The 144,179-nt window shown below is 45.7% G+C and overlaps 2 protein-coding genes across 2 annotated transcripts; one reads left to right on the forward strand and one right to left on the reverse strand.

Annotated features, from left to right (window-relative positions):
* Window positions 1-17,100: 17,100 nt before the first annotated feature.
* On the reverse strand, window positions 17,101-77,632 carry MMAB (metabolism of cobalamin associated B). The gene is made up of 14 exons (XM_044275359.1): window positions 77,517-77,632; window positions 61,479-61,636; window positions 61,365-61,400; window positions 61,060-61,270; window positions 59,665-59,824; window positions 59,054-59,584; window positions 56,668-56,729; window positions 50,273-50,366; window positions 47,366-47,423; window positions 39,770-39,842; window positions 19,943-20,040; window positions 19,759-19,823; window positions 19,439-19,498; window positions 17,101-17,592 (listed from the first exon to the last, which is right to left on the reverse strand). The coding sequence occupies exons 2-14, from the start codon at window positions 61,533-61,535 to the stop codon at window positions 17,505-17,507; spliced, it is 1,593 nt and encodes a 530-aa protein (XP_044131294.1). The 5' UTR covers window positions 61,536-61,636; window positions 77,517-77,632; the 3' UTR covers window positions 17,101-17,504.
* A 181-nt stretch (window positions 77,633-77,813) lies between these two features.
* On the forward strand, window positions 77,814-101,697 carry MVK (mevalonate kinase). Its single transcript, XM_044288719.1, has 11 exons — window positions 77,814-77,957; window positions 81,909-81,989; window positions 86,648-86,798; window positions 96,403-96,547; window positions 96,626-96,781; window positions 96,862-96,965; window positions 97,434-97,479; window positions 97,835-97,925; window positions 98,590-98,706; window positions 99,265-99,418; window positions 100,716-101,697. The coding sequence occupies exons 2-11, from the start codon at window positions 81,912-81,914 to the stop codon at window positions 100,865-100,867; spliced, it is 1,194 nt and encodes a 397-aa protein (XP_044144654.1). The 5' UTR covers window positions 77,814-77,957; window positions 81,909-81,911; the 3' UTR covers window positions 100,868-101,697.
* Window positions 101,698-144,179: the final 42,482 nt, after the last annotated feature.

Raw genomic sequence — 144,179 nt, forward strand, 5'->3', positions numbered from 1 at the left:
GGCAAGGTGACCAAAAAATTTATTGTTTTAGCACAGTTTCTATTTATTTATTATTACAGCGTTCACTTGAGGGGTTCAGTCAAGTGACATTTTTATAGAGCAGATTGTTACGGACGTGGCGATACCTAATATGTATACTTTTTCTCATTTATTAAAGTTTTACACAATAATAGCATTTTTGAAACAAAAAAAATTATGTTTTAATGATGTGTCCATGTTCTGAGAGCTATAGTTTTTTTATTTTTTGAGAGATTTTCTTATGTAGGGGCTCATTTTTTGCGGGATGAGGTGACGGTTTTATTGGTACCATTTTGTGGGACATACGCGTTTTTGATCACTTGGTGTTGCACCTTTTGTGATGCAAGGTGACAAAAATTGCTTGTTTTGACTTTTTTTTTTTTTTACGGTGTTCATCTGAGGGGTTAGCTTATGTGATATTTTTATAAAGCTGGTTTTTACGGACGCGACAATACCTAATATGTATACTTTTTTTCTTTGTTTCACTTTAACACAATAATTGCATTTTTGAAACCAAAAAAATGATGTTTTAGTGTCTCCATGTTCTAAGAGCTATAGTTTTTTTATTTTTTGAGAGATTTTCTTATGTAGGGGCTCATTTTTTGCGGGATGAGGTGACAGTTTTATTGGTACCATTTTGTGGGACATACGCGATTTTGATCACTTGGTGTTGCACCTTTTGTGATGCAAGGTGACAAAAATTGCTTGTTTTGACACAGTTTTTTTTGTTTGTTTTTTTACGGTGTTCACCCGAGGGGTTAGGTCATGTGATATTTTTATAGAGCTGGTTTTTACGGACGCGGCAATACCAAATATGTCTATTTTATTAAATTTTTTCTATTTTTAAAAAAAAAAATTTATTCCTTACTAGGGGACTTTTTTTTTTTTTTTTACATGTGAAACTTTTTTTTATTTTATTTTTTCAACCCTTTATTTTTTTTTACACTTTTCGTCCCCCCATAAGGTCATACAAGACCTCTGGGGGACATTTGCTTCACTTTTTCTTTTTTTCACTGTTGATTTCTCCTGTAACTGGGGCTGACATAGTAGCCCCAGTTACAGAAGAAATGCACCCCCAGAGAGACTGTACAGCATGATTCTGCGCTGTACAGCCTCAGAGCAGGGCTGATCGAGGTCTCTGTAAGACCTCACACAGCTCCTGCACTCTCCGGTCCCGGCGGTCACATGACCGCGGGGCCGGAACAGGAAGCGCACAGCGCTTCCTGCTCTGCATACACAGCGCTCGGTGAGCGCTGTGTCTGCAGCGATCCGGAAGGCAGGGACACCTGGGAACTGTCCCTGCCTTATCTCTGGGTTGCCCTGCTGTCACTGACAGCGGGCAACCCGATCAGCAGCTGCACGATTAGCGTGCAGCTGCTATTTCTGAAAGGACGTTTTAAAACGTGCTTTCAGAAATAGAGGTCCACCCATAGGACGTTTATATCCTATGGGCGGACGGAAAGTGGTTAAGTACGAGTTTCCTACACCCCCCTCCTTGCTAGATTGTACAGAGCTGCAGCTAGGCATTATAAAAATGTCCATTGGGAATGCATTGAATAGCTTGAGAACTGCTGTTTAATCGCTAGAGATTAAAGGCGTATCTGGTTTTATGATGTTATCCCCTATCTACAGAATAGAGGATAACTATAAGATCGATGAGGAGCCTACTGCTGGGACCCCCATCAATGATAACAGGGATCCCATACCCCAATGAGCCCCCTCAATAAACTGAGCAGACGGTCAGGCTGCAGTTCCATTAATTTCTATGGAAGTTCTAGATATAGCAGAGCACTATACTATGCCATCTCTGAAACTCCCATAGAAATTAATGGAGCAGCCCTTCACATGTCCGACCAGCTGCTCCATTCATATTTTTTTTGGGGGGGGGCTCTACCGGGTACAGGGTCCCTATTCTTAAGATTGATGGATAGGGGATAACTTCCCAAAACCGGAATACCCCTTTAAGCAGCGATTCCTCTACGGTGAAAGAAAGTAGTTGGAAATTGCTCTGAAATCCCAGCATGTACAGATGTCTGCACTGTTTCAGCAATACTTGCTTGTAGACAACATATTTTTAAAGTGATTTTTCAAGCTACTCAATGCATTCTCTATGGACAGTGATTTGATGGGGATTTTTTTATTTTTTTTGTGACAAAATCTGAGACAGCATAAAGGAAAATAGGAGGCGGAATCCATGCTAAACTCAGCCTGCAGAAAGCGCTATCTGAATGATCTCTAACCGTTAAAAATCCTCTTCAGTGTGGTGTTTTTGTTATGTTTTTTTAAGCATTTTTACGGTTATTTTTATGCGTTCAGATGTTAAAGGGTGTCTGTCACCTAATCTGAGCCTTTTAGACCGCTCAGGTTATAGACTCCTTTGCCCACATTACAATGGTACCTTTTATTTGTTCTGTCCCTCACCGAGATCTTCCAAAAAAACGGAATTAGACTTACCGGTAATTCAGTTTCCATGAAATCACCATGACGGCCACAAGAAGATTGACCCATGACCTCTGTGGGGGCAGGAACAGAGAAGAGGTTAAATTGCCCCCTCCCACCACCACACCTCAGTGTTCCAAAGACATAAAGTGCCAGAAGTGTATTAGTATTTCCCAGTATTAACATCATACCGGAAAATTCCGGTGAAAAAACTTCAACAAAAGAAGGGGAGGGAATATATGGGCCGTCATGGTGATTTCATGGAAACTGAATTACCGGTAAGTCTAATTCCGATTTTCCCATATCATCACCATGACAGCCAAAAGGAGAGTTATAAAATTATTTTTTATGGGTGGGGGCAACCGCCTGAAGAACCTTCCGACCAAAGGAGAGGCCAGAGGTTCCAGATAAATATAAGCAGTAGTGTTTCACAAACGTGTGAATACTAGACCAGGAGGCGGCCCTTCAGCAAAAGTAGTGGAGACAGCTCTGGTAGAATGTGCTCTAATATTGGAAGGAGGATCCAGATTTTGATTCTTATAGCATAGGGTAATGGTGTCTTTTATCCATCTTGCAATGGAGGATTTTGAGACCCTGGATCCCTTATTTTTTCCAGCAAATTGGACAAGCAGGCTGTCAGACTTCCTGAAGTCCCTATGGCTTCTAAGTATCTAAGGACTGTACGCCTAACATCAAGGGAATGAAATTTCTCTTCCTCCTGATCCTTGGGATTGTTGAAAAAGGATGGAAGGAGGATCTCCTGGCCTATGTTGCGGTCTGAGGCTACCATTGGCAGGAAACCTGGGTCTAATTTAAGCAAAATCTTATCGTCAGTTATGGTAAGGTATGGTTCCCTAATAGAGAGGGCTTGAATCTCTCCTAGTCTCTTGGCAGAGGTAATTGCTATAAGAAAAGCAGTTTTGAATGAAAGCAATTTAATTGAACAGCTCTTCAATGGCTCAAATGGGGAACACATAAGGTTGTTGAGTACTAAATTTAAGTCCCAGGTTGGGGTGCAGGGATCTTAGCGTGGGTCTAAGTCTACGGGCAGCTCTTATGAATCGCTTGACCATCTATGGTCTGCCAGGTCGGCATCAAAGAAGGCGCTTGATGCCTGAAATTTGAACCTTTAAGGTGGATGGAGAGAGGCCTATGTCCAGACCTTTTTGTAGAAATTCCAGAATTTTCTGAATGTTAGGCCCTACAAGATTTGGATTCTCTTCACCTGACTATGAACAGAACCTTTTCCAGATCTTCAGGTATATCGCAGACATTACTTTTTTCCTAGAGCATCTCAAGGTGGCTATAACCTTGTCTGACAGGCCCTGAGACTTTATAAGGGAGACCTCAGGATCCAAGCCGTGAGCTTCAGGAACTCCGGATGAGGATGTAGCAACGGACCCTGGTATAGGATGTCCCCTCTGAGTGGGAGTCTCACTGGTTCGTCTATTGCTAGTTTCAAGAGAGGAGAGAACCAACTTCTCTTCGGCCAGAACGGGGCGATCAATATTACTGTGGTTCTTCCCTCCTGAATCTTCTGAATGACCCTCGGGATGAGAGGCAATGGAGGGAATGCGTATCCTAGATCCCAGCACCATTTTAGGGAGAAGGCATCTATTCTCCAGGGATGATCTACAGCATTTAGGGAGCAGAATGTTTGTACTTTCGTATTTTCCTTGATGCGAACAGGTCTATTGTAGGAAGCCCCCATCTCTGGGTTAGCATATTGAAGACCTCTGGATTCAGTGACCACTCTGTATGATCTACCACTTGTCTGCTCAAAAGTCAGCTTCTAGATTCTGGGATCCCTTCAGGTGCATTGCTGAGATGGATTTTAGTTCTTTCTCTGCAAAGGAGAAAATTTCCTCTGAGATACTCTGGAGTCTCCTTGATCGAGTACCTCCCTGATGTTTCAAGTAGGAGACCACGGTCATGTTGTCCGATAGGACTTTCACGTGCTGATCTCTTATCAGCTGTCTGGCGGAAAGTAGAGCTTCTCTTACCGCATACAGCTCCCTGAAATTTGAAGATTGGGCAGATATCAGATGTTTCCACGTTCCCTGGAAATAAGCTCTGTCGATTTTCGCTGCCCAACCAGGATTGTCTGGCATCCGTGAAGATCGTAATTGAAGACTATTTGATCCATGGAACTCCCTGGGAAAGATTCTTCTCCTTTATCCACCATGACAGAGATCTCTTTACTGATCATGGGATTGGAAGCTTGGAAGTCCAGAGAGCCCTTCTTCTTGTTCCAGTGGGACAATAGCCAGTTCTGTATCACTCGACAGTGAGCCCGGCGCCCACTCGACAGAAGGTATACAGGAGGTTAGGAGGCCGAGTAGGCTCATTGCTTCCCTCACTGAGCATCTCTTCTGGAGTTGGAAGTGCCTCACCTTGTTTACCAGGGACAGGATCTTGCTCTGTGGTAGGAAGGTTGACTGAGTTACGGAGTCTACTGTAACTCCCAGGAACCTCACCTTCGTGGATGGAACTAACATTGACTTGGGTTCATTCACTATCCATCCCAGCTGAGACAGACGGGACAGAAATATTTCCAAGTCCGACAGCAGGAGTTCTTTTGAGTCTGCTATAATTAGAAAGTCGTCCAGATACGGCACTATATTTAACCCTTCCTGTCTGAGTGGGGCTATCGTTTCTATCACCAATTTGGTGAAAAGCCTTGGAGCGGCTGAAATCCCGAAGGGTAGCGCTATGAATTGGAAATGAAGAATCCGATTGGAAGGGTCTAGGATCGCAAATCTTAGATACCTCTGGTGATCTGGGTGAATGGGGACATGCAGATAGGCGTCTTTCAGGTCGACCGAGCACATAAATGCTCCTAGCTTTATCAGAGGTACTATGGATTTGAGAGACTCCATCTTGAACTTCCTGTAAAGAATAAACTTGTTCAGTTGTTTCAAGTTATAATGGTCCGGAAGTCTCCTTCCTTCTTCTTACTAAAAATAGGGTTGAATAGTACCCTCGACCTCTTTGAGACTGCGGGAACTGGGATTACTACTCCCTTCTTCACCAAGTCCTGGACTCCCTGGAAAATATTCAGGTTGGAGGATCTGGCAGGCATCTTTGTGACGACGAATCTTGGAGGGGGGAGAGAGGTGAACTCGATCCTGTAACCTTGCCGAATGATATCCAAGGCCCAAGGATTTTTTGATGTTAGTGCCCATGGACCTAGGAAATCCTTCAGTCTCCCCCCTACAATGGCGTCACTGTTTATCTTCGAATTTAGATTGGGGCTTAAGAAGGAAGCCTCTTCCTTTACCCCCTTTGGGATAAGACCAGCGGCCTGACTTGCCTTTCCCCCTAACAGCCTTGTTTTGTCCACCGTAAGACCGAAAGGACTGGTTCCTTCTAAAGGACTTTTCCTCAGGGAATCCCTTTTTCTTGTCGGCCGCTTTCTCGAGAATCTTGTCTAGGACCGGCCCGAATACATACTCTCCTGAAAAGGGGATAGATACTAACTTTTGTTTAGAAATTCTATCGCCCGACCAAGACTTCATCCATAAAGCCCGACGAGCCGCATTGGAAAGCCCCGCCTCCTTAGCACAGAATCTAATAGATTCAGCCGATGCATCTGCCAGGAATCCCGTAGCTGATTTAAGTAGCGGGATGGACTGCAGGATTTCTTCCCTGGAGGTCTTACTGCTTAGGTGGTTCTCAAGCTCTCCTAACCATAAGTACATAGACCTAGCAACAGACGTTGCTGCGATGTTGGTCTTAATGTTAAACATGGAGGCCTCCCAAGATTTTCTTAAAAGGGCGTCTGCCTTCCGCTCCATAGCATCTTTCAATTGAGCGGCATCCTCAAACGGCAGGGCAGTTTTTTTGTTAACTTTCGCCACGTGCACAGTCTATTTTAGGGGTCTCGTCGAACAATTTAGACTGAGAGGGGTCGAACAATAGTCGATTTTTAATTCTTTGGAAATTCCCAAGTCGTTTTTCTGGTTCCGACCATTCTTCCAAAATCATTTCTCTAATATGTTATTTATGGGGAAGACCTTGGATTTCTTTACCCTGAGTCCCCCGAACATTTCATCCTGAATGGATAAGGACCTAGGGGTTTCTTGAATCCCCATTGTCGCTCTGACTGCCTTTAGTAAGTCACCCATCTCTTCTGAGGAAAAATAAAATTTCCTATTACTTTCGTAGATTTCTTCTTCAGAGAGAGAGATCATCCTCCCACTGCACGGAAGTAGAAGCTTTATCGTCAGCATCCTCGGATCCAGAGGTAATGATCCTAGAACGCGGACGCTTGCAAGAGGGCTCGCCCTGGGAATCAGACGGAGCAACTCTAGCTGCCCTAATTTCTTCCTGAACCACAGATCTGATATTCTCCATAAGGGCCGATTGTTCCTGCTGGATCACATCAGAAATACACGCCTTACAAAGCTTCTTTCCATATTCGTCAGGCAGTCTTTTAGCACAAGAGATGCAGCAAGGAGTTTTTTTAACCTTTTTTTTTAGCCTCTTTAGCCTAAAAATAAATATGGAATAGAGGCATCAGAAATTAGACCTAGCGGAAAATACAGTGCCATGAAAAAGCGGACCCCCAGAGGGATACTTACAGGAGGCAGAGAGGGAGCATCAGGCTCCATAACAGTTTGATAATTCAGGACCTGACATATTCTGAAGTAGAAGTGTAATCACAGTACTCACAGACCTCAGATCAGCGTTCCATGGCCGTCCCGCCATTTATTCAAACTGCTCTGTCCTCCTGCACTTTACTTCCGGGTTGCGTCACATGAACGAACCCGGAAGTGACGTCACCGACGCCGGCGTGCGCACACGCCGGCCGCTACCAGCCCAACCCACAGGGGAGGAAGATTGCGGCCCGGGAGCAGGCTCCAGACCAGGCGGAGCGAGTCCTCCCGATACCCCCCAGACCAGCATAAGCACACGGCCGCCGGCGGACTGGGGGAGCTCCGATGAGCTTCAGGTAACCAGGAGACCGTCCTCGGACCCTCCTGGAGAAGGAAAAAATAAAAAAGAAGACTATTTCCCATCTTCATCTCCCTGCCGACCGCAGGGAGACTCTTCTCTGACCCTGGCCACAGTGGGGACAGGAACACTGCGGTGTGGTGGTGGTGGGAGGGGGCAATTTAACCTCTTCTCTGTTCTTGCCCCCACAGAGGTCATGGTGATGATATGGGAAAAGACTTTTACAACTTGTGCTGGTGAGGTTCGGCAAGTGCCTAGGGGTGGCGTTACTGCAGCAAGTGCCCAGGCCCCTCGGTGATGTGCCCAGAAAACCACATCTATTTCACCCCTCTGGCCCGCTCTCCTTTCCTATTATTTACTCCTCCTCTCCCTCACAAATCTCGCGCCTGTTCCGCTCCACACTTGTCTCTTACGTGCGCACTGCTGTGGCCATTATGGGCAGAGGAACAGGGAGTTGCACTGCGGTCCGTAGGGGCGGGTTGGCGCAGCATTGTCTTTCCTCTAGCAGGCGTGAGATTTGTGACTGAGAGGAGGTAATAATGGGAAAGGAGGGCAGGCCAGAGGGGTGAAATAGGTGTGGTTTTCTGGGCACATTGCCGAGGGGCCTGGGCACTTGCTGCAGTAACGCCACCCCTGGGCACTTGCCAAACATCATTAGCATAAGTTTTAAAAGTCTTTTTTGGAAGATCTTGGCGAGGGACAGAACAAATAAAGGTACCATTGTAATGAGGGCACAGGAGTCTAGAACCTGATCTGAGAGGTCTAAAAGGCTCAGATTAAGTGACAGACTCCCTTTAATGCCTATAGTGCATTATGAAATGCATACATACAAAGCGTTTCTTTTGTTATAAGCTTCTCTATAGAACTTGGGGGGATAGCAGAAAAGTTTAAGGCCTCAATCACACTTCAGTGATTTGGTCAGTGATTGTGAGCCAAAACCAGAAGTGGAGCCTACAATGCTCTGTTGATCTGCACCTGCTTTTGGCTTACAAAAACTGATGGAAATCACTGACGTGTGAACTAGGCCTAAATAGCTGCAAAACAGATACCGGCTGTGTGCATTCTGTATTTTACAGAATGTCCGGCCCATAATAGAACAGTCCTAGCCTGCGTAATGCAGACAATAGGACATGTTCTATATTTTTGTGGATGCCTTGGAACATTAATGTGAATGGGTCCGCATCCAAGCCGCAAAAAATGTGGATTGGATGCAGTCAAACTAAGCTCATGTGCATGAGACCTAAGGTTTGGGCTACACTGCAATCTTGAGACATGTGTTGCGCGACCAAGGACCGCAGTGTAGCAATAGAAATAAATGAGGTTGCAGCTCAACTCTATTTTTTGCCGCGACCTCAGAATCACAAAATTCCTAGCAGGGTTGTGTTTTTTGCACGGAAGGCATAAGCAGCATTTGTCAATGATCTGCACTTCCGCATGTATCTGCTCAGCTTTTGCAGCATGTGGAGTAAGGATCCATAGAAATCTTATAGGATCCGTAGTCAATGCTGCAAAAACGAGATTTTTGTGACACTCACCTGTAAAATCTCTTTCTCGCGGGGTTCATTGAGGGACACAGGACCGTGGGTATAGCTTGCTGCTGCCATTAGGAGGCGACACTAGGCTAAAAAAAGTGATAACTCCTCCCCTGCAGGCTATACCCCCTCCAGCCTGGAGAGAGCATATCAGTTTGTGCCCAAGCCATAGGAGTAGGAGAAAATAACCATACGGCAAACCACCAACAACTGACAAACGCCAGTCGGATCAAACCAGAACTGGGGCCATACTGGCTCCACAACCGCCAACAATCACAGCAAACAGAAATTACTGGGTGGGAGCTGTGTCCCCCAATGAACCCCGCGAGAAAGAGATTTTACAGGGGAGTTTCACAAAAATCTCGTTTTCTCGCTGGTATCACTGGGGGACACAGGACCGTGGGACATCCTAAAGCAGTCCACGGGGAGGGAAAAAATCACATGCCCATGGAGAAAAAACGCCCTCGAGGATGCGTAACTCACTGCCGCTTGCAAGAATTTGCTGCCTGGAACAGTATCCGCCGGTGCCTAGGAAGGCACCCGGTAAGACTTGATGAACTTGTGCCCGGAAGACCAAGATACTGCCTTCCACACTGGAAGCTACCGCATGAAGGAGATGGACCCGAGAAGCGCCGACCGCTGGTCGGGCGGGCCAAGACTCAGCTGGGCGTTGCCTACCCGAGGGCGGACTGCCCGAGCAACTGTTAAACGGATCTATCTGGAAAACATCCTTTGGAGGCCGTCAGCCTTGACAAGGACCCCAGGAGAAGAATTGGTAGAAGTCTGTAGGGCTGTAAGCGCTAGACAAGGACAAGCAAGCCCAGAGGCCAAATCACATGGCTGATGGAGAGCTCGGTCCGTGTACTACGAGGGAGAAAAAAGAGAAACCCATGTCTGTGAGGTGTGGAAAGGCGACCACCTTCTGCGAAAAAAGAGGATCCTGGACGGAACACTGCCCTATGTTCATAATTAAAGAAAAAAATACATACAAGAAAGGCGTATCAACTTCAGAGAAAAAATAAAATGAAAAATAACAACGCCAAGAAAACAGCTGGCTCCTGGCCGCAGCTGTGGAAATAGAATTAAAAGACCAAGTCCGTAGGATTCACCTCTGGTCCAGAGAACGCCCCCTAGGGAGCAGAATATTGGTAGACCACGCCCTTATAGCCATAGAGGCTGGTGGTGAGATTTCCAGTGAGAGAAGCTGCCTGAGAATCACTAAGAAAAACGCCTGAGCCAGGCGTGCCCCACTGCAGACCAAAGTATCAATACCACACGGGAAAGGTAAAGTAAAGCCAATGTGAGCACCGCTAGTGATGGGAAGCCCCGTCAGTGACCATATTTCAACAAGGCGGCAACGCTGCCTGGAAGGGCAGATGAGTGGAACAAAGATGAGAGAAATACTCTTGCCGGGCGGAGCTCGACTACGCTCCACCCGTCTTGGGAAGGCTCTCAGTCCACCCCCGGAATGAGTAGTGAAAGAACAACCACCATTGGCTTGAGGTGACGTAGATATCACTGACATCTGAAGAGAGGTAGCACCAATGGCGTTACGGTCTGACTACTAGAATCCAGGTCCCGTTTAGAACGGCACTCTAGTGTTGACGAGTGCCGTAGGGACTGATCTACCCAGTAGAACGCACTCAAAAGGTAGGTGCTGATCAACCATCGCCACCCCCGAGCCGACGACAGAAGGACAACAGTAAATAATAATAATGAAGAAAGACCGGCACTCACTGTAGTCTTCAACCAAAGATGATGTCTTTATTGGTCACATACAATACTCTGACGCGTTTCGGCTCACATCAGGAGCCTTTCTCAAACATATGGATATGGATTAGATGTGGCAGGAGGACAACAGTTGTCAGAGCCACGGACCCTTATTGGTAGTAAACCAGAAAGAGGCCAGAGCTAAAGCCCATTCCCATGTGAGACTGGAGCTCTACAGCGTCTAGTGGTGATGCGATACTCCGCCTGAAGGGAGGCCCTACAAGGGAAGCCCTGAGAGTAATGCTCACGCCATACTCCAGCCGAGGAGTAGGCCACACCGTAGAGGTCACTGATTCTCGTGTTAGAGGAATCCGTTGCCTGACGAAAGAACTATGCAGTAGGCACCTTAGCATGTAATGGTGACTCAAACACCCCTCGTGCGGTAGGGGTTACCGTATGCTCCGCCAGCGTGGACAGGAGAAGGCCTGAGGAAATCCAGTAGAAGTTCTGGTATCAAGCTGGCCTAGTTAGTAGAGCTAACCTTAAACCCTCCACCTGACAAGGGCGCTGAACAGGAGCAACTGCCGAATTAGTACCAGGGTAGAACCCCTACCTGAGGGGGGCTGTCTCGCTACAGCGATAAGGAGCATCTAGCCCTAGCGTGAAGACTACCCTTCGACGGAGAAGCCGTTGTAGTAGCCACTGCAGATTGCCAACATAACGCACTCACCTAGACAAGGATGAGTGGTGGACGAAGCATCCGGAGTCGGTGGAATATTCTGCTTGCTGGATCTTGACCACAGTACTCTGTGCAGTGTGACTGACCTGAATGGTGGAGGCTCATGGGAGTGGGGAGTCTAGGACACATAAGGCTGCGTGACACCCCTGAGAGCACAAAGGCCGACATTTTTGTGTCTCCAATAAGTGCATGAAGAAAAGAGGGATACAATATGGGAGTATCCATAGTATCCAGTGGCAGAATCCATATGCCACTAGATGAGAATATCAGGCACCAGCGGTACCGACTGTTGCCACGGACCACCTGTGAAGGAAACCAAGGCCTCTAGAGTCGTGGCGTAGCTGAAATACAGCATGCAAAGATGCATAGTGATCCCCCCGTTACTGGATCGTTTGTAGAGGGTAATTCCATAGGAAGTATGTGATGGCCAGTGGGAGATGGAATAGTAAACCAACAGAAGCGCAATCCCCCGGTTAGGGAAGGGGGTAGCGTGATAGTCAGAACCGCAATCTACAGAAGTGTAATTACCTACTGAATGGAGGGGGGGAATAAAAAAAAATAAAAAAATAAAAATCGACGGCAAGCACTGCGCCCAGTGGCAGTGCAAACGCTTTACCTATGATCGGGAGTAACATATCCAGTAAGTACTGTAACCCGAGGTAGTGCAAATACATCACCAATCGAAGGGGGTAACGCACCTAGCAGGAACTTGCATATGACGAGTTCTGTACTCTGTGGGAAGTGCCATCATCCCACCCCAGAAAGGGTGTAATGCGTACGTAAACACTGTGACAGCAGTGAGAATGCCATAATGCCACCTATACAAAAGGTTAATGTATGTTGACTATACTGAGCCCAGTGGAACTTCAATTCCGCCACTCACAGAACGAGGGCACCTATGGCTGGCATTGAGGCCAATGCTAGTGAGGTCAGTCCACCTCAGGAAGGAGGTAATACCCAAATTACGCACTGTATCTAGTAGAAGTGTAAATAGTGCCTAAGGAAAGGGTAAATGCATACACCAGAATCGGCTAGCACGGACGTAATCTAGGAAAAATAATCCGGATTCATGTCAGAGTCCGAATAACTGTCCTGCTTCGGCCCGCTCGTGCACAGTTCCACCTCTCAGCCTCTAGCCCAAGGCTGTTGCAGGCTGTGGTGGTGTTGATATAATAACCAAACTACCCGGAGGTGGAATGGAACTAAAGGTCTGCTCACCGATTGCGCAGACTGTGCTCTATTAACCAAACGACCCAGGAGGGTGGATTGGGAACTTCCAGAGGTCCTCCACTGAGTTGCGCAGGAGAAGAAACTCAAACCGACACCCCCGGAGGGTGGATAGGAAGTTTCAGTTGTCCTCAACTTGCATTGGATTTGCACAGTTGTAGTATTATTAACCAACCGGCCTCAGAGGGCGGATTGGGATCCTCCAGATGTACCCCACTGGACTTTGCAGTTGGAGCATTATCAACCAAACGGCCCGGAGGGCGGAATGGGAGTCCCTCAGATGTACTCCACTGGATTTGCGCAGTTGGAACATAAATCAACCAACCGGCCTCAGAGGGCGGATTGGGAGCCTCCAGATGTACCCCACTGGATTCACGCAGTTGGAGCAGTATCAACCAAACGGCCCAGAGGGCGGAATGGGAATCCCTCAGATGTACTCCACTGGAATTGCACAGTTGGAGCCATATCAACCAAACGGCCGCAGAAGGCGGATTGGGAAAACTTCAGATATACTCCACTGAATTTTTGCAAGTGGATCATTATCAACCAAACGGCCCGAAGGGCGATTGGGGACCTTTCATATGTACTCCACTGGCTTTGTCCGAGTGAAGCACGATCAACCAAGCTGCCCGTAAGGTCAGATGAACTCCACTGGATTTGCCCAGTTGGAGCATTAGCAACGGCCCCGGAGGGTGGGCCACTGTCCGGGATTGGGAACAGGCCCTGGGCATAGAGCTCGGTCTGTGAGGAGGGCAGGACCTGTATGGGCGCACATTTTTATTTAAAAAGAACAAAAAAATAAATAAAATATATATATAATTTTATTTTTATTTTTTTGATTATTGAGGTGAGGACCTAACCTTAAATGGACAAGGAGGAAGAAAAGCTGCATCCTGCAATATTAAGGCACATTGTGCCTGCCGATAGAGACCTAGGGTAAGGGTAATCTGGTTACCGGATTCAAGTGGCAGGGTAGGAAGGGTTAATGTCCAAAGGCCAGAGCGGAGCCAGCTGGCTCCCGGGGAAAATTCGCGCCAGAATATGGACCCGCCCTCCGTACCTGAGGTGAAGTTGCGGCCTAGAAGGCTGCAAAGCCGGGAACTAAAGTTTCACATGGGACCCACCGCCCGCCGAACACAGCGGTACCTGGCGATGCAATGAATGAGGCCATGGAAACCCACCCGTGGGCCGGGAGAAAAAAAACTGTGCGGTCGGGAAGAATCGGAAGGCCCGAATGAAGCCGGGGCCTAGATTTTTCTGTGCTCCGCTGTCGGAAAACTAAGGTACCCCGATCGGCACTAGCAGGCGTCCAAGTTCATACCTGCTAGAGGCGCGGTGCCTGGCCGACCGGGGAGCCCATCCGGTCGGTCTGAGGAAAGGGGCATTGAGAGTGCAGCGGCGTAGTTTCTAAAGTCCCCTGCCCGATATGTTAGATCGGAGGGGGGTGGGAGGAAAAATAATGCCGCCGCCGCCGGTTCGGGATTAACCCCTTCATTCCCCGATTTCTGAGGGAATATGCAGTGACTGGTGGAGGACTCGCAGCCTCCATAAGAAAGGGCCATGGTGTGAGGGGGACAGAGAGGGACAGTATACTCACCTGTCTTCATCTGTGTTCTTCACCCTTAGTCTTGTACCAGCAGGGACACCCCACGACCGCTGGCACCAGGCATCAGGGGTCCGGGCAGAGAAGGGCTGGAGAGGAGGTGTCCCTCTTGCTGGCGGGAAGCAGGGGAGCGAGGCTGCCCTGGTCCACTTTGTCTTCTTGGGGGAGGCAAGGCGGTGGAACAAGCAACACCGGCCAGCCTCCCAGGGAGACAGGGACGCAAGCGTGCCTGTGCCCCATCTATGAAATCTGTAAAAGATAACAAAATTAAGAAAATCAAAAAAGGCCACCCTGCTAAGCAGGGAGGTCTGCCTCCTACGACACTAAGCTAAAAACTGATATGCTCTCTCCAGGCTGGAGGGGGTATAGCCTGCAGGGGAGGAGTTATCACTTTTCAGCCTAGTGTCGCCTCCTAGTGGCAGCAGCAAGCTATACCCACGGTCCTGTGTCCCCCAATGATACCAGCGAGAAAGCAGAGCTGATGCAAGTGAAAGGTGCAGATTGCTCTAAGAAGCACCACTGCACCTTCTGCACTTTGTGGGAAAATGTGGTGTCTAATCTCGACCTGGCAAACAATTATTCAGTATAGAGAAGAGCGATGGTATAACGATCATGCATTCCTGTACTGAGCGAGCGAGCAGACGATTGCTGGGAAGGAACACTTCCTTCCCGACATTCGCCGGCAGAATCGGGCTGTGTAATACTGCTAGGCCAACTAAGGCTGTATTTGTAACTAAATGTTATTTAACAATTGTCGGGGGCTTTTGTCTGATATATTTAAACTGATATCATTTGTCCTAGGAAACAGTGGTGTAGGAGTATATGGTTGGAAGTTCAGCTTTGATGCTTTCTCTCACAGCCGTGCCTGTCTCCTGCACAACACTTCCATTGAGTGTGTCACTCACCTGCGCTATCCTCCCTATGCTGAGAAGCAGCTGCGTCTCATGCAGTGGGCGACATCTATCTCCAGAACAAACTGGTGATGCATATCGTAAAGACGTTTTATAATCTTTGTTTGGAGAGCTGCATTCGATGTTCAATGTGGATGTGAAACTTGTGTCCTACAGCCAAGATCATTTAGTCTTGGCAATGTGATTATGGTATATATGATTTTAAATGCAGTGCATATGCGTGGGGAAATATTAACCCTATAGCTGTGTACCTTTTTTCACTGGTATGCACTAATGTTTATGAGATTAGTATCTTGTCACCAGATACTTTTAAAACCATTAATTTGGCATTAAAAAGAGAAACGTTGAGAAATGGCAGCTACTTCAAAGCTTTGCGTTTGTATGTTACTTGTAGGGGTGGGCGATATGGCCTAAAATCTATATTGCGATATAATTTTAAGCATGTGCGATATATATTGCAATATATTGTTTTCTATATTTGGGGGGGAGGGTTTTAAACTTTTTTATTTTTTTTTACATTTTATTAAATAACTATTAGCCTCCTTAAGGGCTAGAACCCTTGTCATATTCACCCTAATAGAGCTCTATTAGGGTGAATATGACTTTACACTCTCCCTGCTGTCCTGTGCTTTGTGCACACAACAGCAGGTTGCTGACCATGGCAGCCAGCCTCTCATGTGCCCCCATCCTCTGATCCGCCCCCCAGCCTCTCCCTCTTATCAGCCCCCTCTGGTAACTCAAACCAACCCCCCCTCCCTCCCCAGTATTAATCATTGGTGGCAGTGGCCACAGGATCCCCCTCCTTCCCCCATCATTGGTGGCAGTGGGCAGTTCCGATTGGAGTCCCAGCAGTGTAATGCTGGGGCTCCGATTGGTTACCATGGCAGACAGGACGCTACTGAAGTCCTGGCTGCCACGGTATGTTAGTGAGCAGCATTATACTCACGTGTGCCGTGGCCGCCGGGAGCTCCTTCTTCTCATAGGTCTATGCGGCGCATTGCTAATGCTATAAGCATTAGCAATGCACCGCACAGACAGAAGAGGGAGCGACCGGCGGCCACGGCGCACGCGAGTATAATACTGCTCACTAACATACCATGGCAGCCAGGACTTCAGTAGCGTGACTCCTGGCTGCCATGGTAACCGATCGGAGCCCCAGCATTACACTGCTGGGTCTCCGATCGGAACTGCCCACTGCCACCAATGCAGAGACTGAAGAACATTCCCAGCACCCGACCTCTGACAGGACGGTGTGATCTGCGCAATTAAATTGCGTCGTATCGCAGTGTGCAGTCATAGGGGCCAGGATATGGCCGGCACATGAACGCTACGTTGGTATTCAGGCATTAATTGGTGGCGCAGTCAGTGGCCACAGTCCCTCCCCTCCTCCTCCTACTCTGTTCTTATTGGTGGCCAGAGCAGCCGCGCACAGTGGGGAGGGAGGGACTCCCTCCTTCTCCACTGTGCCGGCTCAGGAGAACATGGCGAGCGCCGAGAGCGTGATTATTCATTACCTCTCAGTGGTCATATCGCGGTCCGGCGATATAGGCGATATGCACAAAATCCATATCGTGGCACAAATTTATATTGCATATCACCCACCCCTAGTTACTTGTATATGTATTTTAATAAAAACTATTTATATGATCTCAAAACACCTGCCTGAAGAACACATGGAATTGATATCTTTATGCAAAGGTTTCCGTGTCACAGTTCAACTTTCTGCATCTGTAGTTATACATGGTGGTCAGATTACAGTTTATAGGAATTGGTTCTATTTTCAGTCCTTGTATTCAGAAAAAAATTAAATGCCACACTCCCAGACAATAGCATTACCAGTAACTTTCATTCCCAATTACAGTAACACTTTTTGTTCCATCATGATATTAAAGACTACTTTATTTCTTAGCTAGTTATAATTGTGATAGATTTCTATGTCTGCCTAGAACACAGAATGTCCTGATATATTTGCAAAGGGATTTATTCAGATAATATGTTCTTGATGTAACAGGTCATGCTTCAAAATGCCAGTCTTGTAAGGCCTCCTGCACACAACTGTAGGTGTCACGTTGCCGTATTGCAGATCCGCAATACACGGGCACCGTTCCGTGTGCATTCCGAATCACGGATGCGGACCCATTCACTTCAATCAGCCGATGTTCGTGCATTGCTGCCCGCATTTTGTGGGCCGCAGCATGGCCACGGGGCGCACATGTTCGTGTGCAGGAGGCCTAAGTCTGAACGTCCTATACTTCAAAGAGAAAAATATTCTTAAAGTTGCCTTGTGTAGCCTGATCTGTATCCATGAACTATGTATGGTCTCCTCACTCCAAGCTGGATCCACTGTCCATGGCATAATTATAAATCCCTCATGGGTGCATTCGAGTGTACACTGTCTCAGACCGGCCTTCTGTCTTGGCTGCATATCTTGCCAATGTGAAAAGATAATCGCTTAATCTGCAAAAGAGCAAAAGAATAAAACTATATCTATGCAACTATTACACACAGATATAAGATTAATAGCATCAGCTTAAAGGGCTTCTGTCACCCCCAAAAGTAATTGACAGAAGCCCTTTAAGATATATTCAAAAACTCTGTTCCCCCCATTGTAAGGATTCCTCTGAGCAAACTTTTAACAGCTAATTAAAATGGCCCTCTAGTGTAATTAAAGAAAATATCCCATGAAAAATGATCACATATCCACAAGATAGGTGATAAGGATGTCAGACTGCTGGCACCAGCGATTCTGAGAATGCAGGTACGTGCACTGTTTCTTTCACTTCTGAGCGAGCTCTTCTTCGTCATCCCCTAGAAGTGGGCTGTGTATGATACGAGGTAACTCCCTGTAGTAACAGTTCTGCTGTTGCTGCTCTCCATGTGGTAAGGAAGTGAAGCAGCATGGCGAAGAATGGGATGTTTAGCACAGTGCTGGGGCTGCCAGGAGGATGGTACCCCCAGTGTAAACCCCCCCCCCCCCCTCCCTCCTCTCCCATAATGCACCAACAGCTTATGCCCTACCGGAGCTGTCTTCAGGTGAATGTGCTGACAGCATGAAGGTAGCCCAAAATCTGGTGCACTGCGCCTGTGAAGGTGAGTTAACTTCATGGAGCTGGACTTTAGGAAGAAAGCGGGGTGGTGTGTGTCATGGATCTTCACTAGGGTTGTATTCGTGGCAACACATCTCTCAGTGGAGTTGTGGGAAAGGGCAGGAACTGAGGAATAGGTGGGGATCAAGGAAGTTGCAGGGGTGAGATTACTATTTTGATTACATATATATATATATATATATATCCATCCATCCATGGGAAAAATCTGGCAGCACTCCCTTTAAAACTTTTACGGTGTAGGGTGCCCGCGGTGATCCCTCGATTCAGGACGGAAGACAGACAATGAAAGTCCGCAGCACTCCTTGAAAGATAAAATGTGCTCTTTATTCACACATATCAAGTGACAACGTTCTCAAGTCAGGTGAAACACAAAGTGCAGAAGTGCCAATATAAATACATAGTAGGGTTATTCATTGCCCAAAAGATTGCCCTTATAAAAAATGGTGGAAAAGGCAAACAAAGCAGTGCTGGTAGCGGTGATGACAGGTTCGCGGGCACGTGATGCGCGCTGAGCGTGCTGACGCTGCATTGATACCAGACTTTGCGGCGTTTGGTCGCCGCCTTTCGGTGACGTATAGTAGTTATGTACCGCCTAATAGCAGGGGTAAGAGTTGACACATGTGCAGTGGCGAGGAATAGACGCGCAGAACCAGCGTGCATCTACGCGAGTTAAGACGCCATCCTCTTGGTTCACTCTACAATCTCCCAGCAAGGTACAGATGTATGTTAAGTGGTTTTAACTGCACTATGCACTTTATTATATGCACCATGATCATGAAAAATTGTAATTGATATCACTGCTATAATGTCATAGTATATATGCAGGACGCTTGGCAGTCTCTGTTCACATTGAGATGCGGTGTAAATGAATGAATCGTAACATTCCTATAAAGGGGAGTGCACTTTTATTTGTATTGGTTGATTAACTAATAGGTAACAACCCTACTATGTATTTATATTGGCACTTCTGCACTTTGTGTTTCACCTGACTTGAGAAAGGTTCTGTGAGAGAACCGAAACGTCGTCACTTGATATGTGTGCTTAAAGAGCACATTTTATCTTTCAAGAAGTGCTGGGGACTTTCATTGTCTATATATATATATATATATATATATATATATGATCTATCTCTATGTACATAAATCTAAGGTATACTTGCTAATAGCAAAGAAATTACTTCAAGTTCACTTTTATACCTGTTCAAGTATTTTCCAACATTTGAATCCACTTCCCCTGTTTGCAGTAGCTTGAAAGTTCTAGAAAAAGGAAAGAAATGTTGTCCAGTTGTTTATGTGCAATTAAGATATTCCTTTAAACCAGGCATGCTCAACCTGGGGTCCTCCAGCTGTTGCAAAACTACAACTCCCAGCATGCCTTAATAGCTGTAGGCTGTCTAGGAATACTTGGGAGTTTTAGTTTTGCAATAGCTGGAGGGCTACAGGTTGGGCATCCCTGCTTTAAACCATAGAAGTGACTAAGTGTACTGTGGGTCACAACGTTAGAAGAAAGGTCTTACACTCGCTCTGCTCTCCGACACACTGCTCGGGCCACATGTAGAGATGCACTGGCCTTTCCTCCAGACTAGAAGATAAAAAAGTGCAGCCCTATGTAAAAAAGTGAGTAAACTACCACTGAAGTATCAGTGAGTGGGGTGAAAATGCAAGCATATCTTATTAAAGAAGGATTTGTGCAGAACATACAGGCAGAATAAAGCTGGTCAGTGGAGGAAGCTGAACAGTGTACTTATCAATCCATTGCTCCAGCTCCTGGATAGGATCCTCATTAAATGATGTATTCACTGCAGAAAGAGAAATCAAGACAATGATGAACAAACCACCATATAGTTTTGTTCGGCTAGGGTTACATGATTACATAAAGATCACCAAGTCATGTGAATGCAGTCATGTGGAAATCCACCTTCTACATTTGTTGTGATTGAGCAGTATGATATTGGGTCCTCACAGAGAGCCAGTCATGAAATTGCAGCGCAATCTGCAGGCAGCCTGCTTACAGAGCACAAGGAGCTGAGCAGACAGATACGTAGTTTTGTGGGAAAAGAGTCAGTAAAGCTTGTAATCTATACAAGTAAAGGGAACCTGCCATCATGAAAATGCAGTGTAATCTACCAAAAGCATGCTATAGAACAAAATGAGCTATTCAGATTGATAAAGTATCATTTTGTTGGAAAATATTCAGAATAACCTGCATTTAATTCATTTACATTCCTGATCATTCTGAGCTCTGAAGTCAAGGAGGTGGTCCTATCAGTGATTGACAGCTATCTCTGTATACACAGTTATAGAGGGAAGGCTGTCAGTCACTGATGGGACCGTCTGCTTGACTTCAAAGGCCAGAAGGAGCATGGATGTATAAATTACATGTTTGATATAAAGTTTAGTGGGAAAAGATTCAATACATCTGCTCAGCAACTCCTGCTTGCAGATTACACTGCATTTTGACAGCTGTCAGTCAGTAATGAAGTCAATCTCTGTATACACACTTACACAGAGTATGCTATCATCACTAGGGCTGCAGTAAACGAATATTTTTGTAATCGAGTATTCTATCGATTATATTTCTCGATTCATCGAGTAATCTAATAAGAAAAAGCTACTTAAAATAACGTACGTAATTAGGTATGTATAAAGTTATTGGTTTGAAGGGGTTAATAACTTTATACATGCCTAATGCCAAGGTGCTTCCATTAACCCCTCCAAACCAATAACTTTATACATGCCCATTGGGTTTGGAGGGGTTAATGGAAGCACCTTGGCATTAGGCATGTATAAAGTTATTGGTTTGAAGAGGTTAATGAAAGCACCTTGGAGGTGCCTTCATTAACCCCTCTCTAAACCAATAACTTTATACATACCAAGGTGGTGCCTGCAGCCTCCATTAACCACTCTCTCTCCATCTCCCTGCCCCCAGCCTCTGATCTGCCTCCCTGCCCCAGCCTCTGATCTGCCTCCCTGCCCCCAGCCTCTGATCTGCCTCCCTGCCCCCAGCCTCTGATCTGCCTCCCTGCCCCCAGCCTCTGACTGCCTCCCTGCCCCCAGCCTCTGATCTGCCTCCCTGCCCCCAGCCTCTGATCTGCCTCCCTGCCCCAGCCTCTGATCTGCCTCCCTGCCCCCAGCCTCTGATCTGCCTCCCTGCCCCCAGCCTCTGATCTGCCTCCCTGCCCCCAGCCTCTGACTGCCTCCCTGCCCCCAGCCTCTGATCTGCCTCCCTGCCCCCAGCCTCTGATCTGCCTCCCTGCCCCCAGCCTCTGATCTGCCTCCCCCCCTCCAGCCTCTGATCTGCCTCCCCCCCAGCCTCTGATCTGCCTCCCCCCCAGCCTCTGATCTGCCTCCCCCAGCCTCTGATCTGCCTCCCCCCTCCCCCCAGCCTCTGATCTGCCTCCCCCCTCCCCCCAGCCTCTGATCTGCCTCCCCCCCCTCCCCCCAGCCTCTGATCTGCCTCCCCCCCCTCCCCCCAGCCTCTGATCTGCCCCCCCCCCTCCCCCCAGCCTCTGATCTGCCTGCCCCCTCTGGTAACGCAACCCCCCCCCCCCCCCCCTCAGTATTAATCATTGGTGGCAGTGGCCACAGGGTCCCCCTCCTCCCCCCCATCATTGGTGGCAGTTTGCAGTTCCGATCGGAGCCCCAGCAGTGTAATGCTGGGGCTCCGATCGGTTACCATGGCAGCCAGGAGTCACGCTACTGAAGTCCTGGCTGCCATGGTATGTTAGTGAGCAGAGAGCAGCATTATACTCACGTGCGCTGTGGCGCCGGTCGCTCCTTCTTCTGTCTGTGCGGCGGATTGCTAATGCTTACAGCATTAGCAATGCGCCGCACAGACCTATGAGAAGGAGCGACCGGCGGCCACAGCGCACGTGAGTATAATGCTGCTCTCTGCTCACTAACATACCATGGCAGCCAGGACTTCAGTAGCACGACTCCTGGCTGCCATGGTAACCGATCGGAGCCCCAGCCATTACACTGCTGGGGCTCCGATCAGAACTGCAAACTGCCACCAATGATGGGGGGGAGGAGGGGGACCACGTGAGTATAATGCTGCTCTCTGCTCACTAACATACCATGGCAGCCAGGACTTCAGTAGCACGACTCCTGGCTGCCATGGTAACCGATCGGAGCTGCAAACTGCCACCAATGATGGGGGGGGGGAGGGGGACCCTGTGGGATATGGCCGGCACATTCATTGGTGGTGCAGTGGCCACAGTCCCTCCCCTCCACCTCCTACTCTGTCCTCATTGGTGTTCAGCGGCAGCCGCGCACAGTGGGGAGGGAGAGACTCCCTCCTCCCCCCTCCTCCCTCCGCTGTGCCAGCCGGCTCAGTCCTGCCTCTCTGGCCTCCGGAGGACACGGAGTGAGATGCTTTAATTTCACTCCCGCTCCGTGATCACGTGATGTAAACAATTACTCGATGCAGGGAAACTGCATCGATGAATTTTTTGACTCGATTTAATCGAGTTATTCGAATAATCGTTTCAGCCCTAATCATCACTATAGCTCACCTCTTTTTGACTTCATTCTTCATGTGGGAGATGTTATCAAATATATAAAATTAAAAGTTTTACAGAATATAGAATAGAACAGAAAAACATGTCACGTTTTGTGTAGTATTTCAGTGAAGCTGAGCTGCAATACCAGAAGCAACCCTGGGTAATCCTATAATATTGATGCTAGTAGCTTCAGTGCTGTTTGTATTGCATTACACTAGATGGACAAAAAGTATTAGGATACACCACTAAATCATTGGAATCAGGTGTCTCACTCAGTCCCATTGCCACAGGAGTATAAAATCCAGTACCTAGCCATGCATTTACAAACATTTATGAAGAAGAGCTTGTTCTAAAGAATCCCAGAGTGGTAATCAGATGCCACCATTGCGATTTTGTGAAATTTATTCCCTCCTAGATATTCCGCCATCATCTCCGAGTGCCATTATCACAGCAACACCGGCACAAAGTGACAGACCATGTAAAGTTACAGAGGCCAAATGCTGAGGAGCATAAAAGTCACTAGTGATGCTGCCTCAACAACTGCAGACTTCCGCCCCTCCTTTTGAATTAACATCAGGAGCTTCATGGCATGGGTTTTACAAAGTGTTGGATGGAGTGCTGTAAAGCACACCACCGCTGGACTCTCAAGCAGTGGAAATGTGTTCTTTGGAGAGGTAAGTTACGCTTCTCTATTTTGTATTATGGACGAGTCTGGGTTTTGTGAATAACAGGAGAAGTTACCTGCCTGACTTCATTGAGCCGACTGTAAAGTTTGCTTGAGGAGGGATAAGGCTATGGGGTTATTCTTCAGCGGTTGGCTTAGGCCCCTTAGTTCCCACAGACATATTCCAAAATCTTGTAGAAAGCCTTCCCAGATGACTGTAAGCAGTTTTATGTGTAAAGGTAGGACTAAGGGCTCTTTCACACTTGCGTTGTCCGGATCCGTTGTGTACTCCATTTGCCGGAAGTGCCCACCGGATCCGTAACACTGCAAGTGATCCGTCTTCAAAATGCGTTCAGTGTTACTATGGCAACCAGGACGCTATTAAAGTCCTGGTTGCCATAGTAGTAGTGGGGAGCGGGGGAGCAGTATACTTACCGTCCGTGCGGCTCCCGGGGTGCTCCAGAGTGACGTCAGGGTGCCCCACGCGCATGGATGACGTGATCGCATGGGGCGCTCTGACGTCATTCTGGAGCGCCCCGGGAGCCGCACGGACGGTAAGTATACTGCTCCCCCGCTCCCCACTACACTTTACCATGGCAAACAGGACTTTAGCGTCCTGGCAGCCATGGTAACCATTCAGAAAAAGCTAAACGTCAGATCCGGTAATGCGCCGAAACAACATTTAGCTTAAGGCCGGATCCGGATTAATGCCTTTCAATGGGCATTAATTCCGGATCAGGCCTTGCGGCAAGTGTTCAGTATTTTTGGCCGGAGCAAAAAGCGCAGCGTGCTGCGGTATTTTCTCCGGCCAAAAAACTTTCCGGTCCTGAACTGAAGACATCCTGATGCACCCTGAATGGATTTCTCTCCATTCAGAATGCACGGGGATAATTCTGATCAGGATTCTTCCGGCATAGAGTTCCGTCGTCGGGGCAAGTGTGAAAGAGCCCTTACTCCATATTAATGTCTACGCAGTGCTCCAGACAAAAAAAAAATACCTAGTAGCCATTGGCTCCTGAACTGAAAAATTCAGGAGCCAAATCAAATTTTTTGTCGCCAAATCGAAACCGAATAAAAATGTTGGTATCGTGACAACGCTATGCCGATCAGATCGGCGTAGGGTTGTTTTGATACCAAAATTTTGATTCGCTTTCGTCACCATAAAAAAGTATTGCGATACACAATACCGCGCAAAAAAACAAAACAAAAAAAAAAACACCAAAAAAAGCCGCGTGCATTTCGCATTTTATGAAACATTCGGCCCATAATAGAACAGTCCTATCCTATTTTTTGGGGTGACAAGGTGACTAAAAAATGGCGAATACTCACCGCATAGGAGATATTTTTTAATAATTTAACCCCTTAAGGACACAGGGCGTACAGGTACGCCCTTGTGCCCTGGTACTTAAGGACACAGGGCGTACATGTACGCCCTGTGCATTTTCAATCACCGCCGCGCGGCCGGCGGCGATCGGAACCCCGTGCCTGCTCAAATCATTGAGCAGGCACTTGGGGCAAATGCGTCGGGGGGTCCGGTGACCCCCCCATGTATGCGATCGCAAAAAACCGCAGGTCAATTCAGACCTGCGGTTTTCTGCGTTTCCGGGTTATTCGGGTCTCTGAAGACCCGATAACCCGGAACAGGATGGTGATGGTGGTGTGATTTCACTCCACCAATCACCATCCAGCGATCCTGAGTGGTGATGGTGACATCACCACTCAGGATCGCTTTCTGATTGGTCAGGGGGCGGTGCGGCGGCAGATTCAAAAGAGGCAGGCGCCCCTCTCCTCCTCCTTTTGTGTTCCAGCGCCGGAGGAGAGAGGAGCTGCCTGCTTGTGTCCACCATCGCTGCCAGCACCCCTGATCTGTGCCCCCAGGACCCGATCTGTGCCCCAGCACCCCATCAGGTACATAGGGACAGCTAGGGAAAGTTTGGGATAGGCAGGGAAAAAAAAGGGAAAGTTAGTTTTTTTTTACTTTTTATTGCATCACCCTAGTTAGGGTGTCTGGGGTCCACAGCACAGCTGTGTGACCCTAGACCCCCCAGGGGTGCTGCCACTTGCCCCCCTCCCCCTGCCACTTGCCCCCCCCCCCCCACCTTTTTTGGGGTGCTTTTTTTTTTTTTTTTTTTTTTGAGTTCGCTGACTGTGACCGGCACTTAGCGTCCGGCCACTGTAAGCGCATCGCACACCCCACCGCTGATCAACTTCGGACGGTTGATCAGCAGTTTTGAATTTTTTTTCCTCACTTTTTTGCCCTTTTTTTTAGTTAGTTTTATTTATTTTTTTCTGTTAGTTTTAGGGTGAGTTCGTGAACACCCGTGCCCCCTCACACACGCACACCAAATAAAGAGTTACACACACGCACATATACACGCAGACACACACTCCCCTATGGCCCGCCGGACGTTCTCGGCCGAGGAGGCATACGCCCAGCTTGCCTCCGAGTCCGAGAGTCCCAGTGAGGATGAGGATGACCCCACATTCCTGTTGTCATCCGCATCCTCCTCATCATCTAGCGATGATGATGAGCCCCCAAGGCGGCGGAGACGCCGCCAGGCGGAGCAAGGGGACCGCCATGTTAGGGACCCTGTGGCCCACACTAGTACGAGCAGCTCTGGGGCTCGTACTGGTTTCCCGGCCCACCAGTTAAATCCACCGGAGCACCCTGCCGGTGAACTTGTCTGGTGTAGCCCAGAGCGATACGAGCCCGTGATTCCTGATTTTGTAGGCCAATCAGGAATCCAGATTTCCACAGTGGGCTACACTGAATATGACTTTTTTTGTCATTTTTTCAGTGACTCACTGGTAAATCTGATGGTGGAGCAGACGAATCTGTACGCCCAACAGTTCGTCGCTCAACACCCGGGCTCCTTTTTGGCCAGGCCCGGTGGCTGGACGCCGGTCAGTGCAGCCGAAATGAGGACATTTTGGGGCCTCGTGCTGCATATGGGCCTGGTCAAGAAACCCAGTGCCAGGCTGTACTGGAGTGGGGACGTCCTATATCAGACCCCACTTTACAGTACGGTTATGACACGCTCCCGGTTTGAGGCCATCAGGAAATGTCTGCATTATTCCGATAATGCAGCATGTCCACCCCGAGGTGATCCTGCCCATGACCGTCTGTACAAGATACGGCCGGTCATCGATCACTTTGGGGCCAAATTCATGGAGGCCTATGTACCTGGAAGGGAGGTCGTGGTTGATGAGTCTCTCATTGCGTTCAAGGGGAGACTCATTTTCCGCCAGTATGTGCCTTCCAAGCGGGCGAGGTATGGCGTGAAGCTATACAAAATTTGTGAGAGTACCTCAGGGTACACTTACAAATTTCGTGTGTACGAGGGGCGAGATTCCCGGATTCAACCACCAGAATGTCCCCCCACTCTGGGTGTTACCGGGAAACTCGTGTGGGACCTTATGTACCCACTGCTGGATAAGGGTTACCACTTGTACGTGGATAACTTTTATACCAGTATCCCCTTGTTCCAGTCCCTTGCCGCCAGATCCACGTCCGCTTGTGGGACCGTGCGGAAAAATCAACGCGGCCTCCCTGCCCACCCCCTCCAGGTACCCATCCCCAGGGGTGAGACCCGTGCCCTTACCACTGGAAACCTGTTGCTGGTCAGGTATAAGGACAAGAGGGATGTCCTTATGCTGTCCACAATTCATGGTAACGGCATCACCCCTGTCCCTGTGCGAGGTACCGCGGCAACGGTCCTCAAGCCCGATTGTATCGTCGCCTACAATCGGTATATGGGAGGAGTTGATCTCTCGGATCAAGTCCTCAAGCCATATAACGCCATGCGCAAAACCCGGGCATGGTACAAAAAAGTTGCGGTCTACTTGGTGCAGGTTGCCATGTACAACTCTTTTGTACTATCCCGAAGCGCTGGCAGCACAGGGACATTCCTCCAGTTCTATGAGGCAGTCCTCAAGGCCCTGATCTTTTCGGACCGGGAAAGAGCAGGCCGGAGTACCTCGGGAACTGTAGGCGCCCGGATCGTCCCTGGCCAACACTTTCCAGGTGTGGTCCCCCATACTGGAAAGAAGGGACGAACCCAAAAAAAGTGCAGAGTGTGTCGCAGGAGGGGGATACGGAAGGACACGACTACTCAGTGCGACACATGCCCCGATCATCCGGGCCTCTGCATTGACGGTTGCTTCAGGGAGTATCACACTTCCATGGAGTACTAAATTTATATCCCAATTTAGGACTGACATGGGATAAAAAAAAAAAAATGGTTCTCAGACTTGAGACACCCAAAAAAACTAAAATAATTTATTAAAAGTAGACATAGGTATTGCCGCGTCTGTAATAATCTCCTCTATAAAAATGCCCCATGACCTAACCCCCCAGATTAAGGCTGCTTTCACACTAGCGTTCGGTATTCCGTTCGTGAGCTCCGTTTGAAGGAGCTCACGAGCGGACCCGAACGCAGCCGTCCAGCCCTGATGCAGTCTGAATGGAGGCGGATCCGCTCAGACTGCATCAGTCTGGCGGCGTTCAGCCTCCGCTCCGCTCGCCTCCGCACGGACAGGCGGACAGCTGAACGCTGCTTGCAGCGTTCGGGTGTCCGCCTGGCCGTGCGGAGGCGTGCGGATCCGTACGGATCCGTCCAGACTTTCAATGTAAGTCAATGGGGACGGATCCGTTTGAAGATGCCACAATGTGGCTCAATCTTCAAGCGGATCCGTCCCCCATTGACTTTACATTGAAAGTCTGGACGGATCCGTACTAGGCTATTTTCACACTTAGCTTTTTTTTGCTAAAATAATGCAGACGGATCCGTACTGAACGGAGCCTCCGTCTGCATTATTATGGGCGGATCCGTTCTGAACGGATCCGCCCGAACGCTAGTGTGAAAGTAGCCTAACACGGTCCAGAAAAAAAAAAAAGGTGCAAAAAAAGTTTTTTTTTTGTCACCTTACATAATAAAAAGCAAGCGATCAAAAAGTCATATAGCCCCCAAATTAGTGCCAATACAACCGTCATCTCATCCCGCAAAAAATGAGCCCCCACATAAGATAATCAGATAAAAAAAAAAATTGAAAATGACTCTTAGACTTTAGAGATACAAATTTTTTTTTAGGGTATCAAAAAGGATAATATAGTCTAAAACCTAAATTATTGTAAAAAAAAAGTTGACTTATTAGGTATCGCCACGTCCGTAAGAATCTCCTCTATAAAAATACCCCATGACCCAACCCCCCAGATTAACACAGTAAAAAAAAAAAAAAAAAAATAGGTGCAAAAAATTTTTTTTTGTCACCTTACATAACAAAAAGTTTCATAGCAAGCGATCAAAAAGTCATATAGCCCCCAAAATAGTGCCAATAAAACCGTCCGCTCATCCCGCAAAAAATGAGCCCCCACATAAGATAATTGGCTAAAAGAAAATTAAAAAAATTACACTTAGACTTTAGAGATACCCAAAAAAAAAAGTTGTATCAAAAAAGATAATATAGTCAAAAACCTAAATAATTGTAAAAAAAAGTAGACTTATTAGATATTGCCGCGTCCGTAAGAATCTCCTCTATAACAATATCCCATGACCTAACTACCCAGATTAACACGGTTAAAAAAAAAACAAAAAAACGGTGCCAAAACCGCTATTTTTGGCACTTTTCCATTTCAGTCCGTTTTTTCCGGTAAGAAAACAAGGGTTAACAACCAAACAAAAGTTAAAATTTATTACCCTGATACTGCAGTTTACAGAAACGCCACATTTGTGGTCGTAAACTGCTGTATCCGTAAAAGGGAGGCTGCAAAAGGAAAGGACCGACATGGTTTCTGGAAGGCCGATTTTGATGGCCTTTTTTATTGACACCATATCCCTTTTGAAGCCCCCCTGATGCCCCCCTAGAGTAAAAACTCCCTAAAATTGACCCCATCTAAGAAACTACACCCCTCAAGGTATTCAAAAATGATTATACAAACTTTATTAACCCTTTAGGTGTTCCTCAACAGTTAATGGCAAATGGAGATGAAATATCAGAATTTCAATTTTTGGTAACCTTACCTCACAAAAATGTAATATAGAGCAACCAAAAATTATATTTACCCTAAAAATACTCCCCCAAAAAATGCCACCTTATCCCGTAGTTTCCAAAATGGGGTCACTTTTAGGGAGTTTCGACTCCAGGGGTGCATCAGGGGGGTTGAAACAGGACACGGTGTAAATAAACCGGTCCATAAAAATCAGCCCTCCAAAAACCAAACGGCGCACCTTTCACTCTACGCCCCGCTGTGTGGCCGTACAGTAGTGTACGGCCACATATTGGGTATTTCTGTAAACGGCAGAGTCAGGGTAATAAAGATACAGTCTTGTTTGGCTGTTAACCCTTGCTTTGTTAGTAGAAAACATGGGTTAAAATGGAAAATAAGGCAAAAAAATGAAATTTTCCAATTTCATCCCCATTTGCCAATAACTCTTGCGCAACACCTAAAGGGTTAACGACGAATGTAAAATCAGTTTTGAATACCTTGAGGGGTGTAGTTTCTTAGATGGGGTCACTTTTAGGGAGTTTCTACTCTAGGGGTGCATCAGGGGTCTTCAAATGGGACATGGTGTAAATAAACCAGTCCATAAAAATCAGCCCTCCAAAAACCAAACGGCGCACCTTTCACTCTATGCCCCGCTGTGTGGCCGTACAGTAGTTTACGGCCACATATTGGGTGTTTCTGTAAACGGCAGAGTCAGGGTAATAAAGATACAGTCTTGTTTGGCTGTTAACCCTTGATTTGTTAGTGGAAAAAATGGGTTAAAATGGAAAATTAGACAAAAAAATGAAATTTGCAAATTTCATCCCCATTTGCCAATAACTCTTGCGCAACACCTAAAGGGTTAACGACGAATGTAAAATCAGTTTTGAATACCTTGAGGGGTGTAGTTTCTTAGATGGGGTCACTTTTAGGGAGTTTCTACTCTAGGGGTGCATCAGGGGTCTTCAAATGGGACATGGTGTAAATAAACCAGTCCATAAAAATCAGCCCTCCAAAAACCAAACGGCGCACCTTTCACTCTACGCCCCGCTGTGTGGCCGTACAGTAGTGTACGGCCACATATTGGGTATTTCTGTAAACGGCAGAGTCAGGGTAATAAAGATACAGTCTTGTTTGGCTGTTAACCCTTGCTTTGTTAGTAGAAAACATGGGTTAAAATGGAAAATAAGGCAAAAAAATGAAATTTTCCAATTTCATCCCCATTTGCCAATAACTCTTGCGCAACACCTAAAGGGTTAACGACGAATGTAAAATCAGTTTTGAATACCTTGAGGGGTGTAGTTTCTTAGATGGGGTCACTTTTAGGGAGTTTCTACTCTAGGGGTGCATCAGGGGTCTTCAAATGGGACATGGTGTAAATAAACCAGTCCATAAAAATCAGCCCTCCAAAAACCAAACGGCGCACCTTTCACTCTATGCCCCGCTGTGTGGCCGTACAGTAGTTTACGGCCACATATTGGGTGTTTCTGTAAACGGCAGAGTCAGGGTAATAAAGATACAGTCTTGTTTGGCTGTTAACCCTTGCTTTGTTAGTGGAAAAAATGGGTTAAAATAAAAAATTTGACAAAAAAAAGAAATTCTCAAATTTCATCCCCATTTGCCAATAACTCTTGTGCAACACCTAAAGGGTTAACAACGTATGTAAAATCAGTTTTGAATACCTTGAGGGGTGTAGTTTCTTAGATGGGGTCATTTTTGGGTGGTTTCTATTATGTAAGCCTCGCAAAGTGACTTCAGACCTGAACTGGTCCCTAAAAATGTCGTTTTTGTAAATTGCTGAAAAATTTCAAGATTTGCTTCTAAACTTCTAAGCCTTATAACATCCCCAAAAAATAAAATATCATTCCCAAAACAATTCAAACATAAAGTAGACATATGGGGAATGTAAAGTCATCACAATTTTTGGGGGTATTACTATGTATTACAGAAGTAGAGAAACTGAAACTTTGAAATTTGCAAATTTTTCCAAAAATTTGTTAAATTAGGTATTTTTTGGTGCAAAAAAAAATATTTTTTTGACTTCATTTCACCAGTGTCATGAAGTACAATATGTGACGAAAAAACAATCTCAGAACGGCCTGGATAAGTCAAAGCGTTTTAAAGTTATGAGCACTTAAAGTGACACTGGTCAGATTTGCAAAAAATGGCCTGGTCCTAAGGTGTAAAAAGGCTGTGTCCCTAAGGGGTTAATAGTTTGGACAGCACTATGTAATATGTTTATTTATTTATTGTTTATATATTTTATATGTAAAATTGGGAAAGGGGGGATTTAAACTTAATATTTTAGGGTACTTTCACACTAGTGTTTTTCTTTTCCGGCACGGAGTTCAGTCTTAGGGGCTCAATATCGGAAAAGAACTGATCAGGCATATCCCCATGCATTCTGAATAGAGAGTAATCCGTTCAGGATGCATCAGGAGGTCTTCAGTTCAGTCATTTTGACTGTTCAGGCAAAAGATAAAACAACAGCATGCTACAGTTTTATCTCCGGCAAAAAAAAACCTGAAGATTTGCCTGAATGCCGGATCCAGCATTTTTTCCCATAGGAATGTATTCGTGCCGGATCTGGCATTCAAAATACCGGAATGCACCCGCACTAAATCCGGACCCATTCACTTCTATGGGGCTGTGCACATGAGCGGTGATTCACACATCACTTGTGCGTTGCGTGAAAAACGAGATTTTTGTATAACTTACCAGTAAAATCTCTTTCTCGCTCTTTCCTTGGGGGACACAGAAGACCTTGGGTATAGCTCATCTCCATAGGAGGCGTGACACTAAGTGAAAACTGTTAAGCCCCTCCTCCACAGCTATACCCTCAGCCTGGAGAGAGAGACTGCCAGTTGCGTGTCCAAGCAGTGAGAAAAGGCAAAGTCCAACAAGGAACCAACAAGCCAACTACCCAACGGGTAACAAAAACTCGGAAAACGCACAGAGAAAAAACAATTAATGGGTGGGTGCTGTGTCCCCCAAGGAAAGAGCGAGAAAGAGATTTTACTGGTAAGTTATACAAAAATCTCGTTTTCTCGGCCAGTTTCCTTGGGGGACACAGAAGACCTTGGGACGTTCAAAAGCAGTCCAAAAGGGGGAGGGACCACAGCACCAAGGCGAAGCACCCGAAAGGCATCAATGAACCGCCGCCTGTAAACCCAGGCGGGGTAAGGCAGCATCTGCCAAAGTCAAAGTATGCACCCTGTAGAACTCAGTAAGGCGTGCAAGGCAGACCTGTGGCCGCCGTGCCCAAATGCACGGCCGAAGCCCAATGCCTCCGGCCCAGGAGGCACCGACCGCTCTGGTGAAAGGAACGGCGACACCAAAGACAGAATCCTGCCCTAGGTGCGGTAACCTCAGCAATAGCCAATCTGATCAAGCGGAGGAAAACCACCCTGGAGTCTGTCAACCCTATGCACAGACCTCCTGGAAACCCAAGAGGCCGAACGACTGCAAGAGTCGGAGAACTCCAAGTAAAAAATGGCCAGGCCCAAACAACGTCCAAATAGGTGAGGTGTTGAAGCGAAGGCAACACCACCTTCAGAAGGAAGGAAGGAAGGAAGAAACGAGATGCAGAACAGCCCTGTCCTGGAAAAGACAGAAAGCTCGTAACAAAAAAAGGGGGCCATGCCGGCACCCGTCAGAGACACGACTGATACGGAACACAACCGTACAGGACAGAAGGATAGAGAGAACTCCTGTAACGGCTCCAAGGGCAAGATTGGAGCGCCGAGAGCTCAGGATATAGTCCCCAGGGCGGTACCGAAGGACAGTACAGAGGAACCAAAGAGCCACTCCGAGGAAGAAGGTCTTGGCAGGCCCAGAGGGCCGGGAACGCTGGAAGAGGAAGAACAGCGCCGACACTTGACACCTCAACTAAAAGACAGAACCATGGGGAAAGAACTTCAGAGTGGGGAATGCACAGCTTCCCACAGAACCCCAGACAAAAAACCCTAAGTCTTACGACAGATCCTGGACGAGACACAGCCAGGAGTGGACAGCAGTGAACCCGCTGGAGTCGCCTGGCAAGCAGGCGAAAACCCAATGAGAACAGGCGCAGACCAGTAACACGGGCAGAAGGGTCGACAAAACTAGCCCCGTCGGCCCCGAACAACGTTGACCCGCATCCACCCGAATGGGGGAGCAGAAGGACAGATGGAAAGAACCCAAAGGATCCGCCAGATGCCAGGAGAAGGCAGGCTAAAGTCCATGCTGATGTAACCACGTTGTACAGCCCCTGTGTGGGATCAAAGGACAATCTGAACCGAAAAGGTAGCCCCCCCAAGTTATCGAGAAGGTAAGTCTACATCAGGACCATCGTCTTAGAACGGGCCACGCAATCTGCACCCAGCGGGAGGACAGAACGCGGTAGACTCGGTAAATAAGCACACAGCTAATACAGCCAGCGTGAACAAGGGAGACAGTACGAGGCCAAAAGGAACACCGGAACCATCCACAGGAACAACCATGCTCACCCCAGAGGGGAGGACAGTGAAAACACAGCCTCCGAAGTCTGGCGGGAAGCCACATCGGAGTGATCTGTATAGAGCGGGAGCCAAACAAAGCCGGCGAAAAGAGGCAGTCGAGACAGAGGCCGACATAACACCCTCCAACCGAAAGGAGGAGGAGTGGGCAACAGGGAAGCCATAAGACAGCTCAAAAGCAGAACCCGCTACACTGTGAGACGCCCGGTCCACCGCCTCGCAGAAGGCGAATACCTTGAAGAACCCAAGGCGGAGGTCCTCCGGACCTGGGAAATCCAGCACCCAAGAGAAGTTGGGTGACCGTCCCGAGAAGAGCAGCCCGAACCCGGTAGCAGATCAGACAGAAGCGTAGAGGCGCCAAGAGGAAGGACTCATACCACACTGCATCCGAAGAGGAGGAAATTGCGGCAGGCAAGGGAACCGCAGTCCTGCCAGCGCCAATGAAGAATTCGAGAGGCGCCGCAGACAACAGCACTCTCGACCATGTGACCACTAGCGCAGGGAAGCAATGCTGCAGAAGGACGCAAAGGGCATGCATCTAGGACCCACGAACACTCCCTGGAATGAAAGGCCAACTAAATGAATGAGCACCACCCAGCTCGGTGCAGCAGAGAGAAATAGAGCCTGTCCGGTCAGGAGGACAGAATGAACTCCCTAGGGACGAGTGCAAGGCTGGCGGCAAGCATCGGCTCCCAAGAAACAAAGGTATGCCGCAGGAAGCAGGTGAGGCATACGAACGAGCAGCCCCGCAAGCAGCGAGAAGGCCAACCCACCTAGAAAAAGGGGGGGGCTCGTCCCAGAGCGCCACAGCATGTACGGAATCGCAAAGTGCAACCTGAAAGGGAGTTATGCACAAAACCAGTATAGCATGCGATGGAACGCAATCAGTCCACCCCGAAAGGGGGGAAATTGTACCTGGCCAACTGCAGTTGGCAAGAGTGCAAAGACCCGTCCCAAAAGGGAGTGATGCCTAAGGCCGAACCTACTTCAGAGAAGCAGGACATACCCTATAAACCAGCAGGAACGCAGGAGGTCCACCTAGTGAAAGGGGAACATGCACAGGGTATCCTAGCATTAAATGAGTGTGCAATAATACACCCAACACTGAACTCAGCGAGAGAGTAACTACTCGGCCAATGAATGGGGACATGTACAAGTCCAGCCCAGCCATATAAGGACAGCCGTGAATCCCATGAGCGTGCCAAATTCTGCCCTTGAAGTGAGAGGTGGTCACGCACAAGGCCAGCACCGTATCCAATGGAAGTGCAAGCGTTCCACCCATGATAGAGGGCCATTCTCATGGCCAGCAATGTATCCGGTGAGAGCGTAGCACACCGCCCAGAAAAAAGGGGGTAAAGCACATGGCCAGCATCTCCTCCAGGGAGAGTGCGAGCACACCGCCATGCATGGGAGTCATACACATGGCCAGCAACGTACTGGCGAGAGACAAACACAGTCACTAAGAACGCGTGCATGTCGCCTGAGGAAGGAAGGCATGCCCCTGGCTGGCAGCGAATCCAGCAAGAGTGCGTACACCGCCTACGGCAGAGGAGTCATGCCTATGGCCGACAGCGGATCCAGCGAGAGTGCAAGCACCCTGCCATGTATGGGGTACATGCACGTGGCCAGCAACGTACCTGCGAGGAAACACCCAAAGACAGAGGGATGTATGTATGCTGCCTGAGGGAAGGAGGCATACCCAAGGCCGGCAGGGAATCCAATGCAGCATACCGCCTAAGAAATGGCCGGCAGCGCAACCAGTGAGAGTGCAGCACAATAACATAGTACATAAGTACATCATAGCACATCAGCGAGAGTGCAGCATAATAACATAGTACATAAGTACATCATAGCACATCAGCGAGAGTGCAGCATTCCGCCTATGGAAGGGGGTCGTGCACATAGCCAGTACCGTATCCGGTGAAAGTGCAGTATCCCGCCTAAAAAAAGGGGTCATGCACATGATCGGCAACAGATCCAGTGAGAGTGCTGCGTTCCGCCCAGGAAGGGGGTCACGCACATGGCCGGCAGCGAATCCAGTAAGTGCAGCGTTCCGCCCACGGAAGGGGGTCACGCACATGGCCGGCAGCAAATCCAGAGAGTGCAGCGTTCCGCCTATGGAAGGGGGTCGTGCACAAGGCCAGCACCGTATCCGGTGAAGGGGCAGCATTCCGCCTAAGAAGGGGGTCATGCACATGGTCAGCCAGGGAGAGTGCAGTAGCCCGCCTAGGAGGGGGGGGGGATGCACATGGCAGGCACCATAACTGGAGAGATGATGAATGCTGCCTACAGAGGGCCGAATGCACTTGGCCAGCGCCGTATCCTGGAAGAGGCAAGAAAACCGCCTAAAAGGGGAAATGCCCTAGCAGCGACGCAGGCTGGGAGCGCAACACCATGCCGCCTGTGGAAAGAGGTCATGCAGACATGCAGCATTACTGATGAGGCTGCAGCGTCAAGCGCAGCCCAATAGAAATCATGATCTATTATTTTTTTATTTTTTTATTTATTTATTTTTATTATTATTTAAACTCAGCCTCTGAGGCTAAAGGGGAGCCACCATATAGGGGCCCTGAGAGACAGGAGAAAAAAGGGGGGCCAACTATACAGACCCATTTTTGGGAGCCGGCCTGCACCCAAAGGGTTAACAGGGATCCGGCCTGGAGGGCGGCGTGCGATCCCCTGGGGGCGGAGGAACCTCCAGGCGGGAAAATTCGCGCCTGGAGAAGTTCCCGCCCCCTCCACCAGAGACCGGAATATTGCGGCCTAGTAGGCCGCGAAGCCGGGGGCTAAATTGCGGCCCCCGGCCCGTCATACCGCCGGGACCTTAGGCGGAACGGCGCTTCAAACCGGCCGCGGGAGCCCACCCCGCGGGCCGGTCGGGATTGCGGCCCAGCAGGCCGAAGCCTGGGACCAAAGTAGCGGAGCCCCGCCGACCGCCACCTGCTGGGGCATAGCCCAATGCCGGCCGCGGGAGCCCACCCCGCCGGCCGGAAGAGACAGGGACCGGAATGGTGGCTCGCTGGCCGCAGGAGCCCACCCGCCGGCCGGAAGTAAGGGGGCCTGGAATGGCGGACCGCCGCGGAGCCTAAAATCTTTTGCGGCGCCCGGCCGCACCGGAATATTAGTGCTGACCGGACCGGTGCCCGTGATGGGTCAGGGGCAGCAAGGCGCGGGCCCTCTGGCCCTGAAGCAGTGGCCGGTAAGAGGGAGGGGGACCCTGAGACCGGGTCTGTGAGGGTGGGAAGCCTGCCTAACCCCTACGTCAGGGGCAGCTAGGTGCGAACCTCTGCAGCTCCCCAGGCATTCTTCTTGCAGGAAGAAGGGTGCCAATGTCCTATGGGAGCAAAATGTCGCCCTGTGGCAGCCAGGGGCCAGCCTAGGGCTAGCAGGGACAAAAGGGTCCAGAGGCCCTGTCAGTATGGGGGTCAGGCACGCAGGAGACCGGGGTGGGGTGAGGGGTGAGGACGTAGGGCTGGAGAAGCCAATCTCTCACCATAGCCGTCTTCACCCTCGTCCGTTCCAGCAGGGTCGCCCCTTCAGCTACTGGCACCGTAGTGGCAGGACGCTGGAAGAGGGACTTGGCGTGCGGGCGACCCTTGTGCTGGCGGGATGTAGGGGAGCTGGGCTGCCCTGATCCACCTTGCCTTCTGTGGGGGAGGCAGCAGTGCGGATGACCAGCACTGGCGCAGCTCGACCCCGGGAGAAACAGAGAGGTCTAGTGCGCCTCTGTTGTCCCTGATGTTCTGGAACAAAAAGAAAAGAAAAAAGTAAAAATCCAAAATTTAAAACAAGGAGAAAACAGCCCTGCAGAGCAGGGAGTGTCTTGCCTCCTTGGACACTAAGCAAAAACTGGCAGTCTCTCTCTCCAGGCTGAGGGTATAGCTGTGGAGGAGGGGCTTAACAGTTTTCACTTAGTGTCACGCCTCCTATGGAGATGAGCTATACCCAAGGTCTTCTGTGTCCCCCAAGGAAACTGGGCGAGAAATCGCAGCATGCTCTATATTGTGCGTTTTTCAATAGAAGCTAATGGGGCTGCGTGAAAATCGCAAGCATCCGCAAGCAAGTGCGGATGCGGTGCGATTTTCACTCATGGTTGCTAGGATGAAAGTCTATTCACTGTATTATTTTCCCTTATAACATGGTTCTAAGGGAAAACAATAGCATTCTTAATACAGAACGCATAGTAGAAGGTCAATATAATTAACATTGGTGGCGCAGTGCGCCCCCCAACACCCCAGTATGATAAACATTGGTGGCGCAGTGTGCCCCCCCAATATAATAAACATTGGTGGCATAGTGCGCCCCCCCAACACCCCAGTATAATAAACATTGGTGGCGCAGTGTGCCCCCCTCAATATAATAAACATTGGTGGCGCAGTGCGCCCCCCCTCAATATAATAAACATTGTTGGCGCACTGTGCTCATCACATGATACATCACCATGGTAATGGACCATGTGATGAGCTCAGTGACATCACCACAGGTCCTGAAGAAAGAACAGGAGACCGGCAGCTACGCGATCAACTGGAGGAGGTGAGTTAATTTTTTAAAATTATTTTTTAACCCTCATTGGCACTTCCCACTGAGCCACCAATGTTTCTTATACAGGGGTGTTGGGGGGGGGGGGGGGCGCACTGTGCCACCAATGTTTCTTATACTGGGGTGTTAGGGGGGGGGGCACACTGTGCCACCAATGTTTCTTATACTGGGGTGTTGGGGGGGCACACTGTGCCACCAATGTTTCTTATACGGGTGAAGGGGGGGGCGCACTGTGCCACCAATGTTTCTTATCCAGGGGTGTTGGGGGGGGGGCGCACTGTGCCAACAATGTTTCTTATACTGGGGTGTTGGGGGGGGGGGGCACACTGTGCCACCAATGTTTCTTATACTGGGGTGTTGAGGGGGGGGGGCACACTGTGCCACCAATGTTTCTTATACTGGGGTGTTGGGGGGGGCACACTGTACAGGGAGTCTAAGAAAGAATCGAATGAGTCACTAACTAAGTCGGATCTTTAGTTCTTTTCACCTGTGACTCATTCGATTCTTTCTCCCTGTACTTGTCAGTGACTCAGAGCTGCTAGTGCTTGCCTTGCCTCAGCTCTGATTGGTTGGTGGGCGGGGAGGGGAGGGGCTGGCAGAAGCAGCTTCCACTCTAGGATCAGATTACACTCCTCCCGAGTCCCTCCCCTCCCTGCTGCCAGCGTCTCTGCTGTTGTGTGCTGTGACCGAGCTAAGGAGAACATCGGCGGCGGCGGACAGAGAACTATCAGCTCCTGTGGCCGTCGCTGTTCAACTGCAGAGCTGCCGCGGAGGGTCTAGTCGCAAATGGCGACAAGACTAAAAAGTCTTGTCACCATTTGTAAATTCCAAGTCGCATTGGCGACCATTTTGGCGCCATCTGGAGCCCTGCTACAGATGTCATAAAAGCTCCTGTAGAGGTAGTGTAGGTGTCCCGATACTTTTGTCTATGTAGTATATATTGGACCTGCTCACTATAGGGCCACAGCTTGGTTCATCCCAGTGGATAGCCCTCTTATTAAAAGGTGTTATCCGAAGTCTAAAAGATCCCCCAATGCCCGGCCGCCTCGTATACATTTTACTTACCTACTTGCGCAAATCAAAACATCCGGAGACGGAAGGGTGCAGCCAATAGCAGGCTGCTACGGGGACCAGACTCCCTAGCTGCTGGAGATGCAGCAGCGGCCGTGCAGTCGGCGAGGGCGTGTGTGCTGGGGAGCAGGTAAGTATAATGTATACGAGAGGCCCGGGCATGGGGGGGGGAATCTTTTAGACCAGATAACCCCTTTAAGAATGCTAAATACTACCTTTCCATCCATTCAGACTACCAACTTCTGAAACATATTTGAAGACAGACAGATTTACCTTTATGGCTTTCTCTGGCTGATGATAGTGGTGTTGCAATATTTGAGCCAATATCTTGCAGCATGCACTGTATCTGTAGGGGGAAATATCATCTGTTTAACACATGATTTCTAATAAAGTTATTGATCAAGTGGTCATTGTCCAACAACCAGAACAGTTCAGGGGGCTGAATGCAGCTTTCATCTGCCAGATGCATTAATACACTTTGCCTATTGGACAGTTTCAGTAAGTCCCCCGAAAGCTTTCATCAACTGTTGTGACACTACAACCAGGCATGGGATCCAGCCGGTTCTCTCCGGTTCTGCCGAACCGTTTGTTAAATTTACAGCAGGTTCGCAGGACCGGTGAGAATCAGGAATCCCGACCCGGTCCTGCAGCACATAACATAATTGATTATTTTCAACCCGACGCTCCAGCAGCCGCTCACTCAAATGATCTCCCCCCGCACGCAGCAACGCTGCGCAGGGCCGAAAAATGAATGACCTTTTTTTTTTTTTTTTAATCTTACTTACTACTGCCGCAGCGCTGCCACTGGTCCGCCCGCCCCCAGCCAGCGTGTGCCGGCCGCTCGGAGTCATGGCAACACACGGTCACATGGGCTCAGGCCACAGGGGCGTGACTAGTGAGTGAACGGCGCGGCGGCGGCGGGAAGCAGCCAGAGCAGAGGGACTGTCTGAGGTTAGAGCTGAATGACTGTGTTGTGTCAGTCTGACCGAGTCACACAGTCCAGACACAGCCGTCAGAAAGATTGAAGAGTCGCAGTCAGCAGGAGTCAGGACAGGTCAGGTCGTGTTAGGGTAGTGAGTATGATGTGACAACATGGATGGCATGGAGGGGGGCAGGGGGGGGAGAAATGTGACAACATGGAGGATGGAGGGGGCCAGGGGGGAGAAATGAGAAAACATGGATGGAGGGGGCCAGGGGGGGAGAAATGTGACAACATCATGGATGGGGGGGGGGGGGGAGAAATGTGACAATATGGATGGAGGGGGCCGGGGGGGGGGGGGAAATGTGACAACATCATAGATGGGGGGAGAAATGTGACAATATGGGTGGAGGGGGCCGGGGGGGGGGGGAGAAATGTGACAACATCATAGATGGGGGGAGAAATGTGACAATATGGGTGGAGGGGGCCGGGGGGGGGGGGGAGGAGAAATGTGACAACATGAATGGAGGGGGCCGGGGGGGGGGGGGAAATGTGACAACATGGATGGGGCCAGGGGGAAAAATTGTGACAATATGGATGGAGGGGGCCGGGGGGAGAAATGTGACAACATGGATGGAGGGGGCCAGGGGGGGGGAGAAATGTGACAACATGAATGGAAGGGAACAGGGGGGGGGGATGTGACAACATCATAGATGGGGGGGGGGGGGGGAATGTGACAACATGGATGGGGCCGGGGGGGAGAAATGTGACAATATGGATGGAGGGGACCAGGGGAGGGAGAAATGTGACAACATGGATGGGGCCGGGGGGAAGAAATGTGACAATATGGATGGAGGGGGCCGGGGGGGGGAGAAATGTGACAACATGGATGAAGAGGGCGGGGGGGGGGAAATGTGACAACATGAATGGAGAGGGAAAAATGTGAGGGCTGATGTGACACATGTGATTTTCTTATTGTTCTCCTCTAAAATCTATGAAAAATACGGTCCTCAAGCCAGCGATTGTCTGAGGCAGGGCGAAGATACCAGGACCACACAGAGGAGAAGCCAGCTGCTGCAGACGGGACCAGGGCCAGGTGAGCTGCGGGGGGGGGGGGGGGGGGCGCCAAAATGTATATGGTGTATTTATGTGTGTTGCATATATATATATATGGTGTATGTATATGTAAACATGTGTCGTGACGCTGCGTGTCGTGACGCTGCGTGTCGTGACGCTGCGTGTCCGCCGCTGAGTAGGGAACCTGTTGTTAAAAATTTGAATCCCACCCCTGACTACAACCCCCACGCTGCATAGCTCAGCTGACCCCTGCATTGTGAATTTTTCCTTGTAAAAACTGTACAACCTAGATTTATCAAAGCTGTTTTAAAGAAAAAGTATCTTAGTTGCCTGCAGCAACCAATCAGATTCCACCTTACATTTTTCTGAGCTCCTTTCTAAAACGAAAGGTGGAATCTGGTTGCTAGCTATCAGTTTTGATAAATCTCCTCCTAAGCATTTTTATTAGGTGTTTTTTTTTATCACTTTAAAGGCTATTTACACCTTTGGGCATTTTTTTCATTATTGCACTGTACTCATTTTTAGCTAAAAATATATATTTTTTAAAATTGGTTTTAATTAAAACTATGGTGTCCTGTATTTTTTGTGTTTTCTGTATAGAGCCAATATGCTCTAGTAGCATCCTTTGGATTTTCTGTCTTTTCAGTCAGGCTAGGAGCTGCGGGACTCCTTATCTCTGCTCTCTGGCCTTATAAACACTCATTATAGCTCAGTTCTTATGCTTAGTGTTTATAATCTCTCAGTAGTTTAGAGATGAGGGTTATTAGATGACCAGCACAAAGTGAAAGTACAGGTCACAGTTAACCCTTTGTGACAAAACACCTCAATATTTTTAATAAAGTCCAATAAAAAAAAAAAGATTTTTAGCCAAAAATGAGTAACATACAATCATAAAAATGTCTCAGAAGGCGTACATGGCCTTTAAAGGGCCTCCACACACAAATTTCCACCACAAAAAAAAAAAAAGTCCCATAGAAATCATTTGCAGTTTTACAGTGTTTTTCTACTGGTATTTTTTTTGTAAAACAAATGTGTAAATGGTGGTGTTTTTTGATTAGGTGTTTTTACCCTAAGGGCTCAAGCATACAACTGTTGGCTGTTTTGCAGTCTGCAAATTGTGGATCTACAAAACATGGATACCGCCCGTGTGCATTACACATTTTGCAAAACAGAACGGCCGGCCAATAAAAGAACAGTCCTATCCTTGTCTGTAATGCCGACAAGAATAGGACATGTTTTATAATTTTGTGGACAGCGCAAAACAGACGTGCGGATGCGTATCAGATGCAGACCCAAACCACGGTCATGTGCATGAGCCCCAAGAGAAAGGGATGAAAAATTCCTGAAAAAAACCCCAACGGCTTTAACACTCTACCTTTTGAAACAAACGGCAAAGAAACTAAAAAGCCACCAATTAGGAAAAAATGCCACTAGGCAAAAAACGCTTCAAAAACCAGGGCTGTGAATTCTATAAGCCAAAGTTGATTCTGACTCCTGTAATTTATCACATTCTGATATAAATAGCCCATAATTTAGTAATAAGAAACTTTACTGCAGTAAAATGGTAATATATGATAGTAAGAAAAAGCCTCATAAGTCATCAGGCTACTTATATAGAACATAAAATATATTTATTGGAATCCAATTTCTGAAACTTCGTAAATTCCTGTAAGTAAATATGCAATGCACAATGCATTTAATAACTAGAAAACACAGTTATACACTTAATAATTTTAATAAATCTATTAATTTGTCCTCAGAAAAAGTTAGAAGATTATATAGTACATATATAGTGAGGAACAGAAGTATTTGAACACCCTGCAATTTTGCAAGTTTTCCCACTTAGAAATCATGGAGGGGTCTGAAATTCACATTGTAGGTGTGCAATGAGCAGGACACTGGTACAGTGGGTCAGGATATATGTGTAGTAGTTTGTGACGCCAATTGCAGCTTGCGCAGGTACTGTAGCAGGGCCCTTTAAGATGTAATAACTCATGTACCAGGTGAGGAATGCCAGAGGGGGATAATGTCTCTGTGTAGTGTCAACGGTGTCTCCTACCTTGGTACGGCTGGACTCCTGGATCCTGGCTCACTTGCAATAAAATTGAGTGTGGTCAGTAGGAGTAATTGAGGAATGATTGAGATCCAGTCAGTAGATATAATCCAACTTGTCTTTACTGAATGGCAACAGATATCCATACGAGTTACAGCTTTAGTCTTGGGTCCCAGCAGGTATTGGCAATTTGTGGCAGGAATCTATATATATTCTGCTTCTTGTCATATGCCTAGTGAATCTGGCAGGTATCTATCTTCTGCTCTGTCTGTCTTCTGCTTGATGTGGGCCTTACTAGCTGAGGAGGTATTTGGCTTCTCCTGGTCTCTGGATAAGTACTCACAGGACTGCTCTCAGGGAATGGTTCTTCCTGGAGATCTGTAGTTCTGGAGGTGTTGCTTGCTTGTCACCAGCTGAGGTAGATGACTCAGGCTGGGAAGAGTGATCCTTGGCCTCAGCCGAGGCTGGATCCTAGGTTGGGATCCCTGTAACTGGGAGCTCCTACTGACACAGCCTTCCCCTAGCAGGGGGCTGGTACACACTAACTAGAACTTCCTTCTCCTCCTCATGAGACAGGACATGGGAACATCCCACTTCTGCTCAAACAGGGGAGGCTAGCCTGGAATGGACTATTCCAGTCTAGAGATACTAACTGGCTATGGTCTGCTGAACATATTGCTGCCACCTGCTGGTGTACATGGAAATTACAGCATAATATATCACACAGGCCTGGAAAATACATATAATGGAAATGCACAGTTAAATTACACAAGATGACAATACACACACACCTAACATGTTGTAGCAGGGAGAAAGAGTTTAGTGACATACTCTGGGATGTTACAGGTGCATTCCCACTCAGAGACAGAATAAATAAATAAAAATTACAAATATCACATTGTATGATTTTTCAAAAGAATTTATTTGTCTTGCACTGCTGAACATAAGTATTTGAACACCTGAGAAACAGCAAGAATTCTGTCTCTCAAAGACCTGTTACTGTGCCTTTAAAAATTCCACCTCTACTCCACTCATTAATATAACTTAGTAGCACCTGTCCGAGCTCTTTAAAGACAGTCAGACGCCAACTACTACCATGGGCAAGACCAAAGAGCTGTCGAAAGACACCAGAGACAAAATTGTGGACCTCCACAAGGCTGGAAAGGGCTACGGGGCAATTGCCAAGCAGCTTGGTGAAAATAGATCAACTGTTGGAGCAATTGTTAGAAAACAGAAGAAGCTAAAGACAACTGTCAGTCTCCCTCGGACTGGGGCTCCATTCAAGATCTCACCTTGTGGGATATCACTGATAAGAAAGGTGAGGAAGGAGCTGGTCAATGACATGAAGAGAGCTGGGACCACAGTTTCAAAGGTCACTGTCGGTAGAACACTACGCCGTCATGGTTTCAAATCATGCATTGCACGGAAGGTTCCCCTGCACAAGTCATCACATGTCCAGGCCCGTCTGAAGTTTGCCAATGACCATCTTGATGATCCAGAGGAGGCATGGGAGAAAGTCATGTGGTCAGATAAGACAAAAGTAGAACTTTTTGGTCTAAACTTCACTCATCGTGTTTGGAGAAAAAAGAAGAATGAGTTGCATCCCAAGAACACCATCCCTACTGTGAAGCATGGGGGTGGTAACATCATGCTTTGGGGGTTCTTTTCTGTGAAGGGGACAGGACGACTGCACTGTATTAAGGAGAGCATGAATAAACCATTTATTGTGAGATTTGGAGTAACAACCTCCTTCCCTCAGTCAGAGCATTGAAGATGGGCCGTGGCTGGGTCTTCCAACATGACAACGGCCCGAAGCACACAGCCAGGATAACCAAGGAGTGGCTCTGTAAGAAGCATATCAAGGTTCTGGAGCGGCCTAGCCTGTCTCCAGACCTAAATCCAATAGAATATCTTTGGAGGGAGCTGAAACTCTGTGTTGCTCAGCAACAGCCCCAAAACCTGAAAGATCTAGAGGAGATCGGTGTGGAGGAGTGGGCCAAAATCCCTGTTGCAGTCTGTGCAAATCTGGTCAAGAACTACAGGAAATGTTTGACCTCTGTAATTGCAAATAAAGGCTTCTGTACCAAATATTAACACTGATTTTCTCAGGTGTTCAAATACTTATGTTCAGCAGCGCAAGACAAATACATTCTTTAAAAATCATACAATGTGATTTCCTGAATTTTTTATTTTTTTTTATTCTGTCTCTCAGAGTGGGAATGCACCTACAATGTGAATTTCAGACACCTTCATGATTTCAAATACTTCTGTTCCTCACTGTATATATTGGAAATGCAGAGAATTATGTGCAAGTCTAACTTGGAATAAATGAAACATGTAAAAAGTGCAGCTGCTATATTCAGTGCTTGCCATGAAAGGGTCGTCTGGGAATAAATAACTTCACAGGTGTCGGAGCCTGCCTCCGCTATGGAAAGATCCACACTTAGCTGCTCCCTGTAGCTCTGGTTCTGCGCACTCGCTCCTGTGTGTCTATCATATGGTCCGTGGTTTGTTTACTTCCTCTCCTGCATGATCATCTGCTCCTCTGCAACCAATGACTGGATTCAGCAGTCCACAAGAAACTCATCACCGCTGAAGCCAGTGAAGATGATCATACCAGTGCTAGGGACAAATTAAACAAGCCACGGACCAGAAGATACACACACACAGGAGCCGGCACGCAGGACCAGAGCAGTGGGGAGAAGGTAAGTATGATTCTTTCCATAGCACAGGCAGGATGTGGGCTCCTGGGAAAAGTTACTTATTTCTGGACAACATTGTTAATGCTGTGTTCCTGCTCTGTCTAGCAGTTCTGAGATGACTGCAGGCGTGCCCAGTAGTGGTCTTTAGCCTCCACAGCCCTGTCGAAAACCCATGTGTGTTTTTTGAGTAAGGCCCCTTTCAAACGAGCTAGTTCCACCAGCACTGCTGGGGTTGCATAGCATTATATTGATTTATGATGCTATGTAACCCTTAGCGTTCTGCAATGTATTGGATAACGTTGACATAATGCTGTCATTGTTATCCAATACATTCCAGAACTCTTATGTAATGTGTTTGATAATGCATTACGGAATAACATCTTGGTGTGAAGAATACAAAGTTATAGCATTCTCCAATTTTCTTGAGCAATTTCTTTCTTTTTATGACCTCTGCTTGCAATCATGCAATAGAGACCTTCACTACTAAGGGTACTTTCACACTTACGTTTTTCTTTTCCAGCATAGAGTTCCGGCTCTATACCAGAAAAGAACTGATCAGTTTTATCCCCATGCATTCTGAATGGAGACTAATCCGTTCAGTTTGCATCAGGATGTCTTCAGTTCAGTCGTTTTGACTGATCTGGTAAAAGAGAAAACCGCAGCATGCTACGGTTTTCTCTCCGGCGAAAAAAACTGAAGACTTACCTGAACGCTGGATCTAGCATTTTTTCCCATAGGAATGTATTAGCGCCGGATCCGGCATTCAGAATACCGGATCCGTCGTTCCGGCATGCGCAGATCGGTAAAAATGTGAATAAAATGTACAAGACGGATCCGTCGGTCCGCATGACAAGCGGAGAGACGGATCCGTCCTTGCAATGCATTTGTGAGACAGATCCGTCTCACAAATGCTTTCAGTCAGCGGCAGATCGGCGCATCCGGCGGCCAGTTCCGACGACGGAACTGCCCGCCGGATCACACTGCTGCAAGTGTGAAAGTAGCCTAACTTCCAGACGGGCACATGGATTGATACAAGATGGCTCTGATAAACATAGACTATATCTATTCACACACTGCATTCAGTGAAGCCTAGTTTGCATAGTGAAAATAAGAAATACCTTCTCAAGTTCTGCGACACATTGGAGATTAGCATCTAGACAAAATTCTCTGGCCAGCCTAAAAAAAAGGAAGTACAATTCTGCTCAGATGCTATGTAGAATGACCTGACTCGAATCGGCAATCATTTTGCTTGGTCTAACCATTCTGCTATACATTTATATAAATTTTAAAACTGCCAAAATAGACTTCTATGGATTCAACATATGCCAAATGAGTCAGTCAGTCAGCATACAGCTGCATATGAACTGAAAGCGTATAGTAACTTAGCCTAATATGATATTTATTTTTTGGGGGTATAAAAATTCCCTATTTTTACAAATGGAAACAACTACAATGGAAAACTAACAGCTAGTAAATACACTGGTACTGTACATCTGTCTGTTAACCTGCAGTTTCCACCAAATTTTCACAAATCATTAGGCTAGGTCATCAACATGTGATTGGTGGGGTCCAATCTGTGGGACCTCGCCAATCAGAAAAAAATGACTTGGCCGCAGCATCTTGCTGGAGTGCCAATGCCCCTTCAATGTTGCAGACACAGCAGCTGCCACGTCTAAATTGATGTGGAAGAACACTAATATGACTGGATAAACACTGAAGATGCTGAACACCTCTTTGGGGTCCATACTAGGGCTGCAACGATTAATCGAAGTTATTGATGATATTCAATAACGGGATTAGTTGTCAACGAATCCTGTTATCGAATAATCGGGCCAATTCGTTGCTATGCAGGTGGGAGCGGGCGGTCAGGCGCTATGCCTGCGGGTCCTTAACCGGCAGTAAATTTTACTTGAACTTTAAATCAGCGCATCTTTATTACCTTACAATGAAGCTCCGGTAACAGGCAGAGCGGGCGGCGGCGTGATGTCACTTACTCACGTGACGCGCCTGCTTCATTCATAAAGTGGGCGGAGCAGGCGTGAGTAAGTGACGTAACGCCGCCGCCAGCTCTGCCTGTTTTTCGGAACTTCATTGTATTTGTAAGGTAATGGAGAACATATATCTGATTTAAAGTTCAAGTAAAAGTCACTGTCAGTTAACGAATAGTCTACTGCTGTGAGCGGCGGGGCCGGGGCTGTTATGGGGGGGGGGATCTGTGGATGGCACTGTTATGGGAAAGGGGATCTGTGCACTGTTATTGGGAGGGGGATCTGTGGATGGCACTGTTATGGGAAGGGAGATCTGTGGATGGCACTGTTAGGGGAAGGGGGATCTGTGGATGACACATATAGCATAAGATGCTATACAGTGTCATCCACACATCCCCCATAGCAGTGTCATCCACAGATCCCCCTCCACATAACAGTGTCATCATCCCCCTCCCATAACAGTGCCATCCACAGATTCCCCCATAACAGCGCCATCCACAGATTCCCCCATAACAGCGCCATCCACAGATTCCCCCATAACAGTTCCATCCACAGATCCCCCTCCCCATAACAGTGCCATCCACAGATCCCTCTCCCCATAACTGTGCCATCCACAGATCCCCCTCCCCATAACAGTGCTATCCACAGATCCCCCATAACAGCACCATCCACAATTTGTTTTAATATGGCCTTTGAACATAATTTTTTAAGTAAAATCATATAAACCTTTTTTTGTCATTTTGGTGTTTTTTCCCGATTAATCGATAAAATTATCGACAACTAATCGATTATTCAAATAATCGTTAGCTACAGCCCTAGTCCATACACAAACAAATTTGCACGGGCATTTTTTTAAACCACTAAAAATATGCCAGAATAAATGCCTGAGGCTTTTGTGGCAGGTTTTCTGGAGTGTTTTGCACACAATGTATCTTATCTTATCACAGTCTTTCTTCATCGCATTTTTGGCGTCGTCAAAATGCCTCAAAAAAGTGCCAAGATCCACAACAGGCCACATTTTGAAAAAGAAACCAGAAAAACAAAAAAATACCCCCTAATGAACTAAAATGCCAGTAGCGAAAAACACTGCGTGTCCAGAGTTAGATTTTTCTCACAGAACTTCAGTTAACATCTGGACCTAGTGTTTTCACAGCAAAAAACAGATGTGAAGAAAAAAAAATAAGAAAAAGCTTATGTGTGAAATGCACTGGCATTTTTTTTCTGGTATTGCAAAAACCGCAGAATAACCTCATACAAAAAAAAAACTAAAAAAACTAAACGGTTGTGTGTTCTGTGTTTCATATTTCTCATAGACCTTTAGCTAACATCTGGAACTGGTGTTTTTACTGTAAAAAATGCAAAAGCATAGAAAAATGCTAGCAAAAACCAATGTTAAAGGGACTCAGCAGTTCACCTCAGGCCCAGTGACGTCACGACTAGCATCTCTGGCCTGAGCGTGGCTAAGCTCCATTCAAGTGAACAGAGCTTAGTCCCGCCCAGGCCAGTGATACTAGTCGTGACATCACTGGGCCTGAGGGAAACAGAGAGAAGGTCGAGGCTCTCCTGGAGCGCCATTGCCTTCTCAAACTGCTGATTGGCAGGGGTCCAGGCTGTCGGACCCCTGCCAATCAGATGCTGATGATCTATCCAGAGGATAGATCATCAGTTTACAAGGACTGCAGAACCCCTTTAAATCAACGCTAAAGGGGTTGTCCCAAGATTGAAAATATCAACAAAATAGGTGCTAGGAGGCCGATTAGTGGGGTTAACACCACTGGGACCCCACAATCATAGGAACAGATCTCCGGGGTCTCCCACTGTATGGAGCAACGATCGAGCCTGAATGCTGCATTCATCTCTACTGGACTGACAAAGGCTATCGCTGTATTCGCCTTATCTTTGGCAGTCACATAGAGATAAATGAATCGTCAGCTCCCACCAGTCTGACCCCCACGAATCAGGCAGTTATCCCCTATACTGTGGACACAGGATAATTTTGAATCTTCGAGAATCCCCTTTAACTCTTTGACATCTTACCCTATAGCAGAGGTCAGCTCATCTGTAGTTCCCAATGCTTCAAACACAATGTTATCTTTAGGTCTCCGCTCTCCTGTGTATGTACTTGAGAAGCCTATAGAATAATACCATAACATTACACTTCTTGTTCCAAGGTTCAGTATCTTGAAAATTGGATTTTTTGTACTCACCGTAAAATCCTTTTCTCGTAGTAGGCATTGGGGGACACAGCACCATGGGTATATGTCCAACTACCACTAGGAGGCACTAGACACAAAAAGTGTTGGCTCCTCCCAGGTGGGCTATACCCTCTCCACAGGCACGAGGCTATTCAGTTTGTACCAAAAGCAGTAGGAGAGAGAAGAAAAGCAAGGAACCAACAACTCCCGTACCGGGAAAGATCAAGAGACCAGCCCGGAGAAGCGGAAGTAAAAACATAGGGTGGGATCTGTGTCCCCCAATGCCTACTACGAGAAAAGGATTTTACGGTGAGTACAAAAAATCCAATTTTCTCGTGCATGGCATTGGGGGACACAGCACCATGGGACGTCCCAAAGCAGTCCCTGAGGGTGGGAAAAGAAGAGACGTGCCACCGGCTGGGCATACAGGTGCAGGAGAATGTGACCATGTGACCCAACAGGAAAAAACACGGAATGGGCAAGAGGTCTCATAACAAGGAAGAAACCTCAGAAGAAGCAGGGAAGACTGCCAGCACCCCAGGACAAATGTCTGGAAGAAAATCCCAAATGCAAGAAGGTGGCAAAAGGGAACACCAAGCGCAGCCAAGGGCTGGAGAAAAAAAATTAGGACAGCACTGCGTGTTGGATCGACCCAACGCCCTACATTGTCTCAGACCCATAAACCTGTGGCCATCCCCTGAAAGGCCAGGGGAGAAAAGAAACAGGGAAGCACTGGAAACCAAACGAGTGAGGGAAGCCATAGCAAGGCTCACATGTGAAGGGAGAGGGACTCCCCTCACCGCAAGGCCAGGTGAAGAAGCCAAGCGCCCCATGTAAAGGCGAAAACCCAAGGCTGCTAGAGGAAACTGCCAACCCTTGGAGAAGGAGGGGGTTGTAGGTAAAAGCCAGGAACAAAGAACGATCGCTCCTGCGTCCCCAAAAACAGGAAACGAGGCACAAGCCTCCGAAAACAAGATAGCACTGTAAAGCGCAAGACCAGAGGAAACTCTGGGCATGTGAAGTATCATGGAAAAAAGGAACCAGAGACAGGCCCAGGCAACCTTGGCAGGAACACACTGGACTGACAGACATGGGAGTAGAAGAAGAGCACTCCAAACAGCCTAAGGAGGAAGGGGTCTACAACAGGAGGAGGTCCCTCCCGAAGGAGACCATACGGTGGAATTGCAAACCGTAGCACCAAACCACTCAATACCAGGTACTTTACGTGGGAGGATGGAAAAAAAGACAAATCCCAAGAGGACCTCAAATGAACAGGGACAGGGACTCCAGAAAGGAGTACCCAGATGGGGTCACAAGGAACCAGGAGCTGAACCACCGGAAGACAACGCAAGCCAGCATATCCAGGAAAGGCGAAAAGAAACCGCCATAGGGGAAGGGACATTGGCCATGGACAACTAGCCGCACCAAAAACATTGACCAGCACACCGTAAACATTGTCCCAGAGAGGGCAAGTACAGCAGCTCGGAGGTACCACAAAACGACAGACATCGATATGCATAAGGAATGCAGAAGTCGCCATGAAAAAACCGGGGTAGCCTACATAGAAATGTAGAAACCAGCTGCGACCGGCATACAGAAAACTCGCAGGGGGGAGAAAGTACCTGATAGGTACAGACGACGGCAAGGTCCAAGGGGAACGTCCCTCCGCCATGTAGTGCAACCAAGCATAAAATACAAGGGAAAACCGAAAACACCTGGACCCAGAAGGAACTACGGGGCCCTGACCGATACCAGAGCAATCAGCTGAAAATTCAGACAGATGTGTGGCGCTCAGTGGTCCTGTCCTTGACCCGTCAGGGAGGACGTCCAGCGACGAAAAAAAAAAAAAAAAAAAAAAGCCGTGGACCCAGAAGGATACCGTGAGGCGGACATCCAGCGATGACCGAAAACCACTGCCGCGGCCGATGCTCACCAGCTACATGTCCAAACAAGGTAGAAGATCCAGCGGAGATCCTTGTACTACACCAGGAATGGCCCGCTCAGCAATAGGAAACAATGTGAGTACTCCCCTATAACATGGGGTAACGCGGAGCACAGCATACCGTAGGACCTTAAAGAGAAAGCAAGAGCAACTCTAGCACAAAGGCCAACAACCACCTGGCCATGGAGTAGGAGGTTGAATGAGGACCACCCGCCGGACCAGACAGATCAGTCATATACTGGAGCTACCAGAAGCAGCAATAGACCGATAAGGTGGGGGATGGGCTGACCCACCCCTGCCAGATATGGTAACCATGCACATGCTGAACAAGGGTGACCTGGTGCTGACAGTGCCTTGAGCGGCACAAGGAGACCAATGAGGACGACAGTAACGGAGTGGCAGACGTATGGAAGAACCAAACGGATGGAACCAACATCTGCAGCACAGATTAGAACCCGTGGGCAGAAAACACCTAGTAAGAAAGAAACTGTCTGGGCCACAGATCGCACCATAGGGCCCAGCACTTGGGGTACTACAAACACACGCCTAAAATAAAGGTAAAGTGGCTGCATGTTGCCGACCAAGGAGAGTGGAAACATAGCCACAGCATCTGGGGATGCGACAGCATTCGGAGGGTACAGGTACACAACCTGTAAAGTAGAAATATGGCTGTGAAGAGGAACTTCATTTAAGATCGAAGCAATGTGGCCGCATGGTGCACCCCAGACCCAGAGAGGTGCAACAGCAACTGCGTTAACAATGGAACCCATAGGGCCGCACGGTACCACAAAGAACAAGACAGGTGCACACTACAATCAGGTAGGTGCAATGGCAACAGAAACAGGGCCGCATAGTACACCATAGAAGCCAGACAGGTGTAACGGCTGCAGCATCAAAGACGGTTCAGGAACTCTACCTATGAAGGAAGTAAGATGGCTGTTTGGTGCACACTATGATGAGGTAGGTGCAATGGCCACGGCAACTGGAGGAGGCCTCAAAATCTCGTCCTGTAAGGGAGAGAAAATGCCACATGGTACACCATAAAGCCGGACAGGAGGAACGGCTACCACATCCGGAGATGGTGCAGGTACTCTACCTGTTAAGGGATCAAGGTGGCAGGGAACAGACAGGTGTAACTGAACCGGACAGGGGCAACTCTATAGCAATAGAAAGTGGCCTCTATATCTCGCCCGTAGGGAGAAATGTTGCCGCCTGGAAGACAATAGAGCCCGCCAGGGGTATCGACCACAGCACCGGAGATGGCGTAGGTACTCTACCTATGAAGGGAGCAAAATGGCTGGGAATAGACAGGTGCAATTTCAACGGCAATTAAAGGCGGCCTGTAAATCTCGCCAGAAAGGGAGAAATAGTGCCGCACGGAACACCATAGCGCCAGCCAGGGGAATTGGCTACAGCATCAGGAGATGGCGTAGATACTCTACCTATGACGGGAGCAAAGTGGCTGGGAACAGACAGGTGCAATTGCAACGGCAATCGAAGTGGCCTGTACATCTCGCCCGGAAGGGAGAAATAGTGCTGTATGGAACACCCCAGAGCCAGCCAGGAGTAATGGCTTCAGCATCTGGAGTAGGTGTAGGTACACTACCTATGAAAAGGGGCAAGGCAGCTGTACAATTGCTCTTAACTCCCCAACCTACAGGAGGCGATAGCCGAGCTAACCGCTTGCCCAGAACAGGAACCCCCTGTAATGAGGTAGAGTGGCGAACACCACCACCAGGATGGGGACCCTGTGGAAACACTCTCAAATGTGTAGAGGATAGCCCCTGGTATAGGGGAACCAGGAAGGCTTGTCAGGGACAGCCTATGGCAGTGGTGCAGGAATCCCCCTGTTAAGGAGAAGGCGTACGTATCAGAGACACCGCGTAGGTGACTCAGTATGCTAAACACGGGGACGGCTGCCTTACCTGTGCGGTTGAATACCTGTGCGGTCAGGGGAGCACCATCCGAAAATCCACTAGAGGGGATACCAACCCTGGGTAGGAAAGGTTCCTCCGTCCACATTCGTCTTGACCTCCCAGAGGGCTTCTGTATGGAGGAAGACCGCCTGATGCTCTGTTCCGAGGGAATCGGCGCAGAGGTGTCCCCAGAGGCAACGGATGGGGTGACGGGAAGGATTCGTCACCAGCCTCAGGCCTGTCCTGGGGGGGATCCGAGGATGCCGAGGAGGGGTGGTACCCCGTTGAGACCACCCGAGGGAGTACCGTGAGCTACCCCTAGCCGAACCCGGGTGCAGGTACCCCTAACTGAGCGTGCCCCATCTGCAGGGAGGACCCTGGGAGGGCAGAGGTGGCCGCAATTTGGATTGGTAGCGGCCAGCGACACCGCCAGGGAGAGGCGGTCAAGGTTCCCATGGCATTGACACGGAGGGAGCCCATTCATGGGGGACCGACACAAAGGGATTGTTCGGGGAAAGGATCTGGGAAGAGGTACTGCACCCAGCAGGGACAGGCTGACCGCACGGCAGCCATTGTTAGACCCAGAGAGGTGCAGACAGCGGACGCACGTGAAAACACGTGGCGACCGAGGAGAGGCTGGGAGAGGAGATGCTCAAAAAGCAGCCAGCAGAGGCTGTCTATCCTGACCCGGACGCCCTGTTCCCCCAAAGAGGCGCTGCAGCAGCTTGTCCCCCCAAAAGAGGTGGTCAGTAGGGCTGCAGGGGACATGAAGCAATTGAGGGGAGGGAAGGGGTTAACCACCCCCTTCAGCAGAAAAAACACGTTAGCCCAGGAAAGGGTGAAGAGATAGCCCCTCCCAAGGGCCGGGCGGGGCTCAGAAAAGCCCGGGAAGCAAGGAGGAGGGGCCGGGAAGATTGCGGCCTAGCAGGCCCAAAAGCCGGGGCCTCGATTTATTAAGGCGGCCGGGAATGGAGCGAGGGGGGCGGGGCGAACCGCGGCCGACAGAGGGCCCACCGAATCATAAAAATAGGTGAGGAGGGTAGGGGGGGAGAAGCGACACCTAGGGACAGGTGGATCAGGGCAAACGGAGCACCTGGGAGCCGGGAACGGGCCACAGAAGATGAGGCCTAGTCCCGGCAGAAGCCGGGGACTAAAGTAGCGGAGAAGCCAGGGAGAAGACTGTGTGGCCAGGGAGGAGAGAAAAGACCAACCAAGGGAGAAGAGAAGGGAGGGGAAACAAGAATATAACCCCCCCCCCAGAAAAAAGGGGGGGTTGGCTAGGGGGAAGATGGAGGCTCCCCAGGACCCCCAGCTAAGGTGGATCCCATCCCCCTGGCCACAGGAGGGAACCTAACCCTGGGGCAGGGACACAGGGACAGGGGAGTATACTCACCATCAGATATACTCACCATCCGATGTCTTCGGGCGCAGCAGGGTCACCCCTTCGGCAGACTCAACACGGAAACCGTGGGAATGCCGGCAAGCCACTGCGGATGCAGTCCGTGGGGACTGGGTGACCGGCGATGGTACCGAAGTACGCGCCCGCAGGGGGGCAACTAAAGTGGAACACGATGGAGCCCCAGCCTGCAGCAGGTATAACGGTGGAGAACACCGAGACCTGCGGAAGAGAGAAAAAAGAAAAGAATAAAAATAAAAAACAGCAGAACCTGCAAAAAAGCAGGACAGGTCTGCCTCCTACGGACACTAGACTAAAACTGAATAGCCTCGTGCCTGTGGAGAGGGTATAGCCCACCTGGGAGGAGCCAACACTTTTTGTGTCTAGTGCCTCCTAGTGGTAGTTGGACATATACCCATGGTGCTGTGTCCCCCAATGCCATGCACGAGAAAGGGTATTTTACATACATAATTAAGAAGTGATTGGTTCTGTCCCCTTTCTTTGTAATGTAGCAAATTAGGTATAGTTAGATATACACAAACCTCCCCCATTGTACTGGGAAGAACATATTTCTGAGTGATCATCTCACAAACATGCGTCCTGCACACTGGACATCCTTAGGAGGGGTGGAAAAGTTTAAACTTTTCTGCACATAGATGGGTAATTAGAACTCTGCTGAGAACACCATCCAGGTAGGATTTTGTAAGGTCAATATCCTTATCTCTTGTATCACCATGGGGTGTCGGCCTTGTGCTATGACATGCCGACAGGAGTCCCACCATATTGGGTTGTGCGAGCCATGTGACTATAATTTATTCTGTATGAGATTTGTCTATTTTACCTTATATTGATTCACACTTAGTAAATATTTTTATCACTTAGCCTGTTAAACCTATTTGTTCTCAAATCGTTGAATTTACGTTATAAAACACTCAGCAATGAAACAAATCTAAAATCTCACTGAAACATCATAAAAATCAGACCTTTATCGCCTGTTTTCGTGTAGATCTTTGGGATCTTCTCGGTTTTATTTTCTGGCGGAGAGCTAGAAGAAAACACAGAATAGTGGAATTAGTACTATAGCACTATTCTGCTATAGTATTATGCAGTAACAGTCTGGAGTGTACATTCACACTTCCTCAATAGGTTTCAGAACATAACTTCCTTAAAGGGGTGTGTCTGGGATACAGATATTGATGGTCCATCTTTAGGATAGGTCAATATCAGATCAGTGGGAGTCTGAGAAGACAATCAATCTGCTGTTTCAGGCAACTGCAGTACCAGAAACAATACAGTGTCCTGAGCGGAGGCAGAATGCTATGTAGACTGGCTCAAAAAGCAGATTGGTAAGCATGCCAGGGGTCGGATTCCCACCGATCTGATATTGATGACCTATCTTGCTAGGTCATTAATATCTGTAGCCTGGATATGCCTGCATGTGACACATATGCTGCAAATGTGCTGTTGCAGACTTGCTTGCAGTAAATCTGTAGCAAAGTGGATAATCCACACACTGCTGAAAAAATGTTCAACTTATGACTTGGGGAGCACATGGTGGAATCCACAGAAAAATCTGAAACAAATCTGCGTGTACAGTAACTTAAGTGGATTTGTCCACAGAATCACAACAAATGCCACAAATTACATCTACAGTAAAGGTGTTTTCTGGTAAATAACATGTAATCATTGGATAATGAAAAAGTAACTTATGTTCTTTGTGCATAGACTCTCCAACATTCTTGCTGTAACTCTTTGCATTTAAGTCGAGGGCGAGTTTGCCGTCCGTGTGATAACACATACAATTGTGTGAATAACATACATGTAGCTACAGGCGAATTACTTCCCAATATTGGAAGTCCTGCATCAGGAAGGGTTGCCCCAACCAAATGAAAAATTGTGGATGCAGACAGCCTAAGATTTGTGCCAATACATCCAGTTTCTCAACTGACTGGCTGCTTTGTATTGGCCTCATCACTTAGAAGCAATTATTCTCACGACAGGCATGGAGAAGAAGAATGGAAAAACAAAAAAATATCTTCTGAATGAGCACCACAAAAAGCAAACATGCTTTTTTGGTGCATTTTTCATTATAGTTGGCAAATACCTCCGACATATGCCACTGTTTAGCTATTTAGTGGCATAGGCTCCTATTTAAGAAAACAATACTACATTGTATATTTTTACTGGATCCTTCTGTATGAGATTGAGCAGCAGACTGTGCAATGCCATATAGCAAACAAAAAAAAAGAAAGTATACTGACATATAGTAGCCCAATAGATGCCAAGAAGATACACTTTTGGCCTCTGTTGGGAACCTATATGCCAGCTTTCCTAGTCCATATGGCAAACAGAGACACTGCAAAATGCAGGCATGAGGAACAAGGCAATTTCTTCCCGAAAGATATGAATGACCAGCAGTTTAGGTAGGGCACTGGCTCTTATTAAAATGACCAGTCCTGTATGGAGACTTACTGGAAGTGGTTTGGAGACTTATTTGCAATGCTTCATGGGAAGGCGGTATATACCAAGGAAAAATAAGTAGGTTGCTAGGGCTACCTTGTGGAAGTAACTCCCTATGAATCAAAATCCATCTACAGCTGGATATATGGTTTGGCTATTTTCCCGTGACATATCCCAAGGCTTGGTAAAAAGTCTGATTTTTGCCATACAGGGAGCCACTTCCACAAGGTGGCGCTAGCAAGATGGTTCTCGTTCCTTTGAAGAAACTTCCTTGCATATTCATTTCCCTTCGAGCAATGCCAATAAATCGTCATTCCATGGAGTACTGCCAGTAAGTATCCAGAGTACCCCATCTAAGCTGCATCCAAGGCATTGCACCCAGCTAGCCAGAATCCTAATCTGTACTGAAGAGGTACAGATTAGGAACGATTGTCTACGGATGGATATCTGGCATGGCTATATTCCCTTGTCATGTCCTAAGGCTTGGATTTTGACTCAAAGGGTGCCACTTCCACAAGGTGGCACTAGCAAGATGGTTCTCTTTCCTTGGAAGATACTTATCTGCATAATGACCATTGGTAAAACAGAAATTGCAACTTGGCAATTATGTTTAATTTACTTCAGTTGTGACCACCAAAATGTTAGAAATGTGTTCTTTACTTACAGTGTTACAGTCATTTAAGCAAAATTGACAAGACCAACAGAAACAATGTTGGTAGTCACTTTTGAGTATGGAGGAAATGCTCATTAGGCAGTGCTGAATTTCAGACACCACCCCACTTTAGAATTTATGTAATGCAAATAATAACAACCCACAAACACGTTTATATAAAAACAGGTAGTTAATGTTGGTACTATTCTGGCTGGATGTCATTGGAGAAGCAGTCTAGTTACCCAGATAGGGCATACCTGAATGTGGAAGTGTGGGCAGGACTGGGGGTCACTACAGAACGGTTATAAAATGATGAGGTACTGGTGGAAGTTGATGTTGTAAACCTGGCCATTACTGTCATCAAGGCCGCCTTACATTCTGCCTTCCACCGAGGTGACATTTCTCTGAGAGAGGGGAGGAGGCTCTTGAGGAACAGCAGATCGCCATCCTCATTATCCCACTGTTGTCTCTGCTCTATTTGCCACATCTGATCCTTCTGTTCTTCACTGTAGGAGACCTGTTGTTCGTGCATGTTGGATAGCATCATGAGGACATTATCTGCAAAGTCAGCCACTTCCCTTCTGCTCTTCCTGGCTGCTTTACCTCCCCTTCTGGTTTCCCAAACTGTCTGATGGTGGAATGTCTCCAATGGGGGGTCTGTGAAAGATGGCTGGGATGGGCCCTGGAGAGGCACGTCACTCTCCTCCGCAGCAGTGGTGGCAGACTCTTCAAGCTCTGGTTCATACGGAAGTGACTCCGAGTCAGACTCCCTCACATTGGTAGAAGACCTGAGAGGATAAATGGCTTACATTTAAATGAACTGACCTACAGAGACATTTAGAAAAAGTGCAGCAATAACAACACCTACTGCCTCTGATCAGCCGCCTTTCTCAGAAATTCAAGGTTTTCCATATATGTGTAGGTTTTCCTTTTAGGGGCCATAGAACCACTGGGAAGCTTTCTCATCTCTGCCAGCTCCCGCATGAAACGATCCCTGAGGGATCGCCATCTTGTCTGTATTTGCTTTTCTGTTTTAGACAAAGATTGTAAGTTAGACTTTATGTTAAAACTGGTCATAGGCAAGATTTAGGCATGATACTCCAAGCACACTTTTTTATTTGTATGCTTAAATGTGTTAAAAGAAGTGGCATACACAACGATTGTGCATTAGCATTACCCCCACTCTGCTAAAAGCCTTGCCTAGTACAGGGACTCCTTTTAGTGGAGAAAGCCCAGGCAGGAGTTCTGCAGAGCTCATCGCTTCTCCTACCTGTGCCCACTCCACAAAAGCCTGACATAGCACATCGAATATGCTATGCCAGTCTTTGGCAGAGCGGAGCTAGCACAGGCAGGGGCTGTGGTGTGTGCTCCTGTCTGTACATCACCCACTGTGGTCCCACAGTGGAACCCATGCTCCACTGAGATGTCAGCAGTATACAAGTATATGGTTTCCAAAGAGTTATAGACATCTGAACTTCAGGTGCCTTTATTGTAAGGGAAACGTGAAAAAAAAAGTGTATTACAACTGTTCATTTTACGGCATTTAGAATATTTTTTATTTGTGTATTTAAATGTTGAGGTACACTTTAACAGCTTCTTTTGTGAGGTGTGCATTATTTTGGACACAATGAGGTTATAGCGATCTTTACAAATCAGCTACTGTTAACACCAGATTCAAACATTAGCCGACCCTACAGCCTGTTCCAGCATAAATGGCGACTGTTGGCCAGGTAAACACCACGGCATGCAGCTGTATTTGTCCAGCCAAAACACTGCATTTATGCCGGAAAGAGGTTGGATCACCACCAGATTCCATTACAGTCAATGGGGATCTGGCAGTATTAGGCAATACCTGATATAGTGAAATATGGCAGGCTGTTCTCTGCCGGAGAATGAGTTGCTGCTTGCTAAAGGGTTTTACTACGATACGGAAAAAAGTGTTAATGGGCCTAATTGTCATTCATGGTGACAACACATCATGTTAATGCAGCAGCCAACAGATGTTGCTGGACCTGCCTGTGACATGCTGTCCCCATGAATGACACATCAAAACATAGCTTGGCAAACAAGCAGTGAGGGACAGAGGAGGCCTGCAGAGTGGGAACAGAGGAGAATTGGTCAGATAAGCATATTAAATTTTTTTTAATATATTTATTTTGGGCCCATAACAAGCTTTTTTCCAGGTAATGAAACCCATCCTCCTCCCCTGCATGCATATATCTTATATATATAGTAGCTGTAGCTTCCCCAGATTTACACATACCATACGGCGCTTTCTCCTTTCGAGAGAACTCGTCCCAGTCCGGTACCAGAGTCTGGAAGATGGATTCCCATATGCGACGGGTGACTACCCGGTCAGAGTGTCCTGGGTCTGTCCGATCCCAAAGGGCAGGATTCTGTTTCACCAGTTCAATCAGCTGATGAACATTGATGGGAATCTTATCACTCCCCCTTCTGCGCTGCTTGGTGCGGAGCTAAACATCATAGAAACATGTCAAAATTTCTATAATATATTAGTTTTAAAAAAAACAAACAAAAAAAACTGGCACAACATTTATAGGAAATTACCCGGGTGCAATCCCAGCTCTGGTCTTGACTGTGGTCCTAGAAACCATAAAAAGTACAACTAGTAAAAGAAATACACTGTTCTATATGATAAATAAATTGTACATAAAAAATTACCCAGCTATGGTCACGTTTGCGGCCTCTGCTCGTCTTCCTGATTCCCTCTCGCATCATTCTGTTCCTGTTAGGCTTTTATCTTTCCAGTCTCTTCGATTCAAGCTCCTCTCGATGTCTAAACAACCCCACACCCTCCCCTCACCTCTCGTTTCCTTTTCCTGGATACAAAAAAAATAAAAACAGATTAAAAACAGATGATGATGGATTGTCATCTGTTTTCTGTCCGCTTCCATCGACGGTCAACCTACAATCATATCTCATCCTCAGTGCTTTCAAGATTCACAAAATGTGAGTTTGCACATAGACATAGCCTATACACAAAAGCTTATTCACAGAAAGCCAGAACATTTTTTATTTTTTTTTAAAGTTAGAAGAAATTGAACATTCACAACATATACATTATATTCAAGGCAAAAATGCCGGATATGTGATCTGCACTGATCAAAATCTGGTGAAGATACTGGAATTAGAGTATTACAGAGATTTTTTTAAAATTTGTAAAATATGGTATAAAATAAGAAAAGGAGTTGTACTCACCTTTCATGTTCTCTGGTCCGCTGCACGCACTCCAGATCAGAGAGGGAGCCCGTCACTAACTGTAGCCAACTTCCCACCTAAACAGCCGGCATTGGAGAAAACTCAGATGCCAGCAGCTTCACTTCCTACTCGCTGCAGTCTAGGGCTGCAACGAGTACTCGACTAAATCAAGTAATTCGACACAAAAAAAATCCTCAATGCAAATTTTTTGCAGCGAGGAATCGTTTGTGTCACGTGACCACGGAGCAGGAGTGAAGGGCTTGCTATTACTCCCGCTCCGTGGTCTCCTGCTGCGCTCGGAATACTCACATTTCCAGCAGGGGGCCTGCGGACACTCCCCAGCACATCCATGGTCCCGCACTGCGCTGACCTCCTGACGTACGCATGCCGTGACCTGACGCGCTGTGTGACGTCAGGCACAGAGCAGCGCGGAACGATGGAGTGTCGGCGGCGCCCCTAGTGGAAAGGCAAGTTGGTGCAACCAATGATGCTGTACACTCTGGGTGTCAGGAGGAGCAGGGGGGACAGCTGCTGGCACAAGAGGGGGGGGGGGAGATGATGATGACTCAAGGTGGGCCAGCTGCTGGCACTGAGGTGGGGGGGAGCTGATGGCACTGAGGTGGGGGGAGAGCTGATGGCACTGAGGTGGGGGGAGAGCTGATGGCACTGAGGTGGGGGAGAGCTGATGGCACTGAGGTGGGGGGAGAGCTGATGGCACTGAGGTGGGGGGAGAGCTGATGGCACTGAGGTGGGGGGAGAGCTGATGGCACTGAGGTGGGGGGAGAGCTGATGGCACTGAGGTGGGGGGAGAGCTGATGGCACTGAGGTGGGGGAGAGCTGATGGCACTGAGGTGGGGGGAGAGCTGATGGCACTGAGGTGGGGGGAGAGCTGATGGCACTGAGGTGGGGGGAGAGCTGAAGGCACTGAGGTGGGGGGAGAGCTGAAGGCACTGAGGTGGGGGGAGAGCTGAAGGCACTGAGGTGGGGGGAGAGCTGAAGGCACTGAGGTGGGGGAGAGCTGAAGGCACTGAGGTGGGGGAGAGCTGAAGGCACTGAGGTGGGGAGAGCTGAAGGCATTGAGGAGGGGGAGAGCTGAAGGCACTGAGGGAGTGGAGCTGATGGAACTGGGGTGGAAGAGAGCTGATGGCACTGGGGTGGAGGAGAGCTGATGGCACGGGGGGCTGATGGCACTGGGGGATAGTGGAGCTGATGGCACCGGGGGGAACTGATGCACTTGGGCTGATCGCACAGGTGGGGACGAAGGGTGTTGGGGACTGATGGTAGGGGGTCTGATGAGTTTTTATAAGGGAAAACAGTCTATTAATTCATTTTTACTTATTAGATTACTCGATTAATCGTAAAAAATAAAAATCGATAGAATATTCGATTTCTAAAATAATCGTTTACTGCAGTCAATAGCTCCCTATCACCATCGGCACCCTGCGAACGCAATAATGGGGTGCAGATGCGCTGCCATGGCAGTGAGGGCCTAACACAGGTCCCCAGGTCTGCCATGACTATTTCTACTAAACCAGGGGTGGCCAACCTGTGGCTCTTGAGCCACATGCGGCTCTTTTCTTCTTCAAGTGAGGCCCTAGCTGTGAAGCCAGCAAGCACTCTCCACCCCATGCTCAGATCTCTTTTCCTGATCAGGCACTGTTACTACTTTGCAGCTCCAGCTCACTCTCCACTACATCCTAATGCACACAGTGTAAGAACGTAGTACGTGGAGACATGGACTATGACCTGACATTGAGCTCATCAGGTCACAGTGGAGAGTGTGTCAGACCTGCAGAGTAGCAGGTGCCCGACTGAGCAGGAGCCCAGTGCCTGATCAGGAGAGGGAAGAGCTTTTTTTTTAATTATAGAACTGAGGATGTGGGTCTGATCTAAGCATGGGGGGTGTCCTGATCTGGAAAATGGGGGATCTGATCTGAGCTTGGGGGGGGGGGGGGGGCAGATCTGAGCAATGGGGGTCTGATCTGAGCATGAGGTTTCAGATATGAGCATGGGGGGCAGATGTGAGCATGAGGTTTCAGATGTGAGCATGGGGGGCAGATGTGAGCATGAGGTTTCAGATTTGAGCATGGGGGGCAGATCTGAGCATGAGGTGGGGGGTGATATCTGAGCACTGAGGTTCTGACACTGGGAGTCTGATTTTGGGGGTTTGATTTGAAAGTCTGGTGAGGTTTGGTGATCTTATTGTAGGTCAGATAAGGATTGGGGATCTGATTTAGGAGTCTGATCTGAGGTCTGATGAAAAATATATTGAACAATAAGAAAAAATATTTTTAGCAGACCTCAGATCAGATGAAAAATATGTTTTTTTAATCTTATTTTTCTTTGTTAAAACCTAGGTGCATCTTGTAGGGCGAAAAATACGGTAACTGTGTGTAAATGTATAGCCTGTGGCTCCTGGTAGTCATACTTTTTTTTTTTTGGCTCTTTGTGTATGTAATGTTGGCCACCCCTGTACTAGACTGTGCCACAGGTTCAGCCTAAGGGCTCATGCACATGACCGTGCAAAACACAGATGCCGCTCATGTTCATTCCGCAATTTACGGAACAGGTTGCCCATAATAGAAATGCCTATTCTTGTTATATTTTTTTGGGCCACAAGGAATGGAGCAACTGATACGAGCAGCACACGGAGTGTTGTCCTCATCTTTTGCGGCCCCATTGGAATGTATGGGCCCGCATCCGACTGAACAACGTTCGTGTGCATGAGCACTAATAGACAGCCTGCCACTATTACAGTGATAGGCTATAATGCATTAGTATACAAGGGATATCAATGTATTATAAAAAAGTGTGTCCCTCGTGGAACTAAAAAAATAAAATAAAAGGAAGGTTAATAAAGTTGATAAATGAATAAAACCATAAATACGGCTCTTGGAATATGGCAACATAAAAAAATAAAAAATAAATGTTTTTGCATGAAATTAGCTATTATTGTGCAAAAGAACAAATAAAAATATTCATATTCAGTATATGCGGTAATTGTATTGACGCATAGTGTAACAATAACATACTAGTTATGCTGCATTGTGAAAGTTAAATATTTAAAGAGCAAGAAACAATGGCAAAATTGTTTTTTCCCCCAATAAATTTATAGAACTTACCGTATTTTTCGCCGTATAAGACGCACCGGCCTATAAGACGCACCTAGGTTTTTGAGGAGGAAAATAAGAAAAAAAATATTTTGAACCAAAAGGTGTGCTTTTGGTGGGTTTTGAACTAATTGTGGTCTGTGGATGGCACTATTACTGGGGATCTGTGGCTGACGGACACTGTTATGGGGGGATCTGTGGGTGACGCACTGTTATGGGGGATCTGTGGGTGACGCACATGGGGGATCTGTGGGTGACGCACTGTTATGGGGGATCTGTGGGTGACACTTATGGGGGATCTGTGGGTGACACTTATGGGGGATCTGTGGGTGACACTTATGGGGGATCTGTGGGTGACACTTATGGGGGATCTGTGGGTGGCTCTTATTGGGGTCTCTGTGTATGACAGTTATGGGGGGGATCTGTGGATGACACATATATAGCATCTTATGCTATGTGTCATCCACAGATCCCCTCCATAAGTGTCCCTACAGTGAATGACCCTCAATACAGGGCTGGGGGCCGGCATCTGGCTTTATAATGACAGCGGGGCCCGTGCAGTGACTATTCTACTACACGGGCCCCGCTCACTGTATAATCGTATGTCTAATAGTAAATAGTTATGCGCATAATCGCATAATGAGCGGAGTACTTACAACTACAAGCGCTCGCCGAGAGGAGGGAGGAGGCAGGAGGCAGGCCGGGAGGACAGGCGATGGCAGAGTGAGTCATACGTCATGCGCCCACGCCGCCTGCTTCATTCATAAAGTGGGCGGCGCAGGCGCGTAATGTATGACTCACACACTGCCAGCGCCCGTCCTCCCAGCCTGCCTCCTCCCTCCTCTAGGCGAGCGTTTGTAGTTGTAAGTACTCCGCAAAAAATTTGCGCAAAAAATTCGCACCAAAAATTTGCGCTAAAAAAATCGCGCGAAAATTCGCACGGAAATTCGCAAATCGCAAAATAAGCTGCATTCGCCGTATAAGACGCACTGCTATTTTCCCCCCACTTTTGGGGGGATAAAAGTGCGTCTTATACGGCGAAAAATACGGTAATAGATATGTACCTTAAAATGGTTTCACTAAGGCTACTTTCACATTAGCGTTTTTTGCAGATCCATAATGGATCTGCAAAAACGCTTCCGTTACAATAAGGCCCCATGCACACGGCCGTGTTTCACAGCCGCGTGCGGGCCGTGGAACCGCGGCCTGGATCCCTCCTGAGAGCAGGAGGGCACGGCGTCACTGGTTGCTATGACGCCGTGCGCTCCCTGCTGCCGCCGCAATACAGTAATACACTGGTATGATCTATACCAGTGTATTACTGTACTGTGCCGGCAGCAGGGAGCGCATGGCGTCATAGCAACCAGTGACGCTGTGCGCTCCTGCACTCAGGAGGGATCCAGGCCGCGGTTCCACGGCCCGCACACGGCTGTGAAACACGGCCGTGTGCATGGGGCCTAATACAAATGCATGCATCAGTCATGAACGGATCCGGTTGTATTATGTCTTCTATAGCCATGACCGTTCCGTCATGAATAGTGATGGACGAACATCAGCAGGGACGATTCGCGAACGTGCTTTCGCGATCAAATTTTCGTGAACCGCGCATTCGCGGCGGGGCCCCATTCACTTTAATGGCAGGCAAACCTGAAAAACCTTCAGGTCATATTCCTCGCAGCAAGGCCTGGAAATGCTGGTAACCTGCCTTTGTGATGCTGGTAACATGTCCGCCATTTTGTGTTTGTATCGGGGGTATAAGTACGTTGCCACCCAGTACAGGTCCTTGACCTTTATACTTTTTATACGGGGGTCCCTCTTCAAACACTGGAGCATGAAGGCTCCCATTTGCACTAAATTGGAAGTGGTCGAGCGCCCTGGCTCCTGCTCATCGCCCAGGAGAATGTTGTCCTCGGTCTCCTCCCCCCAGCAACGGACAACACCAGGGATCCCCGAAAAGTTTAAAGCCTTCTCTTCTTGCTCCTCCTCCCCCCAGCCACCATCCTCCTCTGACTCCTCTTCAGACTCCTGCTGACTTGAATCAGGAGGAGTTGGGAATTCATTCAATATTGCGACTTCCTCATCTTCCAGATCCTGCTCCTCGACGGCTTGATCAATGACACCACGCAATGCACGCTCCAGAAAGAAGGCGTAAGGTACGATGTCACTGATGGCGCCCTGGCTACGACGGACCAGTTTGGTGATCTCAACAAATGACCGCAGAAGAAGTCTGCATGCGTCACTTGCGTGGTGAAAAGAAACCAAGCTCCCCAGAACCTGCCCTGCTGCAGATTTCGTACAGGTAGTCGCTAACGGCATGTTTCTGCTGGAGCAGCCTATCAAGCATATACAAGGTGGAGTTCCAGCGCGTCACACAGTCACAAATCAGACGTCTGACGGGCAAGTGGTGTCGCTGCTGAATGTCAGCAAGGCGAGCCATGGCCGTGTAAGATCTTCTAAATTTTCCTGGCCTGCCGCAAGACGTCCTGGACCCCGGGGTATTTGGCAACGATTGGCTGCACGACTAAGTTTAGGACATGTGCCATGCACGGCACGTGTGTCATTTTGCCCTGTTTCAGCACGCTCAGCAGATTGGCACCATTGTCGCACACCACTTTACCAACTGTCAAATTGAGAGGGATTAGCCACTGATCGGCCTGTGACCGCAGAGCTGAAAGCAGTGCAGGACCGGTGTGGCTCCTGGCTTCCAGGCACAACAGCCGCAGCACAGCATGGCAACGTCTAACCTAGCACGTCGAATAAGTTCTACGTAGCTTAGGGGGTGCAGCGGAAGAGGCGGTAGCACTGGAAAAGGAGTCAGGCGAGGAGGAGACGGAGGATGGAGGAGGAGAAGAGGCCGGCCTGCATGCAATCCGTGGCGGTAATACCAAATCTACACAGGTGCCACGGGTTACATGCTTGATGGCCGTCAGAAGGTTCACTCAGTGGGCAGTAACAGTTATGTACCTTCCCTGCCCATGTTTGCTAGACCACGTGTCTGTGGTCAGATGTATCTTGGCACCGACACTGTGTGCCAGAGATATATGAACTTGCCGCTGAACGTAGCCATATAGTTCAGGGATCCCCTACTGGGAGAAATATTTCCTTTCGGGGACCTTCCATTGCGGTGTGCCAATGGCCACAAATTTTCTAAAGGCCTCAGTCCACCAATTTATATGGCAGTAGTTGGCGGGCTAGCACTTCCGACAAGCCAGCGGTCAGCCGTTGGGCAAGAGGATTATCCGTCATCATTATTTTTTCACGCTCGAACATTTGGGCCACGGAAGCCTGCCTTGTGCCAGATGAAAGCAACGACGGCACGGTGGAAGACAAATGGGAAAAGAGGCAGGACATGGAGTGCCGGTAGTGTGGCTTTGTGTGTTCTGACGGCGTTGCTCCCACTGGGCTCGGTGATGGGAGGCCAGGTGCCTTCTTAAGGCGGTCATCCCTAGTTGAGTGTTGGGCTTACCGGGACTTATAAGTTGACAGCACAGGCTGCAGATGGCAACACTATTGTCAGCAGCTGACAAGTAAAAAAGAAAGCCCACACTGCAGAGCCATATGCCAGCGTCCTGGGAGCACAAGATGTGACCGTGCATGGTGGATGGCTTGTTCCAGATACATTTGCAGTCTGCTTTTTGCCTCCTGTGCACTGAGAGTTCTGCCTGCTTCTCCTCCCTATCTGCTGCTCCGTCTCTCCCTCTGAACCCCCCTCCTCTTCCTCTCTTGTGGGCACCCATGTGACGTCCATCGACACGTCATCATCGTCACCTTCACCACCACTGACATTAGAGATCTCGGGGTAGGCAGCAACAGTGGGGACAACCCTCCTTGGGCTGATCTAGGTACTGTCGTCAGACCGCTGGGTGGCGGCTGTTGCTACCTCCTCTTCCTCATCCGATGCCAAGAATGGCTGCGCATTGGTAAGGTCTGGGAACAGATGGAAAAATAATTCCTCCGAGTGGAGGGGCTATGTTGGTGGTGGTGTCTTTGGGGGTGCACACAGCAGAGAGTAGGGAGGGTGCAGCTACACAGGATGAGGAGGGTGCAAAAGCGGAGCCACTTAACCAACTCTGATGCGTCCTTTGACATAATCGCACGCACCTTCTCCAACTTCCCACTTAGGCTCGGGCCTGGTGCACCTGCCCGACCCCTACAACCCCTGCGGAACGGCCTGCCTCTTCCTCTGCCTGTCATTTTCTAAATGACCTTGTGCCAAAGTCCCTAGAGAAGAGCAGTATTTGTGGAAGCAGGTATATCGCAGGCCTCAATCAGTTGTTAGTTGAAGCAGGTATATCATCCTCAAGCAGTAATTTTGTGGACGCAGGTATATTGAAAACCTCAATCACTATTTTGTGGAAGCTGATTGATCGCAGTGCTCAATCAGTATTTTCTGGAAGCATACAAATGCACTATAATATAATTTCTATGTTAGAAAGTATATTATAAGTATATCACACTCCTCTGTGTATCGCACCTATCGATAGCACACCTATACCAGTCCGTTAAAGTACTTTTCAGCTAGTGTTTGGTGTGCCTAACTGTCCCTGCTCCACAAAGCAACCTCTCCCTACACTGGAAAAACACATAATGTAAAATGGCAGCCAGATCAGGTTTATTTATAAGGTAGGGGGTGTGTCCATGTGCTGAAACGTCTCAATTGGCTGTCCTGTACCACCTGATGGATGTGTCATGGGTCAAAGTTCGGCGCAATGGAAAAGAATATGGCGCGCGCAGACATCGCCATATGTCCGCATGTTCAGCGGATCGCAAACGCGCAAAGTTTGCTGCGAACCGACCGCCGGGCGAAGGCCATCACTAGTCATGAACACCACTGAAAGTCAATGGGGGACGGATCCGTTTTCTATTGTGCCACATTGTGCCACACAGCGTTTTGGTGTCCACCTCCAAAGCGGAATAGAGACTGATCGGAGGCAAACTGATGCATTCTGAGCGGGTCCTTTTCCATTCAAAATGCATTAGGGCAAAAGTGATCAGTTTTGGACCGCTTGTGAGAGCCCTCGACGGATCTCACAAACGGAAAGCCAAAACGGTAGTGTGAAAGTAGCCTTAGGCTGGGTTCAACGTTTTTGTCATACATGTAACGTACACAATAACGTACACAAAAAAATAAAAATAAAAATTTATTGTCGGGATAATTATAGGCCCGAAATGAATCAAACATGAATTGCTATGTTAAATAGTGTGGCATCTGCCATTTTATGATATGTCCACCATTTTGTGTGAGCTTATGGAAAGGCCACACGTTCCTAAAGTGTATTTTTATATTTTTCTTTTAATTATACCAGTTTGAGGGAGTACTTGCTTCCTTACAGATTATGTTAAACGCAAAACATTAATCTATATATCCTAGTTATAGTGGATTTATTTAGTTTTAGCATAAACAAATTGATAAATTACATATATAATATTCCATATTGGCATGTTATAACAAGGTACACACACACACTTGATGCCATGTGTATCCCACTAAAAGAAAAAAGTATTCTTAGGATATATGGAAAGCATTTACAAAGGCTTTCTACTAATAGAAGTTTTACAGAAAAGCTGTTATTCCAGGCATCGTTACTCAATAGTTTGGACAGTTAGATATACAAACCCATGGTGCAAATGTAAGGCCCATTGTATTTCTTATCAAACCCATATATTAAAGAGTCTGGGAAAGTCAAGATGGTCCCACTACATCTGCGAAATTGTTTCAGGGTGTCAAAGAAGCATCCCTTCTCATTGATGTAGGTTTCAGAGGTCAAAGGTTAAAGTGTAGCATAATTCTGATGTTAACCACTTGCCATCTGGGCCATTTGCTCCCTTCCTGACCAGGCCTAATTTTGCAAAACTGACATATCTCACTTTATGTGGTAATAACTTTGGAACGCCTTTATTTATCCAAGTCATTCAGAGATTGTTTTCTCGTGACACATTGTACTTCATGATAGTCATAAATTTTAGTCAAAATATTTCACCTTTATTTATGAAAAAATCCCAAATTTACCCAAAAATTAGAAAAATTAGCAATTTTCAAAATTTCAATTTCTCTGTTTTTAAAACAGAAAGTGATACCTCAAAAATATTTATTACTTAACATTCCCCATATGTCTACTTTATGTTGGCATCATTTTGGAAATGTCATTTTATTTTTTTAGGGCGTTAGAAGGCTTAGAAGTTTAGAAGCAATTCTTCTAAATTTTAAGAAAATTGCTAAAACCCACTTTTTAAGGACCAGTTCAGGTCTGAAGTCACTTTGTGGGGCCTACATAGTGGATACCCCCATAAATGACCCCATTGTAGAAACTACACCCCTTAAGGTATTCAAAACCGATTTTACAAACTTTGTTAACCCTTTAGGCGTTCCACAAGAATTAAAGTAAAATGGAGATCAAATTTTTTAATTTCACTTTTTTGGCAGATTTTCCATTTTAATCAAATTTTTTCTTTAACACATCGATGGTTAACAGCCAAACAAAACTCAATATTTATTACCCAGATTCTGCGGTTTACAGAAACACCCCACATGTGGTCATAAACTGCTGTATGGGCACACTGCAGGGCGCAGAAGAAAAAGAACTCCACATGGTTTTTAGATGCCATGTCCCATTTGAAGCCCCCTGATGCACCCTTACAGTAGAAACTCCCAAGAAGTGACCCCATTTTGGAAACTAGGGGATAAGGTGCCAGTTTTATTAGTACTTTTTTTGGGTACATATGATTTTTTGATCATTCATTATAACACTTTATGGGGCAAGGTGACCAAAAAATTGGTTGTTTTAGCACTGTTTCTATTTATTTATTTTTACAGCGTTTACCTGAGGGGTTCAGTCAAGTGACATTTTTATAAAGCAGATTGTTACGGAAGTGGCGATACCTAATATGTATACTTTTTCTGATTTATTAAAGTTTTACACAATAATAGCATTTTTGAAACCAAAAAAAATGATGTTTTAGTGTCTCCATGTTCTAAGAGCTATAGTTTTTTTTATTTTTTGAGAGATTTTCTTATGTAGGGGCTCATTTTTTGCGGGATGAGGTGACGGTTTTAGTGGTACCATTTTGTGGGACATACGCGTTTTTGATCACTTTGTGTTGCACCTTTCGTGATGTAAGGTGACAAAAATTGCTTGTTTTGACACTTTTTTTTTTTTTTTTTTTTTTTTTACGGTGTTCACCAGAGGGGTTAGGTCATGTGATATTTTTATAGAGCTGGTTTTTACGGATGCGGCAATACCTAATATGTATACTTTTTTTATTTGTTTCACTTTAACACAATAATAGCATTTTTGAAACCAAAAAAATGTTTTAGTGTCTCCATGTTCTAAGAGCTATTGTTTTTTTATTTTTTGAGAGATTTTCTTATGTAGGGGCTCATTTTTTGCGGGATGAGGTGACGGTTTTAGTGGTACCATTTTGTGGGACATACGCGTTTTTGATCACTTTGTGTTGCACCTTTTGTGATGTAAGGTGACAAAAATTGCTTGTTTTGACACTGTTTTTTTTACGGTGTTCACCCGAGGGGTTAGGTCATGTGATATTTTTATAGAGCTGGTTTTTACGGACGCGGCAATACCAAATATGTCTATTTTATTTTATTTTTTCTATTTTTAACATTTTTTTTATTCCTTACTTGGGGACTTTTTTTTTTACATGTGAAACTTTTTTTTATTTTATTTTTTCAACCCTTTATTTATTTATTTTTTATTTTACACTTTTCGTCCCCCATGAGGTCATACAAGCCCTCTGGGGGACATTTACTTCACTTTTTCTTTTTCACTGTTGATTTCTCCTGTAACTGGGGCTGACATAGTAGCCCCAGTTACAGGAGAAATACACCCCCCAGAGAGGCTGTACAGCGCAATACTGCGCTGTACAGCCTCAGTGCAGGGCTGATCGAGGTCTCTGAAAGACCTCACACAGCTCCTGCACTCTCCGGTCCCGGCGGTCACATGACCGCCGGGCCGGAACAGGAAACGCATAGCGCTTCCTGCTCTGCATACACAGCGCTCGGTGAGCGCTGTGTATGCAGCGATCCAGAAGGCAGGGACACCTGGGGACTGTCCCTGCCTTCTCTCTGGGTTGCCCTGCTGTCACTGACAGCGGGCAACCCGATCAGCAGCTGCACGATTAGCGTGCAGCTGCGATCTCTGAAAGGACGTTTTAAAACGTCCATTAGGAGATAGAGATCCACCTCCCGGACGTTTATAGTCTATGGGCGGACGGGAGGTGGTTAATATGTTACACAACAGTGCCATCTGGAGACAGGTGGATATCATGACACTATACACAACAATATTGCATTCTGGGTAAATATGATCTCATAGGATCATTACCATATGAGCACACCCATCCGATGTGATTGGAAAACCCTAATCTGGAAGGGTGTGATCATTTAATAAGTTTTTGGATAAGAAAGCACACATGAGAGAAAATCGAGGGTAGAAGAAAAAAGGAAAGACAAGTTGCGCTCTCTAGAGGGGTCTATCCAGATGAACGCCATGGTGAGATGCACTATGATGGACCACCCAGCTTTCCTAGGAGCAGAAGTGAGATTCCTACTAGGACTTGGTAAGAGACACAGAGAATTATATTTCATTTTATTAAGACTAATTTGATAGTGTGGGTGAAATTATACCATCTAGATTGGCGAATAAATAAATTAATTAATCGATCATCTTCATATTGTGATGTAGTCTTAGGCCTCTTTCACACTTGCGTTGTCCGGATCCGTCGTGTACTCCAGTTGCCGTAATTACACGCCGGATCCGGAAAAACGCAAGTGAACTGAAAGCATTTGAAGACGGATCCGTCTTCAAAATGCGTTCAGTGTTACTATGGCAGCCAGGACGCTATTAAAGTCCTGGTTGCCATAGTAGTAGTGGGGAGCGGGGGAGCGGTATACTTACAGTCCGTGCGGCTCCCGGGGCGCTCCAGAATGACGTCAGAGCGCCCCATACGCATGGATGACGTGCCATGCGATCGCGTCATCCATGCGCGTGGGGCACCCTGACGTCACTCTGGAGCGCCCCGGGAGCCGCACGGACGGTAAGTATACTGCTCCCCCGCTCCCTACTACACTTTACCATGGCTGCCAGGACTTTAGCGTCCTGGCAGCCATGGTAACCATTCAGAAAAAAATAAACGTCGGATCTGGCAATGCGCCGAAACAACGTTTAGCTTAAGGCCGGATCCGGATTAATGCCTTTCAATGGGCATTAATTCCGGATCCGGCCTTGCGGCAAGTGTTCAGGATTTTTGGCCGGAGCAAAAAGCGCAGCATGCTGCGGTATTTTCTCCGGCCAAAAAACGTTCCAGTCCGGAACTGAAGACATCCTGGTGCATCCTGAACGGATTTCTCTCCATTCAGAATGCATTAGGATAAAACTGATCAGGATTCTTCCGGCATAGAGCCCCGACGACGGAACTCTATGCCGGAAGAAAAGAACGCAAGTGTGAAAGAGCCCTTAGGATATTGAGAGACTTCATTCTACCCGCAGAAGAATCAAGACTCATAATCTAGCAAAGCATTAAATGGTTGTGTATATATATATATATATATATATATATATATTAATAGAACATTCTTCGCCAAGCTAAATGATGGGTTTCCACAGGAAAGACTTGTTTCAAGCCCTTCCCATTTAAGATATGGTCTAGCAAAGATCCTAGATCCCTGTTATTTGTTTTAATAGTCTTACCCAAGTCATATGTGTGAAAATAGCCCAGGATGGAAGGATACAGTTATCTCTTCTAAGTTATATCCTTGAATGGATTTGCCCATTCTGGAAGTCATGTGATGTGTAGTTGGTTAGAGGGGGGGGGGGGGGGATGTATTTAGCATTCTATATTGATGTCTAGGATTAGACATGCCCATCCTGATATCATGAGGTTTTCTCTGAACAGAAGTAAGATATATAATGTATGTTCCTATTTGGATATCCTAACCTAATAATAGCTTGGTTATAATGGGACAAGTTATTTCCACTCACATGTATTGTTAAGCTTGTAATGCTTTATATCAACGCTGAATATATTCATTTGCATGTATCATTGTTTATTTACTTATATATGTTTATAACCTTGTAACCAATAAATCTGCATATTTTTATAATACCTGTGTATTATTGTATAATGTAGGACTACATTTTTATCATTAACATCATCTGATGTCAAAAGAACGTATTTATCTGAGGAAATAGTCGGACTCAGATGTGAATTGTATTGATTAGGTTGTCTACAATTCACCAGATCATGATTTCAAGAATTTATGACAAATTTTATTTTTTCCATTTATTTTATGACCGTATTAAAAAATTCTTAATTGAATTATCACCACCCGACATTATCCTGAAAAAAATAAGCTCTCATATGGCTACATTGTCAAAAAAATAAAATCAAGAAAAACTGATAATCGTCCTTAAATTCAAGGAGTGCGCGGAAGTGGAGTGGATTTTGCTACTGTGGATTTCAGCCTACGGCCTCATGCACACGACAGTATTTTTTCACGGTCTGCAAAACGGGGTTCCGTTATCCGTTTTTTCTTCTGTGATTTTTGGAGGATCACCAGACATGAAGGAAAGTAAAAAAAAAAAAGTCGTTTTGGTGTCCGCCTTGCCGTTCAGAGCCAAACGGGTCCGTTTCACGTTGACACAATATGGCGCAATTGCAAACGGATCCGTCCCCCATTGACTTTCAATGTAAAGTCAGGAGTCCCTATCAGAGTTTTCTCCAATCCGATGGTATATTTTAACTTGAAGCGTCCCCATCACCATGGGAACGCCTCTATGTTAGAATATACCATCAGATTTGAGTTACATCGTGAAAACTCAGATCCGACAGTATATTCTAACACAGAGGCGTTCCCATAGTGATGGGGACGCTTCAAGTTAGAATATACTAAGAACTGTGGACATAATTGCCCCCTGCTGCCTGGCAGCATCCGTCAGGGGTTAATTGTGCGTATCATAGTCCCCCTGTAAGAGAACAGGTGTTGCCAGGCAGCAGGGGGCAGACCCCCCTCCCTCCCCAGTTTTAAATTAATTGGCGGCCAGTGCGGCCCCCCCTCCCTCCCCTGTTTTAAATTCATTCGCACTGGCCACCAATGAATTTAATACAGGGAAGGGAGGGAGGGGGGCCGCACTGGCCACCAATGAATTTAATACAGGAGAGAGGGGGGGCCGCACTGGCCACCAATGAATTTAATACAGGGGAGGCCGCACTGGCCACCAATGAATTTAATACGGGGGAGGCCGCACTGGCCACCAATGAATTTAAAGCTGGAGCTGGGGAGGGAGGGGGTCTGCTGCCTGGCAGCACCTGATCTCTTACAGGGGGCTATGATATGCACAATTAACCCCTCAGGTGCGGTACCTGAGGGGTTAATTGTGCGGATCGCAGCCCCCTGTAAGAGATCGGGTGCTGCCAGGCAGCAGGGGGCAATTATGTCCACAGTTCTTAGTATATTCTAACTTGAAGCGTCCCCATCACTATGGGAACGCCTCTGTGTTAGAATATACTGTCGGATCTGAGTTTTCCTCAGAATCTCCTCCGTACTCCCCGACGTAAAAAATGCCAAAGCGCCGTAAGCTTGCGATGCACGAGCTAGCGCATGCACAGTGTCCTCATAGTGTCCCTTCCCTGTGCTGGCATCAGCCTCAGGGAAGGAACTGTGCATGCACTAGCTCGTGCATCGCAAGCTTACGGCGCTTTGGCTTTTTGACGTCGGGGAGAAAGGAGGAGATTCTGACGATGCGGGGCGGTGCTGGACTCCTTCACGCTGGACTCATCTCACGTACAGGACACATCTCAGGTTAATTTGCATATTGATCAAATCGCTTTTTTCCACAATAAAAGCACACAGAGCTATAAGGACTGGGTATTGCGGATGTGCTAGCGGCCATCTAGCAACCCATGTCCTCAGCTCTATACACAAAATCCCGGTGACAGGTTCCCTTTAAAGCGACAATTGCTGTATGGAGACTTACTGGCAATGCTCAATGGGAAAATAATATGCAAAGAGATAACGCTCAAGAAAGAGAACCATCTCTCTAGCGCCACCTTGTGGAAGTGGCTCCTCGAGTCATAATCCAACTTTTCAACAAGCCTTGGGATATGACAAGGATGGATATTTGGCGCTAGTGCTACATTTTTCTTTCTAACCAAAAGCCCTGCAGAAAATGAATCCCCACCTGCCCTTAGGTGATATGTTTAGGTCAGAATTGGACCATTCCAAGTCATACAATATGATGGGTGTATGGACAGCACAGAGGGGGAGGGGGGGACGCGCTCGGCGCATGCACGTGATAATACGCGTTCGCTACGACAGCAGAATGACGACTGCCACAAACACCACACACTGACATGCAGGACGGCGGCCTTCTCTCACCTCCCGGCGGCGCCCTTACTACTGTACAGACGCCCTGCCTGTGTCACAACTCGCACGCTTCTCCTCAACAACAAGCCAGCGGCAGCCATCACTCCACGCCCCGCCCACTCCTCGTCCCACGCTTCAGGATGACCCGGATTGGTCGGGAACCTCTGGCTAGGTCACCCACTCGACGCTGATTGGACAGGAGTTGCACGTTCGCTTTTACCTCAGATTGGCGCTGCTGCAGGCATCTTCTCAGGGATTGGAAGGACGGGATGGGCGTGGTCCCAGGGTATTGACAGAAAAGGCGGAAGTGGAGTGGCTGATGCTGATTGGTCAGCTGTCATTGGGCTGCACGAGCGCTGATTGGTGTGGGAGGGGGGCTGCACGCTGGGCATGCTGTTGGTTAGGAGTGTGGATGCAGTTGCTGCAGGACTGGGGTGACAGCCTGAGGTGCAGGTAACTGCTGTGTTATAGTTGTGTGCTGGCTTCTGCTTTCCCTCCTCCCAACCAGTGTGCATGTCAGTATGAGAAACTCCTGCTGTCACTGGAGATCCTAGTCAGTTCCCTCCCAGGGATGACACATTTAGTGCATTGTTAGATCTGCCACTTACTGGTTCACTTACCTACACCCAAAAGAGAGCCCTCCAGTACTCTAGAGGAGAGCAGATCTCCTGCACACTGCTTTCTCCCAGAGCGTGGCCCTAAATCAGCTCTCACTGTAGGCAGGGGGGCACCTAGCCTTTCTGATGCTTGAGGCGAAAGCTGAAACTGTGCCCCCCCCCCCCAATTTCTTAACTTATCTCCCTTGCCACAATGAAAGTGCTCATTGCCCATAGCCCTTCCACTTCCTCTTGCCCCTACGTGGTGCTGCCTGAGGCGATCGCCTCACCTGGCCTCATCGGTGGTGCACCTCTGACTGCACGTGGGGCCGACAAGGACGGTGCCTACTCAATAAAGGGACGGAGTCTCAAAAAGGTCCACTTTATGCGGAGCCATCCTCTCCCTTCCAATAACCGGTATCAAAACGTCAGCATGTATGTCTATGGCTCGACTAATATGATCCAGAATTCCATCTTTTTCATTAGTAAAGTGGCATTTCTGCACGCCTCCTAAAATAACAATTCCAGAGCATGTCCTCTGTCTCTGTAAGGCAGCGTTCACACCACTGTCTCGGAGATCCAGACAGTGGTCGGCCGTTGACCAGACGTAAAAAAAAAAAAAAGTTACATGCAATGGTTTTTGTGCCCTCTGTGCCAGAATGGCTTGTTCTATAATTCCTCTTCAATAATTCTGAATACATTGACAGAGCTGTTGTCTGGTAAAGGGCATGTCCCCAATTCAGTCTGATGTTGGCACTCTAATTGGTAACACCCAGTTTTTAGCTCATTCTTTAATTTCTAGGTGGAACAGCCAGCTGCATAGTTATAAAGAGGATCGATCACCGCTCCTGACAAGTCTGTTGTATTAACTACATGCATTTCTCATGTGAGAACAATTTTGGAACATCTGTTCTTAGGACTCCATTATTCCTTCTAGAAGTCATCAATGAATTAATAGCAGTTTGCTTTAAAGGTCTGGATGGGTGTTACCCCTCAGGGGGGGGGGGTGACTCTGCAAAGTCTGATGCTGACAGCACCAATTGGATACTGTTAGAATGTGCAGGGACACATCCCCAACTGGTTACACCCATCTGGAGCTTCTTTGCAAACCGCTAGTAATTAATTCATAACTTCCAACAGGGCGTTGGAACAGAAATGGCACATTATAGAGTCATAAGTATAGATGCTGCAGAATTGTTATTACATGGGGAATGCAGGTAGTTACTAAAACGGATAAGACAGGAGCGGTTACAGGTCCTCTTTAGAACTATGCATTTTGCTGTTCCACCTGGAATTGCGTTTCATGAAGAATTTACCAAGACATGTCCGTTATGTGTGAAAGCACCCTAAAGGCTGGATATCTGTCACGGCTGCGGATGGGGGAAACCCCCAGCCGTGCGGTGCCAGGAGATGGTAGGGTTACCACTTGGCCAAACACAGAATTAGGGAGCAGGTCACCTCCTGTTGCGTCCCTAACTCTGACCCTGTCTCCTACCTGCATGGGCCGATCTTGATGGTAGGAGGGCCCATACTCAGGAACCTCGGATCCCTGCTGACCCTCCGCAGATCCCTGACCTAGGAGCTGGGTGAGACGACCTACTCCTCCTTGGCACGGAGGAGCAGGAGTCTCAATGGCCAAGCAACAAGGGGAAAACAGAAAACACCTTATGGCAGTGACAGGCAAACGCAATCAACACAACACTCACCTGCCACAGAACAACACAACCAGGAACCCATGTGCAGGTGCTGTTTGTTCAGGACACCAACAATGACAGCACACAGGGACCCGGACCATAAGCTGCAATGATACAGAACCCCCCCCCCCCCCTAGATAACACCGAATAACAAAGTTTTATGACCAGAAGGGAGGCCCCCACTGGTAGATGGTAATATACAGGAGGCTGCTCCAGCTATGCCTGGCTGAAAGCAACCTACTGAGCCAAGCCAGAGAACGAGGCTTTATAGGCCTGAGTGGCCACACCCACCGGTCAGAACACACCCAGTGACATCACACACACTGGGAAGGGAGTTAACCCTTCCTACACCACAGAAGGGAAGGGAAAACACCAACTTAAAGGGAAATAGCACCCACACTCTCTCACCTGTTACCGCTGGCAACGGCATGTGTGGCAACCGTGTCCTGAAGAACAACCAGCAGGCCGAGACCCTGCCACCACATGCACACAACACCAGACGTTGCCGCGGACAACCGCAGGTGAAGGGAGGTGTCCAAGTGCATACAACCAACACAACCTCGTGCACAACAAACACACAAAGGGAGTGCACATAAAACACGTTGCCAAGGGCAACCGCACACATGCCTGTTATCCGCGGCAACCGCACCTGAGGCAAACCACTAAGTGCCCCCAGCTGCGGTTGACACAACACTAAAACCGCGGGTAACTGCATGCGGCTCCCAAGGAGTCACGACCATGACCAAGGGTCGTGACAATATCCATGTCCAGGTTTTCTGCTGCGGTGTTAGGAGCTAAAACAAAGATTGGATTAAAGAGGTTGTATCTGTCCTTTATGCCAGGCATGCTCAACCTGCGGCCCTCCAGCTGTTGCTAAACTACAACTCCCATCATTCCCGGACAGCCGACAGTTATCAGCCTACAGAAGGGCATGGTGGGAGTTGTAGTTTTACAACAGCTGGAGGGTCACAGGTTGAGCATCCCTGCTTTATACTAACTCTCCCTTTATGATACACTCCTGGTTTTGGCTTCAAAACCTGCATCAGAAAACCTGACTGTGTAAACCCAGCTTAAGGGCTTCATGTACACGGCCATAGTTTCTGTTTGCATCCGATCCGCATTGATAACCTATCCTCTGGCAGGGTGCTGGGACTCAGACCCCATCCTATCAGCTGTTTCTGATAGATCATCAATATTAAGCTGAGTTGACATCACCGTTTTATCTTTCCGTTCTTCTGATCCGTCAGAAAAAGAAAAAACGGATCCTGTATTTCAACCTTCAGTTTGTGTCACTTCCTTCAGAGATCAGTTATTTTTGACGGGAGATGAAGTCCTGCAAAAAGTACTTTTTTCTATCATCAAAAATAATTGCTCTCTGACGGAAAACAAAACTGTGATGTGAACGCGCCCTTAATTCCCTGAACCGTTTCAATTGCCAATCACTGAACAGCCCCTAACTCTTCAGGAATATTAGATAGTAATACATAACCTAGACCACTATGGATAGACAATAGATATCCAAGTTACCTCCTTCATAACCTTAGACCCTCAGTGATATTACAGCTATAACAGTGGGGGGGGGGGGGGGATTTATCAAAACTGGTGTAAAGTAGAACTGGCTCAGTCAGAACCAATCAGATTCCACCTTTCATTTTGAAAAGGAGCTATGAAAAATGAGTTGGAATCTGATTGGTTGCTATGGGCAACTTAGCCATTTTCTTTTATACCAGTTTTGATAAATCTCCCCCAGTGCTGCTGGACCACCCTGTGTAACAATGTATGAGGTAACATCATAAGCAGAGGTGGAGGGTAAAGAAGAATCATTTTGCTGGGCAATAAAGCACTTGACTATCTCCCGTAGTAACTAGAGAACGTGTCAGCTTTTCCCACCATCGAGATCCCAGCATGTGATGTGGGTAAAACGAGAATATTTTCTCACCCTTTATTTTTACTCCACATTTTACACTGTAATCTACATTTTCCATGACACAATGTCTTCAGCTCATAAACTCGAGATACAATATGTGATTACGTAGAAAACCAGAAGCACGAGATCTGAAGAGGAGTCGGGTTGGCATACGTGTAACACCTTCTGCATGTCTCTCTGATTACAGGAGATGGCTGGTAAAGAACTGTATGTGTCTGCCCCCGGGAAAGTCATATTACATGGAGAGCATGCCGTGGTACATGGGAAGGTACTGTTCAACGTCTATATATCATTGTCGCAGAGGGTTGTTAAAGCCCTTATTTTCTTACATCATATGAGTGGCATAATGTCCTTAATGTCCCTCAACATTTTCTCTATAGGGGTAAAACGCCATGTAGAAAATGCTAGCGTTTCAGGGTGGATGATAAATCTGCTGCAGGGATAGACACTTTTGTCTAAGGCTACTTTCACACTAGCGGCAAGAAACTCTGGTGGCCAATCCATCTGTGGTGGAAGGGGATCAAGAGGGAGGATTACGGATTTATCCCAGTTAATTGTTAATCCAGACAATAATGCATGTCATAATTGGGCGACTAGAATATGCTATGTCTCCTGTATAAATAAGCATATCATAGGCATACAGAGACTCTTTCCTACCGAGGACCCAATGGAAACCCCTTCCAATCAGATGATGCATGCAGAAAACAGGCCAGAGGCTCAATGGCTATGGAGAACAATAGAGGGGATGGAGGACATCCCTGTCTTGTTCCTCTATGCAGTGGAAACTGTGCAGATAGTTCCCCATTTGCCCTAATTCTAGCCACAGGAGAGAAATAGAGAAGCTGAACCCATGACATAAAACCCAACCTAAATCCCATAGCCCTCATGACCTCCCACAGATATTCCCATTTGACGCTGTCAAAAGCTTTGGCAGCGTCAAGGGAAATCACCGCACAGCAGCCCCCAGTGTCCATTGGTCTTGAAGAAGTCTCCGGAGATTAATGGAGGTACTCTTGTCCGGCATAAATCCTGACTAATCTTCATGTATAAGAGAGATAATAACTTTATTCAGACGATTATGGTAGCTAATACCTTCACCAGTATTTTCACATCTGTGGACAAGAGGGAGATGGGCCTATAGGAATCAGGTAGAGTTGGATCCTTTCCGGGTTTAGGTATCATCACCACCACTGCCTCACTCATAGACTCATTCAATTTCCCCAATTGCAAAGCTATCTAATAGATGAGGGAGAAGGGTTTCTTGGTAGTGTTTGAAGAATTCAGTCGGTAGACCATCAGAACCCAGGGCCCTCTCGTTAGGAAAGGATCCAAGGGCCGCCTTAATTTCCTCCAGTTCTAAGGGCTCATCCAGACAGCGGGCCGTTTCCAACAACAACACCGGTAGGGTAATTTTGGCTATATAATACTTAAGATTACTAGCGTCCAAGTCCAATTTGGAAGTATACAACTCTTTATAGTGTCTATAAAACTCAGCGAGGAGTCCTCAGTAGAGCGATTTCCTTCTCTAGTTCTGATAGCCATTATTCTGGATGGACCCTCCTGTGCACAAACTACCCTGCCCAGCAAACTGCCCGCACTCTCCCCTGCTTCAAAATATTTGTCTCAAGAAGAACCGTTTATGGTCTGCCGTTTGTTTCCGATGATCCTTTAGTCTGTCCTGTGCCTCCCTCCACAACAACTATGTCTGTGTGGATGGGTCCCATATATAAGCAGCTTCAGAGTCCTTCACCTCCTGCTGCAAGGAGTCCGCAAACCCTCTATTCTTATTTTTCCACTTTTTTTTTTTGTATGAATAAGCCTCGGACATAGGCTTTCATTGTATCCCAGACTGTCCCTATGGCCGCTGATCCTATGTTAGAGAGAAACTCACCAATCTGATCTGTACCAAAATGGATTATGCCTCCAGAGAGAGGATCCCCCACGTTCCCTACCCCTCATGAGCTGCATTTCAATGGGGTAGGTATTCTAAACCTGTAATATAAGACGAAGCCTCCCAGGACCCAACAGGCAAGTCCATCCTGGGGAGGGAGTTATAAGATGTTGAGAAACAAGAATAATCCTGCACATCCGGGTGCTGGAGTCTCCACAAATCATGAAGGTCAAGTTCACGTAATAGCTTTGCCAATGAGGTCTCCGGGGCACCCATCTGAATGGGGTCCTGATGAAATTTATCTAGGGAAGGGTCTAGGTATTTATTAAAATCTCCTAGCATAAGCATTGGAACTGGGGGGCCCCGTAGTACAGCTGTCATGACCTGTTTAATTACATTACAGGAGTATGGTGGCAGTATGTATATATATAGAACAATGTAAGCAAACATTTCTACCATCAAGGTTAACCTCTGAAAAGTAACATTCAAAGGGCAAAGCCCTGTGTACAAGAATGCTAACCCTCCCTAGCATGCATAGAATAGGTGGAATGGTAGGCGTGTGAGATCCACGGTTTATGCACTGGGAGTTCTTGGACAGATGTGTTTCTATGAGACAGTATGGCTGGTTGGTATTTTTACATAGCCATAAAGAGGACTAATCAGTATCCATTGGCCAGCTATATAGACAAGTAGGTCGTCTCTCCGCAAATACCATGCCAATATACACAATGTAACAGAAAAAACTAACAAAAAACAATCTTCCCTTTCGTCCCAAAAAGGGAACTGGAGGCACAAAAATTTCCTGACTCCGTTAAACATTAAAAGACGGCACCAGTAACCCATCCCTCAGTGTAGTACAGTAAAACAAGTGTACCATAAACATCAGGGTAACTTTTCCTAAAACATGGAACCCCAAGCAGCAACAATTTTAGTGCAACAAGTGGCTTCTTAGTCATACAGTATAAATTATATTAGATAAGTGCAGATATCTAGCCTAACAAAAATAAAGACTAAGGACAGCATTCTGTCAATATGTCCGTCTAACGGGCAGAAAATCCTAGAAAAGAATGGAATAGTAACATACAGAAGGAAGTACACAGGTGGAAAAATACTCATTGTTAGGGTCCATTCACACGTCCGTTGTTTCTTTCCTGATCTGTTCCGTTTTTTGCGGAACAGATCTGGACCCATTCATTTTCAATGGGTCCTGAAAAAAAATCGGACAGCACAATGTCTGATTATTTTTTTTTTCAGGACCCATTGAAAATGAATGGGTCCAGATCTGTTCCGCAAAAAACGGAACAGATCAGGAAAGAAACAACGGATGTGTGAATGGACCCTTATACTGCAACGGTCACTGTAGTCCACTTCAACATATTTAGTTCCCTTGATCAGCCAGTCCCGGTAGATTCTCAGAGGGTGCTTTCATGCAGATTTATCCATCGGGGAGCATCTTCAGGTGATTCAAAAAAATGTATCTTCCTGCCAGCGACCACACGCAGCTTGGAGGGGTAGAGCATGGAGTATTGCACATTTTTCAATCTTAGATGTCTTTTAACATCCAGATACTTTGCCCGTCGTCTTTGAACCTCCGCCGAGAAGTCCAGGAAAACTGATATCTTATTGCCCTGGATAGTTAAATCCACATGGTCTCTTGCCTTGCGAAGAATAGTATCCCTGTCTTGGAAATGCAGGATCCTAAGCAATATTGGTCTGGGGGGAGCCCCTGGTGGTGGGTGGCGGAATGGCACCCTGTGCGCCCTTTCTATGTCAAATATTGAAGACAAGGAGTTTTGTCCAAACCTATCTTTCAACCACTCCTCAAAGAATAATGTAGCATTAGTCCCTTCTGCCTTTTCTGGTACTCCTACCAAGCGAAGGTTGTTGCGGCATGATCTGTTCTCCAAATAGACTAGAACGGCCCATACCAAATGCAGAGCGTGGAGTGACTGCTCCCAAGGAGGAGATGGGTCTGGACAAAGTGAAGGGAGAATAAAGAAAAACTGACGCCCTGCAGAAAGCCCTGCCTCCCCCTCTCTCCCGACAGCTGACACCACCTGGAGGGGCCCAGCCTTGTGGGGAACCAGGTAACCTGAGAAGGGGAGAGTGCTGGAAGTAGGGGAGCACTTGGGGCCAAATTCTTTTTTTTTTTTTTTTTTTTTGTCGTCTCCCGTCTCCTGTCTCCTTGGGGGGAGTGCAGGTAGCTTTTAGGATTGCCTGAAACTCCCGCTAGGAAAAAAGAGAAAAAAATTAAAAACTAAAAAGCTAAAACTGATTTAGCTTAGTCCCTGTAGGAAGGGTATAGCTGGAGAGAGGAGCTCACACCTTTGTGCTTAGTGTCCGCCTCCTAGTGGCAACAGCTATACCCAATGTCAAGCCTGTGCCCCCCAATGATACGGATGAGAAATATTGACTCAAATTTATGACTGTCATGAAGTACAATGTGTCACGAGTAAACACGCTTAGAATGGCCTGGATAAATAAGTACCCCAAAGCTATTACCACTTAAAGTGACACGTGTCAGATTTGCAAAAAATTGCCTGGGCAGAAGGGCAAAAACTGGCCCGGGGTTAAAGGGGTTCTGCACTTTCAATTAACTGATGATCTATCCTCTGGATAGATCATCAGCTTGTGATCGGCGGGGGTCCGACACCCGGGACTGCCGCCGATCAGCTGTTTGAGAAGGCACCGGCGCTCCGGCAGCGCCGCGGCCTTCTCACTGTTTACCGCCGGGCCGCCCGCCCACTGACGTCACGACTTGTATCAACTACAGTGGGCGCGGCTAAGCTCCATTCAAGTGAACAGAGCTTAGCCGCGCCGTGTCGGACCCCCGCCGATCACAAGCTGATGATCTATCCAGAGGATAGATCATCAGTTAATTGAAAGTGCAGAACCTCTTTAAGCTAATATTAGTTATATTGACTTTATTAGAAGGTTGTTTTAACACTTTTCTTTTCAGAGTTTAGTATACTTAATGTGTAGTAAGTGCCTACCATCTTCCGTAATAATATGTGTACATTGTTTTTTATGTTTAGGTGGCTTTGGCAGTAGGTTTAAATTTAAGGACATTCCTTAGGCTGAAGCCCAGCAGAGATAATAACACTATGAAAATTAACCTGCCAAATATTGGAGCCAAGTTGAGCTGGAATATCTCTGACCTTCAGACTTTAGTACCTTCATTCCAAGGTGAGTTTAAATACATTAGACTCCATGTTAAGATTTCCATGATTATCCCTGTAGTTAAAGGGATTGTTCAGGGGGAAGAAATTCATTAGAAAGGGCTCAGTGGGATCAAAAAGTAAGATGGGATGCGCACCGTGATTGTGTCGGACTGAACCTTCAATGGGGCTTCTGGAAAGCATTCACTTAAATAGCAGACATGACCTCACAAAAGGGGTGTTCCTTAAGAAGAGACTATTGGCTCCTTAACCTGATAGGAGTGGTTTCAGCAATTTCAACTCTGAATTCATAGGTAGATTTGAAAACTGCAACCTAACTCCTCCCCTAGTGACCTTAATGCACATGTGGCTCATACATCTGTTTTGCGGCCATCTAGTGGACAAAAATATGTACTACAAAAAAAGTGTACTACAGAATGTTCTATATATATATATATATTATATATTCATTCCAAAGAACGAGGCAGCACTCCAGATTTTAATCATAGTGATAACATAACCGTGACCATAGTCAAGTTCATTAACATAACATCGTATCACCTGTGTGTATAAAAAGGAGTGAATAATTCAGTGAAATTAAAAACTCACACGGCGGTGCATGGACAGGAGCGCCAAAGTCTGCGTCCTCCCCGCTGAACCACGCATGCCCAGAGTCCCCGTCACGTAACAAGAGCAACACCCTCGAAAGCGGAGCCAAGCGTCGTCGCCATGGAGATGGTTGTATTATCTGAACGGATCCGTCCATGACGGATCCGAACAAAACGTGAGTGTGAAAGTAGCTTTAGTTGTTCCCTTCTCATCTTGATAATATAACACCATTGGAATTTGATTTGACTGTGATTTCCCACTTGTACAATATGAAACAAACAATACGACATGCAAAAACATTATGGCTTATAGTCCTGGCACTTGATTGCAATATGACACGTAGACCCAATCAGTCTCTCCTTTCACAGCAGTGACGGTGGTTATCAGGACTTGATGTAGATCTTCAAACCGTAGCTCTGGGTCTTTCCACACGTCTCTCGTTTCACCACTACCCAATCTCCTGATTGTAAAGAATGAATCGCTTCTATACAGTCTGGATTCTAGAAAACCACTAAAACTTGGAAATACACATTAGACAATCAATTTGTGCAACAGACAACATCATTTGGAAAAAATACTATGCTGCATCTGGAGCTTTTGGGGAAATAGAGACCTAAACTAGGGGCATTCCCAAAGAGTACTGCATAAGGACTTGGGCCTATCTACCGGATAGAGAAAAGCCCCAGGGGTAGGTACTCTCACCTCAGTCAGTATCTTTTAGCTGTAGCCTTTGCTACAGGATAAATCTCCAAATATCCTGGAAAGATATCAATTCAGACATATTCACACTGTTCCACCTTTGTTCTGAATGTAGTCAATCCGCAATCTCTGAAATGGGTAAGATGACCTTGGCATATGCTTTCCTGGAACTACCATAGTTCTCCCATCATTACAGCATTCACCTTCAACTAACCTAGTTGCAGCATTGTTGAACCCAGGAGCCATCCACTACAGAACCCAATCACACCTTCTCTCTTGATTTTCCCATGTTCTAAATCCATCCTCTTTAGGTATAGAGTGCCTTCTGAAGGAAGAATTTCTTACCAACCCTCCAGAGTCCATTCTCAATCATCACTTCTACCTTTATCCATTTCATGTTTCCGTTTAGCCTCTGTAGCCTGTATCTGAAAAAAGACAAACGTTTAGCCTCGACCTTCTCAGGCACCATCAGGACATCAAACATCGTTCATACACTCGGCATTCATTGATGGGCTTACCCATGGATCAAACAAAATCTCTGCTTCACCAGATTAGACCATAATAATGAGTGATACCGAAGACCTACCTGGATTAATATTGATGTTAGCAGTCTTAGGCTACATGCACACGAACGTTGTTTGTTTCCGTGTCCGTTTAGTTTTTTTTTTTATAGGATGCGGACCCATTCATTTCAATGGTTCCGCAAAAAATGCGGACAGCACACAGTGTGCTGTCCGCATCAGTATGTCCATTCTGTAGCCCTGAAAAAACAAATACAACATGTCCTATTGTCCGTTTTAGGCATTTTTACAATGGATCCACACAAAAAAAAAGGATGGCATATAGATGTCATTGTTTTTTGCGGACCGCAAAACACATACGGTCGTGTGCATGTAGTCTTACCCTCAGCCATCTTACAAACCTCAGCGAGTGTCTTCAGCTCTGTCTTATGCACTAAAATTACTGGAGGGAGTGGTTCTTACTTGACAACATCAGATTAAGTAGGAACAGCATCTTCTGTCCGAGATGATCCATCTTCCAAGAACCTGAAATCAGTGGCGTAGCGTAGGTTGCCAGCACCCGGGTCAAGCCAAGTATTGCGCCCCCAACCTGTGACCACGCCCCTTTTTACAAATACAAATGTAACACCACAGATAACACAGGGATAACTCTGAGTACAGATAATGTAGTAGATGGGTGTGAGGCCCCAGAATTCAGAACACACACAGTGTGACCTGAAGTCTGGGGCCAGGCGTCGGCTGTGTGGCCCAAATTCTATATCCACCCCCCCCCCCCCCCAAACTGATATTTGTATGGACATAACATACATTGCTATGAAAAATACAGGAGAAGACCGGACCATACCTGTTACATCCAGTGACCTCTCCTGTGATGTAGACTTTCCTCTGCGTCTTCATTCGGAGATAGGACCGCCATGACACCTTCTTTCAGCCGCATCTCATCTCTGTAGAGCAGGCATCCTCAAACTGCGGCCCTCCAGCTGTTGCAAAACTACAACTCCCAGCATGCCCGAACAGCCTACAGGTATCAGCCTACAGGAGGGCATTGTGGGAGTTGTAGTTTTACAACATCTGGAGGGCCGCAGTTTGAGGATGCCTGCTGTAGAGTTTCACAGAAAATGTTTGGGATTTCTCACTTTACTATCATCCTCAGATAACAGACCTCCCCTGTAGTGTCCATAACTATAATGCCCTCTGTATAATTATAATATATACTGGCCCCTCTGTATTAGTATTATTATTATTAGTATTATTATTAGTATTATTAATATTATAATGGCCCCCTCTGTAGTATTATAGTGATAATTATGCCCCCCCTTCAGCCCCTTCAACATACAGTCCCATGTAAGATACAACCTTCCCCCTGCCTTCAGCCCCTCCAACATACAGTCCCATGTAAGACACATCACTCCCCGCCTTCAGCCCCTCCAACATACAGTCCTATGTAAATAATATCACACTCCCTCTCTTTGCCGTCTGCCTTCAGCCCCTCCAGCATACAGTCCCATGTAAGATATCACACCCCTGCCTTCCAGCCCTTCTTGCACAGTCCCATGTAAAATGCATCACTCGCCCTGCCTTTAGCCCCTCCAGCATACAGTCCAATGTAACATACATCACTCCCCCTGCCTTCAGCCCCTCCAGCATACAGTCCCATGTAAGACACATGACTTCCCTGCCTTAGCCCCTCCAGCATACAGTCCCATGTAAAATAATATCACCCCCCCCCCTGCCTTCAGCCTCTCCAGCATACAGTCCCATGTAAAAATGTATCACCACCCCTACCTTCTCTTCAGACCCCACTAACATACAGTCTCTAATACAAAGATGATTCCTTCTCCCTTCAGCCCCTGCAAAAAGCCCCCCAAGTAAAAATAATATTCTCCTCCACATACTTAAGTGCAGACTCTGCTCCTGCTCTGTAGAATCTCCCGCGCATCGTTACGCCACACCCCCCTGGATAACGAGACTCCGCCTCTTCCCTTGACATCATACCTCCCAGGATCAACTACATTCTTGACACTACGCTCTCTCTACTGCCTCATAGGCTTCAGGCCACTAGCTTCAGGCCTTATTGAAGTGTTTGCCGCCTGGCGCCCCCAGCAATTTTGCGCCCGGGGCAACGGCGCCCCTGCCTGAAATTATCTACCAGAAACTCTAAAATGTGGTTATTAATTGGAGACAGTCATGTGATATTTTTTTACTTTTAGAGGTGGGAAAGCACTACTACTCTCTCCCCCTCCAAAGGCAGCAGAGTAGTTAGATCTAATTTTGTACACCCTTAAGACTGTGATTAATTTGTGAGAGGAGTAGGCAATTGCACTATCCTACACATGTGATACTACCCTTAGCCATAAGAGATCATGGAGCATGTTTGCTATGAGGCAATGGAAACAGATCCTAAGGATTGTATAGATAATGGGGATCCAGCATTTGATTCTGGGTTGTTAATTCCCTAGGGGCGTTGCACTTGAAGGACTGAACATTTGTGAGGAAGTGGTCAAGTACATAGTCAGGTCCATAAATATTGGGACATCGACACAACTCTAACATTTTTGGCTCTATACACCATTAACCACTTCAACCCCGCTAGCTGAAACCCCCTTAATGACCAGGCCACTTTTTACACTTCTGCACTACACTACTTTCACCGTTTATTGCTCGGTCATGCAACTTACCACCCAAATAAATTTTACCTCCTTTTCTTCTCACTAATAGATCTTTCATTTGGTGGTATTTCATTGCTGCTGCCATTTTTTACTTTTTTTCTTATTAATCGAAATTTAATGATTTTTTTTGCAAAAAAATGACATTTTTCACTTTCAGTTGTAAAATTTAGCAAAAAAAACGACATCCATATATAAATTTTTCGCTAAATTTATTGTTCTACATGTCTTTGATAAAAAAAAAATGTTTGGGTAAAAAAAATAAAAAATGGTTTGGGTAAAAGTTATAGCGTTTACAAACTATGGTACAAAAATGTGAATTTCCACTTTTTGAAGCAGCTCTGACTTTCTCAGCACCTGTCATGTTTCCTGAGGTTCTACAATGCCCAGATAGTAGAAACACCCCACAAATGACCCCATTTCGGAAAGTAGACACCCTAAGGTATTCGCTGATGGGCATAGTGAGTTCCTAGAATTTTTTTTTTAATTTTTTTTGTCACAAGTTAGCGGAAAATGTTTTTTTTTTTTTTCTTTTTTTTTTTTTTTTCTTTTCTTACAAAGTCTCATATTCCACTAACTTGTGACAAAAAATAAAAACTTCCATGAACTCACTATGCCATCACAAAATACCTTGTGTCTTCTTTCCAAAATGGGGTCACTTGTGGGGTAGTTATACTGCCCTGGCAATTTAGGGGCCCATATGTGTGAGAAGAAGTTTGCAATCAAAATCTGTAAAAAAATGACCGGTGAAATACGAAAAATGCACTTTGGAATGTGTGCCCCTTTGCCCACCTAGGCTGCAAAAAAGTGTCACACATCTGGTATCGCCGTACTCAGGAGAAGTTGGGGAATGTGTTTTGGGGTGTCATTTTACATATACCCATGCTGGGTGAGAGAAATATCTTGGCAAAAGACAACTTTTCCCATTTTTATTTTTTATTTTTTTTATACAAAGTTGCCATTTGACCAAGATATTTATCCCACTCAGCATGGGTATATGTAAAATGACACCCCAAAACACATTGCCCAACTTCTCCTGAGTACGGCGATACCAGATGTGTGACACTTTTTTGCAGTCTAGGTGAGCAAAGGGGCACACATTCCAAAGAGCACCTTTAGGATTTCACCGGCCATTTTTTACAGATTTTGATTTCAAACTACTTCGCACACATTAGGGCCCCTAAATTGCCAGGGCAGTATAACTACCCCACAAGTGACCCCATTTTGGAAAGAAGACACCCCAAGGTATTCCGTGAGGAGCATGGCGAGTTCCTAGAATTTTTTATTTATTTTTTTGGCACAAGTTAGCGGAAATTGATTTATTTATTTTTTTTGTATTTTCTCACAAAGTCTCCCTTTCCGCTAACTTGGGACAAAAATTTCAATCTTTCATGGACTCAATATGCCCCTCACGGAATACCTTGGGGTGTCTTCTTTCCGAAATGGGGTCACATGTGGGGTATTTATACTGCCCTGGCATTTTAGGGGCCCTAAAGCGTGAGAAGAAGTCTGGAATATAATTGTCTAAAAAATTTTACGCATTTGGATTCCGTGAGGGGTATGGTGAGTTCATGTGAGATTTTATTTTTTGACACAAGTTAGTGGAATATGAGACTTGGTAAGAAAAAAATAAAAATAAAAAACTTCCGCTAACTTGGGCCCAAAAAAATTTCTGAATGGAGCCTTACAGGGGGTGATCAATGACAGGGGGGTGATCAGGAAGTCTATATGGGTGATCACCCCCTTGTCATTGATCACCCACCTGTAAGGCTCCATTCAGACGTCCGTATGTGTTTTGCGGATCCGATCCATGTATCCGTGGATCCGTAAAAAATCATACGGACGTCTAAATGGAGCCTTACAGGGGGTGATCAGGGAGTGTATATGAAGTGATCAGGGGTTCATAAGGGGTTAATAAGTGACAGGGGGGGGGGGTGTAGTGTAGTGGTGTTTGGTGCTACTTTACACAGCTACCTGTGTCCTCTGGTGGTCGATCCAAACAAAAGGGACCACCAGAGGACCAGGTAGCAGGTATATTAGATGCTGTTATCAAAACGGCGTCTAATATACCTGTTAGGGGTTAAAAAAATCACATCTCCAGCCTGCCAGCGAACGATCGCCGCTGGCAGACTGGAGATCCACTCTTACCTTCCGTTCCTGTGAATGCGCGCGCCTGTGTGCGCACGTTCACAGGAAATCTCGCGTCTTGCGAGATGACGCGTATATGCGTCGACCGCAGATCTGCATTAGGCGGTCCAGAGGTGGTTAATATGATTAGTATTCTGTCCCATTACTTTTGGTCCCTTAACAAGTGGGAGGCACATATGCAAACTGTAGTAATTCCTACACCATTCACCTGATTTAGATGTAAATACCCTCAAATTAAAGCCGACAGTCTGCAGTTTAAGCACATCTAGTTTTTCATTTCAAATCTATCATGGTGGTGTATAGAGCCAAAAATGTTAGAATTGTGTCGATGTCCCAATATTTATGGACCTGACTGTACAAAGTCTTCCTCCTCCTCTAGTGGGGGAGGACTGATGGGCAGCCACTCCCGCCTTTTAGGCCTTTGTTCAATTCAACTTCAACAACATGGAGGGACAAAATGGACTTCACTCAGGCCTAGCTTATACTAGACCTTTCTAGATGATCCTTAAGATTATCCACAAAGGCAACACTTAAGATTTTCAAATGGATATCTAAGGTAAGCTAAAAAAAAAATCTAATTCCCCCAACTTTCCTGGAGTCTAGTGAAAACTTTATCCCCACACTCTGTCCTTTCCTGATGCATATTTAGACGATGTGACTGACGAATGACCTAAATGCTTTCCCCAAGACTCAATGATCTTCACTATGCATTAAATCCCCAGCTCTACAATGGGCTACATTTTCCAACATGAGAAAACTTTCCATATTTTTGCTAATCCTTTCCAAATCAGCATAACTAAGTCCTCTTGATTAGGAATTCTACTCATCATGGCATCTCAGTAGGGGATCAAAGACTATATATTGGTTCATCAGGGCCATTATTTGGACTTCTGGGAGGAGTAACTTCAGGGGTTAAGTGCCTAGGTGTATGATGTGGTAGACTTGGTTGAGGTAGGGCAGATGTGGATGTTACTACTGGGGGTGGTAGATATCATACATCATACAATGATTCAGATATCCCTACACTTTTCTCTGACTGCCACCCAAATACGTCTGAATAATGACTAGATTGATAGGATTGGACACTTCCAATTGGCATCATGGGGCAATCACTGCGGGCACTTAAACTAGTGGAACATACAATTGGGAAAGATTAATTGCAGACCTCACTCGATATAATCCAGTACTGGGGCCTACAGCTTGTATTGGCCCTTGCAAATGCATTACCAGCCCTTTTCCCCCCAACCCCAATATGGAGGAGGGGGCTGAATTCCTGAGGGGATTTCAGTAAGAGCACAGGAGGGGGATGGGAAGGAAGAAGTAGAAACGCATTATGGGTGGAGTTCCTGTAGAGAAGCACATTCCAAAGGGGGAAGAAAACAGGAGAAGTTATTGTGGAACTAAAAGACACAGATTAACCAGCAGATTTTGAGAAAGGGGGATGGGATGCCACCATGATTACTTTCTTTGTTCTCTATATGATTCTAAATCCTCCATATGGCACTGACCATCTTTCTCAACTTCCTTCAACTTTCTATCAGTCACTTCCATAGACCATTTCCACTATAATTCAGCTTGCACCAGCCTATTATCCTTCAACCAACTTCTCTTTTCCTTCAATACACTTTCCACAATCCTTCATTTAGTCTACCAGTTTCTTCCATACTAATTGCACACATAAACAATTTTAACTTAATAACTAAAACGTTAGTGTCGATATGCAGCCTCTAGGGGGAACTCTTACACAATACTACATATTTCCGGATAATACCGGATATCTCTGCTACACAGTATGACAAAATGCTTTCATCTTTTTAACTGAAACATTTCCTCTTTTTTTTGTATTTGCTGAGCCACTGTTACATCTCCTCATTATATCCTGTAACATTAGAATTGCCCCATACTTGTGGTTCCACCTAGATTAAACTGTATCTGACTACTTATATCTAATCACCAATGAACCCACAATTTATTTGGTGAAGACCCCTTGTCCATATCAACCAATCAGATTTTATCATTAATTTTGCCAAAGGAGCTCTGACAAATGAAAGGTGGAATCTGGTTGCTGTGGGCACCAGTTTTGATAAATCTACCCCATAGTTTTATTCTATCCTACTTATTTTTTATGCAACATTGGAATGTTTCCTTTTAATGTATGAGAGCACAGTGCATCAATACATGATTGAAAAGGGGTTGTACAGTAGGTTCCTGCAATCATCCGACTATATATTGCCATACATTGCCCCTATAGAAGAGCTGTCAATAAACATTTTATGCTTTTCTGAGCCTGCATGTCTTTTCCATGGGGATAGTGGAATACTCTGCTAGAGGATTATGCACACAGGACCGGGCGTGTAGAAATCCATGCATACTGTTTGGTACCTAACCAAAAACATATGAAGACCACTGGGTTATCTCAAAATTCCCTAGCGATGACTATTTGAAAAAAAAAAGTAAAAAAATGTTGTTTAACACCTATGATTAACATTTTTTTGTGTTCCTTCTGGAAAAGCCAATTTCACAAAGCGGCCCACCCACTGCATCGGTGGATACGGAGTATTCATTAGCAGTGGGGTTGTGTTTTACTTTAGCTTTGTAGTTGTCAGTGACCTAAAGCGTCACTTAGTTTTGAGAGAACTTTTGATAATTCATAGAGACAGGTCAAAGGTTTTGATCGGTGGGGTCTGAGTGCTGAGACCCCCACCAATCACTGCAGCGAGGAGAGAGAAGCACTTGCATATTGCATTCTCTCTCCTCGCTGCTGAGACGACTGATGGAAACTTTTGATGAGACAAAAGCAGCCGTGAAAAAAAAGGCACCTGGTGTAGGAAGGTGTACATGACAAGCATATCTTGGCTTTGCAGGTGTGCTCCTTAGCACATTTTCAGGAGTCAGAGCCCTAGAAGTTAATTAAATTGAACCATTTCTGTGATTCTCTTCCTATACAGCCCATGAGTTGTTATTCCTGTGCTTTCTCACTTGTGTGTAGATTCTCCAGAATGTAAGCCAGTCAGTCCTAGCCCGGAACAGCTGGATATTCTGAAGACATTTGCTGGTGCCTACAGTGGAACCAAAGATACTGAAAGTCTTGCTATTCTAGCATTCCTCTATCTCTACCTATCAATCTGTGGACAGTAAGTGTATTTTCTCACCTCAGGCTGGTTTACAGCAGACGGGCACATTAACCCTGTACACTGTTTTGGTTTACTTAGAAAATTGCCAAGTTTGGAAATTGTGGTTTGGTCGCAGCTCCCAACAGGAGCTGGTTTGGGATCCAGCGCTGCATATTCAGTAAGTCTCGCCGCCGCCCTGTTAACAGCCTCTGAAAAGATTCCCTATCCAGCTCAGGATAACATTGAAACTGCAAGGTAGGTAATTGTGCCTGGTCACACCTAGTTGAATGAGCAAGAGGCATCTTCTGAACTAAACACTATGGTTCTTGTGGCAGGTGGACACAGAATGAGCTGACTCTCATTAATGGTTGGGCCTTTCAGGGTGAGAAAGTCATCCATGGTAACCCATCTGGAGTGGACAATGCTGTAGGAACGTGGGGTATGTAACTAGTGCAATGTATGAGAGAGTTGTCTGGCAGGTGTTTTTTATTTTTATTTTTTTTGCATGGCATAAAAATATAACTAATGCTTATATCACCAACCCCCAGGCATTCTCTACTTCTTGATCCCTCTCGGCACACAGAAAATGACTGTCTAGCCAACCGCTGGCCACAGCTGTGACCTGCCTCAGTCAGCGATTGGATGAATGGTCATGTGTGTTATAGACGGATGAAGAAGTAAAGACCAGCGGGTCGGGATCATTGAGGTGAGTGTTGCTTCTTGGCATGTGTATGGAGGGGGTGACATTAGAAGGAATCGATGTCGAGTGAACTAGCAGATGTGTCTAGTCTAGACCATATTAACCTCTGAGAAACTTTGATTTTGATAATTTAATGCAATGTGAGTAAAATACTGGTGATATCAGCTGATGAAAGAGGATACATATGAGTAACTGTTTTCATTGCAGGGGGGGCTTTACGGTATCAGGCTGGTCAGATAACTCCAATTGAAAGGTACACTTTGGTACACTCTTTATTAAAGCGAAGCAATTACCGGTATGTTATTTTTCATTATAGATGAGCACTGGTAATTATTCTCTTGCTGGTATGATTGATCTGTTACATCCAGGGTTAATCACCCCACAAAACAGTGATGGTGGCTGCAGGAAGGAGCTGATAAGTAGGGGGTGCCAGGTGTTGGACCTCCACGGATCGGATTAATATCTGGAAACCCAGCAAAGTAGATTTTCACAGATTTGCTTACCTTTAATCACTTATCTACAGCCAGAGCTTATTCTTCTTCCTGCAAAAGCATTGGCTAATAAAATATGAAAATTATCTCATGTAAGATGTTGTGGAATCTTTCTAGGGTACCAATGCTGCAAATACTACTCACCAACACACGCGTCCCGCGCAGCACAAAGATCCTTGTGGCAGGAGTGAAAGACAAGCTACTGAAGGTGCGCTCTCATTCTTTACTTGCCAATAAAGTCTGGGACATATAGTATGAGGAATATGAGGGAGGCAGTGAAGACAGCTCACTGTCAAGACACCTTCGGGGTCAATGTTTTCATAAAATAAAAATCCAAAATCAATAGTTTATTGAAAAAATGTTTAATAACAATTTCCCTCCATATGTAACAAATAAAATGGCAGTTACACTTTACAAAACACAATGAAAACTGTTCGAGACAACCACCTAAAAATGTACTGAAAAGTGGTGGTCTTAGACGGTCGTCTTAATGAGGATGGCCAATATGAATAAAATCTGTCATAGATAATCTGGTTTGGATATGGTCTTCACAAAGATGTGGGGTTGTTTTGGAAAGGTTTCACTGTATAAGTGGTAAGGCTATTTTCACATCTGTGGCATTGCGATCCGGCTGCCAGTTTCGGCAGAGAATGCCGGGAATCAGCTGGACACCAACCACAGCGTGCAGCGGTTTGTCTGTCCAATTCTCTGCATTCTTGCCTGATTGCAGACAGACCCCTTTATAGTTGATGGGGCTGTCGGGCATTTCCGTTGCATATGGCAGTGCTGGATCTGCAGTATAGTAAGCAGATTATTTATAGCAATCCTCATCCTGGCATGTACCATGTTAACTGTGTGTACCCTTCTCATAGTATCCAAATATCATGGAGCCAGTGCTTTCCTCTATAAATGCAATATCTGAAGAGTGCCAGCGCGTCCTACAGGCTGCAGCTGATGGGCTTTCTAAAGAACATTATTCTGTATTAGAGGTAAGATATTTTGATGTGCAATTTCTATTACCTGGGATGTCAAAGTGTCCACTTTTCAAATGCCTATACATGAATATATACAGTATATATCACCCACATCACCTCCATCTTATAGCCTCTCCATGCTCTGCACAGGCCATAGCCATGAGATAAATGGGAAATGGGCTAACATCTATTTCTCCATCCCCAGTCAGTTCTGTTATAACCTATGAAAAGCTCAAGTTTATTTTTTAAAAAGGGTGTTCCTTACATAGGTGCCTGACCTTGAAGCCTCCCCTGTACATAAAAAAAAAAACAACACTCGCTTGATCTCTGTACCACTGCTTCTGTTCCCGGATACTGCCGTTCCCCACAGGACTAGGAAGCAGCTTGGTCCATTTCCACTGCAGCCAGTCCCTGGCCTCAGTGGTCACAGTGGCTTGAAGGCTACATCACAGCAGCAAATTCCAAAACGTATGAGGTTTCAGTTCATCCTGCAGACACTAGCCGATTCATTAATGCAACTGCCGCATTCAATCCCCCTGGGGAAACACCTTTCTTTTTTTGTTTGTTTTACAGGAATTAATCGACATTAATCAACATCATTTAAATGTAATTGGTGTTGGTCACCCATCCCTGGACAGGCTGTGCCAGGTGACAGCATCCCATGGGCTACACAGTAAACTAACAGGAGCTGGAGGTGGCGGCTGTGCAATCACCTTACTTCAACCTGGTAATTACTACATTAGATGATGAAATGGATATTGGCAATACCTCTGCAAACCTAATATTAATGCGTTAGAAAATACCCAGGTATTTGGTTTAAATGGGTGCTGTAATTTACCTGCGTGTAAAAGTGGAAGGCCATAGATATACTGTTTAGATGAATTTGATTTTGTTAGTGTATATACCTATATATATATATACTTCCAAAGTGGAAAACCGCTATCGACATGCCCTAGGGCGGGGTTAATATTTAAAGGGAATCTGTCAGCTGTCAAACACTCCCAAACTAGAGTAAGCGGTGCATAGTGTAAGTGATGCAGAGTTATGTCATTTTTATCTTCGTACTCTGCATTCTGATGCTGCACTCCTCTTAACCAGCAGTAAAGTGCATTGAGAGGACTCCTGAGCTCATGCACATAGTGGAGAGGACTCAAAGAGGAGTCCTCTCAATGCATTTACTGCTGGTGTGTGAGCACAATGTGGGAATGCAAGTCAGTTTGAAAATGACGTAATCGGACTCTGTGTCGCTTACCCTATTTTGGGGGGTGTTTCAGGGCTGATAGATTCCTTTTTAAAGGAGAATTTCAGGCCAATAAAAATACAAATCGTTACAAAAAATATGGACCAGACATATAACAAATTCTTCGCTACTTCTGGCCTGGAAAGGATTGTGGTGGTCACTGTCCACAGTGGCATATAATCCCAGGGCAAGAAGCATCATGTGTGTACTAGCATCAAATAAGAATGTGCGTTCACTACTACGGATAGCAAATCTTTTACTGTCTCAAAATAAATGTCTAGACTTTTAAAGTACATTAGACACAAGGGGTCATATTTATTATTGATGCACTCCATTTTTCTGCCGTATAAAAGTCGCAAACTTTGTCGCAAGTGCCATTTCATCCAACAAAATTTGCGACTTCTGACGCCCTCACCACTTTACCAAAAAGTGGACGGGAGGCGATAAGTTGGAGAGCCCAGATTATAGTCTGGTGCATGGATGTAAGGAGATGCGACAAATTTATTAGGAAGCATAAGCCTGTTATTAAATTTGTCCCCTCTTATGCAAATGCAGGGCAAGTTAGGACTCAACACCGTTCTTAAAAAATCAACATCCCCCCCCGCCCCCAGGTGTCCTGACAAATTTTACTAAGGACATTGTAATGGCCTCACGCAAAATACTGAGAAAGAGGATATGAATTCAGTTCCATTGAGTTCTGCTAGGTGGCAGTATTTCCCAGAAAATAGTAAAACTGCCTGTTATAATGGCGCATATGCACTAAATCAATTGTTTCTTCTTTCAGACATTGAGCCCACTGTCGTGGATGCAGCCAAACAGCAGCTTTCAGATTGTGGCTATCAGTGCTGGGAGACCAGTATTGGGGCCCCTGGGGTTTCTTTACATTCTTCATCATCGCTGCTGGAAGAAGTCAAAACCTCATTGAACACAGCTTAAAGGACCAAGAAAAGCCCTGAACAAGGCAAAGCCTGTCAAAGAGATTACAATTTTTGTATTTTTAAGCCTTGAGAAACTCTGACCCTGCAATGTTAGTGGTGTGAGAGCATGCAGATTACTGATTGCAAGGGTGCACTTGTACTTGCAACTTAAAAGGGTTTTCCGAGGTTGTCAGTTTCTGATCAGTGGGGTCTGAGTCCGACACCCAGGACCCCCGCCAATCAGCTTTTCGAGAAGGCAGCGGCACTCGCAGTAGTGCTGTGGCCTTCTCTCAGTTCTACCCTAAGCCAAGGGACATCATGCTCATTGGTCACGTGGCCTAGGCACAGCTCAGCCCCATGAAGTGGGTGGGGCACATGACCACAGCCTCCATTAACTGGCCTCAGCAGTAACCTGATCCCCTGTTAACAGGATGTTTGTCAGTGCACGAGAGAGATAAAGAGCCTTCTGTGGAGCGATGGGGAGTAAACCCACAGGCAGGGACCAGGTAGTATGATCACCCAGCCACACTGTGAGGTCTAATATAATGTTGGATAACCCCTTTTAAACCACTGCACATACAGGTGCAGCCCGGTCATTATTTGTAATCTGCATGATATTGGAGCAACCCGGCCGTACCATGCTTGAGCACTCTTGAAGTTGCCGTAATAGCATTGTGGTAATTAGTAAATGAGGATCTTTGTGATTTGGAAGAATTGTCCAAATGATGAGTTTGTCCAGGCCTGGAGATCTTTAGGAGCTGTTACTCCATTTGGGTGCTGGTATATTATTGCCTGGTATATTAAATATAAGATACTTAAAGCGAACCTGTCACCGGGAATTTGAGTATAGAGCTGAAGACATGGGTTGCTAGATGGCCGCTAGCACATCCGCAATACCCAGTCCCCATAGCTCTGTGTGCTTTTATTGTGTAGAAAAAAACTATTTGATACATGTGTAAATTAACCTGAGACGAGTCCTGTCCCTGACTCGTCTCACGTACAAGACTCCTCTCAGGTTAATTTGCACATGTATCAAATAGTTTTTGTTTTTTGTTTTTACACAATTTGATACATATGCAAATTAACCTGAGATGAGTCCTGTCCCGGAGATGAGTCTTGTACGTGAGACGAGTCAGGGACAGGACTCGTCTCAGGTTAATTTAGACGTGTATCAAATAGTTTTTTTTACACAATAAAAGCACACAGAGCTATGGGGACTGGGTATTGCGGATGTGCTAGCGGCCATCTAGCAACCCATGTCCTCAGCTCTATACACAAAATCCCGGTGACAGTTTCCCTTTAATTTATTTAATTACGGGAGCTAAGTAACATCAAACTATTGTGTGTAGCCTTTGAATTGTATTTTACTGTAAAATAAAACACTAATTCTTTGATCTTAAAGCAATATTTAGCTAAAGTACAAAAGCGAGGTTTATAACTTTTTTCAAAAAATTTCATTATTCTGCTGCTTGTTGACTGTTTCCAGTGACAACTAGCAGAACCAGCATTGGTAGAAAATATATGGAAGTGTAGGCAAGGATCATTGCGATAAGATACATTATGCAACATATGTATAAAGTTTCTCAACTTTATATACAGAGTTCAGTTTATTCAACTATAGTACTTTTAAAGGGGGTTTTCTAGTGTTTTATACTGATGACCTATACTCAGGATGGGTCATCAGTATCTGATTGTTTGGGTCTGACTTCTGGCACCTCCACTGTTCAGCTGCTTACCTGCTGTGCTGGCTGGACCGTCAGTCTCGTCAAACAGCTGATCGGTGGGGGTGCCAGGCGTCAGACCCCCCATGGATCACATTATCCAGAGGATAGATCATCAGTATTAAAGGGGTGTTCTTTGCTTTTCATATTGATGGCCTATCCTCAGGACATCAGTGGGAGTCTGATTCCTGGCACCCCCGCCTATCAGCTGTTTGAGGAAGTCATAGTGCTCACTGGGGCTCTGGTGAGCGCCACGGCCTCCTTACAGCTTGCCAATCGCGGTGCTGTCGATAGGATGGGGGTATTGCATCTCAGCCTCATTCACTTGAATTGGACTGAGCTGTGCCTAGGCCACGTGACCAATAAACACGACATCACATGGCCTAGGAATAGGTCCAAAGGCTCACAGGGGACCACAATCTCTTCAAACAGCTGATCTGCATGACTGCTGGGAGTCAGACCCTCACCAATCTCCTATTGATCTTGACAATAGGCCAACACTATAAAAATCCCGGAAACCCCTTTAACCACCTCCGCTCCCCTAGCTTAAACACCCTTAATGACCAGACCACTTTTTACAATTCTGCACTACACTACTTTCACCATTTATTGCTCGGTCATGCAACTTACCACCCAAATGAATTTTACCTCCTTTTCTTCTCACTAATAGAACTTTCATTTGGTGGTATTTCATTGCTGCTGACATTTTTTACTTTTTTAGTTATTAATCGAAATTTACTGAAATTTTTGCAAAAAAATGAAATTTTTCACTTTCAGTTGTAAAATTTTTCAAAAAAACGACATCCATATATAAATTTTTCTCTAAATTTATTGTTTTACATGTCTTTTTGATTAAAAAAAATGGTTTGGGTAAAAGTTATAGCGTTTACAAACTTTGGTACAAAAATGTGAATTTCCGCTTTTTGAAGCAGCTCTGACTTTCTGAGCACCTGTCATGTTTCCTGAGGTTCTACAATGCCCAGACAGTAGAAAAACCCCACAAATGACCCCATTTCGGAAAGTAGAAACCCTAAGGTATTCGCTGATGGGCATAGTGAGTTCATAAAACTTTTTATTTTTTGTCACAAGTTAGAGTAAAATGATGGTGTGTTTTTTTTTTTTTTTTTTTTTTTTTTTTTTCTTACAAAGTCTCATATTCCACTAAACTTGTGACAAAAAATAAAAACTTCCATGAACTCACTATGGCCATCACGAAATACCTTGGGGTGTCTTCTTTCCAAAATGGGGTCACTTGTAGGGTAGTTATACTGCCCTGGCATTTTAGGGGCCCTAATGCGTGAGAAGTAGTTTGAAATTAAAATGTGTAAAAAAAATGCCCTGTGAAATCCTAAAGGTGCTCTTTGGAATTTGTGCCCCTTTGCCCACCTAGGCTGAAAAAGTGTCACACATGTGGTATCGCCTTACTCAGGAGAAGTTGGGCAATGTGTTTTGGGGTGTCTTTTTACATATACCCATGCTCGGTGAGAGAAATATCTCGGCAAAAGACAACTTTCCCCATTTTTTTTAAACAAAGTTGGCATTTGACCAAGATATTTATCTCACCCAGCATGGGTATATGTAAAAATACACCCCAAAACACATTACCCTACTTCTCCTGAGTACGGCGATACCACATGTGTGACACTTTTTTGCAGCCTAGATGCGCAAAGGGGCCCAAATTCCTTTTAGGAGGGCATTTTTAGACATTTGGATTCCAGACTTCTTCTCATGCTTTAGGCCCCTTTCACACGGGCGAGTTTTCCGTGCGGGTGCGATCCGTGCGGCGAACGTATGGCACCCGCACTAAATCCTGACCCATTCATTTCTATGGGGCTGTGCACATGAGCAATGTTTTTAACGCATCACTTGTGCGTTCAGTTGAAATCGCAGCATGCTCTATATTTTCCGATTTTGACGTGACGCAGGCCCCATAGAAATGAATGGGGTGTGTGAAAATCGGATGGCATCCGCAAGCAAGTACGGATGCCGTGCGATTTGCACGCATGGTTGCTAGGAGACCATCGGGATGGAGACCCGATCATTATTATTTTCCCTTATAACATGGTTATAAGGGAAAATAATAGCATTCTGAATACAGAATGCATAGTAAACCAGCGCTAGAGGGGTTAAAAATAAATAAATAATAATTTAACTCACCTTAGTCCACTTGCTCGCGAAGCTGGCATCTCCTTGTGTCTCCGCTGCTGATGAACAGGACCTGGGGTGAGCTGCTCCATTAAATAGAGCTTAAGGACCTTCGATGACGTCACTCCGGTCATCACATGGTCTTTTACCATGGTGAATCACCATGGTAAAAGATCATGTGACGTACCATATGATGACCGGAGTGACGTCATCGAAGGTCCTTAACCTGTATTTAATGGAGCAGCTCACCCCAGGTCCTGTTCATCAGCAGCGGAGACACAAGGAGATGCCGGGCTTCGCGAGCAAGTGGACTAAGGTGAGTTAAATTTTTTTTAATTTTTTTTTAACCCCTCTAAGCGCTGGTTTACTATGCATTCTGTATTCAGAATGCTATTATTTTCCCTTATAACCATGTTATAAGGGAAAATAATACAGTCTTCAGAACATTAATCCCAATCCCGAACTTCTATGAAGAAGTTCGGGTTTGGGTACCAAACATGCGCGATTTTTCTCACGCGAGTGCAACGCATGACAATGTTTTGCACCTGCGCAGAAAAAATCGCGCATTTTCCCGCAACGCACCCGGCTCTTATCCGGGCAAAAAAACTCACGCCCGTGTGAAAGAGGCCTAAGGGCCCCTAAAATGCCAGGGCAGTATAAATACCCCACATGTGACCCCATTTTGGAAAGAAGACACCCCAAGGTATTCAATGAGGGGCATGGCACAAGTTAGCGGAAATTATTATTTTTTTATTTATTTTCTCAGTCTCCCTTTCCGCTAACTTGGGACAAAAAGTTAAATCTTTCATGGACTCAATATGCCTCTAAGCGAATACCTTGGGGTGTCTTCTTTCCGAAATGGGGTCACATGTGGGGTATTTATACTGCCCTGGCATTTTAGGGGCCCTAAAGCGTGAGAAGAAGTCTGGAATATAAATGTCAAAAAAAATTACGCATTTGGATTCCGTGAGGGGTATGGTGAGTTCATGTGAGATTTTATTTTTTGATACAAGTTAGTGGAATATGAGACTTTGTAAGAAAAAAAAATATATATATATCAATTTCCGCTAACTTGTGCCCAAAAAATGTCTAAATGGAGCCTTACAGGGGGATGATCAATGACAGGGGGGTGGTCAGGGAGTGTATATGGGGTGATCACCCCCCTGTCATTGATCACCCCCCTGTAAGGCTCCATTCAGACGTCCGTATGTGTTTTGCGGATCCGATCCCAGGATCCGCAAAACACATACGGACGTCTGAATGGAGCCTTACAGGGGGGTGATCAATGACAGGGGGGGTGATCAGGGGTTATTAAGTGACGGGGGTGTAGTGTGGTGCTACTTACTACAGAGCTGCCTGTGTCCTCTGGTGGTCGATCCAAGTAAAAGGGACCACCAGAGGACCAGGTAGCAGGTATATTAGACGCTGTTATCAAAACAGCGTCTAATATACCTGTTAGGGGTTTAAAAAATCGCATCTTCAGCCTGCGAGTTCCTGTGAACGCGCGGTCACAGGAAGTCTTGCGTCTCGCGAGATGACGCACCGATGCGTGAATGCCTGAGACAGCCGCCTCCGGACCGCGATCCTGCGTTAGGCGGTCCGGAGGCGGTTAAACACCCCTTGCAGAATAAGTGTCCAGTTTAGGCCCCTTGCACATAAGGCTACTTTCACACTGGCATTTTGGTTTCCATTTGTGAGATCCGTTCAGGGCTCTCACAAGCGGTCCAAAATTGATCAGTTTTGCCCTTAATGCATTCTGAATGGATAAGGATCCGCTCAGAAGGCATCAGTTTGGCTCTGTTCCATCTCCATTCCGCTTTGAAGGTGGACACCAAAGCGCTGCTTGCAGTGTTTTGGTGTCCATCTGACGAAACTGAGCCAAACAGATCCGTCCCCATTGACTTACATTGTGCGTCAGGACGGACCCGTCACTGACACAATATGGCACAATAGAAAACTGATCAGTCCCGCATTGACTTTCAATGGTGTTCAAGACTGATCCGTTTTAGCTATGTTAAAGAGAATACAAACGGATCCGTTCTGAACGAATGCATGCGGTTGTATTATCTGAACTGATGCGTTTGTGCAGATCTATGACTGATCCGCACTAAACTCGAGTGTGAAAGTATAATGGGTAAACATTACCAAATATTTCCTTACTAAATGTTTCCGCCTCTTGTTCTAAATCCAATCCCTTTTTTTGCTCTAAAGGAATGTACAGGATCGTGGATCTCCTGAATGGGGTGTGAAAGGGGCCTGAACCATAGAATTACATAAGACCTAACTATTCAGCTCATCTTTCAGATTATGTCAGTCTTCTTGATCATTTCTTTGTAAAGATGCATAATAACGAGGCCAGCTACCACTAGAAATCAGTTGGCCAATATTGACTGTAATGTGTACGTTTGAAGTTTTTTATAGTTCATGCCATGGATGCTACAGTCATGGGAAAAGGAAAGTATACCCTCCTTCAATTCTAGGATTTTATTTATCACGGTGTAAATAACAATTGTCGTCCACATCAACATCTAGATAAAAAGAATTAACCTCTGCTGACAACAAAAAGAAAAAAAGATTTCTATATGTTTTCATTTTTCCGAAAAAGTGAACCAGTAAATGATGGCTAGGTGTCTGTGCTGCACACTGCTCCTATAATGAAGAAGAGGAAACGGGGTTGGACAGCTCCACAGTAGACTTGTAGGCGCTCTTTATGCTGCCATATGGTGCCTTCCTGAGGCTTCAAACTCTCTTTGAAGCAATGCTTCTAGGACAGAATGCCTGTATACTACAGCAGGAGATTTCTCCATTATTGAAGGCAACCAGAAGATCATGGATTGGCCTATAGACTTCTGTGAGCACCTTGTTACGGATCTGTAATACTTGTGGTGTGCCTTAGTTTTATCATTCATGGTGCTGGAATAATGTATTTTTTTTATCTAGCTAAAGTGGAGGTTGGATTTGTAGAGGGATAACTGCACAAAATAAAAATTGATAGATACTCTTGATTCAGTGCTAATGAGTGGTTTTTCCTAAATATCCACTCAGACTTCTTATACAGATCTTAAGACGGGTTTGCGCCACAGAATGTTACAGCCGATTGATGAGAAAAAGAAAGCGTTCCTTCCCGACAGTTGGCTGCTTGTACAGTGAAGGAGACCGCGTGTTGACATGCAGCAATCTCCTTCACAGTATGAGGGTGAGCGGTTCCTATTGAGATCCCTCGTCCCCATACAGGATCATTGTTTCTGGGCAGCAGATCGCAGTTTAGACAGCAAACAATCTGCTGCCTACAAACGATTGATGTGGCTGCACGAACAACAGGACCACCCTGCACATTTCGGCAGCACATTTAGATGGGCAGATTGTAAGGAACGACCATTGGCTGACGGAACAGCTGATTGTCGAGAAGGATGCGTTCTGAACTTTAGCCCCAATGCATTCTGAATGGAAAAGGATCCGTTCAGAATGCATCAGTTTGCCTCCGTTCAGTCACCATTCCACTCTAGAGGCGGACACCAAAATGCAGCTTGCAGCGTTTTGATGTCCGCCTGACGATGCGGAGACAAACGGATCCGTCCTGACTTACAATGTAAGTCAATGGGGACGGATCAGTTTTCACTGACCCAATATGGTGCAATTGAAAACGGATCCACCTCCCATTGACTTTCAGTGTAAGTCAAAACGGATCCGTTCTGAACGGATACAATCGTTTGCATTATAGGTGTGGATCCGTTTGTGCAGATACCAGACGGATCCGCACCTAACGCAGGTGGGAAAGTAGCCTTAGACGGCACAATCTGCTGCCCAGGAACGATGATTGGTGGTGCCTGCACAAACGACAGGATCACCCCATGAACGAGCGTTTCGCTCTTTCATCGGGTGATCGGTGGAACATTTAAATGCCCAAATTATTGGGAACGAGCGTATGCCTGAACGCGACTGGGTTTCTTATTCATGTCTGAGAGAAGAAAAAAAAACAGGCTATGATCTGAGCGCTGAGATTGGCCAGCGCTACAGCCTGGGAGAAGGAGACGCCGGCAGGCTCCTCCCAGTTGAGCCAAAAATCTGAAGATACCGGAGCCTATACCGGGAGAACGGAGCGGTGCCCAGGGATAATAGTAAGTGCAGGGAGATCCCTGGGCACCGCTCTCCATGTCTGTATGCTTAGTTTAGATTTTTTATTGTAGTGAAAGGTCCTCTTTAAGGTGAAAATTAGCCCGGTCCCTAAGAGGTTAAGCCTATGTTTTAATAGAAATGCTATGTGCTTTATTGTCCTTTTTTGTTTTCCTAGCAGTGATTGATATCTCTGACTTAACTACGTTTCACATAGTGAGCCAGAAGGGTCGGCAGTAGTGTGCCAGGCCAAGGAGTGTGCCACATGAGTAGGCTTGAGCATCACATGATTGGCTTATATCCATATATTACTCTTCCGACAAGGCAGGTGTACCCTGCTGCTAGTAAGACAGCTTTGGCTGATTGCATTAAGTAATGTGATTTGATGATGTGTATCCAATGCCATTAAAAAAAAGACATGTTTTGTAATGAAATTAAATGCACTTCAGCATATTCTCTTATGTAATGGAGAGTCTGCGGATTCCCATGGGGAGACATTTGCCAATTGTATTTATATAAGAGGTTATAGATTATTTGAAATATATATTTGAAAATACAGGATTTTCTATGCAGGATGTATGCAACATTCTAACCCTCATATTCGAATGTTAATTTGAAGTATACATTGATTGGAGATTGTTACTTTGTATAATACCAGTTCTATATAGGTCACTGTGCCGTTCTGTTTAACTATTCAAATTCTCTACATAGAAATTTGAGAGAGAGATTTTAATTATTCCTAAAATAAATCCATAAAAAACTTACATTTAAGATATGAACATTTAAGGCTCTTTCTTGTATTCAACTATACATTTATTACATATGGGAAAGCTATAAAATGTGTATGCCCACTTAGTTCTGCTTGGAACACAAATGGCCTGAGTGTGACTAAGACTGAACTTCTTTCATACGCTAAATGAAATTCTATTATGCCTGAGTATTATTCTCATTTTTTGTTTTTTGATTGATCTAGTAATACTACGTGGGCACCAATGCAGACTTTCCCCTTGCACAGATGGCAGACTTTCTTTTGCTATGGCCGTCAGCACTTGTTAATTTCCGCTCTGATGAATTGATTCTAAAGAGGCAGTGACATTATGTGAGATAAGATAGACAGCAGCAGGGCCAAGGCTGGGGGAAAAATGTCAGAGGAACCAGATAAATGGGGAGAGAAATGACGGAGAAAGACAACATGACAATTAGAAGAAAGAAAAGCGAATGGAATGGAACTAAAGCGTGTTCTCAGTAAAGCAGAAAGGTACAATCCCACACAGCCTAAAACAACCACCTCTTGCTTACAGTTTAACAGTCTCATTCCGTCTTTCACATTAATTCATTGCCGCGTTTCTCATTAGATTCCGGGAGCTGTTAGGAACGTGTTAACTTTTAAATGAATTCTAATGGGAAGCAGTGAGATTTGTTTTCCTGCCTCCCTGCCTGCCATAGATCCCTGTGCTGTGTAAGCAATGCATGAGAATAAAGCAAGCCTTAAAACATAAAATAAATTCTACCGGGATGGGTTCAGTAATTGGAATAATAGTAGCCTCAATCTGTAGGAGCTTATTCAGATGAGTGGTGTAAAACTTGTCCGTCTCCTGATACCGGTGTGGGGTCTGACTATGTTCCTTTTGTCCGTTTTTCTGTCCATATGTCATCAATATGTCAAAACTTTCATTTCTTTGTGTCCATAGGAACCGGCTGTAAAAAAATAGACCGCAGACGGATATGTGCTGTCCTTTTATCATGTGCCCATTGACTTGACTGGGCAAGTCTAGTGTGAGAATCGCCCCAAAGTAGTGCATGTATGCTGCAATTTTCTCTGCAATAACTGTTGGTCTGTATGGAAAATCGGACATGTGAATTGGCTCCTCTATACACTTGGACAGCAAACGGATGTGAAAATCACTTCTTTGAATAGAATTAAGAGCCGCTTTCCTCAGTGGAGGAGGCATGTTCTGAGGAGGGGGGGGTCAGACGAGGCTGATGTCTCGCCGGAGGGTCAGTTGTACAAACTGTCCTCTATGATGGACAGTCTTCTTACAGCGGTCATTGAGACGTTGCAAGTTGAGGACCCCGCACCTTCATTGGCTAGCTCGGGTTTTTCCTTTAGAAAGTCCCATCGCGCGCACAAGTGTTTTCCCAACCACCAGGAGTTTGATTCCGCTCTGTCCAAGGAGTGGAATTTTCCTGATAGACACTTTGCCTTGCCGAGGCGCTTTAACATCCTTTATCTATTTCCAGAGGAGTTGACTAAGAAGTGGTCATCCTCTCCCTATAGTGGACCTGCTGGTTTCCCGATTGGCTAAGCATAATACCTTGCCAATGGCTGATGGGGCTTCCTTCTCTGATATCAAGGATAAGAAGCTGAAAGGGTTTCAAAATCTGCTTTTGAAGCAGTGGGCACAGCACTGCAGCCTGTTTTTGCCTCGACTTTCATGAGCAAGGCTATGGGGCAGTGGGCGAAAAAATTACGTCAGGGTCTCGCCCTGGAGTTTCCTCGGAGGAACTGGCTGATGTGGCCCTGCAGCTCTCTAATGCCAGTGCGTATATTTGTGAAGCCTCTTTGGACGTGGCCAGGTTTATGGTCAGCCCTGTTGGAGGCTATTCGCCGTACCTTGTGGCTCTCTAGCTGGGAGGCAGATGATGCATCAAAACGGACCCTGATGGCCCTCCCCTTTGACGGCAGGAAACTGTTTGGTAAGCACCTGGATGAGATCATTGCGGATGCTACAGGTGGTGAGAGCACTCCTTTTCCACAGAATAGGGGGTGGTTGCATAAGTCAAAAAAGCGGAAGCCCTTTTTTCATCGCTTTTGCATTTCTTCCAGCCCTAAGTTGTTGGGTCCGGATCAGAAGAGCAAACCTTCATTCAAGCCTCGCCCTTCCTAGCGTCCTCGGCAACAAGGCTCCAAGTCCTATAACCCAAAGACCTCCGCTGCATGACGGGCGGCCAGCTTCACTTGTTTCGGCATGTCTGGCTTACGTCTTGGATGCCTGGGTGAGAGAGGTCATTGCAGAAGGCTACAGGATGGAATTCAAGTCCTCTCCTCCGTCCTGTTTTTTTTCCGGTTGTCCCCTCCTACCTCTCCCTTGGCTGCAAGTTCCTTTTTTCAGGCGATTCACACGCTACTGCGGCAGGGGGTGATTGTTCTAGTTCCTATACAAGATCTTTTTCAAGGGTTTTACTCCAATCTTTTTGTGATTTCCCCAAAAAGAGGGGACGGTTTGTCCCGTTCTGGACCTCCAAGGCACTCAACTGCTTCCTTCGAATCCGCAGTTTTCGAATGGAGTCCCTGAGGTTGGTCATTGCATCCATGGAGTACCTGGTCTCCTAGACATCAAGGACGCTTATCTTCATGTGCCCATTTGCGTCAGTCATCAAATTTTTTTTACAGTTCGCAGTGGAGGCAGCTCACTTCTAGTTTGTGGCCCTTCCGTTCGGCCTGGCCACGGCTCCCAGGGTTTTTACAAAGGTTCTGGCAGCTGTCAAGGCCCTGCTCCATGCCAGGGGGATTGTCGTGATTCCTTACTTGCACGACATCTTGGTAAAGGGGCTGTCAATCCGGGCAGTGGAGGACAGCCTGCTCATAGTCCTGGATACCTTGGAGCGTTTTGGATGGATTTTGAACAGGCAGAAGTCCTGTCTTCATCCATCGCAGCGACTGACTTATCTGGCAATGGTGTTCAACACGTTCCAGGCCAAGGTGTTTTTACCTTCAGAGAAGCTATCCACTCTCCATCTTCAGGTTCTTCCCTTGTTAAGACCCTGTCCTCTTCCCTTTCGTCAATGCATGCGGGCTCTGGGTCATATGGTCTCTACCTTCAAGCCTCAGGGGTTGGGGTGGAGTGTTAGCGAATCTCTCCGTTCAAGGCGTTTGGTCACGCGAGGAGTGTTCCCACCCGATTGATTTGTCTGTCTCTCTGCGGCATTGGACCGACTGACTCAGGGGATGTCCGATTCGGGTGCAATCTGACGGCTCCTTGGCGATGACGTACCGCAATCACCAGGGTGGCACCAGGAGCCCGGCAGCCATGGCGGAGACGCGCTTGATTTTCGGATGGGCAGAGAACCATGTTCCGGCGCTGTCGGCAGTTCACATTCCAGGAATCAACAACTGGACCGCAGACTTCCTCAGCCGGGAATGGCTCGATTCCGGCGAATAGGCTCTTCATCCGCAGGTATTTCAGGACATCTGCGAGCATTGGAGTCGGCCGAACATGGATCTAATGGCCTCCCACTTTAACAACAAGGTCTAGGACTTCGTAGCGCAGTCCAGGGACCCCTTGGCCCTGGAGTGCGAAGCGCTGGTGATTCTGTGGAGTCGGTTCATGTTTCCTTACATGTTCACGCCTCTTCCTCTCATTCTGCGTCTCCTTTGGAAGATCAGGTCCGTAGGTCTGCCTGTCATTCTGGTGGCCCCAGATTGGCCGCGCCGAGTGTGGCACGCATCTCTAATCGCTCTTCTCGCCAAAGACACATAGCGTCTTTTTCTTCGGGAGTACCTCCTGTCGCAGGGGATGATCTTCCACCCGAATTTAGAGTCGCTACATTTAACGGCATGACTGTTGAAACTGCTGTACTAAAGGCTCGTGGTTTCTTGGATGCCGTGGTTCAGACCTTGATTAGGGCCAGGAAGCTGTCGTCTTCCCGTGGTGGGAAAGGGGGAATATTAATGACCAATATTTATGTAAATATCAATATTCATAAATAGGAGGAGCTGTCTAGTGAAGACTCTGCCTATTTATACCTTTTATAATAATAATACAATACTTTCACTAAACTTTGCCTTACACTAACCACTAAACTAACTGCATGCGCCTTACTAAACTATCGCTAATAACCACACGTTACAGATAGTTACAAATAAAACAGTATTTATTAATACCAACAGTACACTATGCACGCAATACACTAACAATACAGTATTATAAATACAGCACTACACAGTTCCCAAATTCCACCCACAAAGCAATCTAATACAGTACACACACATATATTAGCAGCCCACCCCACCTGGTTCTAATCCTATCCCTAAGGGAACAACGAGGGTTAACGGTGGTGCTGCAGGGGTGAATGCAGACCACAGACACACAAATACAGTCCGGAGAATGGGGAGCAGGGATGCTCCTTGGGTAGGGGATTAGTGGTCAATGCAAGGGTTAATACCCTGCAAGTGTATGCTGGGGTACAAGGGAAAAGTAGGGGTTAATAGTGGGGAGGATCAGGGAGAGGGATGGTGGTGAGGGTAGATAGGGCTATGGGGTGGACCGTTGGTGGGATAGGGGTATGGGGAAAATAAGGGTAAATCGTTGGTGGGATAGTGGCAGGGATTAATCAAGGGAATCGGGAGTGGTAGGGGTTAATCGTTGGTGGGATAGCGGTAGGGGTTAATCGTTGGTGGGATAGCGGTAGGGGTTAATCAGATACTCAGCGCTGTTGCTCGTTCGTCTAGGGGGTGCTCATTCGTCCAGGGGGTGATCCTTTTCAGGCGGGGGGGGCAGCTCGGCTCTCTCCAGTGCAGGGGCCGCCGGATATTTATATGCAGCGGCCCGCACTGCCGCACTGCCCACACTGTGGCGCGTGCCACCATCAGGGACACGTGGGCCGGCACAGTGAGATGACGTCACTGCGCCAGCCCGGGGGTCACTTGCTAACAGGCGGGAGAAGCCTTTGATCTCCCGCCTGTAGCACTTTGCATTCCGGGCAGCGCGATGGTAATCGCGCTGCCGGAATGCGCATAATAGAAGGGCCGCGCTGGAGATAATTAAAACAAAGGACTCAGATTCAGTTAAATCTGAGTTCTTTGTAGTCATCAGGATGACCGGACCTTTGTCTGGCCATTCTGATGCAATCAACCAGATTGCATCAATGTGAATGCTTGGGGCACATTCACACCGATGCCCCTGGTTTCAGGTATTGGGGGCCTATGGATATGGGGGATATCTATCATATAAGGGGGCACAGATAACACAAAAAATATATATATATATATATATATATATATATATATATAAAATAAGGGGGCACATATTTCCCACAGGGGCCACCAAGGGCAGATGTGCTCAGATGCTGGGCACATCTGCGCACATCATCCTATAAAGTGGCAATTAATGCATGCATATAGATCATACATGCCTGCACGTGTTTGCATGCATATATGTATATACAGGTCCTTCTCAAAAAATTTGCATATTGTGATAAAGTTCATTATTTTCTGTAATGTACTGATAAACATTAGACTTTCATATATTTTAGATTCATTACACACCAACTGAAGTAGTTCAAGCCTTTTATTATTTTAATATTGATGATTTTGGCATACAGCTCATGAAAACCCAAAATTCCTATCTCAAAAAATTAGCATATCATGAAAAGGTTCTCTAAACGAGCTATTTACCTAATCATCTGAATCAACTAATTAACTCTAAACACCTGCAAAAGATTCCTGAGGCTTTTTAAAAACTCCCAGCCTGGTTCATTACTCAAAACCGCAATCATGGGTAAGACTGCCGACCTGACTGCTGTCCAGAAGGCCATCATTGACACCCTCAAGCAAGAGGGTAAGACACAGAAAGAAATTTCTAAACGAATAGGCTGTTCCCAGAGTGCTGTATCAAGGCACCTCAGTGGGAAGTCTGTGGGAAGGAAAAAGTGTGGCAGAAAACGCTGCACAACGAGAAGAGGTGACCGGACCCTGAGGAAGATTGTGGAGAAGGACCGATTCCAGACCTTGGGGGACCTGCGGAAGCAGTGGACTGAGTCTGGAGTAGAAACATCCAGAGCCACCGTGTACAGGCGTGTGCAGGAAATGGGCTACAGGTGCCGCACTCCCCAGGTCAAGCCACTTTTGAACCAGAAACAGCGGCAGAAGCGCCTGACCTGGGCTACAGAGAAGCAGCACTGGACTGTTGCTCAGTGGTCCAAAGTACTTTTTTTGGATGAAAGCAAATTTTGCATGTCATTCGGAAATCAAGGTGCCAGAGTCTGGAGGAAGACTGGGGAGAGGGAAATGCCAAAATGCCTGAAGTCCAGTATCAAGTACCCACAGTCAGTGATGGTCTGGGGTGCCATGTCAGCTGCTGGTGTTGGTCCACTGTGTTTTATCAAGGGCAGGGTCAATGCAGCTAGCTATCAGGAGATTTTGGAGCACTTCATGCTTCCATCTGCTGAAAAGCTTTATGGAGATGAAGATTTCATTTTTCAGCACGACCTGGCACCTGCTCACAGTGCCAACTCTCCTGACCTGAACCCCATAGAGAATCTGTGGGATATTGGGAAGAGAAAGTTGAGAGACGCAAGACCCAACACTCTGGATGAGCTTAAGGCCGCTATCGAAGCATCCTGGGCCTCCATAACACCTCAGCAGTGCCACAGGCTGATTGCCTCCATGCCACGCCGCATTGAAGCAGTCATTTCTGCAAAAGGATTCCCGACCCAAGTATTTAGTGCATAACTGAACATAATTATTTGAAGGTTGACTTTTTTTGTATTAAAAACACTTTTCTTTTATTGGTCGGATGAAATATGCTAATTTTTTTAGATAGAAATTTGGGTTTTCATGAGCTGTATGCCAAAATCATCAATATTAAAACAATAAAAGGCTTGAACTACTTCAGTTGGTGTGTAATGAATCTAAAATATATGAAAGTCTAATGTTTATCAGTGCATTACAGAAAATAATGAACTTTATCACAATATGCTAATTTTTTTTAAAGGACCTGTATATGCATACGTCTCAACACTGGGGTACCTAGGGCCCACCAGTGTAACTGATTCTGGGGGCCCGCCTTAGGGCTCCTGCATACAAACAAAAAAAAAAAATCTGTGTCCGTACCATTTTTTTTTTTTTTTTTTTTTTTTTTTTTTTTGTGGCCTGTATTTGAAACCATTCACTTCAATGGGGCTGCAAAAACAGAAATGACTTTCTATGCATTCCTTGTCTGTATGTCCGCATGGACGTTACGCAAAATGATAGAACATGTCCTATTATTGTCGGCATTACAGACAAGGATATGACTGTTCTATTAGAGGGCGGCTGTTCTGTTCCGCATAATGTGGCATGCACACACCCAGTATCCATGTTTTGCAGATCCGCAATTTGCAGACTGCAAAACCTCCAACAGTTGTGTTCATGAGCCCTTACAGTGATAACAGAAATATTAAAGATGACGTATGATGGTATACACAGGAAAATGCACAAACATACAGTACAGACCAAAAGTTTGGACACACCTTCTCATTCAAAGAGTTTTCTTTATTTTCATGACTATGAAAATTGTAGATTCACACTGAAGGCATCAAAACTATGAATTAACACATGTGGAATTATATACATAACAAAAAAGTGTGAAACAACTGAAAATATGTTCTATTATAGGTTCTTCAAAGTAGCCACCTTTTGCTTTGATTACTGCTTTGCACACTCTTGGCATTCTCTTGATGAGCTTCAAGACGTAGTCACCTGAAATGGTTTTCACTTCACAGGTGTGCCCTGTCAGGTTTAATAAGTGGTAAGTCAGGTGGATACACAGCTGATAGTCCTACTGAATAGACTGATAGAATTTGTATTATGGCAAGAAAAAAAGCAGCAAGTAAAGAAAAACGAGTGGCCATCATTACTTAAGGAAATGAAGATCAGTCAGTCCGAAAAATTGGGAAAACTTTGAAAGTGTCCCCAAGTGCAGTCACAAAAACCATCAAGCGCTACAAAGAAACTGGCTCACATGCGGACCGCCCCAGGAAAGGAAGACCAAGAGTCACCTCTGCTGCGGAGGAAAGGTTCATCCGAGTCACCAGCCTCAGAAATCGCAGGTTAACAGCAGCTCAGATTAGAGACAAGGTCAATGCCACACAGAGTTCTAGCAGCAGACACATCTCTAGAACAACTGTTAAGAGGAGACTGTGTGAATCAGGCCTTCATGATAGAATATCTGCTAGGAAACCACTGCTAAGGAGAGGCAACAAGCAGAAGAGACTTGTTTGGGCTAAAGAACACAAGGAATGGACATTAGACCAGTGGAAATCTGTGCTTTGGTCTGATGAGTCCAAATTTGAGATCTTTGGTTCCAACCACCGTGTCTTTGCGCGACGCATAAAAGGTGAACGGATGGACTCTACATGCCTGGTTCCCACTGTGAAGCATGGGGGAGGAGGTGTGATGGTGTGGGGGTGCTTTGCTGGTGACACTGTTGGGGATTTATTCAAAATTGAAGGCATACTAAACTAGCATGGCTACCACAGCATCTTGCAGCAGCATGCTATTCCATCCAGTTTGTGTTTAGTTGGACCATAATTTATTTTTCAACAGGACCATGACCCCAAACACACCTCCCGGCTGTGTAAGGGCTATTTGACCATGAAGGAGAGTGATGGGGTGCTGCGCCAGATGACCTGGCCTCCACAGTCACCGGACCTGAACCTAATCGAGATGGTTTGGGGTGAGCTGGACCGCAGAGTGAAGGCAAAAGGGCCGACAAGTGCTAAGCATCTCTGGGAACTCCTTCAAGACTGTTGGAAGACCATTTCAGGTGACTACCTCTCGAAGCTCATCAAGAGAATGCCAAGAGTGTGCAAAGCAGTAATCAAAGAAAAGGTGGCTACTTTGAAGAACCTAGAATATGACATATTTTTAGTTGTTTCACACTTTTTTGTTATGTATATAATTCCACATGTGTTTAATTCATAGTTTTGATGCCTTCAGTGTGAATCTACAATTTTCATAGTTATGAAAATAAAGAAAACTCTTTGAATGAGAAGGTGTGTCTAAACTTTTGGTCTGTACTGTACATGTGGCAGAATGTAGGCTACTTTCACACTTGCAGTAGCAGGATTCGGCAGGATGTTCCAGCAGGGGAACAACCTGCCGCATCCGTGCAAACGCTAGCCCACAGTGCCGCCGGAAGTCTGCTGTAGTTTTTGTCTGGCCGCCTCTCAGCATATTTGCGGCGCTGCGGCCGGACCTCTGGACCAATCCCATTATAGTGAATGGGGCCGGAGCGGACCTCCGGGGCACGGTGGGCTAGCGTAAGCACGGATCTGGCAGGCTGTTTCCCCACTGGAATAGCTGCCGGACCCTGCTACCACAAGTGTGAAAGTAGCCTTACACATATATGGATATCCTGCTCTTAAGTCATACAGAAACAAGATACATGCAGTTCCTATCACACATGGGAAACATGCAATGCACGCACCAAGACATTTTTTGCCTAACCCTATTAAGTGTAGCACACTTAAAGTGGTTGCCTCACTTCAACAAATGGCATTTATTATGTACAGATAGTTAATACAAGGCATTCTGATTCTCCATATTGGCTCTTTTCCATCACATTATACACAGCACGTATCCATGGTTTTGACCACTCTGTAATCCAGCAGTGGTGGCCGTGCTTACACACTATAGGTAAAGGTGTTGGCCTATGAGCACTTCCAGCCTTTCCCTATAGTGTGTAACTGCGGCCACCACTGCTGGATTACACGGTGGTCGTAACCACAGACACGTGCTGCGTATAATGTGATAGAAAGGAGGCAATATGGACAATCTCAATACATTAGTAAGTGCCTTGTATTAACTTTCTCTACATGAATGCCACTTACTGAAGTGAGACAACCCCTTTAAGCATAAATGTCCGGCATGAAATTTATCAAATCTTAACCTCCTCAGATAGCCCATAATCTACAGTATATTTAAAAGGGTTGTCCTACCATCATGACCTATTGCCTATCTACAGGATAGGTGATAAATATCAGATTGCTGGGGTCTGACTGCTGGAACTCCCACTGATCATGAAAAAAGGGGTCCTGAGACATTTAATGACATTACTGCCAATCTATGTACACAAGGGTCTTAAAGCGGTTGTCTCACTTCAGTAAGTGGCATTTATCATGTAGAGAAAGTTAATACAAGTCACTACCTAATGTATTGTGATTGTCCATATTGCTTCCTTTGCTGGATTCATTTTTCTATCACATTATACACTGCTGGTTTCCATGGTTAAAGACCACCCTGCAATCCAGCAGTGGTGGTCATGCTTGCACACTATAGGCAAAAGTGTCAGCCTCTCTGGTGGCCGGGACCATGGTAGCTCACACAGGCTAGTGCTTTATCCTATAGTGTGCAAGCATGACCACCACTGATGGATTGCAGGGTGGTCGTAACCATGGAAACGACCAGTGTATAATGTGATTGAAAAATGAATCCAGCCAGCAAAGGAAGCAATGTGGATAATAACAATATATTAGTAAGTGGCTTGTATTAACCTTCTCTACATGATAAATCCGACTTACTGAAGTGAGACAACCCCTTTAACCCCTTAAGGACTCAGCCCTATTTCACCTTAAGGACTTGGCCATTTTTTGCAAAGCTGACCAGTGTCACTTTAAGTGCTGATAACTTTAAAACGCTTGGACTTACCCAGGCTGTTCTGAGATTGTTTTTTCGTCACATATTGTACTTCATGACACTGCTAAAATTGGGTCCAAAAAGTTAATTTTTTTGCAAAAAAATACCATATTTACCAAAAATTTTTAGAAAAATTAGCAAATTTCAAACTTTCAGTTTCTCTACTTCTGTAATACATAGTAATACCCCCAAAAATTGTGATGACTTTACATTCTCCATATGTCTAGTTTATGTTTGTAGCATTTTGGGAATGATATTTTATTTTTTGGGATGTTACAAGGCTTAGAAGTTTAGAAGCAAATTTTTCTGAAATCTTCAAAATCCCACTTTTTATGGACCAGTTCAGATTTGAAGTCATATTGTGAGGCTTAGATAATAGAAACCTCCCAAAAATGACCCCATTCTAGAAACTACACCCCTAAAGGTATTCCAAACTGTTTTTACAAACTTTGTTAACCCTTTAGGTCTTCCACAATACTTCATGGCAAATAGACATAACATTTAAGAATTAAATTTTTTTTTGGGGGGGGGGGGGGGGAATTTTCCAATATAATACATTTTTTCCAGGAATAAAACAAGGGTTAACTGCCAAACAAAACTGGATGACGCTGATGATAAAGCTTCTACTTCCATGCAATGGGAAGATGATTTCTCTCTCTATGAGGGAGAGATCTACGAAAACACCAGAAAATTTTATTTTTCCTCTGAGGAAATGGGTGACTTATTAAAGGCGGTCAGAGTGACAATGGGGATTGAAGAAGCCCCTAGGTCTCTATCTATTCAGGAGGAGATGTTTGGGGGCCTTAGAGTGAAGAAATCCAAGGTCTTCCCCATAAATGAAAATATAAAAGAGATGATTCTGGAAGAGTGGTCAGAATCAGAGAAAAGACTTGGAATATCCAAGGAATTCAAAAATCGGTTATTGTTTGACCCTTCTTGGTCCAAACTATTCGACGAGACCCCTAAGAGCGACGTGCAGGTGGCGAAAGTAAACAAAAAAACTGCCCTGCCATTTGAGGATGCTGCTCAATTAAGGGATGCTATGGAACGGAAGGGAGATGCCCTTTTGAGAAAGTCTTGGGAGGCCTCGATGTATAACATGAAGACCAACATTGCAGCAACGTCAGTTGCTAGGTCTATGTATTTATGGCTAGGAGAGTTTGAAAATCACCTGAGTAACAAGACTTCTAGGGAAGAAATCCTGCAGTCTATCCCGCTACTTAAGTCAGCTACAGGATTCCTTGCGGACGCCTCGGCTGAATCTATTAGATTCTGTGCTAAAGAGGCTGGACTTTCTAATGCGGCTCGTCTGGCTTTATGGATGAAGTCTTGGTCGGGTGATAGGATTTCCAAACAGAAGTTAGTATCTATTCCCTTTTCAGGAGAATATGTATTCGGGCCGGTTCTAGACAAGATACTTGAGAAAGCGGCTGATAGAAAAAAAGGATTCCCTGAAGAAAGATCTTATAGAAGGAACCAGTCCTTTCGGTCATACGGTGGACAAAATAAGGCTGGTAGGGGGAAAGGCAAGTCAGGCCGCTGGGCTTATCCCAAGGGGGGTAAAGGGAGAGGTTTCCTTCTTAAGCCCCAATCTAAATTTGAAGACAAACAATGATGCCATTGTAGGGGGGAGACTGAAGGATGTCCATGGGCGCTAATATCTAAAAATCCTTGGGCCTTGGATATCATTCGGCAAGGATATAAGATCAAGTTCACCTCCCTCCCCCCTCCAAGATTTGTTGTAACAAGGATGTCTGCCAGATCCTCCAACCTGAATATTTTCCAGGGAGTCCAGGACCTGGTGAAAAAAGGGAGCAGTAATCCCAGTTCCCGCGTCTCAAAGAGGTCGGGGGTACTATTTAACCCTATTTTTAGTAAAAAAAAAAGAAGGAAGGAGACTTTCGAACTATTATAAACCTGAAACAACTGAACAAGTTTATTCTTTACAGGAAGTTCAAAATTGAGTCTCTGAAATCCATAGTACCTGTGATAAACCTATGAGCATTTATGTGCTCGGTCGACCTTAAAGACGCTTACTTGCATGTTCCTATTCACCCAGATCACCAGTGATACCTAAGGTTTGCGATCCCAGACCCTTTAAATCAGATTCTCCATTTTTAATTCATAGCGCTACCCTTCAGGATTTCAGCTGCACCAAGGATGTTCACCAAACTGGTGATAGAAATGATGGTGAAGTTCCTGGGGGTTACACTAGACTCCCTAACACAGTCGACCTTCCTGCCACAGATCAAGATCCAGTCCCTGGTAAGCAAGGTGAGGCACTTTCAACACCAGAAAAAATGCTCAGTGAGAGAAGCGATGAGCCTTCTCGGCCTCCTTACCTCCTGTATACCTTCAGTCGAGTGGGCGCAGGCTCAATGTCGGGTGATACAGAACTAGCTATTGTCCCACTGGAACAAGAAGAAGGGCTCTCTAGATTCCAAGCTTTGGATTCCAGGGTCAGTAAAAATCTCTCTCTCATGGTGGACGAAGGAGAAGAATCTTTCTCAGGGGGTTCCATGGATCAAATCGCCTTCAATAACGATCTTCACGGATGCCAGCAAATCTGGATGGGGAGCAAAATCTGAAGCAGACTTTTTAAGCAGGCAAAGGATAGATCACACAGAATGGGCTCTGAATCAAGAGGTCTTCAACATGCTAACCCAAAGTTGGGGACTTTCTACAGTAGACCTTTTTGCAACAAAAAAGAATACTAAATTACAAACATTCTGCTCCCTAAATGTGGGAGACCATCCCTGGAGAATAGATGCCTTCTCTCTGAAATGGTGTTGGGATCTAGCGTACTCATTCCCTCCAATGCATCTCATCCCGAGGGTCATTCAGAAAATTCTGGAAGGGAGAGCCACAGTGATATTGATCGCCCCGTTCTGGCCCAAGAGGAGTTGGTTTGCTCCGCTCCTGAGACTGGCAATAGACGACACGGTGAGACTCCCACTCAGAGGGGACATCCTATACCAGGGTCCTTTACTACATCCTCATCCGGAATTCCTGAAACTCACGACCTGGATCCTGAGGTCTCCATCTTAAAGTCTCAGGGCCTGTCGGACAAAGTCATAGCCACCTTGAGATGCTCCAGGAAAAAAGTGACATCTGCGATATACTTGAAGATCTGGAAAAGGTTCTGCTCGTGATCAGGTGAAAAGAATCCAAACCTTGAAGGGCCTAACATTCAAAAGATTCTGGAGTTTCTACAAAATGGGCTTGAACTAGGTCTCTCTCCATCTACCTTTTAAAGGTTCAGATTTCCACATTAAGCGCCCTCTTTGATACCAACCTGGCAGACCATAGATGGATTAAATGGTTTAGAAGAGCTGCCCGTAGACTTAGACCCACCTTAAGATCTCGCACCCCAACCTGGGACTTAAATCTAGTACTCAATAACCTTATGTGTTCCCCGTTTGAGCCGTTGGAGAACTGTTCAATTAAGTTACTTTCATTTAAGACCGCTTTCCTTATAGCAATTACCTCCGCTAAAAGATTAGGAGAGATTCAGGCTCTCTATTCGTGAACCATACCTTTCCATCACTGATGATATGATTGTGCTAAAATTAGACCCAGGTTTCCTGCCAACGGTAGCCTCAGACCGCAACAGAGGCCAAGAGATCTTTCTTCCATCTTTCTTCAAAAATCCCAAGGATCAGAAGGAAACAAAATTTAATTCCCTTGATGTTAGACGTACAGTCCTTAGATGTTTAGAGGCCACTAAAGATTTCAGGAAGTCTGACAGCTTGCTTGTCCAGTTTGCTGGAAAAAATAAGGGATCCAGGATCTCAAAATCCTCCATTGTAAGATGGATAAAGGACACCATTACCCTATGCTATAGGAATCAAAATCTGGATCCTCCTTCCAATATTCGGGCACATTCTACCAGAGCTGTATCCACTACGTTTGCTGAAAAAGCAGGGGCTTCCCTGGACGATATATGCAGGGCTGCCTCCTGGTCTGGCAGTCACACATTTGTGAAACATTACCGCTTAGATTTATCTGGAACCTCTGGCCTCTCTTTTGGTCGGAAGGTTCTTCAGGCGGTTGCCCCATCCCCAATAAGAAGTAATTTTATAACTCTCCTTGTGGCCGTCATGGTGATGATATGGGAAAACCGGAATTAGACTTACCGGTTATTCAGTTTCCATGAAATCACCATGACGGCCCATATATTCCCTCCCCTTTTATGAAGTTTTCACCTTTATTTTCCTGGTATGAAGTAATACTGGGAAATACTAACACACTTCTGGCACTTGATATCTTTGGAACACTGAGGTGTGGTGGTGGGAGGGGGCAATTCTACCTCTTCTCTGTTTCCTGCCCCCACAGAGGTCATGGGTCAATCTCCTTGTGGCCGTCATGGTGATTTCATGGAAACTGAATTACCGGTAAGTCTAATTCCGGTTTTTCCCTTTCACTAGTGATTGACAGGGGTGATCAAGAGGTTAATTGGGGTGATCTGGGGCTAAATATGTAGTGCTTGGTGTACTCACTGATCTGTGCTCTCTGCTGGGACCAACCGACGAAAAGGACCCAGCAGAGAGCACAGAAGCCATTTAACACATTATATTTATAAATATAATGTGTTATATGGCTGGTGGTTCGTTTTTTTAAAAGTCACCAACCTGCCAGCGCTGATCATTGGCTGGCAGGCTGGTGACCAACTCCTTGTGCGCCTTTTGCTGACCCGCACTGCGCATGTGCGGGCCGCATATGCGTGTAATCTCGCGTCTCGCGAGATGACGCGTAGATGCGTGAAGGAGGAATAACACGGCCGCCCACAGGACGCATCCCTGCGTTAGGCGGTCGGGAGGTGGTTAAGACCACGTTCCCTTTATCATGGGGACCCCAGCAGTCAGACCCCCACCAATCAGACACTTATCACCTGTCGTGTCATAGCTGTTTCACCTTTTCACATTCCCTATCCTTAAAGGCTTTCTTTGGGTGGAAAACTTTTTTTTCGGGCATAAGTTCAACCCCCTTTCCAGGTCACAACCTTTACCGATACCAAGTAAACACAAACCTCCATATAGTGATAATAAAATGTCTTTAATCAATATGACAAAAATACATAGAACAATGGTCAGTAAAATTAGCAAATAGAACCCCTCCAAAAGAGAGGGCAAAGAGGAAGCCACAGAGTCAGCAGGCAACATAGGCAGCGGCAAAAAACATAAGGGAAATAACAGCACATGCACCTGCCACTGCCAGCACAGTGAGCATATCAAGGTAAAAAAGACCTCTGAAAGTTAGTCGCTGGAAAGGCAGGAGCAAAAGAGAAGAAACAGAAAATTTGCTGTACTACCATGTGTGGCACATTGACCCTGCAGCCTCCTCCACCCAACACAGTTTCGTCATGTTCGGCCGATGCGTTCCATCTTGGAACGCACGGTCATTTTCTTTCCTTTAAATGCAACTCTGGCGATGTGTACGCCACTGGTCATGTGACGCCAGTTTGGGTCATGTGACCTTATTTGACCATATGATGGTGCTTACCCATGTGATGCGCGCATCATCAGTCATGTGATCCTGACACAGGTCCTGTGTCAGATCCTTCAACAAACTATAGGACGACTTGCTATCTATATTACTGTTTCTACTTAGTCTACTCTATCCCCTCGGAACCTATTATTTATATGGGGCCAAGGGTCCTTAGCATATATGTTGGTGCGTCACCTTATGTTGTGCGCGATATCTTATGCTGTTGCTTACATGTCCCCAGTACAAATCACATGACGATGTGCCATCAACATCATGTGTTCAGTCCGGCCTATCCTGATTGGATTGATTACTAACACAGGGCCATGATTGGCTTTGAATTAACAGCCCCTTCAGATGTGTTTTAACCGCTTGCCGCCACGCTAACGCCGAAAGGCGTCATTGCGGCGGCTCTCCCAGGCTACGCTAACGCCAATAGGCGTCATCTCGCGTGAGCCGAGATTTCCTGTGAACGCGCGCACAGGAACGGAAGGTAAGCGAGTGGATCTCCAGCCTGCCAGCAGCGATCGCTCGCTGGCAGGCTGGAGATGTGATTTTTTTAACCCCTAACAGGTATATTAGACGCTGTTTTGATAACAGCGTCTAATATACCTGCTACCTGGTCCACTGGTGGTCCCTTTTGTTAGGATCGACCACCAGAGGACTCAGGCAGCTCACTAAAGTAGCACCAAACACCACTACACTACACTACACCCCCCCCCCTGTCACTTATTAACCCTTTATAAACCACTGATCAGCCCATATAGACTCCCTGATCACCCCCCTGTCTTTGATCACCCCCCTGTAAGGCTCCATTCAGAGGTCCGTATGATTACGTATGCGTTTTACGGATCCACGGATACATGGATCGGATCCGCAAAACGCATACGGACGTCTGAATGGAGCCTTACAGGGGGGTGATCAATGACAAGGTGGTGATCACGCATATAGACTTCCTGATCACTTCCCTGTCATTGATCACCCCCCTGTAAGGCTCCATTCAGACGTCCGTATGATTTTTACGGATCCACGGATACATGGATCGGATCCGCAAAACACATACGGACGTCTGAATGGAGCCTTACAGGGGGGTGATCAATGACAGAGGGGTGATCACCCATATAGACTTCCTGATCACCCCCTGTCATTGATCACCCCCCTGTCATTGATCACCCCCCTGTAAGGCTCCATTCAGACGTCCGTATGATTTTTACGGATCCACGGATACATGGATCGGATCCGCAAAACACATACGGACGTCTGAATGGAGCCTTACAGGGGGGTGATCAGTGACAGGGGGGTGATCACCCCATATACACTCCCTGATCCCCCCCTGTCATTGATCACCCCCCTGTAAGGCTCCATTCAGACGTCCGTATGATTTTTTTACGGATCCACGGATACATGGATCGGATCCGCAAAACACATGCGGACGTCTGAATGGAGCCTTACAGGGGGGTGATCAATGACAGAGGGGTGATCACCCATATAGACTCCCTGATCACCTCTGTCATTGATCACCCCCCTGTAAGGCTCCATTCAGACGTCCGCATGTGTTTTGCGGATCCGATCCATGTATCAGTGGATCCGTAAAAATCATACAGACGTCTGAATGGAGCCTTACAGGGGGGTGATCAATGACGGAGGTGATCAGGGAGTCTATATGGGTGATCACCCCTCTGTCATTGATCACCCCCCTGTAAGGCTCCATTCAGACGTCCGCATGTGTTTTGCGGATCCGATCCATGTATCCGTGGATCCGTAAAAAATCATATGGACGTCTGAATGGAGCCTTACAGGGGGGTGATCAATGACAGGGGTGTGATCAATGACAGGGGGGTGATCACCCCATATAGATTCCCTGATCACCCCCCTGTCATTGATCACCCCCTGTAAGGCTCCATTTAGACATTTTTTGGGGCACAAGTTAGCGGAAATTTTTTGTTTGTTTTTGTTTTTTCTTACAAAGTCTCATATTCCACTAACTTGTGTCAAAAAATAAAATCTCACATGAACTCACCATACCCCTCACGGAATCCAAATGCGTAATTTTTTTTAGACATTTATATTCCAGACTTCTTCTGACGCTGTAGGGCCCCTAAAATGCCAGGGCAGTATAAGTACCCCACATGTGACCCCATTCCAGAACGAAGACACCCCAAGGTATTCCATGAGGGGCATATTGAGTCCATGAAAGATTGAAATTTTTGTCCCAAGTTAGCGGAAAGGGAGACTTTGTGAGAAAATACAAAAAAAATCAATTTCCGCTAACTTGTGCCAAAAAAAATAATCTAGGAACTCGCCATGCCCCTCACGGAATACCTTAGGGTGTCTTCTTTCCAAAATGGGGTCACATGTGGGGTATTTATACTGCCCTGGCATGTTAGGGGCCCGAAAGCGTGAGAAGAAGTCTGGGATCCAAATGTCTAAAAATGCCCTCCTAAAAGGAATTTGGGCCGCTTTGCGCATCTAGGCTGCAAAAAAGTGTCACACATGTGGTATCGCCGTACTCAGGAGAAGTTGGGGAATGTGTTTTGGGATGTCATTTTACATATACCCATGCTGGGTGAGATAAATATCTTGGTCAAATGCCAACTTTGTATAAAAAAATGGGAAAAGTTGTCTTTTGCAGAGATATTTCTCTCACCCAGCATGGGTATATGTAAAATGACACCCCAAAACACATTCCCCAACTTCTCCTGAGTATGGCGATACCAGATGTGTGTCACTTTTTTGCCGCCTAGGTGGGCAAAGGGGCACACATTCCAAAGAGCACCTTTCAGATTTCACAGGTCCTTTTTTACACATTTTGATTTCAAACTACTTACCACACATTAGGGCCCCTAGAATGCCAGGGCAGTATAACTACCCCACAAGTGACCCCATTTTGGAAAGAAGACACCCCAAGGTATTCCGTGAGGGGCATGGCGAGTTCCTAGAATTTTTTATTTTTTGTCACAAGTTAGCGGAAAATGATGATTTTTTTTATTTTTTTCCTTACAAAGTCTCATATTCCACTAACTTGTGACAAAAAATAAAAAATTCCAGGAACTCGCCATGCCCCTCACAGAATACCTTGGGGTGTCTTCTTTCCAAAATGGGGTCACTTGTGGGGTAGTTATACTGCCCTGGCAATTTAGGGGCCCTAATGTGTGCGAAGTAGTTTGAAATCAAAATCTGTAAAAAATGGCCGGTGAAATCCTAAAGGTGTTCTTTAGAATGTGGGCCCCTTTGCCCACCTAGGCTGCAAAAAAGTGTCACACATCTGGTATCGCCGTACTCAGGAGAAGTTGGGCAATGTGTTTTGGGGTGTCATTTTACATATACCCATGCTGGGTGATATAAATATCTTGGTCAAATGCCAACTGTGTATAAAAAAAAAGGGAAAAGTTGTCTTTTGCCAAGATATTTCTCTCACCCAGCATGGGTATATGTAAAATGACACCCCAAAACACATTCCCCAACTTCTCCTGAGTACGGCAATACCAGATGTGTCACTTTTTTGCCGCCTAGGTGGGCAAAGGGGCACACATTCCAAAGAGCACCTTTCGGATTTCACAGGCCATTTTTTACACATTTTGATTTCAAACTACTAACCACACATTAGGGCCCCTAGAATGCCAGGGCAGTATAACTACCCCACAAGTGACCCCATTTTGGAAAGAAGACACCCCAAGGTATTTCGTGATGGGCATAGTGAGTTCATGGAAGTTTTTATTTTTTGTCACAAGTTAGTGGAATATGAGACTTTGTAAGAAAAAAAATAAAAATAAATAAATCATCATTTTCCGCTAACTTGTGACAAAAAATAAAAAGTTCTATGAACTCACTATGCCCATCAGTGAATACCTTAGAGTGTCTACTTTCTGAAATGGGGTCATTTGTGGGGTGTTTGTACTGTCTGGGCATTGTAGAACCTCAGGAAACATGACAGATGCTCAGAAAGTCAGAGCTGCTTCAAAAAGCGGAAATTCACATTTTTGTACCATAGTTTGTAAACGCTATAACTTTTACCCAAACCATTTTTTTTTTTTACCCAAACATTTTTTTTTAATCAAAGACATGTAGAACAATAAATTTAGCGAAAAATTTATATATGGATGTCGTTTTTTTTGCAAAATTTTACAACTGAAAGTGAAAAATGTCATTTTTTTGCAAAAAAAATCGTTAAATTTCGATTAATAACAAAAAAAGTAAAAATGTCAGCAGCAATGAAATACCACCAAATGAAAGCTCTATTAGTGAGAAGAAAAGGAGGTAAAATTAATTTGGGTGGTAAGTTGCATGACCGAGCAATAAACCGCTAAAGTTGTGGATTGCCGATTTGTAAAAAAGGGCCTGGTCACTAGGGGGTATAAACCTGTGGTCCTTAAGTGGTTAATTGTCTTCATTAGTGTGGCAATAAAAGAGGAGGTACTACAGACATCATGCATCCCTTTTAGGCGAAATGGTGTTCGGTGGAGGAGGCTGCAGGGTTGATGTGCCACACACAGTAGTACAGTGAATTTTCTGTTTCTTCTCTTTTGCTCCTGCCTTTCCAGCGACTAACTTTCAGAGGTCTTTTTTACCTTGATATGCTCACTGTGCTGGCAGTGGCAGGTGCATGTGCTGTTATTTCCCTTATTCTGTTTTTTGCTGCTGCCTGTGTGGCCCGCTGACTCTGTGGCCCCCTCTTTGTCCTCTCTTTTGGTGGGGTTCTATTTGCTGCTAATTTTACTGACCATCGTTCTATGTATTTTTGTCATATTGAATAAAGACATTTTATTATCTCTATGTGGAGGTTTGTGTTTACTTGGTTATCGGTTAAGGTGATTTAGCAATTAATACCTCTGTTCATTAGTTATTGGTATCTGAATTTTTGTTATTTGGTGCTTTATTCTATTTCCTCTGTAGGTCACAACCTTTAACAAAGCCCAAGCAAGAGGAGCAATGTGAGCAAAGGGCACAAACGGAGGGTCATAACTAAAGCAGAGACATTAGGGTCACCTGAGGCAGGGTAATAGTGGGGATCCTGGAGCAGGGGTAACTGGAGAAGAGGCAATATTAGTGGTGCATTTAGAGTGGGTGCATCTGGAGCTGGGGCACTAATGGGGGTGCACCTAAAGCAGAGGCATTAGGGTCACCTGAGGTAGGGATCCTGGAGCAGCTGCCATGGTATTAGGGGGGGCAACTGGAGAAGATTCAATATTAGGGGTGCTTTTAGAGTGGGGGCATCTGAAGCTGGGGCACTTATGGAGGTGCACCTAAAGCAGAGGCATTGGGGGACCTAGGGCAGAGTCCCCCCAATGCAACTCTGAACTCTGCAGAGAGCAGCACACATACACAGATCTGTGTCTTCTATAAACAAACCCCTATTTCCCCCTTACAGTCTCCTATGGCTCACTACTGTCACACACTTGAGAAATCAGCCCAGCACCGCAGAGGAGTCCTTCTCTCCAGCAGCCACCGTTTCACAGCAGGGAGGGCAGGAGGAGGCAGACACCTTCTCTCTTCCTTCACAGCCAGCAGCTTTAGAAGTCTAGAAGATACTGTTGGGCCTCCTGTACAATGTACTACACTAGTAGGAGGCTGCATCGCTGTGCGATACTGCCACCTAGTGGCTACAATAATTTTCTCTCCTGAGAAAGGAGAAATAATTACTTCTCCATCTTATATTGGGCGCAGGAGACTGGGGGCCCACCGAGGAATCCCCCACCTCCCCAGTTGACCAGTCCGAGTGTGTGTGTGTGTGTGTATGTGTATGTATATATGTGTATATACACTCACCTAAAGAATTATTAGGAACACCTGTTCTATTTCTCATTAATGCGATTATCTAGTCAACCAATCACATGGCAGTTGCTTCAATGCATGTAGGGTTGTGGTCCTGGTCAAGACAATCTCCTGAACTCCAAACTGAATGTCAGAATGGGAAAGAAAGGTGGGCTACAACAGCAGTAGACCCCACCGGGTACCACTCATCCCCACTACAAATAGGAAAAAGAGGCTTTGCACGAGCTCACCAAAATTGGACTGTTGAAGACTGGAAAAATGTTGCCTGGTCTGATAAGTCTCGATTTCTGTTGAGACATTCAAATGGTAGAGTCCAAATTTGGCGTAAACAGAATGAGAACATGTATCCATCATGCCTTGTTACCATTGTGCAGGCTGGTGGTGGTGGTGTAATGGTGTGGGGATGTTTTCTGGGCACACTTTAGGCCCCTTAGTGCCAATTGGCCATCGTTTAAATGCCACGGACTACCTGAGCATTGTTTCTGACCATGTCCATCCCTTCATGACCACCATGTACCCATCCTCTGATGGCTACTTACAGCAGGATAATGCACCATGTCACAAAGCTCAAATCATTTCAAATTGGTTTCTTGAACATGACAATGAGTTCACTGTACTAAAATGGCCCCCACAGTCACCAGATCTCAACCCAATAGAGCATCTTTGGGATGTGGTGGAACGGGAGCTTCGTGCCCTGGATGTGCATCCCTCAAATCTCCATCAACTGCAAGATGCTATCCTATCAATATGGGCCAACATTTCTAAAGAATGCTATCGGCACCTTGTTGAATCAATGCCACGTAGAATTAAGGCAGATCTGAAGGCAAAAGGGGGTCCAAATAATGGTGTTCCTAATAATTCTTTAGGTGAGTGTGTGTGTATATGTATGTGTATATATATATATATACATATATATATATATATATACACACCATGTATTAATAGTATAATTTCCTGTAATCCCTCAGGAGACCCCATAAAGTAAAATACTGTGATAGTTTTAAAGGACTGCAAGGAGGATTCAATAAAAAATTGCTGTGTGAAGGACAGGACTACAAGGATTTATAAAAGCAAAAGCCTCTATCACACAAGGTCAATGGCGTAAAACATACACTTTCCAAAGTGTAACAGTTGTAAATGTATGTCATTGTTCTACAATATTGCAGATATGGGAAGACATTGATCTTTCTGTCTGACATATTTTATTGCCATTAGAATTAGATTACTAGTCAGTTCCCATGTGGGAGTCTTGACTTTTGTAGAACAGAATTATGGAAGATTTGCCCTTTTTGGACCTTCCAAATGTCTAGTTTTGTGGAACCTGGATTCAAGTGATGTCATCGTGCATTTAACTTATTTTTGTGACCTCATAATATGGCTATTTTATTTTAGTAAAAATATGCTTGATTTTTCCCGGTAGGAATGTTTGTGGCTAGAGATGTTCTAGTTTTAGCAGCTACTTATGTGTCCCACCTTTTGAACATGTTCAACTTTGAACAGGATGGAAACTAAAACACTGCCATTGATCATTTGCCGTCATGTTGCCACATACTTTTTTGTAGGAATGGCAAAAAAAGCTATATTTTGTATTTACTTTTCAATGGTATAGCACTGCCAAAATTAAAAAGAACAGCCAAAAATGTTTTAAAAAAACTATATTCTATGAATATTGAGTATAAAAAAATACCCCATGGTCCGTTAAATCAAACTAATAGTTGACAATATGCTATTATTTATGTACCACATATATAAGTAAAGACTTTATAGCCTCAGATCTCAAAATGTAACATAATGCCTAGCTAGAAAACCACAGAAAAGTCACATGGCAAATGCAATCAGAAATGAGTAACAGTATTTCTGTGGAGTAATACCAATCTCACACTGATGAGGAGTTGTAATGCAGACAATGGTCAGATTTACTAATCCTGTAGAAGGCTGACTAGACCTGCACCAGATTTATTGTAAGCCGTGTATCGGGGTGGACTCCCCAGGATACAGTGAAGTCACGAACGAGGAAAGCAACTCTGACACCAGCTTTTGCAAAAACTGAATTTTACTAACACATGTTAACCCCTTCCCGACCGCAATCCGTATATATACGTGATAGCTGCACATACCCCGTGCAGCTACCACGTATATAAACGTTCTGGCAGCTCTTTAATCGCTTGGATTAAAGCTTCTGCCCCTGCCCTGCATGCTGTCACGGACAGCATACAGTGCAGTAATGCCGGCAAGGGACCAATCAGAGTGGCCCCTTGTCGGCAATCGATCCGATTGGTTAGTCTGTGCAGACTAACCAATCAGATTGAGGCAGTGAAAAAATGCCGGTTTCAGGCTCTGATCTGCGCTCTGCAGATCAGAGCCTGAAATCACAGTGTCCTGTGTCCTCGTGCCCACCCACCCCGATCCGTGCAGCCCCCCCGATCTGTGCAGCCCCCCCATCTGTGCCTCCTTGATCTGCGCCCCACCTTGTGTCCACAGTGCCCCTCCTTGAGTCCGACCCCTCCCCGCCCCATACATTAATTCCTCCTGCTGCCCACCTCCCTCCATGCTGGCCGTGACACCCTCCTCACCCCCCCCTTCCATCTCTGCCCCCGCTCGGTCCCCCTGCTGTGTTTGATGGCTCTATGCTGACACGCGACAGCGGCATCCATGGGGTTAATAGAGGGAGGGGGCTCCCTCTCTCCACCATCGGGGCTGCCACAATGAAAAAACTACACATATTAGGTATCACCGCGTCCGTAACGACCGTCTCTATAAAGATATCACATGAAACTGTGTAAAAAAAAAAGCCATTTTTGTCACCTTACATCACAAAAAGTGCAACAGCAAGCGATCAAAAAGGTGTATGACCCCCAAAATAGTACCAATCAAACCGTCACCTCATCCCTCAAAAAATGATACCCTATTTAAAACAATCGCCCAAAAAATAAAAAAGCTATGGCTCTCAGACTATGGAGACACTAAAACATCATTTTTTGGGTTTCAGAAATGCTATTATTGTAAGAAAAAGTATACATATTAGGTATTGCCACGTCCGTAACGATCTGCTCTATAAAACTGTCACATGACCTAACCCCTCAGATAAACGCTGTAAAAATAAATAAATAAAAACTGTTTCAAAACAGCCAATTTTTTGGTCACCTTGCCCCATAAAGTGTAATAATGAATGATCAAAAAATCCTATGTACCCAAAAATGGTACCAATAAAAACCTCAACTCTTTCTGCAAAAAGCAGCCCCTGAACAAGACGATCGGCAGAAAAATAAAAAACATATGGCGTTCAGAAAATGGACACACAAAAACATAATTTCTTTTTCAAAATTGCTTTATTATGTAAGACTGAAACAAAGAAAGTAGACATATTTGCTATCATTGCGTTAGTAACAACCTTCTCTATAAAATAGCACATGATCTACCCTGTCAGAGGAATCTTGTAAAAAAAAACAAAAAAAAACTGTGCCAAACATTTTTCAGATACCTTGACTCTTTCTATAGAGCAAATAAAAATCATATGTACCCCAAAATAGTACCAATAAAACTGGCACCTAATCCCCTAGTTTGAAATTGGGTCACTTTTTGGGAGTTTCTACTGTATGGGTGCATCAGGGGGGCTTTAAATGGGAGATGACATTTAAAACCAGTTTAGCAAAATCTGCCTTCCGAAAACCATATGGCGTTCCTTTCCTTCTGCGCCCTGCCGTGCACCCTTACATCAGTTTACGACCACATGTGGGGTGTTTCTGTAAACCACAGAATCTGGGTAATAAATGTTGAGTTTTGTTTGGCTGTTAACCCTCAATGTGTTAAAGAAAAAAATGTTATAAAATGGAAAATCTGCCAAAAAAGTGAAATTTAGAAATTTAATCTCCATTTTCCTTTAATTCTTGTGGAACACCTAAAGGGTTAACAAAGTTTGTAAAAATCAGTTTTGAGTAACTTGAGGGGTGTCGTTTCTACAATGGGGTAATTTATGGGCGGTTTCCACTATGTAGGCCTCACAAAGTGACTTCAGACCTGAACTGGTCCTTAAAAAGTGGGATTTGGAAATTTCCTTAAAAATTTTAAGAATTGCTTCTAAACTTCTAAGCCTTCTAACGTCCTAAAAAAATAAAACGACATTTCCAAAATAATGCCAACATAAAGAAGACATATGGGAAATGTTAATTAATAAATATTTTATTAGGTATGACTCTCTGTTTTAGAAGCAGAGAAATTGAAATTTTGAAAATTGTGAATTTCAATATTTTTTTTGAAATTTGGGATTTTTTCATAAATAAAGGTGAAATATATTGACTCAAATTTATGACTATCATGAAGTACAATGTGTCACGAGAAAACAATCTCAGAATTGCTTGGATAAATAAAGGTGTTCCAAAGCTATTACCACATAAAGTGACGCATGTCAGATTTGTAAATTTTGACCTGGACACTGGGGCATCAATGACCCTTGGTCATGAAAGGGTTAATAAACACAACCACAAATGCTGAGAACATAAAATAAGTTTACATACACCCAGCCCAAAGCCTGAGACCTCTGTGTTGCACAGCACGGCGCCCCCTGATGGATGCCAGTGGAAACTTCACAGTCATTTGCCTACTGGCAGGCACAACTAAAACTGCCTCGCGTACCTATTATTACCCTGAAACAAACACGAGCAATTGGTTGCGTGCTTAGTATGGGCTGCCTACAGTGCAACACAACAGTTCACAATCTTACCATGCTCTATATTATTATAACTAGTCTTGTAGCGCGTGCCTGATTATTTCTCCAGAGCAAAATACTGAACTGAATAGCGTTCGTGGGGGTGTTTATCAGCTCTCAAATGTGCAATGTACCTTTTAGTAATGAAGTCCTTGTAGTACAGCAGCAACACTTCAGGCCTGACACAAAGCAGAGACCCTTACTATCTAACTACAGGCCTGGTCTAAGTCTCTAGGCACCAACACTGCAGTGTGATGCGTGCACGATCTTACCAACCCGGGTCTGGTCTTAATACACTGTCTCTGAACCGAACAACCAGTCTCTCCAGCAAACATGAGATCCCACAGGGTATGCAGCTTGTTCCTTAGCTCTTGTCAGCCTTCCTGGAAACAATCCTCCTTTCTCCGGACAGGATCTGGGTCTTGGACAACGATCAGCTTCACTCAGCTGCAGAGAGGTCCTCTCAGTCCTGGATCCATTAGCTTCTCTGTTCACACACAGTTCCTCAGCTCGCTTCTAATATGGCTGCAGCTTCTTCTACCAAGTTCTCAAACCACACCTCTCATGAATATGAAAATATATATGTAGTCAGTCAGCTGTGCCTGGGAAACAGCAGTATCTTGTGGCCAAACAGCAGAACGTCAGTCCAGAACATTTAATTTAATCCACAAACAGTGTTCAAACAATGGGAGCTGTTTCTCCATCTCACATTACCACAGTGGCTCAGATTGGATGATAAATCTGGTGCAGAGATAGACACCACAATTATGCCAAAATGGCGCATCATAGTCTCTGCCTACTCTCCACTAACTCCCATTCTTTTGTTGAGCATATCAGAAAAAAAGTTTACAAACCCTTTGGGAACATTTATCAATAATGGTGTAATTTGCACCAAAAAATACTAACATTACAAATCAAAAGTGGTGATTTGTTTCACCTCATATATCAAAAGGCGCTTTTGAAATGTGACTTTTAAAATATAAACTTGATTATTCGCCTATTTCTCTTGATTTGCAACATTGTAACCCCAACAGCAAGCAAATGCAACTTTTTAAACTGAACTGCGCCTTACAGCCACCCCTGCCAGACCACATATTTGTGACTTTTGAAGCATATTTGTGACATTTCCACTGGTAAATTGCCACTTTTGTCTCAGACCCGGGGTGTTTTTGTTATTATTTTGTTTTTGTTGAATGTCACTTTACTGACAAAACCTGTTGTTTAGCTCATTTATACTAGATAAAAATAAACGCGTCCTGTTTTAATACTCACCTATGACTTCTTCCCAAGCCAAGTTGATTTTCTTCTCATAAATGCAACCTTTTACACAAAACACCACCACATAAGCTGGTTTAATTGTCCTCAACAATTTGAGCCATTTATGCCGATTAGAGGATGATAAATGAGGCGTAATATGCGCCAATTTGATAGCCCCGCCCACTTTGTCATTTGTAACTCATTTCTGGCGTGATGTATTCTTTATTGTGAAAATTCTGCAGTTTATATATTTGGCGCAAATCAAAACACCATTCTTTTTGGTGCATTTTACACCATATTTCTGGTGCAACATGCTTAGTAAATGTCCCCCAGTATGTGCCAATTTGCGCCACTTTTTGTAGACAAGATTTTTGTGCAGATACATTAGTAAATCTGGGCCAATGGTCTCTGCTTATGGGACTGTTGTCTCTTGTTTCCACCCAGAGTTTTTGTTCAGGCTGCTAAATTATTTTATACTCCACACCACATCTCACAAATCAGTGGGGAAGGGGTTAATTTGGGCAGACAGGCTCGCTCTTTAATGGAGTAATTACTGATAATTAATCCAGAACAGGCCTTCGATTTGAATGACAACAAACAGGCCGTACTGTGTGAGACAAAAGCGAGAGCTCAGCTTTTGTTCCCGACTGAAAAGATGCCCACGGACTGTTTTCACAGTAACAGGGGCTTTGTGCTCACAAATTCCTAAATTATCTCAGCAGTGTCACGTCAGAACTCACACCGGCAGAAGAAAGATCTGTGGGATTTGAATTTCAGGAGGAAAGGCGTATCATAGAATCATGTTTCAGCACAAACAAAGAAAAGTCTTCTGTTGGAAGCTTGTACATCCCAAGAGCATGCAGGCCCATCCACAAACCAAACAAAAGATGGGCTATGTATCAAGGAGCCTGCGAAAGCACATTGTAACTCATCAATTATTTAATATTCTGTCCTTTGCCGCCGCATACAAGGTCATTCATCAAAGTGTCCCAGCTCGAAGGAGAAAATGGTACAAATGTATCAGAAGAAAAGACAGCCTCTAGCTGAAGAATGTGTCAACGGCAAATTAGTTCTTGTTTTTAATAGACGGCGCAAGACAATAACCTATGTATATTAAACCTGTTATTATAGGGCACGGCATCCTGAGCCCGGCAGTGGCATTGCTTGCTGAAATTTTCTTGCTGTACAAGCCAGGTGTTATTCATTTTAATAACCTTCTGGCAGCTTCGGATTGATCAAGTGAGCCATGTATCAAACAGATAACATGAAACAGAATACTGTACTGCCTGGTCCGGCTTGACTGTCATTTCCCTAAAGAACTGCAGTCAAGAGTTATCTGAAGAAATATGGAAGAAAACAATACAGAATGGGAAATATACGGCTAAATAAAAATGCTAAAAGCAGTGTCGAGTAGAGTCATAAACCTTAAAGGGGTATTCCAGAATTTTACTATTGATGGGCTATATCTCATAGCGGGGATCAAAAACTCTGCACCCCTGTCGATCAGCTGTTTTTCGGAGTATCTCCGGTGCTGGTATTGAACAGTTCCATCCATTGCGCAGTTGACAGATCTTGTAATTGAAGCACTGCTACCATTGAAATGAATGGGAGCAGCGTTGTAGCAAGGCTACTTTCACATCTCCGTTTTTGTTGGATCCACCATGGGTTTAGTAAAAATGCATCCGGTATATAATACAACCGTCCGAAAAAAAACGGATCAGTCACCATTAATTTACATTGTGTTTTATGACGGATCCGTCTTGATCAGTATCCCATGACGCACTAAAAAAACGCTGATCGCAGTGTTTTGTGTGCGTCATGGGAATGCAATGAAATAGAACAGAATGCATTCTGGAGCACTCCATTCCGTTCAGTTTTGTCCCCATTGTCAATGAATGGGGACAAAACTGAAGCATTTCCCACCTGTTTTGAGATCCTATGAGGGATCTCAATAGCGGAAAGTGAAAGCGCAGGTGTGAAAGTAGCCTAACCAGGTCCCTCCATGACACAGTGGATGGAGTTGTGTAGTTCTAAGCCAGAGTTACTCCAAAACAGATAATCAGCAGGGGTGCAGTTAGGTTAGACCATTGACAATGGAATGATGAGGATAGTCCATCAATATTAAAATCCTGGAATGCCCCTTTAAGGTCATTAATTGCAGTGTTTGAGTTTACAATGTAAAACGCTCTAAATGCTATAATATTGGGTAGGGTATGTAGAGGCATAACCTATTGTAGGGCCCAAATATAGTGTAATTTATTAGAGGGCCCCATGGTTTTAGAACCTGAGTATGACCGCATTCACTGTGCCCCTAATAAGCACATTGTGATTATCGTATGAGTATAGTGTATCATACAAGTAAAATATTACTTATGTATTAATATGTAATTTGGGTCAATAATACAATAACATTTGTAACAATAATGATGTAACCTGGATGCCCAGCCAGGGAGTAACTGTAGGAATTGCAGTGGTAGATGATTTAAGGCTCATTTAAGGCTGATGGGCAATAAACAAGTGCTGATTGACTATATACAAGTCGATAGTTGCTTATCAATTGGGCCTGATGCAATGTGAAGATAAATGAATGATAGTTATGGGGGGTAAATGATCATTATTACGATCATTCATCCCCCTCATTCACTTTGCATATGGTTGGCAGCACTTCCCCTGGGGTAATGTACTGCTGACAATTGAGGATTATAAATAGCGCATAAAAGATGAGGTCACCCAACAGAGAAGTGTTTTGCTTGTTGGGTGATTAATGGCACCTTTACACAGGTCAATTATGGGGAGCGAGCGTTCATGCGAATGCTTGTTCTCAATATTTGGGCTGATACTCGCCAGGAGTAAAAGGACCCTTACAGATCTTGCATCAGGGCGCAGGAGCTCCCTGTCATAACTTAGCATCCAGAATTGGGACTCCATGTAAAGAAACCTGCAGGTGCCCCTTAGGATAAACCACTATTTTGTGTTAGTTTCCCAAGAGATTCCTTTTTGCAAATGTTCTGCCTTGCAAAGGTTGCCTTTCCATGTAGCAATAATGTATATGATTCAACATTTTCTGTCCATAGTTTCAATGTGAAAAGACTCGCAGACAACGACACTGGATCTTCAGGAGTTCTACAAATTTTGATTGTAAAATCTGAAAAATCGCTGAGTGAGAATTCAATCTATTGATGCTGTTCACATGCAGCGCTGACTAGTAGAAAGCACCATTTTGACTTTTTGCCATGTGAATTTGTTCATTGTAATATCGAATAATTGCTACATGTAAAGATCCCAATGTATACTCCAGAGCAATAGTCAATTGCTGAATTTGATGACTTGTCAAAGCATGTACAGTAGAGCCACCTTTACTGTGCCTCGTGGTCAGTGATTAGGAATAGCCACTACTGGGATGCTGGGGAGTAGTTATTATTACTCTTATGCTTTTCCTGATGTCTCTTACAGCTTTACTGTCTGTCACTGGGAAACAGAATTAAAAATTAAGATAAAGACCAGAGCTGAAATCTGCCTGTGAGTTGCAGTTGACTGCTGTGATTGCCAAGGGCCTAGTTTTCCACCAGATTCCAAGATGGCTTTTCTGGTCCTTTGAACATTAAGGTAAGTCAAGTAACACATTACAGTACCAGACTGAAGTATGGACTTCAGCTGCAGCCTTTGCTCTAATAGTGGACCTTGGTCCTGCTCACCTTTTGGCACCTCTTGAATACAAGTTACTTATTACCCAGAACTCTGGTGCTTCTTTATGTGGTCATGGCCTATGATGTGGAATTAATCATACACATGAGCGGGCCTATCGAGAATATTAACACAAGCCCTCCTTCTTATGGTTGGTAACAGTACCACAAATCTAACCACCAAGTACAAGAGGACTTAGGGTTAACCATGCAAAGTTCTGCACTGTCTCTAGTTCCCCTGTGTCTGGTGGATAGAGGGGGGTTCATGTTAGTATTCTTAATCGGCCCCTCATGTGTATGTGCTCCATTCAAGCTCAGTGGTCAGAGATACAGTAGATGAACAATTTTGCAGGTGGAAAATTGACATTTTATTACATTAGCAGAAAAGTGGATGAGATTTTAGCAGAATCTGCATGGAAATTGACCTGCATGGCAGAATTTCAATCTGCAGCTTGCCAAATTATGTTTTACTCCAGATTTCACCCTTTGCGATATATAGTGTGAAATCAGCAGCAAAATTCAACAAAAATCTGCATGTGATTTTGCTGCAGATCTACAGAATTGTGCCTTTTCATGTTGAGGTCACTATGTCCAATTTTTGATGCCTTTTTATGCAAGTGCTAAACACACGTGGCTCTCAAAGGAGGGGGATTATAAAGAAAAGTTTTATACTTTGTTTCTTGGCTCCACTTTAGAGTTCATACAAAACAGACACTCTTTTGTCTTTACCGTTAAAGGTGTATTCCTTTTATAACAAGCTGTCCCCTATTCTAGGGGATAACTATTAGATCCTGTAAGGGTGCAACTGCTGGGATCTGCACCAATCACAAGAACGAGAGCTTCATACCCCAAAAATGAATGGAGTGGCACGGGATAACCATTAGTTTGGTGATGATTCCACCGATGTGACCCCCATTGATCACGAGAACTGGGGTCTATACCCGGAAATGAATGAAGCAGCTGGTTGACCATGTGACATGCCACTCCATTCATTCTTTGTGGAACTGTTACGGGAAGAGCTTAGCTTTTCCAGTAGTCCCATACACAATGAATAGAGGCTAGCTGCTCTATTCATTTCAGGGTACAGGCACCAGTTCTCGTGACCGGTGGGGGTCTCAGTGGTGGAACTGTCACTGATCCAGTAGCTATTCCCTATACTCTGCATAGTGGATAACTTGTTATAACCGGAATACTCCTTTAAAGATTGTACAGTGTTTTTGTAATGAATAGAGTCTTGGGTGTATGTGTCTTCTTGTTGATAGGGGGCAATCAAGTGTTTTAAGTCTTCTTTGATTTTATTTAGCACTCTATGCTAGGTTTCTTTTTTATGACACAACAGAGCCTATAAGCTGTACAAAATGCAATAAAATGTGGTAGAACAAATGTGCTAGTTATGCAAAGAACAAAAGAGTTGCTTTTAGGGCTTACTGAACATAATGACTCGGCCATATATTCTGCTGATACACCAAATTCTCAGCTTGTAACCCTTTAATCACCAAGCTATTTGGGATGTTATTGACCACATGCATTCTAGCTATGTTTGGTTAAAGCGGTTGTCCATACTACAGCTATTAATGGCCTATCCTCAGGAAAGGTCATTAATATCCCACCAAAGTAAGTAATACTATACAATTAGGGATGAGCGAATTAACTTTGGGTGAAACATCTGAAGTCAATTTGCATAAATCTTTGTTAGAATACTGTACGGAACGAGCTCTCCAAACAGATAGTTTGAGTGTAAGGCAGCTCTCACCTGCTCCACGACACCCTCCGGGCACTGACACCGCACCTGGATGCAGGGATGCAAAAGCGATTTAGAGGAAGGAGAAGTCCAGCTCAGATCAGGTGTGAATACGTGGCTTCTTTATTTCAGCGGTTATAAAATTCCACACAACAAGGTGTAACAAGTGACGCGTTTCAGACCTCTATAGCATCAGGGTCCTTCTTCATGACAAACACAAAATACTGTGGGAGCACCCCCTGATAAATCCCTGTCCGATCACCAACTGATGCTGATCACCTGTGAGAGGGAGGCACCAAGGGGAGGTCCCACAGATCCTCAGTTAAAAAGTACAACATACAGAGTATGGCTAAATGATTAAATAAAAAAACCGTGGGAGGAAGCAATGCGTTCATAAATAGTATCACATATAACTGCATAAAAATGCAGCACATGATAAACATGAAGTTATATCTAACTATAAGGGACACAACATTGGATACGCAAGTGATATGTAAAATACAGACCGTGCTACACATTAGCCATTTTCTAATATTGCAATATGAGTTCATGACGTTTATTGAGACCTAATGGCTGCCGGGATCCCAATTGGAAAATCCAAAAGGCCTCTCTGTTCAGAAGTTTCCTTCTATGATCCCCCCCTCTAGGAGGTAAGAAAACCCTCTCTATGCCCTGCACTTTTAAACCTGATGTGTACCCAGCATGTAAAACCGCAAAATGAAGACTGGCGGCTGAGACATTGCGGTTCTTGTAATGCGGTATATCGGAGATGTGTTTTCGTATCCTATTCTTCAGGGGATTAATTGTGCAACCTACATATTGCAGTGAACACACATCGCAGGTAATTAGGTATACCACATGTTTGGAATTGCAATTGATATGCGATCGTATATTAAATATTTTACCATCTACTGTGGACCTGAAGACCTTATCAATAACCATGTGATCACAGCAAATGCATTTGTGATGTTTGCATCTAAAACTGCCTTTAGAACTGAGCCAAGTTGGTTGTCTACATTTTACCTCCGTGAAAAAACTCGCAGAATCCAAGAAGATTCAACAGAATCACGTTTCTGGGTCAGATCAAGTAAAGTATAGAGAATGAACGTGATTTATAAATATACCTTTAATGATAGAGTAGTAGGTATTGGTACGGCGGTACCTAGTAACTAATAATAAGTGATGTAATCCTTCAGAGGAGAAAAGACAATAATAAATAGAATGGCAACGGGAAAAAGATAAATCAAAAGGAGGATGATCAGGGGATACTAACCCTGTAAAACCCTAGTCAATCCTCAGCCCAGGGTTGCCC

Source organism: Bufo gargarizans, chromosome 1 (genome assembly GCF_014858855.1).
Source record: "Bufo gargarizans isolate SCDJY-AF-19 chromosome 1, ASM1485885v1, whole genome shotgun sequence".
Classification (NCBI taxonomy): Eukaryota; Metazoa; Chordata; class Amphibia; order Anura; family Bufonidae; genus Bufo; species Bufo gargarizans.

Bases quoted from the DNA above. Each gene is read 5' to 3' on its own strand.
- MVK (XM_044288719.1), top strand. From the start codon at position 81,912: ATGGCTGGTAAAGAACTGTATGTGTCTGCCCCCGGGAAAGTCATATTA. The intron at 81,990-86,647 runs GTACTGTTCAAC...TTTTATGTTTAG, and splicing joins ATGCCGTGGTACATGGGAAG to GTGGCTTTGGCAGTAGGTTT. The intron at 96,548-96,625 runs GTAAGTGTATTT...TGGTTTACTTAG, and splicing joins TACCTATCAATCTGTGGACA to AAAATTGCCAAGTTTGGAAA.
- MMAB (XM_044275359.1), bottom strand. From the start codon at position 61,535: ATGATGCGAGAGGGAATCAGGAAGACGAGCAGAGGCCGCAAACGTGAC. The intron at 20,041-39,769 runs GTAAATCTGTCT...CTCTTTCTGCAG, and splicing joins AGCCAGAGAAAGCCATAAAG to TGAATACATCATTTAATGAG. The intron at 17,593-19,438 runs GTATAAAAGTGA...GCTCTTTTGCAG, and splicing joins GTTGGAAAATACTTGAACAG to ATTAAGCGATTATCTTTTCA.